The sequence below is a fragment of the Oncorhynchus keta genome, chromosome 7 (assembly GCF_023373465.1).
Source record: "Oncorhynchus keta strain PuntledgeMale-10-30-2019 chromosome 7, Oket_V2, whole genome shotgun sequence".
In the NCBI taxonomy this organism is placed as follows: domain Eukaryota; kingdom Metazoa; phylum Chordata; class Actinopteri; order Salmoniformes; family Salmonidae; genus Oncorhynchus; species Oncorhynchus keta.
The window spans coordinates 16679076-16814349 of NC_068427.1; the positions used below are offsets into that span (position 1 = coordinate 16679076).

At 43.4% G+C, this 135274-nt stretch overlaps 1 protein-coding gene and 1 pseudogene across 5 annotated transcripts; one reads left to right on the top strand and one right to left on the bottom strand.

The window, feature by feature from the left end:
* Positions 1 to 18581: 18581 nt before the first annotated feature.
* On the top strand, positions 18582 to 82365 carry LOC118386092 (FERM and PDZ domain-containing protein 4-like). 5 transcript variants are annotated; one of them, XM_035773500.2, is made up of 17 exons: positions 18582 to 18713; positions 60130 to 60246; positions 68186 to 68346; positions 70574 to 70676; positions 71471 to 71516; positions 72787 to 72891; positions 73417 to 73524; positions 74186 to 74317; positions 74825 to 74944; positions 75215 to 75351; positions 77072 to 77198; positions 77372 to 77461; positions 77598 to 77780; positions 77986 to 78115; positions 78237 to 79268; positions 79657 to 80922; positions 81394 to 82365. In XM_035773500.2, the coding sequence occupies exons 1-17, from the start codon at positions 18658 to 18660 to the stop codon at positions 82230 to 82232; spliced, it is 4752 nt and encodes a 1583-aa protein (XP_035629393.2). In that variant the 5' UTR covers positions 18582 to 18657; the 3' UTR covers positions 82233 to 82365. The 5 variants fall into 5 exon arrangements, with proteins under 5 accessions (XP_035629393.2, XP_035629397.2, XP_035629394.2 ...); XM_035773504.2 differs by having other exon boundaries at positions 81389 to 81531; XM_035773501.2 differs by lacking the exon at positions 18582 to 18713 and adding an exon at positions 30202 to 30587.
* A 3829-nt stretch (positions 82366 to 86194) lies between these two features.
* LOC118385812 (toll-like receptor 7) lies at positions 86195 to 86709 on the bottom strand (annotated as a pseudogene).
* Positions 86710 to 135274: the final 48565 nt, after the last annotated feature.

Below are 135274 nucleotides of genomic sequence, written 5' to 3' on the forward strand. Positions count from 1 at the left end.
CTGCCAATAACAGCTAGTTTACAGTTTTCCCCTCCCCACTCAGACTACTCCCAGACAGTCCTAGTAAAATTATTGCTTGAGAAATTGCTCTTTGCTAAGAAGCTACACTACATGGCCAAAAGTATGTAGACACCTGCTCGTCAAACATATCATTCCAAAATCATGGGCATTAATATGGAGTTGGTCCCCCTTTGCTTCTATAACAGCCTCCAATCTTTTGGAAGGCTTTCCACAAGATGTTGGAACATTGCCGAGGGACGTGCTTCCATTCAGCCACAAGAGCATTAGTAAGGTCGGACACTGATGTTGGGTGATTAGGCCTGGCTGGTGGTCGGTGTTTCAATTCATCCTAAAGGTGTTCAATGGGGTTCAAATCAAATCAAATTTTATTTGTCACATACACATGGTTAGCAGATGTTAATGCAAGTGTAGCGAAATGCTTGTGCTTCTAGTTCCGACAATGCAGTAATATCCAACAAGTAATCTAACTAACAATTCCAAAACTACTGTCTTATACACAGTGTAAGGGGATAAAGAATATGTACATAAGGATATATGAATGAGTGATTGTACAGAGCACCATAGGCAAGATACAGTAAATGGTATCGAGTACAGTATATACATATGAGATGAGTATGTAAACAAAGTGGCATAGTTAAAGTGGCTAGTGATACATGTATTACATAAGGATGCAGTCGATGATATAGAGTAAAGTATAGACGTATGCATATGAGATGAATAATGTAGGGTAAGTAACATTATATAAGGTAGCATTGTTTAAAGTGGCTAGTGATATATTTACATCATTTCCCATCAATTCCCATTATTAAAGTGGCTGGAGTTGAGTCAGTGTCAGTGTCAGTGTGTTGGCAGCAGCCACTCAATGTTAGTGGTGGCTGTTTAACAGTCTGATGGCCTTGAGATAGAAGCTGTTTTTCAGTCTCTCGGTCCCAGCTTTGATGCACCTGTACTGACCTCGCCTTCTGGATGATAGCGGGGTGAACAGGCAGTGGCTCGGGTGGTTGATGTCCTTGATGATCTTTATGGCCTTCCTGTAACATCGGGTGGTGTAGGTGTCCTGGAGGGCAGGTAGTTATCCCCCGGTGATGCGTTGTGCAGACCTCACGACCCTCTGGAGAGCCTTACGGTTGTGGGCGGAGCAGTTGCCGTACCAGGCGGTGATACAGCCCGCCAGGATGCTCTCGATTGTGCATCTGTAGAAGTTTGTGAGTGCTTTTGGTGACAAGCTGAATTTCTTCAGCCTCCTGAGGTTGAAGAGGCGCTGCTGCGCCTTCTTCACGATGCTGTCTGTGTGAGTGGACCAATTCAGTTTGTCTGTGATGTGTATGCCGAGGAACTTAAAACTTGCTACCCTCTCCACTACTGTTCCATCGATGTGGATAGGGGGTGTTCCCTCTGCTGTTTCCTGAAATCCACAATCATCTCCTTAGTTTTGTTGACGTTGAGTGTGAGGTTATTTTCCTGACACCACACTCCGAGGGCCCTCACCTCCTCCCTGTAGGCAGTCTCGTCGTTGTTGGTAATCAAGCCTACCACTGTTGTGTCATCCGCAAACTTGATGATTGAGTAGTGTTAAGATTTCCCTTCACCGGAGCTAAGGGGCCTAGCCCGAACAATGAAAAACAGCCCCAGACCATTATTCCTCTGCCACCAAACTTTACAGTTAACACTATGCATTCGGGCAGGTAGCGTTTTCCTGGCATCCGCCAAACCCAGATTCGTCCGTCGGACTGCCAGATGGTGAACACGCTTCCACTCCTCTAGAATCCAATGGCTGCGAGCTTTACACCACTCCAGCCGATGCTTAGCACTGCGCATGGTGATCGTAGGCTTGTGTGCGGCTCCTGACAAACAGTTATTGTGCTGATGTTGCTTCCAGAGGCTGTTTGGAACTTGGTAGTGAGTGTTGCAACCGAGGAAAGACGTACTTCAGCACTCAGCAGTCCCGTTCTGTGAGTTTTGATTATGTAAAATATATTTCACAGCTTGCTTGTTTTGTCACATAAACTAAAATTAGGTGAATTGTTTGAATTTTAGCCACTATGAAATGTTGGAGAGATTTTTGCATAGTGTATCTTTAAAGCCCAATGCAGACCAATCTCAATTTAAAATAATTTCAAATATTAAGTACCTTACTGTGATTGTTTACATAGAAAATTGTTAAAAAGAAACAAAAATGCACTGTAAAAATACAACTATATGGATGTCCCTTCAAATTCACCTGTTGCTGACAGCTGTATGAAATCGAGCACACAGCCATGCAATTATTATAGACAAATATTGGCAGTAGAATGGCCTATACTGAATAGCTCAGTGACTTTCAATGTGGCACCGTCATAGGATGCCACCTTTCCAACAAGTCAGTTAGTCAAATTTCTGCCTTGCTCGATTTTCCCCAGTAAGTGCTGTTATTGTGAAGTGGAAATGTCTAAGAGCAACAACAGCTCATCCGCGAAGTGGTAGATCACAGAATGGGACCGCCGAGTGTTAAAATGAGACTGTAGCGTGTAAGAATTGTCTGTTCTCGGTTGCAACACTCACTACCGAGTTCCAAACTGCCTCTGGAAGCAACATCAGCACAAAAACGGTTCGTCGGGAGCTTAATGAAATGGGTTTCAATGGCCAAGCAGCCGCACACAAGCCTAAGATCATCATGTGCAATGCAAAGCATCAGCTAGAGTGGTGTAAAGCTCGCTGCCATTGAACTCTGGAGCAGTGGAAACGAATTCTCTGGAGTGATGAATCACGCTTCACCATCTGTCATCTGACGGACGAATCTGGGTTTGGCAGATGCCAAAGGGAACGCTACCTGCCCCAATGTATAGTGCCAACTATAAAGTTTGGTGGAGGAGGAATAATGGTCTGGGGCTGTTTTTTATGGTTCCCCTTACTGGCCCCTTAGTTCCAGTAAAGGGAAATCTTAGCGCTACAACATTCTAGACAATTCTGTGCTTCCTACTTTGTTGCAACAGTTTGGGGAAGGCCCTTTCCTGTTTCAGCATGACAATGCCCCTGTGCACAAAGTCCATACAGACATGGTTTGTTGAGATCGGTGTGGACAAACTTGACCGGACTGCAGAGCCCTGACCTCAACCCCATCAAACACTTTTGGGAGGAATTGGAATGCCGACTGCGAGCCAGGCCTCATCGCCCAACATAGGCCTCACTAATGCTGTTGTGGCTGAATGGAAGCACGTCCCCGTAGCAATGTTCCAAAATGTAGTGGAAAGCCTTCCCAGAATATTGGAGGCTGTTATAGCAGCAAAGGGGGGGCAACTCCATATTAATGCCCATGATTTTGGAATGAGATGTTCCATGTTCCGTGTTCACATACACTACAAGACCAAAAGTATCTATCCATATCTATTTTACACAAGCAAAACCTTGTTTCCCCAATGTTTTGCTTCAGGGTTGGGACACTGTGTTAATTTAGTCTTAATGTTGGGGTGATTTGACATTACACTCATCTTGTTGGAATTTTGGAACTGGTTATTCATTCCCTTTGGTATGATGTTAGTGTTCATTAATGTCATTCATTCTCTACAGAACAGAGCCACCTTGTGGCTTTACAACAGCTAGGTTTCCATTAAAGGAAAGGTTCACCCATTTCAATGTTACATTGTTTTTGGGTATCTCTGAGTGATGTTCTGTCGATTCCCTGGGTCATTTCACGTCTTCACATGTATCTGAGTTAGCATTCAAGCAGACAGAAATCCGTCAGGTATGATGTACCACTCTGATAAAGTGGCTCTCACTAAACTGGAAGTTCATAGGAATACGACTTTTAGAATGCGAAACGTCTATCGTACGTGTCAGATTTCAATACTGGCCGATGTCATAACTCAGGAGGATGTCTTCTTTCGACTGAGCTATTGATCATATTTTTTGCAAAATTCCCACTTCGAGAAATGTGTAATTTAATGGGGGGGTCTAGCACGTTTCCTCTTTGTCTGCCTCTTTAGTCCAGGGTGTATTGCATGGTGCCGTTGCCAGAGATACTGTATTATAGAAAGGAAATAGGAATCCAATGAATGAGGAATGTATAACACCCCAAAGAGCAGACTGTCGACCAATCGCGTTCACCTTGTCATGTTGCGTCACGCGGTTGCTAAGCTTATCGTCACCTTCTCAAAGTCAATGTATATGCTGATAAAAGTTCCTATTTTCCTCAAAAGTACGTAAGGTCACGATTCCAAAGCTATACGATATGACAGAGAGCAAGTTAATTATCTCACATCTCAGAAAAGATTTGCAATGTTATACTTCCTCTTGATGAAATTCGTGCTAATTTTTTTGCTTTTGAGCTAGCGCCCAAAAGACTCCCATTCACTTCTTGAGGAGAGCATTCCTTGTCCCAGAATCGCCCAGAATGAACCGCACAGCCCAATGAAACAGAATGGGCAACGTTTCCCATCTCCTCAAAAGTATATCTCTGTTGTGAATATCAGACTCAACTCTGTGAGGCACATAGATCTCAAACCAAATACAATTTTAGTTGTCACATACACGTGTTTAGCAGATGCTATTGCAGGAGTAGCGAGAGGTTTGTATTTCAAGTTCTAAGAGTGCAATAATATCTAACAAGTGATATCTAACAATTTCGCAACAAAACACACAATACACACAAATCTAAAGGAATGAAATAAAAAATGTTTAAATATTCGAGCGAGCAATGTCAGAGCGGCATAGACTAAGACACAGTCGAATCGGATAGAAAACAGTATATACATGAGATGAGTAATGCAAAATATGCAAACATTATTAAAGTGACTAGTGTTCCATTATTAGTGCCAAGTGATTTCAAGGCTATGTATGTAGGGCAGCAGCCTCTAAGGTGCTAGTGATGGCTATTTAACAGTCTGATGGCCTTGAGATAGAAGCTGTTTTTCAGTCTCTCGGTCCCAGGTTTGATGCACCTGTGCTGATCTCACGTTCTGGATGATAGCGAGTGAACAAGCAGTGGCTCCTGTGGTAGTTGTCCTTGATGATCTTTTTGGCTTTCCTGTGAGATCGGGTGTTGTATGTGTCCTAGAGGGCAGGTAGTTTACAGCCCGACAGCATGCTCTCAATTGTGCATCTGTAAAAATGTGTGAGGGTTTTAGATGCCAAGCCTAATTTCTTCAGCCTCCTGAGGTTGAAGAGGCCCTGTTGTGCCTTCCTCACCACACTGTCTGGGTGGGTGGACAATTTCAGTTTGTCTGTGATGTGTACGTAGTGGGCTTGAAGCTTTCCACCTTCTCCACTGTGGTCCCATTGCTATGGCTAGCGGGGTACTCCCTCTGCTGTTTCCTGAAGTCCAGGATCAGCTCCTTTGTTTTGTTGACATTGGGTGAGAGGTTATTTTCCTGGCACCACATTCCCAGGCCCCTCACCTCATCATTGTTGGTAATCAGGCCTACTACTGTTGTGTCGTCTGCAAACTTGATGGTTGAGTTAGCGGCGTGTGTGGCCACACAGTCATGAGTGAACAGGGAGCACAGGAGGGGACTGAGCATGCATCCTTGTGGGGCCCAAGTGTTGAAAATTAGCGAAGTGGAGGTGTTGTTTCCTACCTTCACCACTTGGGGAGGCCATTCAGGAAGTCAAGGACCCAGTTGCACAGGGCGGGGTTCAGACCCAGGGCCTCGAGCTTAATGAGGAGCTTGGAGAGTACTATGGTGTTGAATGCTGAGCTATAGTCAATGAACAGCATTCTTACACAGGTATTCCTCTTGTCCAGATAGGGCAATGTGCAGTGCGATGGCAATTGCATCGTCTGTGGATCTATTGGGGTGGTAAGCAAACTGAAGTGGGTCTCTCAAAGCACTTCATGATGACAGAAGTGAGTGCTACTGGGCAATAGTAATTTAGTACAGTTACCTTTGCCATCTGAAGGTTGAACATGTTGAGATTGTAGACTCCTAAATTGATAGTGCAGTTCGTTCAGGTAATTTTACAGCTACGTTTTCTAGCTAGCCAGCCCATAGAGAGAGCATTGCAGATGTTGTAGTCCACTTGAGCTGCAACAGATTTCCACAATGATTTTCCACCATGTTGCTACCAACTTTACTATAACACCAACATTATAATTTTTTCCACAAAAATATTGTTCTCATATATTAGTGTAATTTAACAAAGTAAATGAAAATAATGAGTGGTTTTTGGTGGATTTTTCCTTTAACATGATTTTTTGTCCACATTTAAGAAGTTTGTATAGAAAGTAGATGCAACAATTGCATGCCACGGTGTGTTTCCATTTAACTGTCTTGTGTTGATAAGAACAGCTAGACGTAATGACGTAAAAAATAAAAAAATAAATGTTTTTCGTAAAAACCTAAAATGTCATATAATGTTGAATATGGTTTGTTGAAAAATTGTTTCCATGATCCATTTATGCAAATGTGAGCATCAATAAAGTGGTGACAGCCTGTATGCCCTGCCCACATATCTGTTTAATGTCTCAGGTAGCCCACAAAAAAACAGCATAGATAGAATTCAATAATTGACAATTATTTGCCATATTCTAATAATCCTCATGTGTCTACTTATCGTCACTGTCCGTGCCATAGTGTAACTTGCACTAAAGGCCTAGTAGAGATCTGAAACAATTTGATGGTGAATCTTGCAAAGAACTTCAGGTATTCTTGAAAGTCAAGACAATCCTTGTCTTGCAAATCAACATACTTTTTCTAGTTGAATAAATGGGAAGCAGTAGGCATTTAGAATTAAATGTGGAGTGGAGCCAGACATACTGTGTATAATATGAGATGGTCTCTGCCCTAACAATTGGAGGCATTGTCTCAAAGGCGGGGAGGCAGGCGGTCTGATTATCTGTCTGCGTATTGACCGATAAAGGAGAATCACTCTTTATTTAGAATTTACGGTAACATACTGTACCAAACAGTTTAAACAGCAAACAAACATATTTATTGGGTGGGGGAAATTAAGTTGTACTTTGGGAGTCTTGCTAATGTTCATGTGCACTATAAACATCGCCTACTCAGAGGGTAAGAAATGGTAAATAATATGCAACAATATTATCGAATCAAAATAAAACAGAAGTGTCTGTCCTATACCTAGGAGGTATAAGAAAGCTCGGGAAATATTTTAGTTTTTTTGGACACATATTTAACCCCTTATTTTTGTTGGCACAAAACTACCTCCATATTTCCATTGGTTTGTATGGGTTACATTCAGATGAGTCCTGTGACACTTTCGGGGGTCATAGAGCAGAACGGAGAACATCATGATGTTTGTGAGCGTCTCCTCTTTCCAGAGAGTGTTGTCATACGCTACAGACGTTCGGACGCTCGGACGCTATAGATGTGAGAAGACTGATTTTCGGGATGTGTCATGGTCTGACGAACGTCGTTGTAGTTCAGCCACCTTCCACAGCAGATGCAGAAGACCGACATAGTCAGATGGGGTGGATTGAGCCCCCTGACGGATTTTGATGGGTATTTTTTAAATTATGTTACTTCTGTTGACGCACAGGTGCTTCAATAATCTCTTAAGAATTCAACTTCCATGGGCTTTGTGTCCTGCTATCAATCCCTATTTATTACCCTGCTACCCTTATTACAAACCCTGTATAGTATTTCACCAATTGCTTTAGCAGTTATCTTTCCTCAAGGTAAAACATATAGTTATGACTATAACTACTGTTCCCAGAAGGAGGGAAACGAGGTACAACACAGCTATGGGGAGTTTGTGTGCTAGTGCCCTCTGAATCCCCGCCTTCCACAGGTGATAAACCAGAGGCACGGGATTCATTCCTTCTTCTCAGTATCACTCTCCACCGAGCCTAAAACTGGGCTGCCCCTGAACAGGTGTTGTAATTAGTTTCCCTCTTACAGGGAGCTATAGTTATAGTCAACTGTAAGTTCCCTTTCAATCGCTCATCTCTGTACAACAAGGACATTGTCAATAAGGACATTGTGGGCTACACTTGGGGCAGTGACATCCAAGCGATAAAACCTCACAAAACTGGATAGTGATACCCAATTCGCCGCAGCACAAATATCCCCTACAGACAACCCTTTAAACAATGCCCAAAGACGCTGGCAGAGTGGGAGAGTACACTGTAAGGTAATTCCTGCCTTTTACTAGAACAATAGCCTCGACCATCATTTTAGATTTCAGTGATTTAGCAGACACACTTATTACATTTTAATACTTTTTTCATACTGGTCCCGTGTGGGAAATCGAACCCACAATCCTGGTGCCATGCTCTACCAACTGAGCTACACAGGACATAAAACAGAATCCAGTGTGAGAGACGCTCCTTAGAAAGTGCTCTCCCACAAGCCAGATTAACAAAATAAACAAAACGTTTTTCACACAAACTGAGATCCCTGGTGCATAATGCTCTTACCGGACACAGGACATGTAACTGTTACTCCTCAGAAGAAAACGGAGGAGGTGAAAAGGGAAAAATCTCTAATCTAGAGGCCTGTAGGACATAGGCGTGACCTTAGAGGTGAAGGCCGCATTAGTACACAACGCCAAGGGTGAACTGCATGCAGGAGCAGTGAACGGATAACACGCTGAGATCTCCAATGCGTTTAGCTGAGGCCAAAGCCACAAGCAGGGCGGTCTTGTAGGAGAGGATCTTCAGATTCACAGACTCCATCGGTTAATAATAGCCTATGATTAAATGTTTAGGCTATACTGGGGTCTCAACACCATCATCATTATCATTATTCACATCATTCCAATTAATTCAAATCACATTAATCAACTTTGGTATTGACATCAGTGAGAAGGCTTTCCAAGTGAGGACAGACACATGGGTAGGCCGACCAATAGAAAACATCTGAAAATGAAAATTATTATGAAATTCGGATCACAAAAATCCAATGTTTATTTAAATTCTGCCTTTTCCTATACATTTTAACTATCTAGTCAGTCAATTTAATATAAAACAACATCACAAAATCTATTTGGCCTATATCGTTGCATTTAGTTTCATTAGGATACAGAAAATGTAGGCTATTTCAATAGAACAGAATACCATATTTTTTTATAGATTTAGCCAAGGTTCAACTTTAAGGCAAAGGCATCTTTTAAGACTATTTTGAAACTCACCTCATGTCTCAGCCTGGTCTCATAGACTGAACGCAACACAGTAAATATAAATCCGGGACACTCATAATAGTATGAGATGTTACGTTTGGTATGGTTACATAAGACAGAAGGTTACTGAAGGTAAAAAATGAAAGGAGGGTGATTGATTGGAGTGGAAGGGTGGGCGTATAACACATACATTTAGTAACCCAAAGGTTGCGTGTTCAAGTCTCATCACAGCCAGCTTTAGCTAGTTAGCAACTTTGCAACTACTTAGCATATTACTGTACCTAACCTTAACTCTTTTAGCTAACCCTTTCCCTAACCATTAACCCTTTAACCTAACTCCTAACCGTAACCCGAACGAACCCCTGACCCTAACCCCTAGCCTAGCTAACATTAGCCACCTAGCTAACTTTAGCCACAACAAATTGAAATTCATAACATATCATACGAATTGTAATTCGTAATATATCATACGAATTGGATGATGGACATCCACAAATGAATACATACCATACAAAACGTAACATATGAAGTGTCTCAAATTTACAGTACATACACAATAATACGAAATTATTATTGTTGAAACAGGTTTGAAGTTCAATGTCTAATTTCACAGTTACAAGCTTATTATATTGATAGGCAAAATACACTGTTATTAATACAAGTAAGTGTATTATGTCACACGATTTTGGACAAGTAAAATGTTATTAGAATGTATTAAAATGTTACATTCCCATGACGCCCAAAAGACGGTTCTAGTTTTAGGAGGTTTTGCTTAAATATAAAATGATAATCGGAAAACATGCTGCTAACGAACAATAACTAGGCCCAATTGTTTAACTTTTAAACTATCCTCTTTGAACTGCTGGAACTGAATAAATGGGTTGGATTGATGTCTTCGATAGTCCAGCAATTTAATTGCAAGTTGTTCATATGCTAACAATCCAAATATTCTGCTTAAAAAGATATTGCACTGTTACCCTCAGTTTTCATCATTCTTAGAGGAGGTCAGAACAAACAATGGAACCTGTATTTATCCTCTCTGTGGGTGGAAAAAATATCCTGCCGCATATAACGACAGACCTCAAATGAGTCTTTCTGGAAGTTCACCGAATATGACGTTTTCGAATGCCGAGGTCGCATAATCCTCACTGATGGGGTTATCTCCAAGATATTTAGAGAATACAACCATATCCAGGATCCGAAAGGTGATGAATGGCCTGAAGGGGAGAAGCCTGAAGACCCAGGAAGAGCGACCAAGTTGTGGACAGTGGTACACATTGTTTGCCTGCATGTATTTGGGGAGAAATGCCCTCTCTGAAGAACATGAAGAAGTTGGTGCAGAGGCACCGACAGAAGAACAACACGGCACCCCCTGTACCTACATCCCTCACCCCCTGTACCTACATCCCTCACCCCCTGTACCTACATCCCTCACCCCCTGTACCTACATCCCTCACCCCCTGTACCCACATCCCTCACCCCCTGTACCTACATCCCTCACCCCCTGTACCTACATCCCTCACCCCTGTACCTACATCCCTCACCCCCTCCATCCCTCACCCCCTGTACCTACATCCCTCACCCCTCATCCCTCACCCCTGTACCTACATCCCTCACCCCCTGTACCTACATCCCTCACCCCCTGTACCTACATCCCTCACCCCCTGTACCTACATCCCTCACCCCTGTACCTACATCCCTCACCCCCTGTACCTACATCCCTCACCCCCTGTACCTACATCCCTCACCCCCTGTACCTACATCCCTCACCCCCTGTACCTACATCCCTCACCCCCTGTACCTACATCCCTCTCATCATCCCTGACAGCCACAATAAGACAGGTATGTATCAACTATTACTATTAACGTTGCTTTATTGAGGTGTTCATAACAACAACAACAACAACAAAGAAGACAAAATGTAGGCATAAACATGCAGTTTAACATTATATATTTTATATTATTAGGGAACATATGCTCTTGCATTTGTGGCACTGAAGAAGATGAGGCCTGACCTGAAACCAGACTGACTTTGAGCCTGCGTGTTTGAGCCGGCGGTTCCACAGCCGGGGATGCCTATTTCACGTGAAACAGGTCATTAGTGACCCGTTCCAGAAAGCTGGGCGTATGTCGCATGTCATTACTTCACAGGAGAGGCATTTGAACTTAGAAAAAAAACTATTTTCATCAAAATGCATGTTTTTGCAGAAATGCCTTCTTGAGCATGTGACACCCGTAGTGAACGGTATAGGTGGCGCGATGTGTCCAAGCGAGTGTCTATTCATCATTTGTGTAACACCCCAATTGTCCAGGTAGTCCAATATCCTGAGCCCCAGACAATTGCTTCGGAGCCAAACTCTGCTCCACAACCTTTGTGAAAGTGGAGGCGAGAGGGAAAGCCCGAACTTTCTGTGAGGGGAATATATGGCCATAAAAGTATGCCTCCTTCAGGTCAATGGAGGTGAACCAATTGCCCCGGCGCACTGACTGTAACTGTAACAACTGGCTCTTCGTGAGCATTCTGAATTTGTAGACGCAGGTGTGCATGTTTAGGACACACAGGTCTAAAAAGGGATGAAAAGTCCAAACCAGGAAATACCGGCTATACCAGCCATCCTGGGCCTCTGACATAGGAACCATTCGGTTTGCCTGCTTCTGGAGAAGGGAAGAAATCTCCTCCCTCAACTGCTTCAGGAGCAGTTGACATAATGCCTTTAAATCCTTGGGGACGCACAATGAATTGTAGCCTGTACCCCAATGTCACTGTTTGCATAATCCAGGGCGACACTGTGCATCCAAGCCATTGGTCTTCAGACAGCGAGTCTCCCATAAAGTGCCATCTAAACGAGTTCAACCACACCTTGTGGGCTCTGAGAATTTGGTTATTTTTCCATGCCTTTTTTAATTTCCACAACTCTCAACAAGAAAGTGTCTGACTGTGTGGGAAACACACAATTTTTATTAAGCTCACATATGGAGGACACAACCCTCTTGACACCCGTGAACACCATGGAACTTGAGGTAGAAATAATGTGTTTAAGTGAAGATGTTTTAGAAGAAAAAGAAACGCACACCTATTAAGACGAGATGCTGGCTAGCGGAGTAGAAACATGAAAATAAAAATAAAAGCGAGCCGCACACTCTAGAAGCTCAAGATGCAAAAATGTAATTACCAACGTTTCGACGGGCAATCTGTCTTCATCAGGGTATGTGGCTGTCGAAACGTTGGTAATTACATTTTTGCATCTGAGCTCCCACAGTGTGCGGCTCTCTTTTATTTTTAAGTGAAGATGTTTGCCTGAAGCCCGGTCCACTCTGGGTTCGTAGGCTTCGGCTACCAGTGACGTACCCGATATACCGTGCCACTTAGGGATACTGTTGTCACAGCGAACATCTGAAGAGGGGAAGAGGGGACCAGTGGGAATACCCTTGCAACATCAGCTTGGCTCAGGTTGTCTTAAGCTCACTTCACAAAACTAGTTACTAACACACAATGTGCAGAAGAATGAGCACACCCTCCTTAAGTGGGACAGTTAAGTTGGAGTAAAGACGTTCCAATGTTTGTTTTTTAAAGAAAGGCATGAATTGTTCTGCTCAGCTCAGGTGAAGAGCAGAAGAATTTAAGGAACGAATCCGGGACTTGGGTTTGTCACCCAAGGGGTGGGGTGGGGCTTGCAATGAGGCACGGTGTTCATTGGCCTTGTCAGACGTGATTCAAATGTTCTTCAGTAGAGGGCGCTGGTGCGCGAACTCTCCCTAGCTGTGTTGTACCGACTTGACCGACTGAAAGTTGAACTATCATTGAGGACTATGACCCTTCGATGAGCTCCACAACTAGTCATTCATATACCCTGGTTGTTTGATTTGGAATCCCTACAGCTGTTAAGGTTTTTCCTCCAGAGAAAAAAAAAGATTTACCAGAGGCTCCCATAGTGCCAGGGAGCTGGGGACTCGAGCACACCGTGTAGTCTGTGCCTGGCAGAGGGTTCATAGAGTTGTTGTCTCACCGGAGCCCGCTGCTTCGCGCCTGTAAGGCTTCTGGGGCTGCTAAATGTGGGAGTTATTTCCTTCAATGATTTATTAGGTTATCTCTACACCGTTGCCCTGGGATTTCAAGTGGACTGCAGAGTGAAAAAATGAGAGGAGGCCTAAGCTTTATCATCCCAACACTCCTGTTCTGACTCGCTCACTTTGCAAGAATGCATATTCACATCACTACCCTAAAACACACATCAAAGCATTACATTATTTTTTGAGGTGTAGGTTATTCATTTAACAAATGATTTCCTTTTGTATTTCCATAATGCTGTTAGACTGTAGCAAACAAATTACACATACCGAAGGTGTTGCTTGGTCGGTTTCAAAGTGCAATTCCCTCATTGGTCACATGTCTGTGCTGTTGTTTGGTCTAGACGGGCAGTGGATGCCATCAGAACATTTACAATCTCTGAGTGTCAACTTGTTCCCACATTTCTGTTGATTTGTGTGAGGGGTTTTATTGTCAGATTTTATTGAAAATGCTTTGCTCACGGGTCAAAATCTTTAATATTTTGCATGATAGTAACATTACTCCCTGTATTCTGTAAGGATACCTTTTATAGTCACTCTATGTTTTTCAATGGACAATAAACAACATAGCCTACCTTGACTGAACTTGACAGACAAAAAGAGCATTTCAGATGCTTCCCCTATTTAGCCTTAATCCATGTGGAAGAAACGAGGGCCATTTTCCACATGAGGTCAGTTTATGCCTACCCCTTTAGCTGATCAGTGAATTGGATTCCTCGGAACACATGCTTGTTTTGGTTTACTTGAATTTATTGAAGAGCTCTGTTATTACTCCATTTTCTATGTAGCCTATTGCTTCTGAACATCTTGCATCAGTACACAGTCATCTGTGTCCTGGCATAGGCTGCAAATGTAGTCATGGGAGACTATTTTACCACAATGATAAAGAAGTGCTTTGGAATTTGATTGCATCATTGTGTCTCTTGATAACATTTGTGTCTCTCCTCATGAATGATTTCATTGCCTGGGTGTGGGCCATTTTTTATTTACAGATGCCAAACTGCAAAAACGTGTCACTGCTTGACACCACAGGAAGTGATGGATTTTTCATGCCACTGCACCCATGTACTTAAACTGAGTCATCAGCCAATTATATGATAGTACTGAATCATCTCTCTAAGTAGAGGACTTTGAAACTCTGACCTGCAATTACTTTAATAGGTCAATATTTACTTTTGACCTGCAATTACTTGAATAGGTTAATATAATTCTCTCATGAAATATACTATATTTTACGGTCATTCAGATGGTTTCAGCCATATTGTGTATGGGAAATCAATAACCACAGTATCATTGGATAATAACGTCCAAAGTACATCAATATGCTGCACACTATTTTGGATTACTGGAGTTTTTTGACTACACAGTGTCCAGGTGCCCGACTCACTGCTGAACAATGTTACTATTGAAATACAACTGCTATCAACATTATCACCTTTATTGTAATTATATAGTAGCCAAAAGGCTTAGTATCTGTTACATGTTTTTCAAGTATGAGATCTTTGCTAAACCTATGAGAGACATTTGAATGTCTTTACAGGGCTGTGAATGTGAGGAAGCTATCAGGTCTGAGTGCTCTGATTATCAGTCTTCACACTTGATAGCCCATCTCCTCTACAATGAAAGGGGAAATGGCAGTAATGGTGAGAGAAATGCAATTTAGATGTGAGACAAGCTCTTGATAAACCACTTCCACTTGATAAACCACTTACAAAAGCCATGCCGTTTCACATGTCCACTTAGACTGAACATTGAAACATAACTGGCCCCCCATCTATTGATTTCCTCGTTCTTCTCAATATCATCCGGCTGTTGATAGGATTTACACCAGAAGACAGTCAGGGAAGACAGTCAGAGAAGGCTGGAAGAGAAGTCCTCCTCTCCAGGATAGAGGGGGCATATGGTAGATCGCAGGTTTTCTTTCTATTTGTCCCATTAGTTAGAGCCTACCTTGGAGGGAGAACATGGAGATAGAACACAGTGGTGTACCTGCAGTAGAGCAAGTCTGTGATGCCAGTTTTGACATGGACGAGCACCAATTAGAGCAACAGAAGTGAGTTAAAAATATATATATATATTTTTACTTTATATTATATTACTCTACTCCAGCGTGCTGATATGACTGAAGATACTGTAGCGTACAATGATTTGGACACTGCAATCATTTGTATGTAGTGCTACACATGAAATATGCATGTGTTATTGCTCTGTCTGCAGGTTATTTTTTAAGCACATTTCTAGTGTATTTTCACACGCTAAGTTATCACAGTTAACAGATGGATGTATATTAGTTAAGTGTCTCCACAGTTGTAGCAATATTCAAGTAGGATAATGCATTTTTTTTGTGTGTAAGCCAAGAGCACACAACTGTTTAGGTCTGCCATAGATTATATGTGTTTGGTAGACAAAACAAGGACATTTGGAAAAAAGAAAAGGAGAGCCGCACACTCGGAGTTCAGATGCAATCATTTGTAGAACCAACGTTTTGACAGCCAAGCTGTCTTCATCAGGGTATAATGGCAAACTGCGGGTCACTAGTTTATATACTTTGAAAGGAGACACACAGGTGTCGGTAATCATGGCCGGAGTTGGCTTGATTTCATTGGTCGATTTACAGATATAAATAGAACATGTAAAAAAGAGGAATGGGTTACATATGATCCTAGATACAATTTGGCCACATACTGCAGGCCTACAAACATTATTTACAATGAATAGCAAAAACCACAATAATCACAAAAACCAAATGATTTTTTAGCTTTGACAATTGAGCCAGTCATGCTTTAAAAAGGTTCCAGCTGCAGGTCTGTGCTATTTTCTAAGTGACACCCTGGGCTTTGTGACCTTACTGGCTTTCCATGGCCACATTGATTTTCCTCCCACATTACAGATAATTGCTGGGTGCTGTGAATCCTATCCTCCCAGAGCTGTAACAGGGAGGTGCTATAGTGTGTCGAGAGTTGCTATCTGATATTGGGAAGATGATAGACCTTAATCTCATTGACTGTTGGGTTTCACTGTAAAAACTCCATTCTCTGCTAGGAGTAGAGAAACAGTTATACACACTATAGAGTGGAGTTGATGTGGTTATTATAGAGTTTGTTATGGAGTTAAATTGTATTTCATTAATTATAAACCTTGTTTTCAAAGAGGTTACTGTATCATGAAAATGAGATACCAAAAAATGGGCTACATAAAAGTTTTAAGTTTAGATTCAGAACCGAGAGGGAGTATTTTACACACTCATAACGATGTAACCGTTGTAATCACTGACACATTCAATATAGTATTTCCATATAGCTAATATCACTCATGAGAATAATGTCCAATGTTATGAAGAGTTCATTCTCATTGGTCAACATATAATGATACACTTTTCAAATTGTGAAACAAATCACACTATTGCTCCAATAAATTGAGTCCATAGGTTTTGTGAACACGTTAGTCACTTTTAGGACCGTGTTTGGTGTCTCCCGGAGCTGCAGTTATTATATGAATAATTCTGCTGTTTTGCATGGTGTTACTGTCATCGTTTCATTCAAATCGCCGCATCCACGGCTTCTTCTGCTCCATAAACTCGGACAAAGACACTTTCCCCCGTTCTTAATATGTCACACACACAACTACTTTGATAAAACTAACTCACTGCGAGTGAATCACTTATTTGATGGTTTGTAGACCATTTCAAGTCTGTCATGTACAGAGTAGTCATATAAGTGTAGTTGGTGACTATTGTATGGTTATTTTGTGGCTACTAGAGTACCATCCTTGTTATTTGTTTTATTATGTTATTTAATATGCCTAAGAGTGTGGTTGATAAATCTGAAGTTTAGAACCTAGTGTGACAACCATGCCGGTCAGGATAGTATTTTGTAAGGAGGAAGGCAGCTCACATCTAGAATTAGATGATTTAGGCTACCTCCCACACACACTGGCATTTTATCAAACCTAAAACATGTATCGTCATTACTGTGGTGATGACCGTTGTGCATATTTACCCGAATCTTAACATTTAGGCTCGTGATGAATTAGATCAACAATACAAAAAAAAGATAGGCGGCATTGCCTCACTTGGAGTGGCCCCCATCCTTGGGCTAAATGGTACGGTCTGGTCTGGTTTGTGTGTCATGGAAAAACAGGCCACTGTTGCATTGCACTGTGGCCCAGGGGCCAGTGGCAGTCCACATGACTGGATTGGTTCATGTCAAGTATTTATGTCACAAGGGGAAATACTTTTTTGACCTCGGCCTAGTCCATATGGTTATCCTCAACTTTATGGTAATTGAAAAGGGTGTGTTGGAGTGCTATACAAGGTGTATCGGACGTGTAGAATTTCCAAAAGATAATTGTATTGGGGATTACTAGCCTGTACTTAATCATTCATACAGTAACTGTTCAGTTCTCATGGACCACTGTCCAAAACCTACAAGACAGCATATCTGTTATGTCATTTAATTTAATTCAGTTGCAGCAAGGCAACACACATGTGCTTCATTTCATAACTAATGGAAGACTGCGTATGCCATTCACGCATGAGAGAATCTGCTCAGGGTAATCCAGCATGAACTATCATAATGCTGTAACGCTGCAGCTTTAAGGGAGAATTCTGCCCTAACAATCCCATAATCAGAACACGAGATAATACAACAGAAATTACTCATTAATTGAATAGTCTGGGGCTAGAATTTACTGTAAGCTACAGTACATGATTAATGCATATTATTGGCAAAGCCTTGTTTTGGACAGGTGCTTGAGTGATGGCTAGTAGGCCATTTGATTTCATAATATATGCCATTTAGCAGACGCTTTTATCCAAAGCGACTTACAGTCATGTGTGCATACATTCTACGTATGGGTATAGTAGTCATAGTGTGACGTTCAAAGTTGGTGCTGGTATCTATAGGCCTGAAAATGTATTTTTGTCTCATCTGCTGCTCAAATGGTTGGGGAAAGTTACATGTGTTGTACAGTAGTGTTCCACAAACAGCCCACTGCTTCGATGTCCTGCATCATCGTTGTCACCATTGTACAGCTAGGTGAAGGGGAAGGAGCAGGTGAAATCCTGACTTCCAATAGGTTTTTCTATTTTTTTTTGTGCCCATTTTCTTAGCGAAGCATCAGTAGTGCACCAGCGCAGCCACTTATCGGTTCCTAGCTGTTCACGATTGATCCCTCTTTTGCTTTCTGGTGCAGTGGCCCGGAATGTGATGTTATTTCATTACTGAGGCAGAAGAGACGAGCTGGGTCCCAGCCCTGGGGGCATCTCTCTCTCCCTGACTTGGACAGGACCACAGTACGTGATAACAGCTGAATGGTTCATGCAGGCTAGCTCAGTCAGTTGCCTATGGTAACTCCTGCTGGAGCGTGGAACAGACAAGGGACTCTGGACTCTGGAGAAAGGAGTGAAGGAGTGAACATCCAGTAGAACTGGTGAAAGGGTCAGTTCGGAGAGAGAGAGAGGAGGAGAGGAGAGAGAGAGGAAAACGAGGGCTGTTTCAAGGCCTGTCTTTAGCTATGGACCCAAATATGGACCCAGAAGACAATGAACTTGGAGTGTTCACCGTCATTCAGTGAGTAGATAATTCAAGTCCTAGTACGCAGTTCTGTATTGTACTTTTGTAATGAACTTGCTGAATATTGGTTTGATTACATACATAACATTTTTATAATTTGGATCAGTGTTAGTAATCAATGAATGCTGTATAGGGTTCACTTCAGGATTGTGGATTTAGGATTGTGGATTAACCATAAATCCACTTCTGGTTGAAGTTATTTGCATTAAACATGTCACATCAAAGTTGTAAGTCTTTTTAGTCTACAAATGCCAAACAACTGAGGATACGATGTATATTGTATACATGTCATTTCTCTCTAAACAGTGATGTGTGGATGCTGGGTATTTGTTTGGCGATGACACAGTAATTGGCCATGTGATGATTGTACTTTCCACTGATGTTATGTAAATAGCTTGTATTGACAGATGGAACCTCCAAAACCCAAACACGCTTTACCCAGCATAGGATGGAATAATATTGGTCTGTGCCTCAAAGTTTTTGGGCAATTTTGGTTTATCCCTCTTTGAAGAATTCCACTGTACTGTAAATAATGTAATTGCCATACGTACTGTACTATGTGACCTTATCTTGGATTAGCAGGGTGTTGACCTCTTTTAACGTGAGCTTCGAACTTCTTAAGGTGTTTTACTAAAACTGATCAACTGAATCAAAATCCATTTTGACTTATTCTGTGATCTCAGCCAGGTTTCACTCCACTTCTAATTCCAATTAGTCACACTGGTGAATATTCATGGAGCATGCCATTAAAATGTTGAGCTTCCTGCTTACACTGTTTAATTCAGTGAATATATCACCAGTGGCATGGGGATAATGAGGATGGCACAACTAGATCACAGACACACAAACAGATTGGCTAGGTTAAAGCACTGATGTGGCACACATATAGGCAGGCAGGCAGCCAGGAAGGCAGATGAAAGCGCACACGCATACGCAGAATAAGATGGACAGGGGGGCAGGGTGGTGTTAGTGGTCCATGTCAGAGTGCAGCTTGCTGTGACGGTTGCTGACACGTACATCTGGTTGAGGGCCAGGGGCCAGGTGAGGGCGAGAGGGCAGTCTACCACCACTGACAGATTAACCTTGTACTGTATCTCTGCTGTGGGCTCCAACAAACTAACATACTCAACATCACTGAGAAAACGCATCATGTACAAACAACCTATACTGTATATTTTCCTTCACAGTCGGATGCAGTATCGGTCTGAAATGTATATTTTGATATCTTGAATGGGAGGATATAAGTCTGAGTATGTGCTGCTGTCCTTAAATCACACTAAACACTAAACTCCCGAAAGTGATTACTCCATAGCCTTCTGCTTATAGGTCTTCTAGCTTTCTTTGCGAGCAACTTGAGTTAAAGGTACAATACATACATTTTTATCTCAATATCAAGTCATTTCTGGGTAACAACAATTTATTGTGATTGTTTCAATTAAAATTATACAAAATAAACAATAGCTTCGTAGCAGAGAGCAATTCCTCAAGCAATCATTTTGCTAGGACTACTCTGGGACTACTCTACTCTGGGAGTGGTTTGATTTGGAAAGTTAGCTGTTATTGACAGAGAGGTTTGGAACTCTCTTTCTTATTGGTCTATTAACTAATTTACCGCATGAATGCCAAACCTCCCTCCCACCAAAACAGGCAGAAATTTTAGGCGGTCTTTTCAAACAGCTCTTACACTAAAAGGGCATTATCATAGTTTTAACAATTTCACAGTATTATTTCAACCTCATAGTGTGGAGATGCATATAAAACACAGGGAAATCACGTTTTTGAATGCACTGGGCCTTTAAACTCTGGACTTGCAGAATTTAGCTAACCGCGGGTGAAATCAGCTGTTTTTCAAACGAGCTCAGTGATAGAGGCAGCTATGTTAGGAATCAGAGGGTGAGCTTTGATTGGTTCAAGGCCCGGGCCACAGTTTCCTTAGATGTCCTTCCTGTCTGACCTTAATATCCTCTGCCACTCCCGCTGGCCTCTAGGCAAGGCAGCGGCCCAAATGGACAAACAGCCCAGAATACGCCGAGTCTCTCTTTCTCCACCACAGCCATGGGACAAGCAGACTGTCAGATATTTTCCACTCACTGATCTGATCTGGGTGTACTAGATGCCTTGGTTGTTTGGCAGTGAGGAGCATTGGGCCACGAACTGAAAGGTTGCTGGATCGACATCCCTAGCCGACAAGGTAAAATCTGTCGTCCTGCCCTTGAGCAAGGCAATTAACCCTAATTGCTTCATGGTCACCGTCAATAATGGCTAATCCCCTTGCCCTGACTCCACTCTCGACAATGTCTCAGGGGGAATGAAATACAGGTTACCCACTAGTACAGGTTACCCACTTGTACATACAAGGACTATATAAGTAGGACTATATAAGCACACCCTAATTAAATAATAATACAATTATTACTATACATGATCTGCAACATATATGTTCATATTTTGTAAGATGGTTTAACTGCACCTCTATATTTCAGGCTGAGCCTCTTATGTGTGTGATGCTGAGCTTTACAGGTTGCTAGATTCTATTGACCAACCGTATGCAGATGGAGACAATATTTCCCCGTTTCCTTAATGGTTACTGATGAAGTTACAAAGTTGCAGAGAGTCAGCATTCCTGAGGCTCAAGGTCTCTACATGGTCAGTGGGGCATCAGGGATGTCTGAGTCTGACTGATCAACCACACTTCTGCCTCACTGCCTTAAAGAGAGCAGCCAAATCATGAATCTGAATAGAGTGGGAATGACAAGTTGCTTTATTGCACGGCTCACCAACAAAGGCACTCTAAGTCACTCTCTAGACGCTAACAAGCTGTGGCGTTTTAATATAGAATGGTTGCTGTGTCTCTGCAGGGAAATGGCTACGGATCATTGTTTTAAATGCCTTAGCCTGAGTATCCTAATATTATACTAAGAAATGTAAAACGCATTGTGTGTGTGATGATCACAGGAGAGAGAGTGTCTGAATAGATTGCCTTTATTACCGAGGAGAGAAGACCATTTTATCAGGATGTCGGAGACAAGATGAGGCAGTATCAAACCCCATATATCACAGACACCTTAACGATCTAAATTGCCTCTTGGTGCTTTTTGACAGAGAGACCTGGTCTATAGACTCTGATTAATGAGGGGCGATTCTTCCTCAATTGGATAATAGACATTTGCTAATCTATCATTTGCATGTGAGACTGTAGAGTGGGCTGGCACTGGGGTAATTTGAGTGTGTTTGCAGGTGGCATTAGTTATGAAATAGGCTACATTCCTTTATATATTTCCTTTGTTAATATCCTCACATCCATCAACATGATTCCACAGACCATATTGAAAATGGCTTTGAAAAGCAATGCCTTTATGTGATGTAAAATATGTCTTTCAGTCTAGCAATGTGAAACATAGGAAACATTCAAACTCAAAATGTGAAAAAACAGCTTCTGAATAATTCAATGGCTATGAATCATAGGACCGCCTCAGCCCACCTCCCATCACCGATCTTATCTGATCTTTAAAAAAAAAAAAATTGTACATAATGTTTCTTATTACTTAAAAGGGCTTCTGGACATCAGAACAGCAATCACTAATCTCAATTTAGACGAAAACTTCTACTTTAATGAGTCTTCGACGCAGGACATATTGCTCACTCCGGACCAGGCTCTATTCCCTCACACTCGGAAGAGAAAAAAGCCGTAATATCCTATGCTTCTCGGAGTCACGGCTGAACAAGGACATGGATAATATACAGTTAGCTGTATACAGAGCCACAGGTGACACAATCTCTATTGCACTGCACACTGCCCTTTCACACCGGGACAAAAGGAACACCTAAATGAGAATGCTGTTCATTGACGACAGCTCAGCATTCAACTCCACACTGCCCTCTAAGCTCATCACCAACCTAAGGACCCTGGGATTGAACACCTCCCTCTGGAACTGGATCCTGGACTTCCTGACGGGCCGCCTCCAGGTGGTGAGGGAAGGTAACAACACATCTGACAACACTGGGTACCCCTCAGGGGTGTGTACTTAGGCCCCTCCAGTACTCCCTGTTTTTACCCACAACTGCGTGGCAGCACACGACTAAAACACCATCATTAAATTTGCCGATGACACAACGGTGGAACAGCTTGTAGGGAGGAGGTCAAAGATCTGTCACTGTGGTGCCAGGACAACAACCTCTCCCTCAATGTGGGCAATACAAAGGTTCTTATCGTGGACTATAGGAAGTGGAGGACCAAAAATGATAACATAAGAGTGCATAAATAGACAGCTAACTATTCAGCTCCTTCAAGTTGGATGGGTTCCGCTGGTGTACAGCAATCTTTAAGTCTGGGATTTGACTAGGCCATTCCAAGATATTTAAATGTTTCCCCATAAACCACTCAAGTGTTGTTTTATCTGTATGCTTCGGGTCATTATCCTGCTGGAAGGTGAACCTTCATCCCAGTCTCAAATCTCTGGAAGACAAACAGGTTTCCCTCAAGAATTTCCCTGTATTTAGCGCCATCCATCATTCCTTCAATTCTGACCTGTTTCCCAGTCCCTGCCAATGAAAAACATCCCCACAGCATGATGCTGCCACCACCATGCTTCATTGTGAGGATGGTGTTCTCGGGGTGTAGGGAGGTGTTTGGTTCGCACCAGACAGTGTTTTCCTTGATGGCCAAAAATGCTCAATTTTAGTCTCATCTGAGCAGAGTACCTTCCATGGTTGGGGAGTCTACCACATGCCTTTTGGTGAACACCAAAAAAAAGTGGTCCTATGGACAGATACTCCAATCTCCGCTGTAGAGCTTTGCAGCTCCTTCAGGCTTATCTTTGGTCTCTTTGTTGCCTCTCTGATTAATGCCCTCCTTGCCTGGTACGTGAGTTTCGTTGCCTCTCTTGGCAGGTTTGCTGTGGTGCCATATCCTTTCCATTTTTAAAATAATGGATTTAATGGTGCTCAGTGGGATGTTCAAAGTTTCTGATATTTTTTAATAACCCAACCCTGATCTGTACTTCTCCACAACTTTGTCCCTGACCTGTTTGGAGAGCTCCTTGGTTTTCATGGTGCATCTTGCTTGGTGGTGCCCCTTGTTTAATGGTGTTGCAGACTCTGGGGCCTTTCAGAACAGGTGTATGTACAGTGGGGCAAAAAAAGTATTTAGTCAGCCACCAATTGTGCAAGTTCTCCCACTTAAAAAGATGACAGAGGCCTGTAATTTTCATCATAGGTACACTTCAACTATGACAGACAAAATGAGAAAACAAATCCAGAAAATCACATTGTAGGATTTTTAATGAATTTATTTGAATATTATGGTGGAAAATAAGTATTTCTTAAACTTCTTCTTTATTAAGAAGCTCCTCTGTCCTCCACTTGTTACCTGTATTAATGGCACCTGTTTGAACTTGTTATCGGTATAAAAGACACCTGTCCACAACCTCAAACAGTCACACTCCAAACTCCACTATGGCCAAGACCAAAGAGCTGTCAAAGGACACCAGAAACAAAATTGTAGACCTGCACCAGGCTGGGAAGACTGAATCTGCAATAGGTAAGCAGCTTGGTTTGAAGAAATCAACTGTGGGAGCAATTATTAGGAAATGGAAGACATACAAGACCACTGATAATCTCCCTCGATCTGGGGCTCCACGCAAGATCTCACCCCGTGGGGTCAAAATGATCACAAGAACGGTGAGCAAAAATCCCAGAACCACACGGGGGGACCTAGTGAATGACCTGTAGAGAGCTGGGACCAAAGTAACAAAGCCTACCATCAGTAACACACTACGCCGCCAGGGACTCAAATCCTGCAGTGCCAGTACATGTCCAGGCCCATCTGAAGTTTGCTAGAGAGCATTTGGATGATCCAGAAGAAGATTGGGAGAATGTCATATGGTCAGATGAAACCAAAATATAACTTTTTGGTAAAAACTCATCGTGTTTGGAGGACAAAGAATGCTGAGTTGCATCCAAAGAACACCATAACTACTGTGAAGCATGGGGGTGGAAACATCATGCTTTGGGGCTGTTTTTCTGTAAAGGGACCAGGACGACTGATCCGTGTAAAGGAAAGAATGAATGGGACCATGTATCGTGAGGTTTTGAGTGAAAACCTCCTTCCATCAGCAAGGGCATTGAAGATGAAACGTCGCTGGGTCTTTCAGCATGACAATGATCCCAAACACACCGCCCGGGCAACGAAGGAGTGGCTTCGTAAGAAGCATTTCAAGGTCCTGGAGTGGTCTAGCCCGTCTCCAGATCTCAACCCCATAGAAAATCTTTGGAGGGAGTTGAAAGTCCTTGTTGCCCAGCAGCAGCCCCAAAACATCACTGCTCTAGAGGACCTCTGCATGAAGGAAAATACCAGCAACAGTGTGTGAAAACCTTGTGAAGACATTTGAAAAAAACCAGCAACAGTGTGTGAAAACCTTGTCAAAACATTTGACCTCTGTCATTGCCAACAAAGGGTATATAACAAAGTATTGAGATAAACTTTTGTTATTGACCAAATACTTATTATGCGAGAGCCAAATGACTCATTGACAACATGGTAACGACTGGACTGGAAACGATAATTGAGAGCACAGCACAAGAGAACACCACAGCAACTGTCACAAGTTCTGCTGCAGCAGTGGGCCACAAACAGATGCAGGTATGTGTCTGTGGTTGGAAAAGTTACATCACACCATGGGTTGAGGATCCACCAGGGGAAGAAGGGGTGTTTGGGTAAAGAGAGACAGAGAACTATTGATTACTTTTGCGAAAGCGATCAAATCAGTTGAAGCACAGCAACTGGACGCAAACCATAGTTTGCAGTGCATCAGTTGTCATGGAGGACGTAAACTCAAGCACCGAAGTAGCAACTGAGGTGGAACCAACAACAGGAGTGGAACTACCCAGCCTCCCAGACCTGCAGTCGAGAGACTACCAGGGCACAGACCGTATGTGAAGTGACCTGGCGCCAGTGACAAGCAGTGAATACTGACCTCCTTGACCCTCGAGAAACTCACAGTGGAGAATAAGTTGGAGAGGATGGGGACATCATCTATGAGTACGGGACAGAAAGATTTGGAGTGGAAGAGGCAAAAGGCGGGAGAAAGGTTCCAACCCCACCAGTTTCAGGAGGCAAAGAAATCAAGCGCCTGTTCAAGAAAGGCGGCAGCTGAAACAGTGGAAGAAGGCCTCGGAAATGGAAAAGGAGGGCATAGAGGCACTTCAGGCTGACATCAAATCCCGGTTGGCATCCCTCCGTAGAGCAGAGAACCTACGGAAATGCAGAAGGAAAAAATAACAAACTAGAACTCGATTCTATAAAGATCCCTTCAAGTTCCTTAAAAGTCTCTTCACAAAAGAAAAAAGTGGAACTTTAAATGTTGACTCAAAGCGACATGAACATCTGGCCATCCCATCAGATATCCCACCCATTGAACCCCAGAACATCATATTGAGACCAGCCCTCCGACATGGAAAGAGGTGGAAGACACAGTTCGACGGGCAAGAACAGCATCAGCCCGGCCAAATGGAGTCCCGTACAAAGTGTATAAGAACACACCAGACGTCCTGAGGTTCCTCTGGAGGCTTATGAGAACAGCTTGGCAGAAGAAGATAATACCCAAAGTGTGGCGTAGGGCAGGCGGGGTCCTGATCCCTAAGGAGAAGGATGCAGTGAACATCAGCCAATTCCGCCAATCTCCTTACTGAATGTCGAGGGAAAAATCTTCTTTAGGGTCATTGCCCAGAGGATGGCAGAGTACCTACAAAGGAATGCGTATGTCGATACATCTGTACAGAAGGCAGGAATATCAGGGTTCTCTGGCTGCTTGGAACATTCCAGCATGATCTGGCATCAGATCCAAATGGCCAAGGTGGAGAAAAGGGACCTCCATGTAGTCTTCCTCGACCTCGCCAATGCATTTGGCTCTGTGCCCCATGAACTCCTGTGGTCTGCCTTAAGATTTTTCCACATACCGGACACCATCACAAACCTGGTGAAGTCGTACTTCCAGGATCTGCAGTTCTGCTTCACCACCTCAGAGTTCACCACCTCATGGCAGTGCCTGAATGTAGGTATAATGGCGGGATGTACCATTTCTCCGTTGGCATTCACAATGGCAATGGAGGTTATCATCAGATCCTCAAAATGGGTTGCTGGTGGACAGCGAGTCGACTCTGGTTTCTGCCTCCCTGTCCACTCAGAGCCTACATGGACGACATTAAACATTGACCACCACTGTCCCATGCACCAGGAGACTGCTTAGAAAACTTGAGGAGAACATCAGCTGGGCCCGTTTTCTCGATTGTGAAGGGAGTACTCTCTGACCTGAAATTCTTCATCGGAGATGACCAAATCCCAACAGTGTCTGAAAAAAAGCCTTGGAAGGTGGTATGATGCAAGCCTGAAGGACAAAGACCAGGTGCAACAGCTGCGCAAAGACATCAGTAGTAGCCTACAGTCCATCGACAACACCCAGCTACCTGGAAAGTTAAAGGCCTGGTGTCTGCAGTTTGGTTTCCTACCCCGGGTGTTGTGGCCCTTAGCACTGTATGAGGTTCCAATCTCAACAGTGGAGAAGATGGAAAGAGGAGTCACAGGCTACTTAAAGAAGTGGCTTGGAGTTCCACGATGCCTTACCACCATAGGCCTCTATGGAGATGGTATCCTCAAGCTGCCCCTCACCAGTCTAACAGAGGAATTCAAGTGTGCAAAACCAGGCTCCAAATGACACTGAATGAATCTCGAGACCCAGTGGTGAGCAACAACGCGCCGACCTTGGCAACTGGGCGCAAATGGAGGCCAGAAAAAGCAGTCCAGGAGGCAACAGCAGCCCTCAGACATGCTGACATTGTGGGTCATGTTCAGCAAGGGAGAGGAGGCCTTGGGCTAACTAGCCGTGCTGCTTGGAGTAAGGCCACTGCACCAGAGCGGGGAAAGATGGTAGTGCAGGAAGTACGCCATCAGGAGGAGGCTGCAAGGTGAGCCAAGGCAGTCTCTCTTGCAAAACAGGGACAGTGGACTCGATGGGACAGTGTGGAGAAGAGGAAGATGAGCTGGAAGGATCTGTGGGCCATGGAAGCAGGCGGTTGAGCTTTTCCATCAGAGCAACATATGACGTCCTTCCAACACCAGTTAATCTTCACCAATGGTATGGTGAAGATCCGGACTGTGCCCTCTGTTCCATGCCAGCCAACCTCAGGCACATTCTCACAGGCTGTAAAACAAGCCTCACCAAAGGACGCTACACTTGGCGTCACATCCAAGTCCTTAAAAACCTTGCGTCCGCCCTGGAGGACAAGCGAGCTGCCACCAACTCCCTACCACCCACAGCAGCATCACACTCCTTACGGACAAACTTTGTCCACGAAGGGGCTAAACCACCGAAGAGCGGCTCTACACCATTAGAGCGAGACCAGCTGCGCTTGGCCCGCGACTGGAAAATGCTAGCTGACATTGGCCGGCAACTTGTGTTTCCTCCGGAGATCGCAACTACCACCCTAAGACCTGACATGGTGCTCTGGTCCCGTTCACTCAATAAGGTCTTCATCATTGAGCTCACAGTACCCTGGGAAAACTCAGTAGATGAGGCTTATGAGCGAAAACATATGCGCTATGCTGATCTAGCTGCCGAAGCACGGCATCATGGCTGGAACACAGAAGTCCGACCAGTGGAGGTGGGCTGCAGAGGTTTTGTGGCGACATCTACAACCAGACTGCTTAGAGACCTGGGAATTAAGGGCCAGAGCCAGCGTTCGGCAATCAAAGCTGTATCAGAGGTGGCAGAAGGCAGCAGTCAGTGGCTCTGGATGAAGAGGAAAGACCCCAGCTGGGCCCCAGGGCATGACCCCAGGGCATGACCTTGCCTCTTCCCCCAAAGGAGGCTCAACATTTTTAGCATGGGCCCTCAGATCCTCAAAAAGTTATACCACTGCACCATTGGGAGCATTTTGATTGACTGCATCACCACTTGGTATGGCAACTGCTCGGCATCAGACTGCAAAGCACTACAATAAAGGAATAATAGTAGTGCGTATGGCCCAGTGCATTAATGGGGCCGAACTCCCTGCCATCCAGGAACTCTATAGCAGGTGGTGTCAGAGGAAGGCCCTAAAACGTGTCAAAGACTCCAGCCACCAAAGTCATAGACTGTTCTCTCTGCTACCGCAATGCAAGTGGTGCCGGATTGCCAAGACACTGAACAGCTTCTACCCCTATTTACTCTCACACATACTACACTGACACACACACACACACACTTCACTGACACACACACACTATAATAACGCTCACACACACTAAACACACACACATACACACGCACACAGAAAAACTTTATCACTCTTTAACACTCTTCACACACACTGATGTTATTCTGTTTAGTATCTATCCTGATTGCCTAGCCTATCCTGATTACCTCAACTACCTCGTACCACTCGGTACTGGTATTCATTGTATATAGCCTCGTTACTGTTATTTTATTGATACTATTTCAAGGTTCTTTTTAAAATTTAAATTGTTACATTTAAGCATTTCACAGTTAAGTCTACACCTTTTGTATTCGGCGCATGTGACCAATGAAAATTTGATTTGATTTGAATAGGTTAGCTGCCCCGCATATCGCCATTTAACAAGCGTTACAGCTCTGCGGTCTGGACAGAAAAAATACGATTCCAGTGGGATTTACAATAAAGGAATAATGTCCTAGATGTTTTGACTGAAATAATGAAATCAATGTGTGTCCTCTCAAATGGCCATGTCAAGTTGTTTGGAGATGTGGTTATGTGAGCTGGTGTCGAGGGTGAATGGTGGAGACCATAGCTATACAACCACTGAAGTAAAATGACAGGGTCCTTTCCCCATCTCTGCCTGCAGCTTGTCCTTCTGCTCCTCTATGGCCATGGTGTTCATGTATTGTACAGATCATCTTTCTCTCTCTCTCTCTCTCTCTCTCTCTCTCTCTCTCTCTCTCTCTCTCTCTCTCTCTCTCTCTCTCTCTCTCTCTTCTCTCTCTCTTTCTCTCTCACCTTCCCCCCTTCCCCTCATCACCCTGCCACACCTCCTCTTTCCCTGCTGAGCAACACCCACGCTGCTGCTGTGATCTCTCCTCCTTCCTCCATACTTTCATTCTCAAAACACAACACATGATGGTGGGAATTGATGAGACTGCCCTTTGCAGAGGAGAGGAGGAATTCAAGGAACAGGCTCAATCCATCAGCAGTGATTTGTGTGCCCTACAACCCGAGCGTCCCCCCTACATCCCACCCTCTCTTTTTCCCTCTCTCTCTCTCCCTCTCTCTTGCACTCTCTCTCTCCCCCTCTCACTCAGCCCCTCTCTCTCTCTCTCTCTCTCTCTCTCTCTCTCTCTCTCTCTCTCTCTCTCTCTCTCTCTCTCTCTCTCTGTGTCTCCCATCGCTCTCTCTCTCTCTCTCTCTCTCTCTCTGTGTCTCCCATCGCTCTCCCTCTCCCTCTCGCTGTGTCCCTTCAAAGCTGTTTTTACTGCACGGCCCCTGCACATCATTCCACTGTGATGGAAATTAAATGAAGGTGGCTTAACGCAGCTGAACGGAGGCATGCTTTGAAGGATGTAGCCGGGTGAAGCTCCACTGCCAGATTCTTTTCCAGGGGCGGTGGATTTGTGCTGCTGAGGCGAGGACACACCAATCACTCAGCCATGCAGAAGCCCTGACAAGAGAACTAATCTCTCCACCTGACTTGTGGAAGCTCCAGCTATTTTCTCCCTGCATTATTTATTCCCAGTGCTAAAGACAGTGGCACAATGGAGCCAGCAACGTGAAGTAGATGGTCGATTTGTAGTCTTGGACGGACTGACCATAGTCTGCTGCGCACATGGATGTGTTTAGCTTTGTGAAGATGGCAAAGCTGTCAGGGTGAGTCGGATGGATGCTGTTGAATTTGCCTGTCTGCTTCGATGCCACTTGTGTAATAGGTGGCGGTGTATACTTTACCCACATGATCGACAGAGAAACGTGGGATTTAACAAGCACCATTTAGAATGGAATCTGGTGTAATGGTTGTAGAAACGGCACATACTGTTCAAGGATTATTATAATGACAGTCCCGAGTGCTGTCGCATGCAATTCACATGAGAGAGAGAGAGCGAGAGAGAGAGAGAGAGAGTGAGACAGTGAGAGATAACGGGGAGTGATGTGGTTGAAGTGATGTGGTCCATGTGTCTAAACTTAATGAGGTGCTTTGTTCAGAATGTGAATATATGGTCAGGTTTTAATCTTGCATTACACTGACTCTGTTGCATATGTACTGGAGTGTTTATGGTGGGGTTTATAGCATACGCACACACCCATGATTAAGTGTGTGTCAGCGACACTCAACTGAAAATCATATTTTGGTTGATGTTTAATTGGATGAATCATATAGTTGTCTTTTTTCAATGGAATATTAGATATTTATACAGGAGTGTTTATGAAGCTGTATTTTGTAATGAATCAAATGTAAAATAATGACAAAGAGATATGATGATACTAATTAGACATGAGTGAATACTGTATAAGTGTATATTTAGCTAGAGGTTCTTGTGTTTAGTCAGCAGATTGAACTGAGGAAACATTTGTTAATGATTGCAATGACTTCAGTTGTGTGCTATGAGGCAGAAAGCTTGCCATGTTGTGTTATTTTAAGCCTACTATTTACATATACTGTTGTCAGCATCTAGCAGACAACAATTCAATATGATATGAAGTGTGTTCAGCCCCCAGGGGTGAGTTGTCAATCTATATTGTCAATGCTGTTGCATCTGATTAGGTTGCAGCTTGATCATGTCACCACATTACTTGCATATATGTCATTTACAAAACTCAACTACAGTGCCATGCAGTTTTAACTAGGCTATACAGCATAACATACATGCAGGAAAGGTGACTGGAATATGTATGTCTGTCTGTATATTGTAAAGATTCTGAGCAAGATGAAAGGTCTCCCAGACAGACTGTCACCTTTTAACTCTGTTGAATCTGGTTCAATCTGCAACACTGCTTGTCTATGGCTGTGACATCAGTTTATCATCGAACCTCATATCACATTAAATGTCCCATTTTCCTGATAAACAAACACTTGTGATGCCAAGTGTCTCAATGAAAGACTTATAAACTCAGCAGAAAAAGAAACGTCCTCTCACTGTCAACTGCGTTTATTTTCAGCAGACTTAACATGTGTAAATATTTGCATGAACATAACAAGATTCAAGAACTGAGACATAAACTGAACAAGTTCCACAGACATGTGACTAACAGAAATGGAATAATGTCTCCATGAACAAAGGGGGGTCAAAAGCAAATTTAACAGTCAGTATCTGGTGTTGCCACCAGCTGCATTAAGTACTGCAGTGCATCTCCTCCTCATGGACTGCACCAGATATGCCAGTTCTTGCTGTGAGATGTTACCCCACTCTTCCACCAAGGCACCTGCAAGTTCCTGGACATTTCTGGGGGGAATGGCCCTAGCCCTCACCCTCCGATCCAACAGGTCCCAGATGTGCTCAATAGGATTGAGATCAGGGCTCTTCGCTGGCCAATGCAAAACACTGACATTCCTGTCTTGCAGGAAATCATGCACAGAACGAGCAGTAGGGCTGGTGGCATTGTCATGCTGGAGGGACATGTCAGGATGAGCCTGCAGGAAGGGTACCACATGAGGGAGGAGGATGTCTTCCCTGTAACGCACAGCGTTGAGATTGCCTGTAATGACAACAAGCTCAGTCCGATGATGCTGTGAGACACCGCCCCAGACCATGACGGACCTTCCACCTCCAAATCGATCCCGCTCCAGAGTACAGGCCTCGGTGTAACGCTCATTCCTTCGACGATAAACGCGAATCCGACCATCACCCTGGTGCGAAAAAAAAATGTGACTTGTCCTGACTGGTCCAGCAACGGTGGGTTTGTGCCCATAGGCGACGTTGTGGCCAGTGATGTCTGGTGAGGACCTGCCTTACATCAGGCCTACAAGCCCCCAGTCCAGCCTCTCTCAGGCTATTGCGGACAGTCTGAGCACTGATGGAGGGATTGTGCGTTCCTGGTGTAACTCAGGCAGTTGTTGTTGCCATCCTGTACCTGTCCCACAGTAGAAAGGCCTCTTTAGTGTCCAGGTTTTCATAACTGTGACCTTAATTGCCTACCGTCTGAAAGCTGTTAGTGTCTTAATGACTGTTCCACAGGTGCATGTTCATTAATTCTTAGTGGTTCGTTGAACAAACTGTGTTTAAACCCTTACCAATGAAGATCTGTGAAGTTATTTGGATTCTTACGAATTATCTTTGAAAGACAGGGTCCTGAAAAAGGGATGTTTCTTTTTTTTGCTGAGTTTAGGATGATTCACAGAAATATGTCCATACCTGTTGAATGGCAAATGAAAAGCAAATGATTAAATAAATGGCAATGACTTCTACAAGGGATGACTAAAGATTATCTCAAGTATTTTTTTGTGCAAGTTAGTTGATTTACCAAATCACTGAATATCTAGATCTGTATCTATTTTATTCTGAATATAACCATAAACAAAACATTGCTGTGTGTTTTGGGGAACATTGTTTTCGGGAACACAAATGACTTATTTGGATGAAGGAGGACAGGCCTGTTACTTTAAATGATGTCACTGTTTCTCCACACTGTTGTCTTTCCCATGGCAGTGAATGTTTATGATGTTGCTGCTGTTGGGGCATTAACGTCAGTGCACCGCTGTCACTGTTAATAATGGAGCCTATGATTGTGTTCTTACTGTAGTGCTACACAGGCTTCCTCTACTGCCAGCCTGCATTGCAGGCTAGCTGTCCACCCTGTCGCTATCTTATGATGGCAAATGGATAGTTTTAGAATGTAATAAATAGACTGTATGTGTTTCAGAGATCCAGGAGAATGCAGATCTCTCTTATATTTGTCTCCGCCTCATGCCTACCGACACCCTGTCGTCTCAGCTGTCACACAGAAGAGCTTGTTTTCTCTCTCACCGCAGCAATGGTACCTTTCTTGTGCGAATGCTCTGAAACACATGGCTAACCTGTATTCATGTTTTGTGTGAGGGAAAGCTTTGTTTACATTTTTTTAAATCATTATGTGAAGGATACTGAAACACAAATAATATCCCCTTTTGATCGTTTTTTAAAATTCGATAACGACATATGTAGGATGTTGTTGGTGCAATAATCTTGCAACAACAGGAAGTGTGGATTATAATTCATGGACATTTTTGTACGGGTTGACACCATTTTCTCGAGGGAAGATCAAGTCTGAAATGTCAAAGTGGGAATGACAAACTTCAAAAGACCTTTTAAACATCAAATACATTACAGGCTTTGAATGTCCTGCATTGCAGGAAAGTTCTCCCTACAACAGGGGGTAATCAAATGAAAAACCTACATCTGTATATGGGTGTAAGTCTTGTTTTACCACAGTATGAGGGTTAAGAAGGACAGGACCAGCAATTGTTACTCTTCTGGAGGGGTTCACAAGCCCAGCTATGTAACCCAGGTGAGGAGGATATAAAAAGCGAGCGCTACGGTGTCTGTCCATTGCTGTATTATGAAGGTGGTAAAATACACTTTTTTTTGCAGTCGAAGTTTCACCAGGTTTCTACAGCCTCAGATATTGAGTTACTGGTACACTGAGTTACTGGATGTCATAAGGTGTATGCACCAATTTGTAAGTCGCTCTGGATAAGAGCGTCTGCTAAATGACTTAAATGTAAATGTAAATATTTATCACTTACACATAAACACTCCTCAAAGCTTAAAAACTCTGTTCAACATAAAAATATACATTTTTGCAAAATGCCCCAAACAGATTTGAACTTATTGACGGGTATATGCAAAACTGGCTGGAGCCAGCCAGCATGTCTTTATGGTAAAAGCTCTAACATTTGGTTTATGAAAAGTCATATACAAAATAAGCACTTGGGCGGAAGTACGGAATGGCATGTTTAATGCATGATTCCCCCATGCCTCTGAGTTTAAAAAAATAACAAAAAAAACATTAAAGTACTCTGTCTAAAATATAAGTTGTGAGTATACTGTAATGAGATTGCAATTCAGAACCAGTGGTTGTTTGGCTTAAAGCATATTTACTCTCTTGAAGCACGAAGCCAAAGCCTACTTAAAAACAAAGCTACTGTATGTTGAATATTTAGACAACTAGACATGAAGGCTTACAGCACTTGAGTACATTCTGTTGTTTTACTCCATTTTCTTCTAGGCCTTCACCATTAAAACTTTAGATAATGACATTCATGAAATCAGTTTGCCTAGGTCAAGCCCATTTTACCTATCCAGTTTCCACATACATAACTCACTGGACTGGACAACATTTGATTACCCTAAATATTCATTAGAGTACAAGGGAGGAGGTCTGTTTTAGAAATGGGGGCCTCTTGGGGACAAGTATGGCGGAGATGGCATGGTAGAGGATCCAGCTGGCTTGTGAAAAGAGAGAGAGAAAGAAGGAATGGTGAGGAAGAGAAAAAAGGAGGAAGAGAACTGGAAAAATACAATAATTTGTTTTGTTATCTTGCTTTAAAGCTTGTGCATGAATGCAACACTACAATAATGTACCGTAGAATTCAAAGGCAACCCTGTGGCCAAGGGGTAATTGGGTTTGTGTAAGACTTAACATGAGCATTGGGGGGCGAAAGGGTCTGGACAGGGTTTATACTGTACAGTATGAAAGGGTCTGGGCAGGGTTTATACCGTACAGTATTAAAGGGTCTGGGAAGGGTTTATACTGTACAGTATGAAAGGGTCTGGACAGGGTTTATACCGTACAGTATGAAAGGGTCTGGACAGGGTTTGTACTGTACAGTATCAAAGGGTGAGGGAAGGGTTTATACTGTACAGTATGAAAGGGTCTGGAAGGGTTTATACCGTACAGTATGAAAGGGTCTGGAAGGGTTTATACTGTACAGTATGAAAGGGGGTCTGGGAAAAGGGGGGAGGGTTTATACTGTACAGTATCAAAGAACAGGGTTTATACTGTACAGTATGGACAGGGTTTATACTGTACAGTATGAAAGGGTCTGGACAGGGTTTATACTGTACAGTATCAAAGGGTCTGGGGAGGGTTTATACTGTACAGTATCAAAGGGTCTGGACAGGGTTTATACTGTACAGTATCAAAGGGTCTGGACAGGGTTTATACTGTACAGTATGAAAGGGTCTGGACAGGGTTTATACTGTACAGTATCAAAGGGTCTGGGGAGGGTTTATACTGTACAGTATGAAAGGGTCTGGACAGGGTTTATACTGTACAGTATGAAAGGGTCTGGACAGGGTTTATACTGTACAGTATCAAAGGGTCTGGACAGGGTTTATGCTGTACAGTATCAAAGGGTCTGGACAGGGTTTATACTGTACAGTATCAAAGGGTCTGGGGAGGGTTTATACTGTACAGTATGAAAGGGTCTGGACAGGGTTTATACTGTACAGTATGAAAGGGTCTGGACAGGGTTTATACTGTACAGTATGAAAGGGTTTGGGGAGGGTTTATAGTGTACCGTATGAAAGGGTTTGGGGAGGGTTTATACTGTACAGTATGAAAGGGTTTGGGGAGGGTTTATACTGTACAGTATGAAAGGGTTTGGGGAGGGTTTATACTGTACAGTATGAAAGGGTTTGGGGAGGGTTTATAGTGTACAGAATGAAAGGGTCTGGACAGGGTTTATACTGTACAGTATGAAAGGGTTTGGGGAGGGGTGTGAACTATGGAAGTGAACTATGGAAATATACACAGTGTCGAAATAGTATCTTTGTAGAGTATTTCAATATTTTATTTATTATAGCATACAACTTGTGATTTGTATATAACATGCTGTTACATACGTTGATACAGTTTATTCTGTAAGTACAGCAAAGTACTGCCATGGTGGTTTGAGTGGCGTGTGTGTGCCTGGCAATAGTATAATACATTTCTCTCTGTGTGTGTGTGTGTGTGTGTGTGTGTGTGTGTGTGTGTGTGTGTGTGTGTGTGTGTGTGTGTGCGTGCGTGCGTGCGTGCGTGCGTGCGTGCGTGCGTGCGTGCGTGCGTGCGTGCGTGCGTGCGTGTGCGCGCGTCTGTCTACAACTGATTTCCAATTATATTCCACAGCATTTCTATATTCCACAGCATCCCGAAGTCTGATCAATTTGATGTTATTTTAATGCTTAATCGACCAAAAAAATGTGCTTTTCTTTCAAAAACAATGACATTTCGAAGTGACCCCAAACTTTTGAACGGTAGTGTAAGTAGAAGCAGATCAGCCCATGGTTTATATAACATAGGACACACATTCACACTGGAACTGGTGCAGACAGACACAGTTCCTCCCAGGCTAAATGAGGAAGAACATCTCTATTTGATTATGTTCTGGCTCTCCCTGAATAACATGTAGACAGTGTTCAGACAAAAAGACAGCAGGATTTCAACCACACTCACAACAACAATACTCAGTAAGATCTTGGCGGGTGGTTTAATTCCCAGATGTCAATTTTTCTCAACACAGAGGAGATTAGCTACAATGTAAAATACCCTATAGAGAACTGGTAGAGAGAGAGAGAGAGAGAGAGAGAGAGAGAGAGAGAGAGAGAGAGAGAGAGAGAGAGAGAGAGAGAGAGAGAGAGAGAGAGAGAGAGAGAGAGAGAGAGAGAGAGAGAGAGAGAGAGAGAGAGAGAGAGAGAGAGTGTGACAGTGACTGCCTGCCATAACGTAGTAGTTTCCCATGACAACAATATCAGCACATACAAATAGGAGAATGTAATATTCGGCTCTTTTTAAATAATAGTAAAATATGGATAGAGGGTCTTGCCCAGTAGCAGAATCCAATGCACGGTGCTAGATACCGATACTCTCCTTCCTTACTGTATGGACAACAACTGTGAAGTGTTCACACCACTTTGGGGTCTGGATTTGGCTCCATTTACTCTGTTAATTATTCTCTCCTCCTGCTGATCATTTTGCACGTGTGATGTAGGTGGTTTACACCATTTTTTTAACCTTTACATATGCCAAATAAACAGTGAGAGATGCTACACAACATGGACCTGATAAATGGCTCACCATGACAGTGGTTCTACATTTCTGCTGCAAGACAAGTATTCAAGTGTAGCATTCATACTTTAGGCTTGAAATGATGCAATGTTTTCATAGGTTCTCTTTCAAAATCAAATTAAATTGTATTTGTCACATACACGTGTTTAGCAGATGTTATTGCTGGTGTAGCGAAATGCTGGTGTTTCTAGCTCTAACAGTGCAGTACTATCTAACAATTTCACAACAATACACACATCTAAAGTAAGGGAATGGAATTATATAAATATTATATAAATATTTGGATGAGTAATGTCAGAGTGGCATAGACTAAGAGGGCAGCAGCCTCTAATGTGCTAGTGATGGCTATTTAACAGTCGGATGGCCTTGAGATAGAAGCTGTCTCTTGGTCCCAGCTTTGATGCACCTGTACTGACCTTGCCTTCTGGATGATAGCGGGGTGAACAGGCAGTGGCTCAGGTGGTTATTGTCCTTGATGATATTGATTTGGCCTTCCTGTGACATCGTGTGCTGTAGGTGTCCTGGAGGGCAGGTAGTTTGCCCCCGGTTATGGGGCAGACCGCATCACCCTCTGGAGGACCCTGCTGTTGCGGGTGGTCCAGTTGCCGTACCAGGCAGTGATACAGCCAGACAGTTTTGAGGGTTTTAGATGGCAAGCCAAATTTCTTCAGCCTCCTGTGGTTGAAGAGGTGCTGTTGCGCCTTTTTCACCACACTGTCTGTGTAGGTGGACCATTTCAGTTTGTCAGTGATGTGTACGCAGAGGAACTTGAAGCTTTCCACGTTTTCCACTGCGGTACCATCTATGTGGATGGTGGGGTTCTCCCTCTGCTCTTTCCTGAAGTCCATAATCAGCTCCTTTGTTTTGTTGACGTTGGGTGAGAGGTTATTTCCCTGGCACCACATTCCCAGGCCCCTCACCTCCCTGTAGCCTGTCTTGTCATTGTTGGTAATCAGGCCTACTACTGCTGTGTCATCTGCAAATGTGATGATGGGTGAACAGTCATGATGAACAGGGAGTACAGGTGGGGGCTGAGCACGCATCCTTGTGGGTCCCCACTTATAAGGATCAGCGAAGTGGAGATGTTTAATCCTACCTTCACCATCTGTGGGCAGCCCAATAGGAAGTCCAGGACCCAGTTAAACAGGGCACGGCAAAGAGCTTAATGATGAGCTTGGAGGGTACTATGGTGTTGAATGCTGAGCTGTAGTCAATGAACAGCATTCTTACATACAGTTGAAGTCAGAAGTTTACATACACTTAGGTTGGAGTACAAAAGTATCTATATCCACAGTAAAACGAGTCCTATATTGACATAACATGAAAGGCTGCTCAGCAATGTAGAAGCCATTGCTCCAAAACCGCCATAAAAAAAGACAGATTACGGTTTGCAACTGCATATGGGGACAAAGATTGTACTTTTTGTCGAAATGTCCTCTGGTTTGATAAAACAAAAATAGAACTGTTTGGCCATAATGACCATCATTATGTTTGGAGGAAAAAGGGGGAGGCTTGCAAGTCGAAGAGCACCATCCCAATCGTGAAGCACGGGGGTGGCAGCATCATGTTGTGGGGGTGCTTTGCTGCAGGAGGGACTGGTGCACTTCACAAAAATAGATGGCATCATTAGAAAGGAAAATTATGTGGATATATTGAAGCAACATCTCAAGACATCAGTCAGAAAGTTAATGCTTGGTCGCAAATGGGTCTTCCAAATGGACAATGACCCCAAGCATACTTCCAAAGTTGTGGAAAATGGCTTAAGGACAACAAAGTTAAGATATTGGAGTGGCCATCACAAAGCCCTGACCTCAATCCTATAGAAAATTTGTGGGCAGAACCGAAAAAGCGTGTGCGAGCAAGGAGGCCAAAAAACCTGACTCAGTTACACCAGCTCTGTCAAATCACCCAACTTATTGTGGGAAGCTTGTGTAAGGCTACCCAAAATGTTTGACCCAATTTAATTAAACAATTTAAAGGCAATGCTTCCAAATACTAATTGAGTGTATGTATACTTCTGACCCACTGGGAATTTGATGAAAAAAATAAAAGCTGAAATAAATAATTCTCTCTGCTATTATTCTGACATTTCACATTCTTAAAATAAAGTGGTGATCCTAACTGACCTAAGACAGGGCATTTTAACAAGGATTAAATGTCAAGAATTGTGAAAAACTGAGTTTAAATGTATTTGGCTAAGGTGTATGTAAACTTCTGACTTCAACTGTAGGTATTCCTCTTGTCCAGAATGGATATGGCAGTGTGCAGTGCGACGGTGATTGCATCGTCACTCTTGTGATTCAAGATGGCGTAGCAGTCAGACGTATGTTTTTGTCTTGTCCCTTCCTGTCCCTTGTTAACATCGTTTTTCCTTGGGGTTTTTCCATATATAAATTTCATATTTTAATACCACTTTCTATGTACGGACTGAATATTCTCTCCTGCAACTCGCCTCGCCCAATGTGGTATGGATCTGCTATCTTTATACGTAAGAACTCATCAACTCATCAAAAGCTACCAGCTAACTGGCTACCAGCTAACTGGCTACTAGTTAGCCACAGCCCGCTAGCTGTCTAAAGTACATCAGACTGTTTGCTTAAGAGGCCCATCGGACAAATTCTTTGGCCACTATACTCACCATACGTTGCCCCTCTGATCCGTCGGCTGAACCGTCGCCTGAACCGGAAACCCGACAGAAGTTAGCCAGCTAACTAACTAGTAGTTAGCTAGCCACTGCTAGCGGTCATCAGCCACCTCTAGCACAGATAACTCTCGCCAGTCTGCACAGAGCGACTTTAAAAAAATATTCTCCATAACTCCGGATTCCTACTGCAAGCTCTGAACCTTTTATTTCTTCACCTGGATCATCGCAGCTAGCTATTCGAGTGGCCACTCCTGGCTAACGTCACTGTCCCGAAGCAAGAACCAATTAGCCTGGAGCTAACCTTGCTAGGCCCATCTCCCGGTTAGCCAAAGAGGTCCATCAGCCATTACTTGGGCTACAATAACTATTTTGCCAACTGGCTTGGACCCCTGCCAACTCATCACGACTGGACCACCAACGTGATTTACCCGATGTGTTTATTCTCAACTGGCTCAGCCGTTGCTTCGTCCCCTGAAATCCCATCCGCTCGCATGCTAGCCGCTGCCTGCTTGCTGTCCAGAGCACACCAGACTGTTAGCTTAAAAGGCCCACCGTACAAATTCTTTGGCCACTATACCTATTCTGCCAATTGGCCTGGTTTACCACACAGGGCCCTGCTGATCCGTCTGCTGACGCCACAGCACGAGGGGGCCACAATAGACTTTCTTCCGTCGCGACGTCCCTCCAAGGCACTTCTGTTAGCTTGCTAGCCCCGGCCCCCAAGCTGCCTGAAGCCACTCACTGGACTCCTATGATCACTCAGCTACGCATGCCTCTTTCTAACGCCAATATGCCTTGTCCATTGCTGTTTTGGTTATTATTTATTGCCTTATTTCGCTGTAGAGCCTCTAGCCCTGCTCAATATGCCTTATTGAACACTTTAGTTCCACCTAACCCACATGCGGTGACATCACCTGGTTTAAATGATATTTTTAGGGACAATATCTCTTTCATCGAGACTCTATGCACAGGTTTACCCTCACTGTATCCACATCCTACCATACCTTTGTTTGTACATTAAGCCTTGAATCTATTCTAATGTGCCCCAAAATCTGCTACTTTTAGTCTCTGTTCTGAACGTACTAGACGACCAGTTATTTTAGCCTTTAGCCGTACCCTTATCCTACCCCTCCTCTGTTCCTCTGGTGATGTGGAGGTTAATACAGGCCCTGCAGTGCCTAGCTCCACTCCCATTCCCCAGGCTCTGTCATTTGTTGACTTCTGTAACCGTAAAAGCCTTGGTTTCATTCATGTTAACATTAGAAGCCTCCTCCCTACGTTTGTTTTACTCACTGCCCTAGCACACTCTGCCAATCCGGATGTCCTAGCCGTGTCTGAATCCTGGCTCAGAAACACAGAAAACCCTGAAATTTCCATCCCTAACTATAACATTTTCCGATAAGATAGAACTGCCAAAGGGGGCGGTGTTGCAATCTACTGCAGAGATAGCCTCCAGAGTCCTGTCTTACTATCCAGGTTTATACAAAACAATTCGAGCTTCTACTTTTAAAAATACCCCTTTCCAGAAACAAGTATTTCACAGTTGCCGCTTGCTATAGACCTCCCTCTGCCCACAGCTGTGCCCTGGACACCATATGTGAACTGATTGCCCCCCATCTATCTTCAAAGCTCGTGCTGCTAGGTGACCTAAACCGGGACATGCTTAACACCCCGGCCATCCTACAATCTATGCTTGATGCCCTCAATCTCTCACAAATTATCAATGAACCCACCAGACAACCCCAAATCCGTAAACACGGGCACCCTCATAGATATCATCATAACCAACTTGCCTTCCAAATATACCTCTGCTGTTTTCAACCAAGATCTCAGCCATCACTGCCTCATTGCCTGTATCCGTAATGGGTCTGCGGTCAAACGACCACCCCTCCTCACTGTCAAACACAAAAACATTCTGTGGCATTCTGTATTAGCATCGAATAGCATCAATATGCAACATTTCAGGGAAGTTAGGAACAAATATACACAGGCAGTTAGGAAAGCTAAGGATAGCTTTTTCATGCATACATTTGCATCCTGTAGCACAAACTCACAAATGTTCTGGTACACTGTAAAGTTCATTGAGAATAAGAGCAACTCCTCCCAGCTGCCCACTGCACTGATGCAAGGAAACACTGTCACCACCGATAAATCCACGATAATTGAGAATTTCAATATGGCATTTTTCTACGGCTGGCCATGCTTTCCACCTGGCTACCCCTACCCCGGTCAACAGCCTTGCAATCCCCACAGCAACTCGCCCAAGCCTCCCCACTTTTCCTTCACCCAAATCCAGATCGCTGATGTTCTTAAAGAACTGCAAAACCTGGACCCCTCCAAATCAACCGGGCTAGAAAATCTGGACCCTCTCTTTTTAAAATTATTTGCAGAAATTGTTGCAACCCCTATTACGAGCCTGTTCTGTCAGGATTTGGCCAGTTCCAGTTTTTGGTCACTAGATGCCCCCATTGTGCCTTTTGACCTTTTGTTTTCCCTTGATCCCCATTATTATTTGCACCTGTGCCTCGTTTCCCCTGATTGTATTTAAACCCTTTGTTTTCCTCAGTTCTTTGCTCTGTGTTTGTATGTTAGCACCCAGCCCTAGTACTCTGTGAACTCTTGTTGATCCCGGTGGACTCTCTTGTGGAATTCTGTTTTTTGTTCTTGTTTGTTTGTTTTTGAGTATCTTTTGAGGCTTTTTGTGCTTTACCTTCCACCTTGTGGATTTACCTTTTTTGTCTTGGAGGATTACCCTTGTTCTTGTGGAATTCATTTTGAGGTTGTGGAGTTACATGTTTTCCTGAAGAACTTCACTTTTTACTTCATTAAATACACCGTCTCAAGTACTGCTGTGTCTGCCTCATCTTCTGGGTTCTGCCGACTATTCGTGGCTCAGTTGGTTAAGTGACTGTTTCTCACTCCGGAGACCCGGGTTCGTAACCGGGTCCTGACATGTTCAACCTCTCTTTCGTATCGTCTGAGATTCCCAAAGATTGGAAAGCTGCCGCATTCATCCCCCTGTTCAAAGGGGGAGACACTCTAGACCCAATTTGCTACAGACCTATATCTATCCTTCCCTACCTCTCTAAGGTCTTCGAACAGATTTCCGATCATTTCGAATCCCACCGTACCTTCTCTGCTATGCAATCTGGTTTCAGAGCTGGTCATGGGTGCATCTCAGCCATGCACAAGGTCCTAAACGTCGTCCATCGATAAGAGACATTACTGTGCAGCCGTATTCATCGACCTGGCCAAGGCTTTCGACTCTGTCAATCACCACATTCTTATCGGCGGACTCAACAGCCTTGGTTTACCAACTACTTCTCATATAGAGTTCAGTGTGTCAAATTGTAGGGCCTGTTGTCCGGACATCTTGCAGTCTCTATGGGGGTGCCACAGGGTTCAATTCTCAGGCCGACTCTCTTCTCTGTATATATTAATGATGTCGCTCTCACTACTGGTGATTCCCTGATCCACCTCAACGCAGATGACACCATTTTTTTATACTTCTGGCCCTTCTTTGGACACTGTGTTAAGTAACCTCCAGACGAGCTTCAATTCCATGCAACTCTCCTTCCGTGGCCTCCAACTGCTCTTAAATGCAAGTAAAACTAAATGCATGCTCTTCAACCGATCGCTGCCCGCACCTGCCAGCCCGTCCAGCATCTCTACTCTGGACGGTTCTGACTTAGAATATGTGGACAACTACAAGTACAAAGGTGTCTGGCCAGACTGTAAACTCTCCTTCCAGACTCACATTAAGCATCTTCAATCTAAAATTAAATCTAGAATCGGCTTCCTATTTCGCAACAAACCATCCTTCACTTATGCTGCCAAACATACCCTTGTAAAACTGACCATCTTACCAATCCTTGACTTTGGCGATGTCATCTATAAAATAGCCTCCAATACTCTACTCAACAAACTGGATGCAGTCTATCACAGTGCCATCCGTTTGGTCACCAAAGCCCCATATAGATGTCGTTCCCATAGCAACGATTAAAACATTCCCAAACCAGAAACCGTGGATTGATGGCAGCATTCGCGTGAAACTGAAAGCGCGAACCACTGCTTTTAATCAGGGCAAGGTGACTGGAAACATGACTGAATACAAACAGTGTAACTATTCCCTCCGCAAGGCAATCAAACAAGCTAAGCCAGTATAGAGTATAGTATAGAGACAAAGTAGAATCTCAATTCAACACAAGAGGTATGTGGCAGGGTCTACAGTCAATCACGGATTACAAAAAGAAAACCAGCACCGTCACGGACCAGGATGTCTTGCTCCCAGGCAGACTAAATAACTTTTTTGCCCGCTTTGAGGACAATACAGTGCCACTGACACTGCCCGCAACTAAAACATGCGGACTCTCCTTCACTGCAGCCGACGTGAGGAAAACATTTAAACGTGTCAACCCTCGCAAGGCTGCAGGCCCAGACGGCATCCCCAGCCACGCCCTCAGAACATGCGCAGACCAGCTGGCTGGTGTGTTTACGGACATATTCAATCAATCCCTATCCCAGTCTGTTGTTCCCACATGCTTCAAGAGGGCCACCATTGTTCCTGTTCCCAAGAGAGCTAAGGTAACTGAGCGAAACGACTACCGCCCCGTAGCACTCACTTCCGTCATCATGAAGTGCTTTGAGAGACTAGTCAAGGACCATATCACCTCCACCCTACCTGACACCCTAGACCCACTCCAATTTGCTTACCGCCCAAATAGGTCCACAGACGATGCAATCTCAACCACACTGCACACTGCCCTAACCCATCTGGACAAGAGGAATACCTATGTGAGAATGCTGTTCATCGACTACAGCTCGGGCATTTAACACCGTAGTGCCCTCCAAGCTCGTCATCAAGCTCGAGACCCTGGGTCTCGACCCCGCCCTGTGCAACTGGGTACTGGACTTCCTGACGGGCCGCCCCCAGGTGGTGAGGGTAGGCAACAACATCTCCACCCCGCTGATCCTCAACACTGGGGCCCCACAAGGGTGCGTTTTGAGCCCTCTCCTGTACTCCCTGTTCACCCACGACTGCATGGCCACGCACGCCTCCAACTCAATCATCAAGTTTGCGGACGACACAACAGTGGTAGGCTTGATTACCAACAACGACGAGACGGCCTACAGGGAGGAGGTGAGGGCCCTCGGAGTGTGGTGTCAGGAAACAGCAGAGGGAACACCCCCCTATCCACATCGATGGAACAGTAGTGGAGAGGGTAGTAAGTTTTAAGTTCCTCGGCGTACACATCACAGACAAACTGAATTGGTCCACCCACACAGACAGCATCATGAAGAAGGCGCAGCAGCGCCTCTTCAACCTCAGAAGGCTGAAGAAATTTGGCTTGTCGCCAAAAGCACTCACAAACTTCTACAGATGCACAATCGAGAGCATCCTGTCGGGCTGTATCACCGCCTGGTACGGCAACTGCTCCGCCCACAACCGTAAGGCTCTCCAGAGGGTAGTGAGGTTTGCACAACACCGGGGGCAAACTACCTGCCCTCCAGGACACCTACACCACCCGATGTCACAGGAAGGCCATAAAGTTCATAAAGGACAGCAACCACCCGAGCCACTGCCTGTTCACCCCGCTATCATCCAGAAGGCGAGGTCAGTACAGGTGCATCAAAGCTGGGACAGAGAGACTGAAAAACAGCTTCTATCTCAAGGCCATCAGTATCTTAAACAGCCACCACTAACATTGAGTGGCTGCTGCCAACACACTGACTCAACTCCAGCCACTTTAATAATGGGAATTGATGGGAAATGATGTAAAATATATCACTAGCCACTTTAAACAATGCTACCTAATATAATGTTTACATACCCTACATTATTCATCTCATATGTACTAGCCACTTTAACTATGCCACTTTGTTTACATACTCATCTTATATGTATATACTGCACTCAATACCATATACTGTATCTTGCCTATGCCGCTCTGTACCATCACTCATTCATATATCTTTATGTACATATTCTTTATCCCCTTACACTTGTGTCTATAAGGTAGTAGTTTTGGAATTGTTAGCTAGATTACTTGTTGGTTATTACTGCATTGTCAGAACTAGAAGCACAAGCATTTCACTACACTCGCACTAACATCTGCTAACCATGTGTATGTGACAAATAAAATTTGATTTGATATACTACCCACCACTGCGACCTGAACGCTCTCGTTGGCAGGCCATCACTTCATACTCGTCGCCAAACCCACTGGCTCCAGGTCATCTTCAAGTCTCTCATAGGTGCGGCAGCGTAGCCTAGTGGTTAGAGCGTTGGACTAGTAACCAGAAGGTTGCGAGTTCAAACCCCCGAGCTGACAAGGTACAAATCTGTCGTTCTGCCCCTGAACAGGCAGTTAACCCACTGTTCCCAGGCCGTCATTGAAAATAAGAATATGTTCTTAACTGACTTGCCTGGTTAAATAAAGGTACAATTTAAAAAATAAAATAAAATAAAAATAGGTAAAGCCCCGCCTTATCTCAGTCACTTGTCACCTTAGCAGCACCCACCCATAGCACACGCTCCAGCAGGTATATCTCACTGGTCACCCCCAAAGGCAATTTTCTCCTTTGGCTGCCTTTCCTTCCAGTTCTCTGCTGCTAATGACTGGAACAAACTGCAAAAATCACTGAAGTTGGAGAACCATATCTCCCTCACAGGCTTTAAGCACCAGCTGTCAGAGCAGCTCACAGATCAATGCACCTGTACATAGCCCATCTGTAACCAGCCCATCCAACTACCTCATCCCCATAATGTATTTATTTATTTATCTTGCTCGTTTGCAACCCAGTATCTCTACTTGCACATTAATCTTCTGCACATCTACCATTCCAGTGTCTAATTGCTATATTGTAATTACTTCGCCACCATGGCCTATTTATTGCCTTACTTCACTTATCTTACCTCATTTGCAGTCACATAGATTTTTATTTTCTCTACCGTAATATTGACTGTATATTTGTTTATTCCATGTGTAACTCGGTATTGTTGTATGTGTCAAACTGCTGTGCTTTATCTTGGTCAGATCGCAGTTGTAAATGAGAACTAGCATACCTGCTTAAATAAAGGTGAAACAAATTCTTTAAAAATAATTGTCTATGGATCTATTGAGGAGGTAAGCGAATTGAAGTGGGTCTAGGGTTTCGGGTAAGGTAGATGATCCTTGGCTTGTCTCTCAAAGCACTTCATGATAGTTCATTTAGTTCAGTTACCTTTGCTTTCTTGGGTACAGGAACAATGGTGGATAGTTTGAAGCATGTGGGGACAGCAGACTGGGATATGGAGAGATTGAATATGTCTGTAAACACACCAGCCAGCTGGTCTGTGCATGCTCTGAGGACGCTGCTAGGGATTCCGTCTGGGCAGGTAGCCAAGCGAGGGTTAACACGCTTAAATGTTTTACTCATGTAAGCCACAGAGAAGGACAGCCCACAGTTCTTGTTAGCGGGCCACGTCAGTGGCACTGTTATCCTCAAAGCGGGCGAAGAAGGTGTTTAGCTTGTCTGGAGGCAAGATATTGGTGTCTGGTTGGTTTTCCCTTTGTGGTCCGCGATTGTCTGTAGACCCTGCCACAAATATCTTGTGTCGGAGCCATTGCATTGTGACTCCACTTTGTCTCTATACTGATGTTTTGCCTGTTTGATTGACATACGGAGGGAATAAATACACTGTTTGTATTCGGTCATATTCAAAGTCACCTTTCCATGGTTAAATGCAATGGTTCGTGCTATAGTTTTACGCTAACGCTGCCATCTATCCACAGTTTCTGGTTAGGGTAGGTTTTAATTGTCACAGTGGGTACAACATCTCCTATACACTTCCTGATAAACTCAGTCACCATGTTCGTGTATTCGTCAATATTATTCTCAGAGGCTACCTGGAACATATCCCAGTCCGAGCGATCAAAACTATCTTGAAGCATGGATTCCGATTGTTCAGACCAGCGTTGAATAGTCCTTAGCATGGGTACTTCCTGTTTTAGTTTATGCCTTTAGGAAGGGAGGGGCAAAATGAAGAAGGGAGAGAGAGGGCCTTGTAGGCATCTCAGAAGTTGGAGTAGCAGTGGTTGAGTGTTTTAGCAGTGGGGGTACTACAGTCAATGTAGTGATAGAACTTCGGCAGAGTTTTATAAGGTGCCACTCATCTGTCCTACGCTCATTTTCACCTCTTTTCCCTGCAGAAGATCACTACGGCTCCTAAAGCTCTCTTCAGCATGACTAGATCCCTGTCTTCCTACTTAACTGTTTTCAGGCGAACCGTGAGATTAATGCTGCTGAACATAGGACCTTCGCTTCTGTCAATAGTGTTGTGTATCGGTATTGGTATTTATTGGTATTTATTCAGATCCCCATCCTCCCAGCGGTCCCAGCTTGCGTGGCCAAAAGCCAAATGCAACTGGTCCAGCATAGTCCAAACCAGATATTTTGCTATCATGGACATGGAGGAGCTAGGGTTCGGCAAGCTGTCCCTGGCAAACCACCTCAACCACAGTGCCTAGTCACTGACTGGCCCTTCTCTCCCTGGGAAGACAGAGCACTTTTCCGCATCCATCTTCCAGAAGGTCTACTTGTCTGTGGCACATTCAGTATGGGTGTTGAACATAATGTCCCTACTGTTGGCTTACCAGGCCCATTTGTTACTGGAGATAGGCAATCTCTTGGACATCGACATAGCTATCCAGAACCTATTGAAGGTGATCTGCATCGTTACAGATTTCAATCTCAGGCCTCCAGAGGTGCCATTCAAGGCTGTGGGTGCTCCACGAGCCTTGCTGTGTTAGGGGAGAGAGCCCTGTGGGTCAACTTGTCCAGCCTCTTGGACAAGCAGATGTCCTTGACTGTCCTATTGAGCCGAGGGAACTGTTTGGGCCAGTACCGCAGCAACCCAGTCTACCCCTTGACGAGCCAAGCCTTCGCGGCAGGGAAAGGGCAACACACTGGCACCAGGGTTTTCCACACTGCAAAGCCCCCAGCGACGAACAGGCAGCGAACCCATAGTTTGAGTATCCTAACAGAGGCTGGCAGTGGGGAAAGCCACCCTTTGCTGCAGCCGCATCTAAGTTCCGCCCAATTGATTCCCTGGGGGAAGAAGGGGCACCCAACTTAGTGGTACTTTCCGAGCAGCAGAAGGGGCAGCCAACAGTTCACATTGTGTCCTGGCCTGTCCCCACTCGGGTGGAGCACAGACTTCGCCCCTACTCTAAAGCCCTAACCCTTGTGCAGTGGCTCATTCAGATGTATCTGCTCAAATGGAAGATGGAGGGGGCTCACTCTACCCCCAAGTGCCCAGTTTACCCCTCCGTGCTACAGCTTTCCCCTCGGCTCTCGTTCAAGTAGCCGGGGAAGGTCGCCACCAAGCACCATTGTTTTGATACTATCCCTTTAAATCATATGAGTCTCTGTCCCATTCAAGAGTCTTGTCAAGGCCACAGAGCAGAAATAGCAGAAACTCACTATAACGCCACCAGGGGGCACACCAGGACCACTGGTGAGCGAGTGTCATCCAACTTGTGGGTGACTCGCCACAAGAGCAGGGAACTGGCCCGCATTCGCAACCCAATCCTGGGTCTTGTCCACAGTTACAAAGGGGTACTGGCTATGAAGTACAGGAGGATGGTAGCACCTTAATTGGGGAAAAAGGGCTGGTGGTAATGACTGGAGCAGAATCAGTGGAATGGTATCAAATACATCAAACACGTGGTTTCCAGGTGTTTGATGCCATTCCATTTGCTCCGTTCCGGCCATTATTATGAGCTGTGATCCCTCAGCAGCCTTCTTTGCTATGAAGCCATCTGTTTTCAAAGGGATTTTAGCTTCAATAGCTAGAATCCTGTGGTGACTCAGCTTGAATACCAGATGCAGGAAATCTCCTCTCTATTGAGCAACAGAGCAATCAGAGCAATACCAGCGAAAGAGAGCCCTAACAGCATCTACTCCCGGTTTTTCCTGGTTCCCCAAAGAAGGAGGGGATACGCCCCATTCTGGACCTACGGGTCCTTAACAGCTATCTGAGAAAGTTCACGTTCTGTAATCTCTATTCCCTGGGTCGACTGGTTTGACCTACAGGACGCTTATTTTTACATAAGTATTTTGCCAGCACACAGGAGGTTTCTCAGTTTTTCCTTTAAGGGCTCAGCCTACGAATACCTCGCTGTCCCCTTGTTAGCACTACCTCCCTGGACGTTCAGCAAGGGTGTGGAGGTGGCTCTAGCATCCCTGAGAATCAGGGGGCTGAGAGCCTCTTGCCTACGTAGACGATTACCTGCTTTTCTCACTGCCACAGGAACATGCAGTGTGAGTTACGGCTTCCCTTGTAACCCACCTCACAACCATCTCAGTTGTTGTACCGCTAGGTCAACTGAGAATGAGAGACTCACAATGTATGTGTACACAACGTCACTTCAATCGAAAGATGAACAATAACCTCAGAATGTCTTTTGGCTCTCTGTCACTAGACGAGCCCCTCGATCTTCGTTTCTGGCAATCCCCTAGCGGTAGTATCAATGAGGAAGGTGGTGGTGACAGAGGCATCACTCACAGGGTGGTGAGCGGTCCACGAGGGAAGAGCAGTAAACGGAGCATGTCTGCGATATGGGAGTTGGCCATATCCACATTGTAAGATATTGAAACAGGTATTTGAGGGGCCTCCCGAGTGGCGCAGCAGTCTAAGGCAATGCGTCGCAGTGTTAGTGGTGTCATTACATACCCGGGTTTGATCCCGGGCTGTATCACAACCGGCCATGATCAGGAGTCCCATAGGGCGGTGCACAATTGGCCCAGCGTTGTATGGGTTAGGGGAGGGTTTGGCCGGGGGGACAATACCCAATTCATCGTGCTCTAGAAAATCTATGTGGTGGACCAGGCACCTGCAGGTTGACCTCAGTTTAATAATGGGAATTGATGGGAAATTATGTAAATATATCACTAGCCACTTTAAACAATGCTACCTTATATAATGTTACTTACCCTACATTATTCATCTCATATGCATACGTATATACTGTACTCTACATCATCGACTGCATCCTTATGTAATACATGTATCACTAGCCACTTTAACTATGCCACTTTGTTTACTTTGTCTACATACTCATCTCATGTGTATATACTGTACTCGATACCATCTACTGTATGCTGCTCTGTACCATCACTCATTCATATATCCTTATGTACATATTCCTTATCCCCTTACACTGTGTATAAGACAGTAGTTTTGGAATTGTTAGTTAGATTACTTGTTGGTTATCACTGCATTGTCGGAACTAGAAGCACAAGCATTTCGCTACACTCGCATTAACATCTGCTAACCATGTGTATGTGACAAATAAAATTTGATTTGATTTGAGTTGTCAGTTGAACAGTGTTTCCTCTGACACATTGGTTTGGCTGGAGGGCGGTTGTTAAGAAGCGCGGTTTGGCAGGTCATGTTTCAGAGGACGCATGACTCGACCTTCACCTCCCGAGCCCGATGAGGAGTTGCACTGATGATTCAAGATCAAAATTGCTGAAAAATGGAGGGTAAAATACAAGACCAACAAAAATTTGAGAAACAAGTATTTGAAAGAGAACTCAAGTTTTATTTTGTAACCCCGGTTCTGATAGTATGAGTGGAAGTAAGGGACCCTTAGTTGGTTTCTGATTCCTAATTATATGGTAGGAACTCCCTAGCTGGGTCAAACAGAGGGGAGACATTACTTTCACACTCCCCCAAAATGTCAGATGCCAAAGCAGGTGCCTCTCCACCCCAGGAGGAGGCATCTTGTCTGAGAGCTTTGGTATGCGTCTCAAATGTCACCCTACTCCCTATTTAGTGCACTACTTTCTACCAGGGAACATAGGGAACAGGTGTGTGCAGGGGGGGGTGTCAACAGAGTGGCAGATGTTAAACCAGTTACGCAACATTTTCACTACACAGCTGAAAATGACTTCCAACACACCTGAAAACACTAGCAATATTCTCCCACTTTGGGGATTTTATGCAGTGGTTATGTTGAAGAAAACTCTGTTGTACTGTACAGCAGCAGATACTGTCATGACATTATGGTGATAAACATTCTTGTTTTTACAATTTGTTCTGCATGTAGCTACGGTATTTTAATATTAATAGTACAGTAGTGAGGGGCAAATATATTGGAATCTCCTATAGGGTTGTTTATTGTAGGTTAAAGGGTCAATCTGCAGTTGCCACATCCAATTTTAGACATCCAATGTAAAATAATAATATGTACACATTGATTTTTTAAAGAGTTTAACTTATTAATGCCTCATGAGCTCAGTCGATCCCCATCAGAACCCACAATATAAGCGTATATATCTCCAATGTTTGTAAGGAAAGTAAATGTAAACAAACACTGTATAGCCTCAAAATATGGTTAAAACTATAACGTTGATCATCCATAGCCCTGTCTATGAATTTGAGAGTACATTTACATTTACATTTAAGTCATTTAGCAGACGCTCTTATCCAGAGCGACTTACAAATTGGTGCATTCACCTTATGACATCCAGTGGAACAGCCACTTTACAATAGTGCATCTAAATCTTTTAAGGGGGGTGGGTGAGAAGGATTACTTTATCCTATCCTAGGTATTCTTTAAAGAGGTGGGGTTTCAGGTGTCTCCGGAAGGTGGTGATTGACTCCGCTGTCCTGGCGTCGTGAGGGAGTTTGTTCCACCATTGGGGGGCCAGAGCAGCGAACAGTTTTGACTGGGCTGAGCGGGAACTGTACTTCCTCAGTGGTAGGGAGGCGAGCAGGCCAGAGGTGGATGAACGCAGTGCCCTTGTTTTGGTGTAGGGCCTGATCAGAGCCTGGAGGTACTGAGGTGCCGTTCCCCTCACAGCTCCGTAGGCAAGCACCATGGTCTTGTAGCGGATGCGAGCTTCAACTGGAAGCCAGTGGAGAGAGCGGAGGAGCGGGGTGATGTGAGAGAACTTGGGAAGGTTGAACACCAGACGGGCTGCGGCGTTCTGGATGAGTTGTAGGGGTTTAATGGCACAGGCAGGGAGCACAGCCAACAGCGAGTTGCAGTAATCCAGACAGGAGATGACAAGTGCCTGGATTAGGACCTGCGCCGCTTCCTGTGTGAGGCAGGGTCATACTCTGCGGATGTTGTAGAGCATGAACCTACAGGAACGGGCCACCGCCTTGATGTTAGTTGAGAACGACAGGGTGTTGTCCAGGATCACGCCAAGGTTCTTAGCGCTCTGGGAGGAGGACACAATGGAGTTGTCAACCGTGATGGCGAGATCGCGGAACGGGCAGTCCTTCCCGGGAGGAAGAGCAGCTCCGTCTTGCCGAGGTTCAGCTTGAGGTGGTGATCCGTCATCCACACTGATATGTCTGCCAGACATGCAGAGATGCGATTCGCCACCTGGTCATCAGAAGGGGGAAAGGAGAAGATTAATTGTGTGTCGTCTGCATAGCAATGATAGGAGAGACCATGTGAGGTTATGACAGAGCCAAGTGACTTGGTGTATAGCGAGAATAGGAGAGGGCCTAGAACAGAGCCCTGGGGGACACCAGTGGTGAGAGCGCGTGGTGAGGAGACAGATTCTCGCCACGCCACCTGGTAGGATCGACCTGTCAGGTAGGACGCAATCCAAGCGAGGACCGCGCCGGAGATGCCCAACTCGGAGAGGGTGGAGAGGAGGATCTGATGGTTCACAGTATCGAAGGCAGCCGATAGGTCTAGAAGGATGAGAGCAGAGGAGAGAGAGTTAGCTTTAGCAGTGCGGAGCGCCTCCGTGATACAGAGAAGAGCAGTCTCAGTTGAATGACTAGTCTTGAAACCTGACTGATTTGGATCAAGAAGGTCATTCTGAGAGAGATAGCGGGAGAGCTGGCCAAGGACGGCACGTTCAAGAGTTTTGGAGAGAAAAGAAAGAAGGGATACTGGTCTGTAGTTGTTGACATTGGAGGGATCGAGTGTAGGTTTTTTCAAAAGGGGTGCAACTCTCGCTCTCTTGAAGACGGAAGGGACGTAGCCAGCGGTCAGGGATGAGTTGATGAGCGAGGTGAGGTAAGGGAGAAGGTCTCCGGAAATGGTCTGGAGAAGAGAGGAGGCGATAGGGTCAAGCGGGCAGGTTGTTGGGCGGCCGGCCGTCACAAGACGCGAGATTTCCTCTGGAGAGAGAGGGGAGAAAGAGGTCAGAGCACAGGGTAGGGCAGTGTGAGCAGAACCAGCAGTGTCGTTTGACTTAGCAAACGAGGATCGGATGTCGTCGTCCTTCTTTTCAAAATGGTTGACGAAGTCATCTGCAGAGAGGGAGGAGGGGGGGGGGATTCAGGAGGGAGGAGAAGTTGGCAAAGAGCTTCCTAGGGTTAGAGGCAGATGCTTGGAATTTAGAGTGGTAGAAAGTGGCTTTAGCAGCAGAGGCAGAGGAGGAAAATGTAGAGAGGAGGGAGTGAAAGGATGCCAGGTCCGCAGGGAGGCGAGTTTTCCTCCATTTCCGCTCGGCTGCCCGGAGCCCTGTTCTGTGAGCTCGCAATGAGTCGTCGAGCCACGGAGCGGGAGGGGAGGACCGAGCCGGCCTGGAGGATAGGGGACATAGAGAGTCAAAGGATGCAGAAAGGGAGGAGAGGAGGGTTGAGGAGGCAGAATCAGGAGATAGGTTGGAGAAGGTTTGAGCAGAGGGAAGAGATGATAGGATGGAAGAGGAGAGAGTAGCGGGGGAGAGAGAGCGAAGGTTGGGACGGCGCGATACCATCCGAGTAGGGGCAGTGTGGGAAGTGTTGGATGAGAGCGAGAGGGAAAAGGATACAAGGTAGTGGTCGGAGACTTGGAGGGGAGTTGCAATGAGGTTAGTGGAAGAACAGCATCTAGTAAAGATGAGGTCGAGCGTATTGCCTGCCTTGTGAGTAGGGGGGGAGGTGAGAGGGTGAGGTCAAAAGAGGAGAGGAGTGGAAAGAAGGTGGCAGAGAGGAATGAGTCAAAGGTAGACGTGGGGAGGTTAAAGTCGCCCAGAACTGTGAGAGGTGAGCCGTCCTCAGGAAAGGAGCTTATCAAGGCATCAAGCTCATTGATGAACTCTCCGAGGGAACCTGGAGGGCGATAAATGATAAGGATGTTAAGCTTGAAAGGGCTGGTAACTGTGACAGCATGGAATTCAAAGGAGGCGATAGACAGATGGGTAAGGGGAGAAAGAGAGAATGACCACTTGGGAGAGATGAGGATCCCGGTGCCACCACCCCGCTGACCAGAAGCTCTCGGGTGTGCGAGAACACGTGGGCGGACGAAGAGAGAGCAGTAGGAGTAGCAGTGTTATCTGTGGTGATCCATGTTTCCGTCAGTGCCAAGAAGTCGAGGGACTGGAGGGAGGCATAGGCTGAGATGAACTCTGCCTTGTTGGCCGCAGATCGGCAGTTCCAGAGGCTACCGGAGACCTGGAACTCCACATGGGTCGTGCGCGCTGGGACCACCAGATTAGGGTGGCCGCGGCCACGCGGTGTGGAGCGTTTGTATGGTCTGTGCAGAGAGGAGAGAACAGGGATAGACAGACACATAGTTGACAGGCTACAGAAGAGGCTACGCTAATGCAAGGGGATTGGAATGACAAGTGGACTACAGGTCTCGAATGTTCAGAAAGTTAAGCTTACGTAGCAAGAATCTTATTGACTAAAATGATTAAAATGATACAGTACTGCTGAAGTAGGCTAGCTGGCAGTGGCTGAGTTGTTGACTTTGTAGGCTAGCTGGCAGTGGCTGCGTTGTTGACACTACACTAATCAAGTCGTTCCGTTGAGTGTAATAGTTTCTACAGTGCTGCTATTCGGGGGCTAGCTGGCTAGCTAGCAGTGTTGATTACGTTAGTAGTTACATTTCTCCAGCCCCATCACTCAGCTTTTTACCAAAACAGTGGTGGGGATTGTTATTGTTTAAACGGCAGATTGCCCCTTTAAGGATACTAAAACTGCGTATTGCCCCACAAGCACAATAAACATCAGGGGTTATACCTATTTCCTGTTTATAATGATGTGTGTCTTGTTGTAGCCATAATGGCCGACAGCCACTTGAATCCTCAATGCTGAAACCGCCACGTCCGTTTGCGATATTACAACAACAAAGCATTTACTGCAAACACTGAACACGGTTACTTTCCCTCGGACATCGTTGCGTGCGGGATAGAGCGGCAGCACATGTACTGCAATTTCACCCATTTTACCATGATGTGCAACGCTCCCCCAGCCTTCCCCACCTCTGCTTTGTCGACAAAACAAAAACAATAACAACGGCTGTGGGGTGGACAGTGGCACTGTTTCCCCCTTACTGTGGATTCCATATTTAACCCTCAATGTGGGTAATGAGAGGGATGTCGATGCCAGTGTCCGGCTTTAGTTTCACTCATGGAGGTGATCCCTGTGAATTATTCAAGCAGAGTGGAGTGTGTCTTGTGTTCCAATGGCCGTGCTTGGTGTAGTCTCTGCCACCTATCAAGCAAAGGAAGATCATTCATTAACACCAAGTCTTCAGGGGAATATACTATATGACATGTTCTCACCAGAACCTGGTTGATAAAGACAACGAGAGAGAAAGAAAGAGAGGGAGAGGAGAGAGAGGGGCCTCCTGAGGTAGTGAGCGGAGTGATAAAGAAAGGATGAGATTAGTTTAGTTATGCTATGTTTATTATCGACTGAAAAGGGATAGCTCCCCTGACTGCATACAGGCTCAAGACCATTGGGTCCTTATGGTCGATTGTTGGGCTGATGTTGGTGTCAACTTAATAAACTATGCACAGAAATCAGACACCTTTTGAGGCAAAGATATTTCTTCCTCCTCCCCCACACATATAGAGGTTGACATTTAGCCGGTGTAAAATTAAGTCCCTTTAATAAATACAGGCGAGGTTGTGATCTTTGTGTTTAAACTTGGAGTATAAAGTAGAGCCTGAACTATGCCTGACCTTCATTGTCATGGCAACAGAGGCTATGAGACTCCCAGGAGTGCAATACTTCTAATGGTTATTATTCACCATCGGTAATGTTTCCAGAAGGTTGACTGCTGGTGGAAAATTATCGCCTACCTACCTGTACTCTAAGGAAGGTAATTTAAAGTTGTTGATCTTATTATTGTCTGTGGTTTATGGACTTAAGTGGCTCTGTTTCAGTTGTATATAACATTGTAGAAGGTAATGTTGGTATTTTAGAACAGATTGATAATTGATTAGAATTGAATAGTTCCTCATTAAACATCCAGTACCATACTTAAAAACAAAATATACACAGTATCCTCTTGTCTATCCACTTTCTGTGGTGTTCTTTATTCCAAGAGAAGTCTAAAGGAACCCCTTATTCTCAGAACACAACATTGAACAGGGACTCCCTGTCCATCTATTAACAGCATTTTTGAGCATCAGAGACGAACAACGTCCAGAGACCCAGTTTCTCTGACTCTTGGCTAACCTGGTAATGAATTGCGCAGCGTGTATTACCCACCTGGGCCTGTCCTGGCGCTCTACTAATGCCAGATAGGGTAGTCATCATTTATTAAAGCCTACCTAGGCTTAGTTTCACTGTCCACCACTGCAGCGGACTTCCTCAACTCCTCTACTGGCTATTATTCTTCCTCCAGAACACACAGCCTCAATGGCATAATGTATTCCGGGACTACAGATAACAGAAAGCAAAGATCAAAATACCAATGACTGTGCCATTAGGGGAGAGAAAGATAGGGGAGTGTGGCTGAAAAGAAAGAGAATGGATATTATACAGCTTCTGGTCGATTCAGAATGGGATTTTGAAGGCACATCTTCGGAATCTGTGAGTAGAACCATGCTCCATTTGTATAGCAAAGACTTCCGGAGAAGTGTCATAGTCACCATAGCTGCATGGTGCCCTGCTTGCTGTTCTGAATGTGGAGTATTGAAGATTATGGGTGTCATTAGAGTTCAAGGACTTCTCTCAATTGAGAGGACAGGCTCAACTCTCCACAGTCACATTTCAGTGATGGTGTCATGCTATTCAGTACACCACTTAGAGAGTTCAAATTTGGCATTGAACTTTATTACCAATGCCTTATTGTAGGATACCACAAAATCCCCACTGCTGTGAAATAATGTACAGTGTTTACCAAATAAATACAACATGGTATTTGGTGATGTAAAAATATGTTTAAAAAGGAAATTGTAAAAAAGAGACAATACAATGCTAACTCATTTCCCAAATGGGGAAAAAGATAATGAAATTATGCGGGCAGAATCAATGTGATGAGGACCTCTGGCCTGGGGGACCTGCTGCTTTCTGTTAATGCATTGTGGCACCCATAAATTCATAGCATGTGGAAACGCTAATACCTCTCAAAACACACGATTGTATTGGAGGAAATCAGATTGCACCTGTTTGGAGCCCAGCCTATCCCACTGCTCTGCTGTTCTATGGGTTACAGAGTAGGCTACAGACGCTATTTCCAGCAGACTCCCTTATGATTTAATATGAACACATGCAGAATCAATGCATCCAGTAGCACTTAAGTGCTTTTTTAACGAGGTTAAGTAATCTCAGAACTACCGTAGACCTATTGGCTGTTGCTTTATTTAATTGTTGCTGGATGAAAGTAACATAAGCCTTGTTATCAAGGTCATGCAGGTCACGTTCATGGCAGAATTATACAATAGAGCTGCTCGGTTGTCTATTGTTTTCTCCTCTGGCTTTTGAATCTACTTTACATGTTGTGTTTTCATGCATAGAGCATGCAATGTAACATGACACACACACACCACACACACACAGACATAGACATTAAGTTGGTTGGTAACCGGGGAGAAATAAAGAGGGGAAGAAAGAGAGGCTTTGAATAATGAATGCGAAGAGGCCTGTTACACAGCAGACAAGCCTTTGAAGTGACATAACTTACTGCCACAGCGTTCATATCTTCACCCATTGCTCACATAGAGAGAGAGAGACAGGGAAAGAGAGAGAGAGAGAGCGATAAAGAGACCAAAAGATAGTAAGAGAGGGCAGGGGAGAGAAAGAGAAAGAAAGAAAGAAAGAAAGAAAGAAAGAAAGAAAGAAAGAAAGAAAGAAAGAGAGAGAGAAGTATGAGGGCATACATCATGCTCTTAGGCTCATCATGGACCTATTCCTATTCGTGTTACTTGAACATTGAAGACACAGGAAGGGATCTGTTTGATGACTTGATTTAAGTGTTGTGGCAAAGTAAGGATTAGAGCCTTTGGTGATTTCGCTCTTAGACGATTTGATTTAGATCATTTCCAGCTGGAAGACAAATTACAGCACAGATTTCATAGGAAAGATGGGTTCTTCTTTGCTCTTTCAGTTCTATCCATTATTTCCTGAAAAGGGACATAACACATGGGTTTCCGTTCTCTCACTTATAAACTCTGAACTCTTCCTGGCACTGCCCTTATCACAGAATTCCTCCGGGTTCCCTGCTTTCTGAGGAATCTGGGGACATCTCGGAATAAAAACGATTTCATGCCTCTGAGAGCACAAGAGTGAGGCATGACAATTACGCCTACGTGTCTCAATTACATTATTCATGTGATTTACATTCATTGACTGAACACTGGTTAAGGAACATTGCTCGTGACGTTTAAATTAGGCATCCACTTGTTATGAGTTGGGATGCCTCAAACTGTGCCATGATGACTCACCTAGTGTAAAAAGGTAGTGCACTACATGGGGAATAGGGTGGGTTTTAAGATGCAGACTATAGGACTTTTGTCATTGCTGTAAGTATGTTATGACTGACCTCCTCCCCCTGTCCTCCTCCCCAGCCACAGGACCAAGTCATCAGGCTGGCCCCCTCCTTCTGGCACCTGGAGCGCCGCTCATGGACCCCCCAATGGATGGGACATGGCCACCAATAGAGACGGGCGAGACTGCTACATCAAGTAAGTCGAGTCGAGGCAAGGCGAGGAGAGGAGAGGAGGAAAGAGGAGGGAAGAGGAGAGGAGGAACGAGGAGAGAGAAAAAAAGAAGACAGTGATTCTCTCTCAGTCCCAGATGTTTGGGAGGCTTCGGCAACCTGTGATTATTTCAGCCACGTCATTGCCTAGTGCCTCCACACTCTGTCTGTCTCTCTCTCCCCATCTGTGCCTTCAGAATACTGATTCCCCTTTTCTTTCCATTGCTGCACACAGACACCGACCCTGTCTGCACACAGACTCTCTCTCTCTCTCTCTCTCTCTCTCTCTCTCTCTCTCTCTCTCTCTCTCTCTCTCTCTCTCTCTCTCTCTCTCTCTACACACACACACACACTCACAGACACGCTCCAACCACTTTACTGTAGCTAGCTCTGGAGCAGAGAACTAAACCCTAATTATGTTCTCTGCCGGCTCCTGATAAAGAATTCACCTGCGTAGCGACTTTCTTTGATCTCTATGAGACTGCATGTAGCTGCAGAGACGCTGGGGTGCAGTGCTATCAGCATAATCGATCCATAGCCATTCTGGATATCTGAGGAGGACTACAGGTAAAATAATCCTCTCTGTCTATCTGTCTCTCCTATGATCTGAATGTGGTTTGACTGTATTGTTCTGCTCTGTACTGTACTGTTCTGTACTGTATGCGGGCAAGAAAGCCCAGAGTAACAAGTGAGTGTTTGGCTGTTTCTTCATGCCTTATGATGCTTCTGTAGGAGGATGAGGCTTTGCAACCACAAAAAAAAGAAGACAAGATTCCCAGCCATACTGTGGCATTCGTACTTATCTCTTTATGCATAATATAGTGCTTTCTTATTCAGACACAGTGTGTACTCATGGAATATGCACCCTGCTGTAACACAACATTACGTACTGCATGTGCACATTGTTTGCCTGGTGATTACATATAAACCCAGAGATTTGCGACATGTTATATTGTGACGTTGTGCTGCATTGAGATAGGTACTGTCGGAAACAGGCTCGGGAACTTATCATACTTGGGTTAGAGCTTGAGCAGCGTGATGTCAGACAGGTTACATAAGAGCTCCAGAGGAGGACCGAGTGCATTGGATGTACATAGTCTGTCGGGATGAGGCGCATCACTGAGGCTGGTTTGGCTCGAACCTTGCTAAAACGGGAAGGAGACTCATAAGTAACGTGGCGTGTCTGTGTCCGCAGTGAATTCTCAGTTGATCAAGGTTCTAATTGTGGTGTTGTTTAACGAAACGGGTACAGTATGCATGACAGGAAGGCGTGAATAAACCACTGACAGTGACTAAGCATACTGTATCACACCATATACACTGAGCGTATAAAACACCTGCTCGTTCCATGACATAGACTGACCAGGTGAATCCAGGTGAAAGCTGTGATCACTTGTTAAATCCACTTCAAACAGTGTAGATGAAGAGGAGGAGACAGGTTAAAGAAGGATTTTTAAGCCTTGAAACAATTGAGACATGGACTGTGTACGTGTGCCATTCAGAGGATGAATGGACAAGACAAAATATTCAAGTGCCTTTGAACGGGTATGGTAGTAGGTGCCAGGCGCACCGGTTTGGGTCAAGAACTGTAACGGTTTCCCATGGGCATCCAGCCAACTTGACACAACTGTGGAAGTATTGGAGTCAACATGGGCCAGCATTCTTGTGGAACTCTTTCGACACCTTGTAGAGGCCATGCCCCAAAATAACTGAGGCCCTTCCGAGGGCAAAATTGTGGAGGGGAGGGGGGTGCAAGTCAGTGATAGGAAGGTATTCCTAATGTTTGGTATACTCCGTGTATAACAGAGATAGCTAGCTATATGACTTTGGCAAGAGGTGTATATTTACAGTCCATAGGAGTTACAGTCCATAGGAATCCAAAAGGTTGGATTACATCAGTAGCATTGTGGTGATATGGTCAAAAAGCCCAGTTTCATGAAAACTGATCATAGAAGAGGATAATTCCATAAGATATCTAAGACTATAATGTACTGTCTCCCTCTCTGTACTGTCTCCCTTTATCAAAAGCTTTACTTCATACATTAGGCATTATATTGCTTGTCACTGGTAATTCAAAGTGCTTAGAACATTGCTACCCAAGCTGGGAGTACACGGCCAAAGAAACAAAACAAAATGACTTAAAGATAAATGATTAGCTTTTTCTCTCTCATCCCTCCCACCTGTTTGTAAAATAGGAAACATATTTTAATCTAAGAGTACATTTAAGGTGAAAAGGTGGGGAAAGCAGAGCTGCGAGTCAGCATCCTTTCCCAAAGTTGGCTTTATCAAAAGCTTTACTTCATACATTAGGCATTATATTGCTTGTCAATGGTAATTCAAAGTGCTTAGAACATTGCTACCCAAGTAGGGAGTACACGGCCAAAGAAACAACACAATTACTTCAAGAGAAATGGTTTATTGCAACCCTTCAGATGATCTCCTCTTAAGAAGATGTGGTCCTGGTGGAGACTCAGTAAGGACAATAGTTTGTGTTGCTTATGGTCGGTCACTCAGCTGCTTAGTGATCAGTCACTATGGGTTATTAGGAATGTGTAGATCATAGAAATAAAAGTCCTAGAACTATTATATTTCTACATTGTAGAATGGGGCAAGCTGCAGAACATTAGTAACTAATGGTGCTGATTAGTGTCCATGAGACACAGCCCAGCTAGCAGAGTGTTCTGAGAACCATATGTTTCTTAGAGCTTGGTGAGAGCGTGGTTGTCCTGGTTATTTTGGATACAACCTTACCACATAGTTGCTTGGCTTTGGAACATTCTCAGCACATTTAAGGAGCTTGACAAAAAAAACAATGTTTTCTTGGTATTTCATGACTTTAACAAAACGTTTCCTAAATGTGCAAACATGATTAAATGTCATTTCAAATGTCCTCCAATAGTTCAGAGAACGTTAAGAAACAATGTTCCTCTGTGGGAATTTCAGTACTTCAGCATAACGTTTCCCACAGGTTTTATCATGGTTCTATTTAAAGTCATGTTCTCAAATTGTTCCGAGAACATTAAGACAACTTTCCATAAAAACCACAAAAAAGCCTTACTGACTAACATTTTGAGAGAACATTCTAAGAATGTTATTTAAAAATATATACATTCCCAATTGTCAAATGTTGGGGAATAAGACATTTGAAAGTCTAGGTTTGACAAAATATGTCACCAATTACTGTTCCAAAACTGTAAAGAAAATATTTTTATAAAGTCAGACATTTTACGTAGTGGTGTCGCTCTAAACATGCGCATAATTCCTATAGGAACTCAGCCCTTTTAAAAACACAGGGCTTATGCAACATCATTTTTTGTTTTACATACAAAACAGGACTGATATACATATGAGGAGACAGCTGAAGGCTCTACCTATCCATTGATGTAAATATACACCCTATCTGATTCCCAGTTTGTCCACTAAATAACAGTAGGAGATCATATGAAGTCTCTTGGCCACTTCATACAAGTTACCTCTGGTTTGGGTAGTGAGACACTGAACTGATTGTCAAGCCTGACATCTTAATGTTGCCCTAGAAATCATTGTTTTCAAGTTATCTGGACGTGCTACCTGTCCCAGACCTGCTGTTTTCAACTCTCTAGAGACAGCAGGAGCGGTAGAGATACTCTCAATGATCGACTATGAAAAGCCAACTGACATTTACTCCTGAGGTTCTGACTTGCTGCACCCTCGTCAACTACTGTGATTATTATTATTTGACCATGCTGGTCATTTGTGAACATTTGAACATCTTGGCCATCTCCACCCGGCACAGCCAGAAGAGGACTTGCCACCCCTCATAGCCTGGTTCTACTCTAGGTTTCTTCCTCGGTTTTGGCCTTTCTAGGGAGTTTTTCCGAGCCACTATGCTTCAACACCTGTATTGCTTGCTGTTTGGGGTTTTAGGCTGGGTTTCTGTACAGCACTTTGAGATATCAGCTGATCTAAGAAGGGCTTTATAAATACATTTGATTTGATTCATTTTTGTTGTTGTTGAAATAAGAAGACAGGAGAGAAAACTTAAAACTTCTGTTCCCATTCACTTTTCCTATTGTAAACGATTGAGATAGATCATGGAGCATGTGGAGGAGGACGCATACAAGGTAATGTGGATGGGGAAGGAAATGCATTGCTTTACACTGACCATCAGGGTGTACCCTTTCCATGCATACTAAATTACCAACATTGCATACTCTATGAATATGACTATGGCCTTAGGAGAGGAGAGCAGAGGAAACGTATGGCTTCATTCCAACAACCAATGTGAAACCAAAAACATACGTTCACACAACTTCCAAGGAATTAAATATGCTAGCTGAGTGGGCTGTCAGTACGTTGGGAGGCGGGCCATCTCTAGCAGGTGGCCGTGGTTGGAGATGAGACAGCACACTTCCTGGTTGCAGATGTCCATATGTTTTTCCACTGCACACAATCTGTTGTGGTTGTCATGTAATAAGTGCTGAAACCAACATCACAAATCCAAAAGTGACTGTGTCTCAGTGGCACCTTAGCAATATGATATGTTTTATCGCAACCCAAAACCAAGGGAATCAACCATATAACATTACTCACAATGTGTTTCAAATGTCAGTAAGAAGACGTCTGTGTGTCTGTTACCGTAGGCCTCTGTGTAAATGTCAAGAAGCCCCTGCCTGCACCTTCCCTGCCCTCGCTCAGTGCCTTGAAAGATTCATTGTGGCTATTCAGTGACGAATGGAACATGTGTCAGGAAGGACTGTGATTTACACACTGGCTCCCCAGTCAGCCCACAGGCCTAATTACCCAACACAGTGGCTACCATGGGAAGAGTTGCTATTGCTGCCTCTGATACTACAGTTCTGCTGCTGGAGAAGGGAGAGATACTGGATAAGGAAAAACTGGAGGAACATACAGAGGAGATGCAAAGCTACAAATTGGCACATAAACAGTTTTGTAGACAGTTTATGTGGTGTAAATGTAAAGGATATTACAGTTTGATTCATTGATGTACTGTGTATGATCTACAAATACACTTATTAACACAGTTAACATGATAGTCTAATTGAATTGCAGTCTATTTACATAGATCCATCTAGAGGGAATATCCCGAAATAAAGTCAATGTTGACTAGTTCAAATGAGAGGGGTGGTCGGGGTTCAGACTGAGGAGTGCAGACTAACAGGTATCAGTGACAGGTTGGCCAGCCACAGTGGTTCCACAGGTCCAACATGAAGCGAGTCTGTCTCTGTTTGAACCTCAGGACTTGGCCCTTCCCTAATCACCAGCATACTACACCACCTCACACAGGTCAAAGGCTCATTGGCCAATGGCCACACGTTCTATTTCTGGTTTCCCATATGGCTGAAGAATCACATGCAAGTAAGATGCTGCCATATACTTTTTTAGTGCTAAATCTGTTTCCCACTCGGCACACCACGTCATTTCAATGTGGATAATTGATCATCAATGTGGATAATTGGGTAATATTTGGTTGAGAAGTTGATCAATAATATTACAACCTATATTCACCCACTCAAAATACACATAGTTTGTTGAATTTCCAATGCTTTAAAACATCTGAAAGCACAACCAAATTCCAATGAAAAAACAATGTCTTATTTTTGGTTTAGTTGTCATCCAAATATTTATTACTGTGCTTTCAACCATTTAAAGGCACAGCAAAGATCAAATGGAAATACAATGTCAGATCTTTTTTTTTAAATGTATACAACAAATTAATGTGTTATTACTGTGCTTCATCTAATAGCAGAACCAAATGACCTGGATTGCAGTTAAGATTACATAAAAAGTACATGGAGCAAACAATCAATGCCCTTCGAGATTCTGCACAGATTATTGCAGCAATTACTCTATAATACTCCGTAAACTGGTCACCTATGTATACCCGTCGCAAGACCCACTGGTTGATGTTTATTTATAAAACCCTCTAGGCCTCACTCCCCCCTATCTGAGATACCTACTGCAGCCCTCATCCTCCACATACAATACCCATTCTGCCAGTCACATTATGCTAAAGGTCCCCAAAGCACACACATCCCTGGGTCGCTTCTCTTCAGTTCGCTGCAGCTGGAACGAGCCTCAAAAAGCACTCAACCTGGACCGTTTTATCTCCATCTACGGGGCTCCCGAGTGGCGCTGCTGTCTAAGGCACTGCTTCTCCGTGCTAGAGATGTCACTAAAGACACCCTGGTTCAAATCCAGTTTGTATCATAACCGGATGTGATTGGGAGTCCAATAGGGCGGTGCACAGTTTGGCCAGCGTAGGCCGTCAATGTAAATAAGTATTTGTTCTTAACCGCCTTGCCTAGTTAAATAAAAAATCAAATTCATTCAAAGACTCGATCATGGACACTCTTACTGACAGTTGTGGCTGCTTTGTGTGATGTGCTGTTGTCTCTACATTCTTGCCCTTTGTGTTGTTGTCTGTGCCCAATAATGTTTGTACCATGTTTTGTGCTGCTGCCATGTTATGTTGCTACCATGTTGTTGTCATGATGTGTTTTCATGTGTTGCTTCCATGCTGCTGTTGTCTTAGGTCTCTCTGTATGTAGTGTTGTGGTGTCCCTCTTGTCATAATGTGTGTTTTGTCCGATATTTGTTTATTTTTTTATTCCATCCCTCGCCCCCACAGGAGGCCTTTTTGCCATTTGGTAGGCCGTCATTATAAATGAGAATTTGTTCTTAACTGACTTGCCTTGTTAAATAACCTTTTAAACAAATAAAAACAACATCTGAAGATCTTCACAGACCTGCAACCGATGCTATTTTTAACATGCAGGCTTTGATTAAGAAGCAATGTATACAGTAGTTACAGTAACCTTAAAATGTTGTCATGGATGTGTTACTCATGTTACGGTTTAATGTTACGTTAGTTTGTAAGATAGCCTTAACTTTAGGTTATTTATTGTATTGCAAAAGTAATATTGAATTGTTTGGTTGACAACACAGCCAACTATCAACATTCAAATGAGCTTGGATAGATCCATCTGTGCCACCGGCTTAATCCCATTCTTTAACTTTTCTTTTTGGTTTTATTTGTGGTTGAGTTTTCTTTTTGGTTGAGGAGCTGTGAATCCAACATATGATTTGTTACCTTGTCGACTAAATCAGTTGCACAGTTGAAACTGTCCAAGCAGAAGATAAGATTCCAATCCAATGTATTTTCAACATAGACTCCATGTCACAATAAGTCGGCCGATTACGTTGAAATAACTTTGATTCAACCGGTTTTTGCCCAGTGGGTTATCTGCATTATCTGCATTAGTATGTGTGAGTGAAAGTGAGGCTGTATGAAGATGTAACCGCAGCTAGATTGTCATCGCCCACGTGTTCTATTTTGAGGCATGGCAGTAGTTTGTAATTTCAGACTAAATGCTACTTTTCAGCGTTGAACGTTTAAGGAACTTAATAGACTGCGAAACATTCAGTTCATATCTAAGAGCATGACATTTACTGCTGTACTCCTACTGTATGTTTCAGATTTATGGAAGAAACTAGCCAAAGTTACAGTAGTATTTCATATATATTTATTTGCAATGTTTTTAGATAAAAATTTTAAAAAAATATTTTGTTAAATGGATTCTTAACACCTTATGGCCCATTTTGGATATACTGAATCACATCTCCATTTTAAAGATGAAAGGTCAAATCAAATTTAAGGTTATTTGTCACGTACACAGGATACAGCAGTTATAAACAGTACAGTGAAATGCCTGCTTGTAAGCTCTTACTCAACAATACAATACTACTAAGTCATATAAATAAAATACACACAAGAAATCAAATACAATAAAACAGGTACACATGAAAATATACACTACATACAAGTTTTGTTTTTTGTTGGTGTTCAGTCGTGTAGTGACACTGTCACCTGTTTAGTGACCTGTTGGACTTATGGTTGTCCCCTTCCCTCTTCACTCTCCCAGTCACGTGTCCCAAAGCAGCTCCCTGGAGGAGGTTCGTCTGGACGGGGACAAGTTTGTACCTCCAGCCCCCCGCAAGGTGGAGATGAGACGAGATCCAGTCCTGGGCTTTGGCTTTGTGGCAGGCAGTGAGAAACCTGTGGTAGTCCGGTCAGTCACACCAGGTAAACATACCAGCCCACCTGTAAACCAATCATGTCACCATTAATAACCACAGCTTCACACATAGCCATTATCAACAGGAAGTAAGATGTATTACTGTATATCCAATAGTGACCAGATGACAAAAGATGGCGACCAATCGGTGATGATAACCAATGAAAGGCCACATTTGATTTATAAACATTTACATTTACATTTAAGTCATTTAGCAGACGCTCTTATCCAGAGCGACTTACAAATTGGTGCATACACCTTATGACATCCAGTGGAACAGCCACTTTACAATAGTGCATCTAAATCTTTTTAGGGGGGTGAGAAGGATTACTTACCCTATCCTAGGTATTCCTTGAAGAGTTAAACAAGTTAACACACTTGTGTTGGAGCCATTAAAACTAGTCTTTCAACCACTCCACAAATTTCTTGCTAACAAACTATAGTTTCGGTAAGTCTGTTAGGACATCTACTTCGTGCATGACAAGTAATTTCTCCAACAATTGTTGTTTCGACATATTATTTCACTATCATAATTCCAGTGGGTCAGAAGTTTATATACACCAAGTTGACTGTTCCTTTAAACAGCTTGGAAAATTCCAGAAAATGATGTCATGGTATTAGAAGCTTCTGACTGACTCAAATGATTCACTGAGTTAGGCTAATTGACCTCATTGCTTGACATCATGGGAAAATTTTTAAGAAATCAGCCAAGACCTCAGAAAAGAAATTGTAGACCTCCACAAGTCTGGTTCATCGTTGGGATCAATTTCCAAACGTCTGAAGGTACAACGTTCATCTGTACAAACAATAGTGCGCAGGTACATGGAGCAGTCATACCACTCAGGAAGGAGACACATTCTGTCTCCTAGAGATTAACATACTTTGGTGCGAAGTGCAAATCAATCCTAGAATAACAGCAAACGACCCTGTGAAGATGCTGGAGAAAACTGGTACAAAAGTATCTATGTCCACAGTAAAACAAGTCCTATATTGACATGACCTGAAAGGCTGCTCTACAAGGAAGAAGCCACTGCACCAAAACCACCATAAAAAGCCAGAATACGGGTTGCAACTGCACAAGCGGACAAATAGTGTACTCTTTGGAGAAATGTCCTCTGGTCTGATGAAACAAAAATAGAACTGTTTGGCCATAATGACCATCATTATGTTTGGAGGAAAAAGGGAGAGGCTTGCAAGCCGAAGAACACCATCCCAACCGTGAAGCACTGGGGTGGCAGCATCATGTGGGGGTGCTTGCTGCAGGAGGGACTGGTACACTTCACAAAATAGATGGCATCATGAGGTAGGAAAATTGTGGACATATTGTGTGGACATATTGAAGCAACATCTCCAGACATCAGTCAGGAAGTTAAAGCTTGGTCGCAAATGGGTATTTCAAATGGACAATGACCCCAAGCATACTTCCAAAGTTGTGCAAAAATGGCTTAAGGACAACAAAGTCAAGGTATTGGAGTGGCCATCACAAAGCCCTAACCTCAATCCTATAGAAAATGTGTGGACAGAACTGAAACCTGACTCGGTTACACCAGCTCTGTCAGGACGATTGGGCCAAAATTCACCCAACTTAATGTGGGAAGCTTGTGGAAGGCTACCTGAAACATTTGACCCGTTAAACAATTTAAAGGCAATGCTACCAAATACTAATTGAGTGCATGTAAACTTCTGACCCACTGGGAATGTGATGAAAGAAATAAAAGCTGAAAAAATCTCTCAACTATTTTTATGACATTTCACATTCTTAAAATAAAGTGGTGAGCCTAACTGACCAAAGAAAGTGAATTATTACTAGGATTAAATGTCAGGAATTGTGAAAAACTGAGTTTAAATGTATTTGGCTATGGTGTATGTAAACTTCCGACTTCAACTGTAGCTCTAAGGTCTACAATGACTGACATGACAAAAGGAAAACTGCTGATACCTTACCCAATTTCAAAAGTTACACCTTATGCATTCTACTATTAACACTCAAGAATAAGTTGAAAGCCTCAGAGTACAAAAAAAAAAATATATATATATATGCCATAATGAAGATATTGCCATGTCACATGTAAGCAAGCACACAGTATTAGGCCTAAACCATGCACTTCAGGGTACTTGATATATTAGCCAACCTTACGCCTAAAGAGTACAATGAATCCAGAAAACAAAGAAGAATTACTAGCTAGAAACTTTGTAATTGGTACCACTCCCCTGTGGTTCCTTGTGTCTTGGTAGGAGGTCCCTCTGAGGGCAGACTGACCCCAGGAGACGAGATCATCATGATTAACGATGAGCCGGTTAGCTCCGCCCCCAGGGAGAGGGTCATCGACCTCGTCAGGTACAGGAACTCAATGTCTCTAACATACGTACAGTATCCCTGCTGAGATTACATGGGATTCGTGTATGCACATGAAGTCATTTGGACATTTCTTTCCTGAAACATTGTAATGTCAAGCTGTGTGTGCCTTGCCTTGCTGAGTCATTTCCATGACTCGTGAGTCATGACAATAGACAGTAAATGTCTATATGAATGAGACCCCTGTTTTAACTGGTTAACTAACTATATAAAAATAAGAAAAACCTGCAGTGAAGGATAATGCCCTATGAAATACCCAGATAGTGTGGGGTAATGGGGTAGAGTATTTTGCCCACGTTTGCACCATGCGGGTCCAACTATATACCCGTGTGAATTATTTCTGTCTTACTACATGCTTGACTCAGGTGAGTGAGTGAGTGGCTGAAAAGCCATATGACCTACATTCTGTGGACTGTGGAGTGAGTCTGTACAGTAGATTAGTGCAGTGAAATATGTCCATAAGGAGTCCAGTCCATCACTGCTCCCCTGGCCTTGAGTCAGTGTGCTGGGCTCCATCTCAGCAGTAAACTACTGTTTCATTACAGGAGTAACAGCCAGGCTTGAGGCATGGCTGGAATAGATTGCTCATGTTGTTAGACCTTCTTCATGGGCTCACTTCAGCAGTCAGAATCTGCTCACTGCATAGGAGAAACAATGCCTGACTCAGGCGTGATTAATCGACTTCCGCTGTACATGAATATGACTTATTTCTCTTTTTAATCTACAGTTTAATGATGTTTTTGTTGACTTGTTTGTGTTGTGTACCTTCTCTGTAGGAGCTGCAAGGAATCCATTGTTTTGACAGTGGTTCAACCGTACCCAGTAAGTATCAATCGTCCCATCTTTAAAGGTTTCCATTGATAAAATTCAGAGCGAACTTCTGGGATATGAAGTTCAATGGACTGTGTGTCTGTTGACTCGGTGAATCCAAGACAATCCGAGACGTAAAAAGGTGGCCATATGTCTCTGCTGGCGTCAAAACGGGGAGGTAACTGCTTAGTGTTCGCCTGGCTAACTCACAGGGATTTCAGTCCAAACACTGAATACTGAAAGTTGTCCAAGTCCTCTCATGGTAGCAACAATCCCTAGCACGAGACCCCAGATGAACCTCAACCTGCCACATTGACAGCTGTTAGCACCCGGGAGGACCATATGAGGATGGATAGAATGCCACAATAACAGCTACTGTGAATGTATTATGTAACGCCAGGGTAGTGGGTTCGATTCCCGGGACCACCCATACGTAGAATGTATGCACACATGACTGTAAGTCGCTTTGGATAAAAGCGTCAGCTAAATGGCATATATTATTATTATTATTATATTATAAAATAGGTCAATGCGATGGATTTGTGCCGTCACTACCCAAATAGACAATGACTTATATCAAATAATCGGAATATCGCCATGTAAGTACGAACTCTGGCAGAAATCATTCTGTGTTGTATCCTAGCTTTGGGTAGCATATTTCAGACTTCCACTCAACAATGGTTTATATATGACAAAAGCAGCAATTACGTCCAGAAAGACCGCACAGAACTTGTAAAACATATTACATTTCATATTTTCACACACACCTCTGAAAATTCTATAATTTGAGCATTCATTTCTTCTAATGATATTTTCCTGTATGAAGACTGTCTCAAGGGAAATAGCCTGATGTGTTATTCTACTGGAAAGGGCCTCAACTTGAGAAGAAGTTCATCTTGAAAATGTCTTCGGTTTGCAGAAAAAAACAGATCGAGAGAGCTCCAGAATCCCATAAGATGCATGCAAAACCGGCTCTTCTAATTCAAACTTGAATTGTTCTCACTTATCAGACATAGCTGTGCTGTGACTCAATAACACAGACACCAGGGGGGTGTCCTTCCACTACACACCCTTACAGCATCTCTAATCATATCAATGTATTACAATATGAGGGATTGAATGAAAACACTAGTGTTAATGGTAGTAGGATGAGGATGAGGATGGGATAGTGTAAATGGAACGTTATTCTTCTCCCGCCATGGGGGAATGGCTGATTGGTTGTGGCTTCTCTGAAGGAGTGGTCCTGTTGCCAACTGTGTTTTTTATTCAACCCCCCCCCCAGTCTCCCAAATCTGCATTCATCAGTGCAGCCAAGAAGGCCAAGTTAAAGTCTAATCCAGTGAAAGTCCGCTTTGCAGAAGAGGTCATCATTAATGGACAGGTCCCAGTAAGTACAACAGTAGTGTTCTACAACACTACATCAATCACACTCTGTCTCATATTATTGTATACCAAAGTTTTCCAAAAGGTAAAAGTATGCACCTATGACATTGACCTTGAATCTTCTAATATTGCAACATATGTTGGACTGTTGAACTGTATTGGATGCCAGTCGTGTTCTTCTTTCCATTGCCATTACCTGCCATTACACATTGCTTTCTCATTATATTAAAAAAATATGTTTCGGTGCAGTGAAATGTGTTGTTTTACATGGTCAGCCATAGTAGTGCAACACCCTTGGAGCAAATTGGGGCTAAGTACCTTGCTCAAAGGCACATTGACAGATTTTTCACCTTTATCAGCTTTGGTATTTGAACCATCAACCATTGGGTTGCTGGCCCAACCCACAAAGCGCTAGGCTACCTGCCACTATGTACCCCTCTAAACACTTACTATGACCATTTAACAGTGTAGCGGAGCCTACCGATCAATTAAAAGGCTGCAATTATCACCATTTTCTTCTCATTTACAGGAATCTGTGAAGGACAACTCTCTACTCTTCATGCCAAATGTTCTGAAGGTGTACCTGGAGAATGGACAGACCAAATCGTTCAAGTTTGACAGTAACACATCCATTAAGGTGCAGCAATACACCCTGCCCTTCATTAAGACATCTTAATGGGGACATTGATTTAAAAAAAAAAACATTTTTCAATTTAACCTTACATCACTCATAGACCACTTACAGAATAGTTTATTTCTTTGATCACTGTGGCATACTGTATTATCTTTACTTATGATTCAGCAAGTATCCAAATGTGCGTTGCACACAGCACTCCCACAAAGGCAAGTGAGCTGTAACTTCATTTAAGTGCACGAAGAAGTAGGCCAGCACTTTTTTCTCGTGGTGTTGCTACACAAAACATCTCCAAAGTGTTCTGTTTAATCTGTGTCATTTTATGTAATGCAGCTGACATTTAACGTCAAGTTGCGCAACGTATATTTGTGATTAGGAATATGAATAATCCTACATTTTTAACAGGTTTGATTGAGAGGAGTTTTTTTTTTCCATAATCTTTCTAGGATATGCAGCATTCAACAATCAAATTGTTTGCTTAAGAACGTATACATTCGTAGCTACACCTACAGTATCTGTCATGCAAACGAGTGCTTCACACAGCTCCTCTCCTCTCTTCACACCTCAGTCCCTCACACGGTGGTCCCCTATGCTGCAGTCCTGCTGTGCACGTTCCTGGCACACGCCATATTAATAATGAATGTCTCTTCTGTCTGTGTGAAAGGATGTCATCTTGACCCTGCAAGAGAAGCTCTCCGTTAAGAGTATTGAACACTTCTCGCTGATGCTGGAGCACAGGAACGAGGGCTCGGCCAGCAAACTCATGATCCTCCACGAGCAGGAGATGTTAACTCAGGTGAGACGTTGTGGGGTTATCTACAGTGGGGTGAGTAGCCTCACACCCGGGTAGACGTCAGATCGACAATATTAGGGCCTCATTCAGTTACTGTTACAGTGCCTTCAAATATGACCCACGTTCGTTCATAGCAAGTGGGGATTGGGTGGTGGTGGGCATGTGATTAAATGATTGTGTGTGAACAGACTGAGTGTAGGGTAACGTAGAGCACAATGCAGACCCTCCATAAGACTGTAGATAGAAATGATCATAATGGGTCTGGAATATTGTTTTACACCTTTTGCCCATTGTTGTTTTATGTATTTGATTATTATCATTGTGGTTTATACATTTTTCGTAACATTGATGTTGTTTCTGTATGCATACAAATGAGGATATATATTTTACCACTATTTTGTATGTTTGTGATTATTATTATTTTTTTCCCCGTGCTTTTTAATCCATTATTCATTATTCATTACATCTCATCACTAAATGTTCATTCTGTGTCCTCGCCTGTTGTCCTAGGTGACACAGAGACCAGGGGCACACAAGATGAAATGCTTCTTCCGCATCAGCTTTGTCCCAAAGGACCCCGTTGACCTGCTCAGGAGAGATGCAGTAGCGTTTGAATACCTCTATGTTCAGGTGATTCACAGCACATGGAAGACAACACTGCCAGATTAACAAATTATTATGTTGATTGTGTAATCAACATTTTTGTATGATATTCATTGATAAGCATTTGGTAAGATTTCATATAGAAACATTAGCTCAGAAAAATGTAAATTACCTAGTGCTGACTTGGAGCCCAACACACTAACTGCATTATGGTCAGTAACAATAGTCCAACCAGTTTAACCTTCTCTCCTCCTCTCTTCCTCTCCTCTCCTCTCCTTTCCTCCTCTCTTCGTTCAGAGCTGCAATGACGTGGTGCTGGAGCGATTTGGGTCAGAGCTGAAATACGACACGGCCCTGCGTCTGGCTGCCCTGCAGATGTACATCCTCACCATCAACACCAAGCAGTCACAGAAAGTCTCGCTCAAATACATTGAGTGAGTGGCTCTTGTGTTTTCTCTGTAGCTCAGTAAGTCTCGAATGGCGCTTGCAACGCTAGAATAGTAGGATTGATTCCCGGGACCACCAATAGACTACATGACATGTATGCGTGCAAGTTGCTTTGGATAAAAGCGTCTGCTAAATGGCGTATAATATACCACTGCTGCACCACCACCAAGTCAGTATGGATCAGGTCCAATGTCTCGTCTGGTCCCCTAAAGTTCACACATGGCCCTGCATCTTCTCACATGTTCAATCTGGCAGTACATTGTCTTGAGGGCTAATCTGAAAAGAACAAATCGCATCCACGTCAGATTAACTAACGAAATCCACGTCAGATTAACTAACGACATCCACGTCCGATTACATAACGACATCCACGTCAGATTAACTAACGACATCCACGTCCGATTAACTAACGACATCCACGTCAGATTAACTAACGACATCCACGTCAGATGAACTAACGACATCCACGTCAGATGAACTAACGACATCCACGCCAGATGAACTAACGACATCCACGTCCAGATTAACTAACGACATCCACGCCAGATTAACTAACGACATCCACGCCAGATGAACTAACGACATCCACGTCAGATGAACTAACGACATCCACGTCAGATGAACTAACGACATCCACGTCAGATTAACTAACGACATCCACGTCAGATTAACTAACGACATCCACGTCAGATTAACTAACGACATCCACGTCAGATGAACTAACGACATCCACGTCCAGATTAACTAACGACATCCACGTCAGATTAACTAACGACATCCACGTCAGATGAACTAACGACATCCACGTCAGATGAACTAACGACATCCACGCCAGATGAACTAACGACATCCACGTCAGATTAACTAACGACATCCACGTCAGATTAACTAACGACATCCACGTCAGATTAACTAACGACATCCACGTCAGATTAACTAACGACATCCACGTCAGATTAACTAACGACATCCACGTCAGATGAACTAACGACATCCACGTCAGATGAACTAACGACATCCACGTCAGATGAACTAACGACATCCACGTCAGATGAACTAACGACATCCACGTCAGATTAACTAACGACATCCACGTCAGATGAACTAACGACATCCACGTCAGATGAACTAACGACATCCACGTCAGATGAACTAACGACATCCACGCCAGATGAACTAACGACATCCACGCCAGATTAACTAACGACATCCACGTCAGATTAACTAACGACATCCACGCCAGATGAACTAACGACATCCACGTCAGATGAACTAACGACATCCACGTCAGATGAACTAACGACATCCACGTCAGATGAACTAACGACATCCACGTCAGATGAACTAACGACATCCACACCAGATGAACTAACGACATCCACGCCAGATTAACTAACGACATCCACGTCAGATTAACTAACGACATCCACGCCAGATGAACTAACGACATCCACGTCAGATTAACTAACGACATCCACGTCAGATACAGTAACGACATCCACGTCAGATACAGTAACGACCCCCCTGATTGTTATGTCGTGAGTACCACAGGTAATTCATATGGATGTTGATTATAATCGATTACCTGTTGGTTACTCGACGGATCCTCTTTTTATAAAGTGATTGATGTTCGCCTGAAGGAACGTATTCTGCTGTTCTATCATGTTGTACATAAAACGTATGTCACCAGTGTTTCTTGCTCTACAGGAAGGAGTGGGGTTTGGCACTGTTTCTCCCTCCTGCAGTACTGTCCAGCATGAAAGAGAAGAACATCAAGAAAGCTCTAACACACATTCTCAAAACCAACCAGAATCTGGTACCTCCTGGAAAAAAGGTACCTTTATTCTCTCTCCTGTATCATGAATTGTCATCCTCTCGTAAATTTCCCCACTGTTAGATAATGTAACGCGTCAATGTGACTAATCACAGCGCCAGTTTCATTGTAAAAGAAATCCCCTGTGCACATTCGTATTGTCAATAGCCTAAATTGCTCTTGTTCTCTTCCAGCTGTCAGCATTACAGGCCAAGGTCCACTATCTGAAGTATCTCAGTGACCTGCGACTGTACGGAGGACGGGTTTTTAAATCTATACTGCTGGTAAATAGCTACCTCTCTTTTTCTGAGCTCAAACTATTTGAATAACAAGACACAAAAACATCAGAATATCATATCTCATTTAACGAGTTCATGTGTACTGTGTTTCAATGGTTTCCCCTCTGCTCAATGCCCCCAGCAAGGAGAGAAGCACACAGAGGTAACCCTACTAGTGGGTCCCAGGTATGGCATCAGTCATGTGATCAACACCAAGACTAGCCTGGTGGCGCTGCTGGCCGACTTCAGCCACGTCAACCGCATCGAGATGTACACAGAGGACGAGAAGAACGTCAGGGTCGAGCTACATGTTCTGGATGTGAAGGTGAAATCAAACAAATCTTCAAGAGGGACTGAATGCGACATGATCATGACGATCAATGCAATGAGTTGACATCTAGCCTGATTCAATGAGCTATATAATAGAATTTTCAGCAATAACATTATACAAGGAAATGAATGATCGATGAGGACATTGTGTCAATGTGTTAATGTGTCCGTTGTCATCCTCTTGTCTCCCTATTCTCCAGCCCATCACTCTGCTAATGGAGTCCACTGACGCAATGAATCTGGCCTGTTTGACTGCTGGATACTACAGACTACTAGTGGACTCTCGCCGTTCCATCTTCAACATGGCAAAAACAGGGAATGCAGACACCGGTGAGTCTAGACTCTACACAGTTCCGTTGTTTTCAAAAGCCAACAATACTGTAACTTGATACATCAGCATCACTGATATCACAGAAACGGGATTATCAACTGCTCTTTGGTTCCTTCTCAGGCCATGACTGCAGAGTAAAGCAGAACTATCAGGCTATAGAGTGGGCGTACAGCACCTCCTTTAGAGGGTGTGATGAGCACCAGCACCACAACAACCAGCGCTGTACATCCAGGGAGCCCTCCTCTAACAGAGACTCAGACTGCGTGGACCACGGGAGGAGTGAGAGTGACATGTCCCCCGTCTATATCACTGAGATCCAGCAGCCACCCCAGAACAACATGGCAGAGAGGGTAGATACCAGAGGGGGGACCAGAGGCCCAACACACCCCCAGCCCTACCTCTGTGCCTCCAGACCCAAAGCCCAGGACTCCCCTCGCAGTGCCAAGGTCTCCTTCATCTTCGGGGATCCACCATTAGACAGTGTGAACCCCCAGAACCTTGGCTACCAGAGGCTGATGGACGACGTCCCAGAGGTACTACACGACCACAGCCCCATGTATACGCGACTAGAGGAGGACTACAAGAGCAAGGATCCCATGGACGGGGAGGGCTATCCGTACAGCGCCAAAATCTTCGGCAACACCGAGTGCATTGAGGAGCCGCTGCTGCACGACATCTGCTACGCCGACACCACGGACGCCGACGAGGACGAGGATGACATCAGCTGCGAGGAGGACATGGGGCTGATGGGGGATCTGGACAAGGCCACATTCCTCTCACTCTCGGGGTCCAGCGATGACATCATCGACCTGACCTCGCTGCCCCCGCCGCCAGAGGGTAAAGACGAGGAGGATAACGAGGATGTATTGCTTCACTCCCTCAACCTGGCCATCGCAGCCCCGCCCCCAGGCTTTAGGGACAGCTCTGATGAGGATGAGCAGCACGGTGGGGCCCAGGGGCATGTCAGAAAGGGCCAGGGGACTCGTGACGATATCCCTGTATCCCTCATAGACTCAGTCCCCACACAGGGGGAGGAGGGCCCAGAGGTGGAGGGGGCTCTGGACGATGCTGTGGTGTCCACCTTACAGGCACTGGAGGCCCTTGCGGCTTCTGAGGAGCAGAGCCCACACCCACAGTCAGAAAATAGCACAGGTTCTTCTTCTTACACTATTGTAACGTTTATTCATTAACACCATGCGGATGTTCCAGCCATTAACTTTAAAATTTGTTGTTGTTGATTTTTCAATAAAAAAACATTTTGTTCTATGTTTCCATTTAGTGTGCGCATTGTTTCATTCGTTTTGAACATATAAAATGTCCTGTATTTCACTCATTTTTGGTTCCAGTCCTTTTGTTGTTGTTTTTTTGTTTTGTGGATCATTTATTTATTTAGTATCATTTATGATAAGCCGCACAAATGCGTTTCAACTCACAGCTTTCATACTCTTTGTACCAATGAATTGAGTGCTTTTTTATAATATTTCTAAGATGCCTCAGGTAAAATGTGTTAATAAAATGTCTGTCTCTCTGTGGCACACAGGTGTAGAAATATCAAGGGCCTTTAGCCCCGAGTCCTCATCGGACTCTGGCAACGAGACTAACTCCTCAGAGATGACGGAGAGTTCAGAGCTGGTCGCTGCCCAGAAACTCTCTGAAACCCATTTGAGACTGTATGTTGCCACTGCGGAGGGCTACCACACTCTGACTGAGGAGAAAACAAAGTTTCCCATAACACCTTGTGAAGGAAAGATAGCCCTGGCCATACAGCAGAACCCTCAGGAGACCTGGGAAGGGGGGGAGGAGGAGGAGGGGGCCAAGTCCTCAGCTGTGTCCTCCACCCAGATCCTCCACTCAGATGGGGGAGAGATGGAGCCAGAGACCATGGAGACCAAGTCCCTCACCGACTATTTCAACAAACTGCACAGGGGCTCTGTGATGAGAAAGCAGCCAGGGAAGCTGAGTGACACGGAAGGCAGGATTCAGGGAGATAACGATGACTCAACAGAAAAACGACACAGCAACATCCAGAATTCAAATAGAGGGGACCCACCCAAATATAATTCAGACCCACCCAAATATAATGCTATTCTAAGGGAACCTCCATACATGAACCAATTCGAATTGGGGCGAACACCCTATCCGTATCGAGAGAAGCCCCCAAGATATCACCGGCCTCCTGAAAACAAAATGGCGGACAATCTTTTCCCAGATTGTGTGATTGATTCACAAGCCTCGCACTCGGATAGGGGAACAATTAAGGGAGACAAGCAGGACTCAAATGAGAGAAGCCTGCAGTTAGACTCTCATTCCCGCTCCCCCGCCAAAGTCCCCCACAGTACTGAGGAAGCCAATTTACCCAGCAGCGACCCACAGCAGCAGCAGACGAGGGTTCCCTCGGCCGAGCAGGATGTCACACGGTTACACGAGTATCACCTGAGTAAGCGCATGTCATTGTTACAGGGCAGCGAGGGCGTCCACTCACTCCAGAGCTCCCAGTGCTCCTCCATAGATGCTGGCTGCAGTTCAGGAAGCAGTAGCTGTGTCACTCCCATGGACTCTCCCCTCTGCACTGGGGAAAACATGCATCTGCTCTCAGAGTCTTCCCTCAAGGGGCTGGGCTATATTAGTGGGGAGGAGAAGGCCTATGGCACCCAAGGCCAGGGGACACAGCAGGGCAAGGCTAGACATCAGACCATAGATCCCACCCTGCTGAGGAAGATCCACGCAGCCACCAGTGCCGAGCCTGGATTCGGTACCAAACGAGGAGATGGCTGCCACCGGGTGCCTAAGATAAAAGAAACCACAGGTACAACTAAATAGAGCGGTCTTTTCCTTTGATGTCTGTGCGCTTAAATGATAAACACAATTCCAGGAGCACATTGAGGCTGTTGATAAATTATTCACTAGCTGGGGATTAGGATATGCATCATGGTGTCAGAGTAGCATTATCCATTCAGACAGAAGACAATAACAAGCATGTCACTAGCTAAGGACATGCAACAGTGCATACATGTGTAGAGGATGTGATTGGTAGAAGAAATACTGCTGTGTACTGGTTCATTATGTAACACTTGCTGCACAGAGATCTGATAAAAGTGCTGAAATGCACCTTTATTCTATTTTACCCCACTCTCTGTTATGAAAGGACAATTAGTGCAACATTTTACTAAAAAGTCCTCTAATGAAAACAGGAAAAGGTTAGAGATCAAAGCAATGCACCATGTTGTCAGGGAGATGCTTAACGATTCTGTTTGATTTTCTGCTCCCCCTAGTGTAGCTTGCACCCAGCTCAAGACGGCTGCAGGAGAAGACTCCTCCTCTGCTCTCTCCAACGAGGTCAACGCCGCCGCCACCACCACCTCACCACCATCATTAACCAGTAGCAGCAGCACAGAGTCCAGTGTGCCCAGTGCCACAAAGCAGCAGGGGTGCCCCTGCACTGAGCCCATCCCATGCCGTGCCCAGGCTTTCCCTTCAAGCTTACACCCATGTGACCCTATCACAGGCAGCCTCAGGAAGCCACCGCAGCAAAGGGGTCGGATGCTGAGAAGGAGCTGGAGCAGCATCACGCCGGGCTCCAGGAGCCTCGAAGAACTGTTGGAGAAAACCAAAGCTACGCTGAGTGGGAAGAGTGCCCAGAGAGTCCAGTCACCCGACGACCCCTCAAAGCCACAGAGGAGATTTGCTTTTTCCAAGACACTTTCCAAGAGCTTGTCCTTGTCCCAGGGATCAGTATGGTCTGTTAGATCAGTTAGCTCTCAGTCCTCTGGCAGGAAGCTCTTCAGAGGCGCCTCTATCATGCTGCCAGCGTCATTGGATGCCAAGCAGCTCCAAGCTGTGCCACTACCCAGACTGGACAGCAGCACCTGGATGAGGTGCCATGGGCCCTTCACACACTGCTTCCCCAAGAGGAAGACCAACACTGATGATGACGATGATGATGAAGTCGGAGGTGGAGCAGGAGAAAGCCCCACCTCCCAGCCATTCTCTGGGGGTCAGAAGGCACAGTCACTCCCTACCAGCCCCAGAGTTGACGCAAAGAACACAGTCTCTTTATACGCCTCTGGATCTGAACCCCCGCTGTGGCTGAACAGCTCAACATGGCCAGTGGTGTGACTGTGAGCAGCATGAGCCTGGGAGCGAAGCTGAGCCGTGTCAACTTACTGAAGGGAAAGACCTACACCCTCCCCCAGGGGTTCTCAGATGCACAGAGAGATGCCCTGGATATGATGTGTCTGGTGCGCTCTGGTGTATGCCAGGGAGGTGGCCAGAGGTCAGAGGTCAGTGAGTCCGACCTGTGGAGGTTCAGTCAGCTGCTCTCCATGGAGGCCCTAGAGCTGGGCAGCGCCTGCAATCACATGGCCCTGGTGCAAGGCAGCCCCCAGGACACCCTGCTCTCCCTGACTCACAGTTTTCACACGGTCTGTTGCTTAACACAGGCCTGCATGTCACTGGTGGAGGGCTTGAGCCCTGAGAGCCGGCAGCGCGAAGTGGTAGCAAAGGTAGACGAGGTCGTCATGAACTATGTGTGTCTGCTCCAGGCTGCTGAAACGGCTTTGGATAGTTCCCCCAATGACCAAAGTGTGAATGCATTGACACGTCACTCCACCACCATGTGTGCTATCGTCAACAGACTGAGTCACTCACTGACAACACTCTACAAGTAAACATAACACGGTTATGATTAGCGATTTCAAAGCCATACATAAGAGACGTGGGTTTATTCGACCCAAGCCAATGTGAACTGCTGTGACAAAACCTTGCCTTGTGTATATTTTGTTTGATATGTAAAGTCAAATAAACTCTATTAATCATGATGACACTTTTAAAGGTGGTTATATTCAGGCCTCTGAGAAGAAGAACATGTTCCTAAGGGTATATAAACTGATATTACTTGATAAGTATACTTTTACAAATTGATAATCACCTTTTGGGGTGTAATGTGTAGATGAACAACTATTAATTCTGTATTTATTTGTATGAATTATTAAGTTACACATGATACATATTATGTGACAAAGAGCTTCAGACAAATCACTGCGCAAGACAAGAAATTAAATGATATGATACAGTCCATTATGACGTCGATATTTTTCATTTGCTGAAACCGACATAGTTTATGAATCTTTGCACACGTTCACTGAGTACTTTCCTCTTATTTTTGTCAGCACTACTATAACATATTAAAAGTTAAAAATGTTGCAACCTGAAGTTGATTATTGTCTCCTTTATTATTCTCATAACGATTGTTATACAAAGTAAAGGTCCATTTCAATTATCAATTAAAAAACATTATTGTTCTCTAAAGCCAGGTAATGTTCTGCTTACAGTGAGTGGGGCTTTCTCCAGCTTTCTCTAAAAACCTATTTGTCACAAAAATTGCATAATTTATACATGAATTTAAATCATGTTTGATTATTTACTGTTTTACCATTTACTAAGTCCAGGGTGATGATCATGCATTTTGCATTAATGATGATGGACTGTCTAAGTTTGAAGGCCGGAGAGTGTGTCTGCATAATGTATAATCTGCAGAGTAACGTTGCTTGAAGGCACAAGCTGTACAGTTTATCGCCACAGCTACTAGCTAACGTCACAGCTGTCCTGTGTTTCTCTGAACTGAGGTTTCACTTTTATTTACAGAGAAGAAGTGGCATGTATTTATGTATGCCAAGGAAAGCCAGGCTTTGCAACAAAAAAATATACTAAACAATTGTTCTTTCATGTCTCTGTGCTTTCTTAAATGTCCTTCAATTCGCAAGAGGCTGAATGTATCTCACCGGAGAAAGCATCCGAGCGAAGGAAACAGCGCCCCTCTATCTCAGTATATGTGTTGCCCATCTATCTGATGCTGTCTGATCAAAAAGAGTGTGATCTTGTTGCCGCCCATAGCATTGAATGCAAGGGAAGCCAGTGAGCATTTGGCCTCCCTTGATAATAATAATAAAAAATAATAGCCAAACTGAGTGAGCTCAAAAGTGAAGGGTCCTGGCACGCACAAAAAATAAGTGTCAAAGGAAGCCAGATTGGATATGGCGACACACCTATCACATCACATCAGATGCCAAACGACATTGACAGAAAATGTGTTGCATCTCGTTGTGTTGTTGTCCTCCGGTGGCTAGCTAGCAATTTCCTAAATTAGCCATAGATAGAAATAAGGATTTGGACTTGTGGTTTTACATAATTCTCCATACTGGTCAATGATTATAACAGCGCTTCTATACCAACCATAAATACATACATAGTGCTCCTGGCCTGAGAGGATGGAAGTTCAACATATAGCTAGATGTAGTAGGCTAATGTTAATTAACTGGCCTGGCTTTCGTTGCCCATGAAAGAAAATTAGGCTAGCAAGCAAACATTTTACTGTTAGCCAGGTAGCCTAAAAGTGTGTACTGTATGACAGAGTCATAGACAATTTAAATCAAATTGTATTAGTCACATGCGCCGAATACAACATTTGTAGATCTTACAGTGAAATGCTTACTTACGAGCCCCTAACCAACAATGCAGTTTAAAAAAATATGGATAAGAATAAGAAATAAAAGTAACAAGTAACTAAAGACAGCAGTAAAAAACAATAGCGAGACTATATACAGGGGGGTACCGGTACAGAGTCAATGTGGAGACTATATACAGGGGGTTATACCGATAGAGAGGCAATGTGGAGACTATATACAGGGGGGTACTGGTACAGAGTCAATGTGGAGACTATAAACAGGGGGGTACCGGTACAGAGTCAATGTGGAGACTATATACAGGGGGGTACCGGTAGAGAGTCAATGTGGAGACTATATACAGGGGGGTACCGGTAGAGAGTCCATGTGGAGTCTAAATACAGGGGGGTACCGGTAGAGAGTCCATGTGGAGACGAAATACAGGGGGTACCGGTAGAGAGTCAATGTGGAGACTATATACAGAGGGGTACCGGTAGAGAGTCCATGTGGAGACTAAATACAGGGGGGTACCGGTAGAGAGTCAATGTGGAGACTATATACAGGGGGGTACCGGTAGAGAGTCAATGTGGAGACTATATACAAAGGGGTACCGGTAGAGAGTCCATGTGGAGACGAAATACAGGGGGGTACCGGTAGAGAGTCAATGTGGAGACTATATACAGAGGGGTACCGGTAGAGAGTCCATGTGGAGACTAAATACAGGGGGTACCGGTAGAGAGTCAATGTGGAGACTATATACAGGGGGTACCGGTAGAGAGTCAATGTGGAGACGAAATACAGGGGGGTACCGGTAGAGAGTCAATGTGGAGACTATATACAGAGGGGTACCGGTAGAGAGTCCATGTGGAGACTAAATACAGGGGGGTACCGGTAAAGAGTCAATGTGGAGACTATATACAGGGGGGTACCGGTAGAGAGTCAATGTGGAGACTATATACAGGGGGGTACCGGTAGAGAGTCCATGTGGAGACTAAAAACCTTCAGTATGTTGTTGTTGATGTAGAGCTCAGTACATTTGTCTGGCAGTTGTCTAAAGACTTGCTGAGGAAGGGAGTTGAGGTTGTTGTGAGAGATGTCTAGGACCCTCAGATTAACCCGTTTCCAAAAGTAGTTGTTGTACTGTATATAGTATCTTATCCCTCCACAGCATATCTAAACTGTTACCTTTGAATTCTAACTTCTTCAGAGAAGTGTTTTCCAGCTCTGTGTTGGTGGAGGTGGAAATGTTATTGTAGTTCATGAGTAATATCTTCAGATTGGTCAAATTGTTGGTGAAATTCAGCATATGAGTGAAACCCTCAGACTCAAAGTAATGGTTGGTGTGGCTTATGTCTCACATAACTAAACTTCTCAGTTCCTGAAATGCTGAGGAATAGAAAAGGTCGAGACAGTTAGATGAGAAGTCAAGATACTTTAAGTTAGTGAGATAAGTGAACTCGGAACCATTTAGACTTCGGCTCATCGAATTTCCATAGAGATTTAGGCATCTAATGTTAGCAAGGTTCAAGAATCTGGCGTGAAGGAAGAATATGTTATTCCTGCTGATATCCATTTTTTTTCCAAACTGGCTGCACAGTTATTAACGAATGAATTCAGTGTCCCAGCCTCCTTGTCCTACTATTTGCAGGTGCATGCATACTCATCATATCTAAACCAATGAATCTCTCTCACTTCTCCTTTGTGGTAGTGCTCAGCATCTGACATTGGGGAGCCATTTAAGGATTCCCCTCCAGAAAAATCAACAGAATTACCACTTTGAGAAGGGGACGATATGTTATTGTCTAATTAATTGATTATTTGGAAGCTTTTGAGCTCCATTAGAGTGCTGAGGTTGGTCATTTTGATGAAGTTGGTGCCCAGGTTAGAGGAATCAGTGGCCTGATGTCTGCATGGGTCAGTTGTTTGAAGATAAACCCCCTGAGGGTGAATACTTTCAGGGATTTCAGGAAGGAGAATGAGTGATTCGGGTTCAGAGTAGCTGGGTACTTCGGCAACTCGTAGTTAAAAGACAGGTCCAATTATTTGAGGTTGGTTAGAGCTCATGGGAAGTTAGCATTTGCTATTTCTCTAGCTAAAACATTGGTTGAGATATAAAGTACTCGCAGCTCTGTACAGTTCTGAAACCACGCCATAAGTACAGTCGTGGCCAAAATTTTTGAGAATGACACAAATATTAATTTCCACAAAGTTTGCTGCATCAGTGTCTTTAGATATTTTTGTCAGATGTTACTATGGAATACTGAAGTATAATTACAAGCATTTCATAAGTGTCAAAGGCTTCTATTGACAATTACATGAAGTTTTGACCCTTCTTTTTCAAGACCTGTGCAATCCGCCCTAGCATGTTGTCAATTAACTTCTGGGCCACATCTTGACTGATGGCAACCCATTCTTGCATTATCAATGCTTGGAGTTTGTCAAAATTTGTGGGTTTTTGTTTGTCCACCCGCCTCTTGAGGATTGAAGTTCTCAATGGGATTAAGGTCTGGGGAGTTTCCTGGCCATGGACCCAAAGTATTGATGTTTTGTTCCCCGAGCCACTTAGTTATCACTTTTGCCTTATGGCAAGGTGCTCCATCATGCTCGAAAAGGCATTGTTCGTCACCAAACTGTTCCTGGATGGTTGGGAGAAGTTGCTCTCGGAGGATGTGTTGGTACCATTCTTTATTCATGGCTGTGTTCTAAGGCAAAATTGTGAGTGAGTAAGCTCCCTTGGCATGGGAAGCAACCCCACACATGAATGGTCTCAGGATGCTTTACTGTTGGCATGACACAGAACCGATGGTAGCGCTCACCTTGTCTTCTCCAGACAAGCTTTTTTCCGGATGCCCCAAACAATCAGAAAGGGGATTCATCAGAGAAAATGACTTTACCCCAGTCCTCAGCAGTCAAATCCCTGTACCTTTTGCAGAATATTAGTCTGTCTCTGAAGTTTTTCCTGGAGAGAAGTGGCTTCTTTGTTGCCCTTCTTGACACCAGGCCATCCTCCAAAAGTCTTTGCCTCACTGTGCTTGCAGATGCACTCACACCTGCCTGCTGCCATTCCTGAGTAAGTTCTGTACTGGTGGTGCCCCGATCCCGCAGCTGAATCAACTTTAGGAGACGGTCCTGACGCTTGCTGGACTTTCTTGGGCGCCCTGAAGCCTTCTTCACAACAATTGAACCGCTCTCCTTGAAGTTCTTGAGGATTCAATAAATGGTTGATTTAGGTGGAATCTTACTAGCAGCAATATCCTTGCCTGTGAAGCCCTTTTTTGTGCAAAGAAATGATGACGGCACGTGTTTCCTTGCAGGTAAACATGGCTGACAGAGGAAGAACAATGATTCCAAGCATCACCCTCCTTTTGAAGCTTCTAGTTTGTTATTTGAACTCAATCAGCATGACAGAGTGATCCGCAGCCGTCACACCTGTGTTAACGAGAGAATCACTGACATGATGTCAGCTGGTCCTTTTGTGGCAGGGCTGAAATGCAGTGGAAATGTTTTTTGGGGATTCAGTTCATTTGCATGGCAAAGAGGGACTTTGCAATTAATTGTAATTCATCTGATCAATCTTCATAACATTCTGGAGTATATGCAAATTTCCATCATACAAACTGAGGCAACAGACTTTGTGAAAATTAATATTTGTGTCATTCTCAAAACTTTTGGCCACGACTGTACAAATGTGAGGGAGTTACTACTGCAAACGTGGTAAACTCAGTTTGGTTAACATTTTAAAAGCATTTGAATTTATCTGAAGTTGTGAATCGTGAGGGCATGGAAGACAAGGAAATGGTGCATTGTAACAGCGTGGGCAGTTTCCACTTACGTCAAGAATCTCAAATTGGGTAAAATGATCTCTTGTTATTATGGAGATACAACTCTCTGAGACTTGATGGTAATTTTGGGGGGAATGTAGGATAGGTTATTTGACTTGAGGGATAGCAAAGTAATGTTACCAAGCTGTAGAAACGCACCCCCCTTAATTTGATAGGAAACATTACATGGGTTTCTGACAGTAACATTTTGGACCCAAATAAAGAATCTGTACATTAGTGATGTCAGAGAGGTTATTTTTCAGAATGGTATATATTGGATTCACCTCTAGACTGAGCAAAATGAGGTTAGGAGGGAGATAAAGAACCTTCAGATTCCTCAGGTCTTTGAAGGTGTTGTTTCGATGGTCACATTCTCCGTGCACATGTGGTTCTTGTGGCCGATCTTGCAGCGCATGTCAATCTCCATGATCTTCTCCAGGCCCTGTAAGGAAGTGGAGTTGATGTGGTTGATGGTGAGGGTTATTGTTGCGACTTCTATGAATGGTGAGTGGAGGAGTCAAGCGCAGAGAGCAGGTAATTCCGTCCGTTGATCTTTATTCCAATGACAGCGGAGACATGGACATGCAAAACACTAGGGCACCTGAAACAACCCGTCCCAAAATACACAGGACTAAAACTGTCCGGAAAAATAGTGATCATACTAATACACCAACACCAAATAAACAAAGAACAAGCCCGCACAGTACCCAGCGGGCCTAGTGCCCTTAAATAGCCTATAAACAAAACTAACTCAAAACAGGTGTACCCAATTAGACCCAATTAATCAACAGAAACAAAAGGAAAGGGAATCGATGGCAGCTAATAGGCCGGCGACGATGACCGCCGAGCACCGCCCGAACAGGAAGAGGCAACATCTTCGGCAGGCTTCGTGACTGTTATAATAATAATAATAATAATTGGTGATGTTTTTGGAAATGTCATTTTGGACCTCCAGGAGTCATCTCTCAGTGCAGTCCACATTGACCCCGCTCCCGTTGCTGGCCAGGTTGACGTCACATGGCAGAGTTTTTGGGTACCAGCTGCCAGCATGAAGAAGCACCACAGGCCCAGCAGCATCACCACACACACCTGAAGGGATAGGCACTCTGTTCTCTGACAGGGGGAATAAGGACAGTGTCATTACTAGAGGGGTATTGATAATGAGTTTTATTGCCTCTTAAACCTTACAGGATACAAAAAGTATCAGATTAAAATTCACTGCTAAATAAAATATAAAAGTATAGAAACCAATACTTTCTGTTTGCTGGGATTCAAATAAATTGTACATGACAGTGGCACACATCAACAAAGAAATGGTTATATTAAAAGGTTATGAGGGCATCCCCCCCCCCCAAAATATTAGGATTCTATTGACCTTTCCTATGTTGTTCTACATAGACTTAAAACTAACAGATCTATGCTAAAAATATATCCTTTTATTGTGATCTTTGTATTAATGTTTTCGGCATCACCAGTTTCTTATTTTTTTATCAATCTTTTGTTTCTCTCCATTCCCCAGAAACACAATAGATGTACGTACTCAAGTACTTTATATTCATGAAATGATCAGTGCCTTGCAAAAGTATTCATCCCCTTGGCATTTTTCCTATTTTGTCGCATTACAACCTGTCATTTAAGTTGATTTTTATTTGGATTCCATGCAATGAACATACACAAATTAGTCCAAATTGGTGAAGTGAAATTTAAAAAATAACTTGTTTCAAAAAATTATAAATAACTGAAAAGTGGTGTGTGCATATGTATTCACCCCCTTTGCTATGAAGTCCCTAAATATGATCTGGTGCAACCATTTACCTTCAGAAGTCACATATTAGTTAAATAAAGTCCACCTGTGTGAAATGTAAGTGTCACATGATCTCAGTATATATACACCTGTTCTGAAAGGCTCCAGAGTCTTCAACACCACTAAGCAAGGGGCACCACCAAGTAACCGGCACTATGAAGACCAATGACCCTAAGAATACTGCTAAAGCAACACTAGTGGTTTAAGGGGAAACATTTAAATGTCTTGGAATGGCCTAATCAAAGGCCAGACCTCAATACAATTGAGAATCTGTGGTACGACTTAAACATTGCTGTACACCAGCGGAACCCATCCAAATCGAAGGAGCTGGAGCAGTTTTGCCTTGAAGAATGGCCAAACATCCCAGTGGCTAGATGTGCCAGGTTTATAGAGACATACTCCAAGAGACTTGCAGCTGTAATTGCTGTAATTGCTGTAAAAGGTGGCTCTAACAAAGTATTGACTTTTGGTGGGTGAGTAGTTATGCATGCTCAAGTTATTTTTGTCTTATTTCTTGTTTCACAAAAAATATTTAGCATCTTCAAAGTGTTGTGTTAATCAAATGATACAACCCCCCCCCCAAAAAAAATACATTTTAATTCCAGGTTGTAAGGCAACAAATTAGGAAAAATGCCAAGGGGGGTGAATACTTTTGCAAGCCACTGTATTATCATATGAAAGTTATTCTTACACTCATGTAAGACAACATTGATCAGATGTTTGTGTAGATAAGAATTGTCACGGTTCATTTCTGTTCTTCCCATAATACGAAAGGAAAGTTAAGATTGTGAACTATGATGATGACAGTGAGAACAATGTGCGAGTGTCTTCACTTCCCAATTGTCAAATGACAGAGACATGTCAATAGGCATACAGCTGTTGCGTAAGGTCAAGTTCCCAAAATATATATATTTTTTTATTGATATTCCTTAAATCAATGTTATCTATTGGGGTGCAGGTTTAATTAAATCATGCATAAGCAGCGTTTTTAAGCATGTAGGCTTTCTTGCTCAATCAAATCTAACACTGTACACCTTCATTTTATAGTGCACTGAATTATTTAACATTTGTCACACCCTGATCTGTTTCACCTGTCTTTGTGCTTGTCTCCACCCCCTGTGTTATTATCCCCTGTGTACTTATACCTGTTTTCTGTTTGTCTGTTGCCAGTTAGTATTGTTTGTCAAGCTTGCCCGCGTTTTGTCAAGCTTACCCGCGTTTTGTCAAGCTTACCCGCATTTTGTCAAGCTTACCCGCGTTTTGTCCGATCTGTTCCCAGCCGCTTTTCTCGCCCTCCTGGTTTTTGACCCTTGCCTGTCCTGAACCCGCCCGCCTGACCACTCAGCCTGCCTGCCGTCCTGTACCTTTGCCCCATCTGGATTTCCGAACTCTGCCTACCTCCCGTCCTGTACCTTTGCCTCTGTTGCTGTAATAAACATTGTTACTTCGATACAGTCTGGGTCTTACCTTATCCTGATGCATTTATGCAGTTTGCAGCAGTACTAATTAAATTGTGGGTCGATGCAGCTTTTCTTCAACATTTGCTCATCCTTTCTTTGTAACATTTATTGAAAAAGTATGGATACAGTTAATCTTAATTATAATAGCATAAACAAGGAGGAAATTTACTGTAGACATGAGGGGACAGATTTCTCTCATGTCACAATGTTTACATATCTTACATTACTCGTTTGTGTGTATATACTGTATTTTATACCCTCTATTACACCTTTCTTATGCCATCGCTCATCCATATATTTATATGTACAATTTCTCATTCACCCCTTTAGATTTGTGTGTCTTAAGTAGTGTTGGAGAATTGTTTACTTGTTAGCTATTACTGTGCTGTTGGAACTAGAAGCGCAAGCATTTTGCTACACTCGCATTAACATCTGATAACCATGTGTATGTGACCAATAAACTTTGATTTGAGCTTGCACTGTGTGTTTGCTGATGAATGCCCTGATCTCTGGCCAGTCAATTGGTTAAATTACATTGTTTCGTGTCTTAATCGCTCCTAATATATCTGAAAATGATGCAATAACCATGAATTTAACTGATTGTATATAATGAGTGATGTCCCACGTTAAACCTGGACACACAAATAGTAGGAATTTGCGAAATTAAACATCTGCACATCGCCTGCAGGTGCGAACGTGTGTTTCACTGTCCAATCCGAGGCTTGAATGTGATCTGAGGATGTTTGGTCTCTTGGGTATCTTGGGAAAGCTTCAAGGGAGAGCGGACAGTGCATTCTAAACAGAGACGCATATACTGGCCAAAAAGTGTAACTTTTTTTTCTTTTTTTTTTTAGAAAAGTGAAGCTGTTAAACAGTAATTCATCTTTGTCCGGCCTAAAACTACATTTAAAAAGTAGCACAAAATAATGAGGCTATAAACAGAGGTTACCGAGACTAACGTGTAGCCCTGCACATTGACAAGGTAATTTGTCCATGTAGGTAGGGGTAATGTGACTATACGTAGATAGTAAACAGCAAGTAGCAGCAGTGTAAAAACAGAGTGTCAATGCAAATAGTCCGGGTGGCCATTTGATGAATTGTTCAGCAGTCTTATGGCTTGGGGTAGATGGTGTTAAGGAGCCTTTTGGATCTAGACTTGGCGCTCCAGTACCGTTTGCCGTGCGGTAGCAGAGTGGGTGACTTGAGTCTTTGATAATGTTTTCGTCTTCCTCTGAAACCGCCTAGTATATAGGTCTTGGATGGCAGGAAGCTTTGCCACAGTGATGTACTGGGCTGTACTCACTACCCTCTGTGTCGCCTTATGGTAGGATGCCGGGCATCTGCCATGCCAGGCGGTGATGCAACTGGTCAGGATGCTCTCGATGGTGCAGCTGTACAACTTTTTGAGGATCTGGGGTCCCATGACAAATCTTTTGTCTCCAGAGGGTGAAAAGGCGTTGTACCCTCTTCACGGAGGGGACTGAGGGCCCTGAGGAGCCCCCGTGTTGAGGATCAGTGTGGAAGATGTGTTGTTGCCCACCCTCACCACCTGGGGGTGGCCCGTCAGGAAGTCCAGGATCCAGTTGCAGAGGGAGGTGTTTAGTCCCAGGATCCTTAGCTTAGTGATGAGCTTTGGGGGCACTATGTTGTCGAATGCTTAGCTGTAGTCAATGAACAGCATTCTCACATAAGTATTCCTTTTGTCCAGGTGGGAAAGGGCAGTGTGGAAGGCGATTAAGATTGCGCCATCTGTGGATCTGTTGGGGCGGTATGCAAATTAGAATTGGTCTAGGGTTTCCAGGATGATGGTGTTGATGTGAGTCATGACCGGCCTTTGAAAGTACTTCATGGCTACCGATGTGAGTGCAATGGGGTGGTAGTCATTTAGGCAGGTTACCTTCGCTTTCTTGGGTACAGGGACTACGATGGTCTGCTTGAAACATGTCGGTATTATAGACTCGGTCAGGGAGAGGTTAAAAATGTCAGTGAAGACACTTGCCAGTTGTACATGTCCTGGTAATCCCTCTGGTCCCGTGGCCTTGGGAATGTTGACCTGTTTAAATATCTTGCTTATATCGGCTATGGAGAGCTTGATCACACAGTCGTCCGGAACAGCTGGTGCTCTTATGTATGGTTCAGTGTTGCTTGCCTAGAAGTGAGCATAAATGGCATTTAGTCCTTCTGGATTGGCTCGCGTCACTGGGCAGCTCGTGGCTGGGTTTCCCTTTGCAAGCCCTGCCACATCCGGCGCGGGTCAGAGCCGGTGTAGTATGTTGAAAAATATGTTGATTTTAAACGGATATGTGACACGTATTAATGCCAAAATAACATGCAAAACAGGTGTGGCTCAAAACAGGTGGGGCTCTACCCAGCTCTAAAACAGTATAAAAAATAAATGCCTTCAGAAATAGGGAAGCAAATCAGGTGAGAACCTATAATAACCCCAATAATATGTGCCACGGCACCCAGAGTAAACCTGGTTGAGGGAACCAATCAGCTTGCAAAACACATTTGACTCACTGTAGCTGCAAGGGGAATTTGAGCTGCTCTTCACTTGTGATTGAGTAGAGAAGAGTTGAGTCATTACATACGGAAACAAAGCGATGCATAGAAACATCCTAATAATAGACAGGCATTTGCCGTTTCATTAAACTTCCTTTTTTTGCTTGCTGGAGGCTAAAATACAGACAACGACCAGGCACTACTTATTTGATAAGGTTTTCAAAGCTCACAAGGGATCAACAGTAAATAATATGGTAAGTTAGATGAATTACAATTTTAGCATTGAAGACGGTTACCAAGACTATGTAGGATGTGCTTTTCTCAAGTGGCAAAAGGTATAATGAATCATTTGACATTATTATTATTATTTATAGGGGGAAGTAGAATTCACTTTAACATCCATTTTACTGAATTGTTACATGCACAAATGCTTCTTCTAGGCAAAATGATGGTGCATAACTGCTATCCTGAAATTAGTGCAGAAAGTTTGGGCATGGTGTTTTGAGGGTGGGTACATCTTCCCATTCTAATTCAACTAATATGGTAGCTCAATGACTTTCATTTCTACTATTATAATAACATTGTACCACCAGTAGGAGTAGTAAAACGAATGGTAACAGCAATGAGCATTTTTTGGTAAATAAGGATTTTCTGAAATGAAGGCCACAAATGCTCAAATCTAAGGTCATAAACATTTAAAAAATAATATATTAAAGTGATATGATTATCTGATTTTGCTCACAATGTTATGTGCCTTCATTTAAATTGACTAACACCAATTGACACTTTGGATTTAGATGCACCAAATTGTTAATTGTTAGCACATTTTGTTATTGTTAGCACATTTTTCAACGCGGATGAAGAACAGCTTGGCACACTGCCTGTCACCAAGCTTTCCATGCACATGAAGTATGTCCTCACTGATGCTGTGGACATTCTAACCCCGTTAGATATTTTTACCTTTATTTAACTAGGCAAGTCAGTTAAGAACAAATTCTTATTTTACAATGACAGCCTACCCCGGCCAAACCCTCCCTTAACCTGGATGACTCTGGGCCAATTGTGCGCTGCCCTATGGGACCCTTGATCACAGCCAGTTGTGATACAGACGGGATCGAACCAGGGTCTGTAGTGGTGCCTCTAGCACTGAGATGCAGTGCCTTAGACCACTGTGCCACTACATAAAACAGTGGGCACAGATTGTGTCACAATCAGCTACATCCTTCCATGCATCAGAGGAATGACAACATCTAATCCGCTGGTTCTCAATCCTGGTCCTGGGGACCCACAGGGGTGACACATTTTTGTTTTGCCCTCGCACTACACAGCTCAAATGATCAACTCATCAAAAGGCTTTGATGATTTGAATCAGCTGTGTAATGCTAGGATGAAAACAAAAATGTGCACCCCTTTAGGTCCCCAGGACCAGGATGGAGAACCACTGACTAACCAATTGCTCCACAACGGAAAACTTGTCAAAAACCTGAAACAAGCAGTGGACAAGTATATAGGAGCTGAAGAAACTGTATACGAGCTGAAGAAACCATACCAGATTGCCTTAGTCTTAGATACACACTTTAACTGGCATTGTGCAATGCCACTGAGAAGCCTACCTTTACTTCAGACATCAATTGTCTTACCACAAAGTTTACCAACACTACACAAGATGTCCCACACGGTGAGCCACCACCTCCAGCAAAGAAAAGTCGATCGGACACGCTGTTTGGTTTCATGGAACAACCAAGTACGGCAGCATGTACTCCATATCTCATCACCCCCTATCTTCCACCAACTACTGATCCTCTGAAATTCTGGAATACACAAAGTCAAACATACCCAACACTGAGCAGAATTGCTGTTGAGTACCTACATATCCCAGCATCCTCTGCAGCTGTGGGGTTGCTTTTCAGCATTGGAGGGCATATCTTCAGACCAGATCACTGCTCAATGTCCAACTCGCTTTCTGAAACCCTGATGTTTTTAAAAATGTAACATGGTATCTTGTCCTCTTTCATAAAACACCAATGTAATTTATGGGCTGCATATTGTGATTAAAAAATGAAATACGACTTATACATATTAAGTTGTTTGTTATTTCAAATGTAACTACTAAGTACAATACATTCACAACTATTTTCAAATGTATCCAAATAATCTAATATTCTAATGATATGTATTTTAATATATTATATATACATACCAATACTTTCCAAATTGTATTTTCAAATACATTTTAAAATTCAAGTACTTTAAAAAAAATAGTTTTTTTGATATGTATTGAAAAGTTATTGAAATACCTGAAATGGTTTGTTTTTTTACCCATTTCTGCATCATAATCATAAAAATATATATTTTAATAGCTTTATTGTTCTTATTGATCTATACAGTATATTAAATACTTTTGTTCACTGTCTAGCATTAAAAAACAGTAGATAGATATCTCTAAATCCCGAAAACATGTCACTACACCTCTACACGTCACCAGTGGGACAAGCCAATTTGCTAGCCCCCAGTAGTTTCTACAATGCATTCACATATATCTGTTGCAATAGAAAGGACTTACAATAGAATGACCGCTATTGCAATAGAGTGGCCATAAAATGTGTGAGTGTAAGTCTAAAGTCAATAAGTAAGTAATCATTATATTTCCATACTCACACGTTTGTACTGTTTGCTTGCAGGATGCTACCACCTGCTGGTTACAGTTGGCTCCATTGTTCCTATACCACTTCCTGGTACCTACCTCATGTCATTGGATGCCACGGCAGTTTCCATGTGACGTTACGGTCAATACTACCAATACCACGGATGACATCATCTTTAATTGTGAGGAGCGTCGACTGAAAAATGTACCTGTTGGCATCACCAAGAATGTGACCGTGCTGGACCTATCAGAAAACAACATCAGAAATGTATCTCTTGATGCATTTTCTAATCTGGAGAACCTGACCCTTCTCAATCTCAACTGTGTCAACAAAAATGGTGACACACACATCGCTGAAGGTGCCTTCAAGAATCTGACAAACCTGCAGGACCTAAGGCTTAATGGCAATGGCCTCATCAACATTCCTCAAATTCTCCCACTCATTCTGGACAAACTCATGCTGGACAATAACAAGATCAATTTCTCCAATATGAGCAACCTTGTCGGTATACAACATGTGAAGGAGCTGTACTTATCCAAAAATTGCTATTACTGGAATCCCTGTGAGACTGACTTTACTATTGGATATGGCACCTTCTCAGTATTGACTAAGTTGAAGGTTTTGATGTTGGCCTATAATAATTTAACTCGTGTTCCAAAAGGACTGCCAAGCTCTATACAAGAATTACACCTCGATTCGAACAAGATACAGCAAATTGCTGAGGATGATTTCCTTGGACTAACCCATCTAACAATCCTGGAATTACAGGGAAACTGTCCACGATGCTCCAATGCTCCATATCCTTGTGTTCCCTGTCCTAATGATTCTCTGGATATTCATCCTCATGCATTTCATGGTCTTACACAGTTACAGACACTGCACCTAGCAGGCAACTCACTTCGTTTCATCAATAACTCCTGGTTTGAGAGCTTGAACAATCTTACACATCTGTTCCTGTCTTATAATTACTTAACCAATACTATCACCAGTGGAACCTTTTTTAGCTATCTACCAAAGCTAGAAAAGATTGATTTGTCATTTAATTATGATTTGCTTGCCTACCCTGAAACCCTACAGCTTTCAACAAACTTTTCACAATTGGTGTCTCTTACAACGTTACATATAATGGGTTTTGTTTTCAGGGAAATTCATTTAGAAACACTCAGACCGCTTTATGAACTCAAGCATCTTTCAGTGTTGAACATCGGAACTAACTTTATTGTTCGATCTGATTCCCACATATTCAACAAATTCTCAAACTCAAGTCTCAAAGTCATATATCTTGCGGAAAACAGGCTTTATCCAATTTCAGTGAATGAGTCCCCAGGTTGTGGCACAGGCGGCAACTTAAAGTCGGTGTTGTACACGTCGCCACTGACTGGATATTATTCCAATTCAAGGGACTTTTCTTATGGAATAAATCACAACCTTGTGAAGCCAGAATGCTTTATCTCTGGTCGAGTGCTGGTCCTTAGTTCAAATAATCTCTTTTTCATTTCTCCAAAGCAATTTGAGGGCTATGGTGACATTGCATGTCTAAACTTATCAAGAAATGGATTTTCAGCAGCATTGAACGGGACAGAGTTCACCTCATTACCAAACCTAAAATATCTCGACCTGTCCTTTAACAAGATTGACCTGGCATATGACAACGCCTTCAAGGAATTAAAGAAACTCGAAATATTAGACCTAAGTTACAACAGCCACTATTTTGAAGTGTCTGGTGTGACACACAATTTAAATTTTTTGAAAAATCTACCGACTTTGAAAGTATTGAATATGTCACACAATAACATTTTTACATTAACCACTAAGCAGATGACTAGCACATCTTTAAAAGAGCTTCAATTTCAACACAATTGGTTGGCTACATTATGGAAAGAGGGGGATGACTCATACAACAGCCTTTTTAAAAAGCTGACGAATTTGACCTATCTGGATATTTCATTTAACAGCATTGAGAAGATCCCATCAAAAGTCTATGAAAACATACCATATACCCTTCAAAAACTATGTATTAGTCATAATTCACTCTGCCATTTTGATTGGGATAAACTGGCAGGTTTTCAACAACTGAATTTCCTGGATCTAAGCTACAATTCTTTATTTCATGTGTCAGCAAATCTCTCAAATTTCACAGACACACTTCAGATTCTTGACTTAAGCCACAATCAGATTTTTCAACTCTCTCGTGGATTTCTTAGGGGTGCTCAAAGCCTTCAGATACTTGACCTCAGCTACAACCAACTGACTATCATCAACAAGACTACCTTCCTATCGGGCCCTGAAAACTACATGAAAACCTTGTCCTTGCAAGGTAATCCATTCCAGTGTACCTGTGATTTACTAGAGTTCATCCTGTGGATAAAAGATAACAAAAACGTGGAGATCCCCAGACTGGCCAGTGAGGTGACCTGCAACATGCCAGCCAAAATGAGAGGCCAACCAATGATAGTGTTTAACATTAAAGAATGCAACGAGGACAACATAGCCTTCCTGATTTACTCCCTCTCCACTTCCTTGATCATATTCACTGTGGTCATCACTATGGCAGGGCATGTGTTTTATTGGGATGCCTCCTATATTCTATACTATCTGAGGGCAAAGCTGAAGGGCTACCATTCGTTGAAGTCAACAACAACAGACAATCTCTATGATGCCTTTGTTACCTACGACACCAGAGACCCGTTGGTGTCAGACTGGGTACTGAACCAACTGCGGGTGCAGCTGGAAGAGAGGGGGGAGAGACACCTGCCTCTCTGTCTGGAGGAACGAGACTGGGCCCCCGGGGCCCCCCTAATAGACAACCTCTTCCAGAGCATTCGACAGAGCCGCAAGACTGTCTTTGTGCTGACCGAGGCTTACATCAGGACTGGGAACTTCAGGATGGCTGTGTACCTGGCCCACCAGAGGTTGCTGGATGAGAACATAGATGTGATTGTGTTGGTTCTCCTGGAACCCGTGCTGCAGCACTCTCACTTCCTCCTTCTGCGGCGGCGTCTGTGTGGAAGGAGTGTTCTAGAGTGGCCCCAGTCTGCAGCCGCTGAGACCTGGTTCTGGCAGCACCTAAGGAACGCTGTCAGGTTAGACAACCAGGTGATGTACAACAAGATCTACTCCAGGTACTTCACCAGCAAGTAGAGCACAGTCCAGACCAGAGACTCAAGAGGAAAATATCTTTCTCACACAAATAGACTTGAGCAGTTACACACACAAACTGTGATACCTTTTACAAGCTCTGACTCTGACTATATCAGTTTTTCTATCTCTTGCACTAAATAATATGGATGATACTGTACATCTGAAATCAACAATATGTATATCAATGTGCTATTCATTGTTCTAACACTATGGCCACCAGTAACTGTGCATTATAGTTGTGGTTCAGTTTTTCAGTTTTATGCTGTCTATGGGTAGTAGATAGTTCTATTCCTATTTGTTTTTGTCAATACATTCAAACTGCATGCCATTTGTAAGTAGATATCTGATTTTAAAAAGGATGACTTGGTGCAGTCTGTCTATGGGCATCCGTCTTTATATGATAACAGGAAGTGAACTAGTCTTAAGTTCCTGTTTCTTTAGGCTCAGATGAGGATGTGAATCTGAAGCCATGGTGCTAGCCTGTCAGTGGCACTTCTTTCTTTATTTCTTTTTACTTAGAAAACTATAGGCTACCGTGATTCAACTGAACCTGTATTGTTACAACACACTATTTTATTATATTAATCAAAACATTGTTTAGGGAATCTCTTGTAAATGTGGACTATACATTGGACTACAGAGTCACAGCATCAAGGTCCCTTATGATAATTGAAAATGCATTATCTAAACGTAATCAATGACATAGGGATCTGTAAAATATTACAGTTGCATAGCCTCCAGACAGGTAGGCTTATGTTTCTAATGCAAACCAATAAACGCCAGTGTTACCACCTGATGTGATACTATGTAAATCCACAGGATGTCATCATTGAGACAATCAGTAAGAGTTACTTATGCAGTGACAGCGGACTGTTTTGTGTCGGCAGCGCAATGCTCTAATATCAAATAAGATAAAATGCAAGATCCAATACGTTAAACAAATAAAACCATAACTGTTGTGTATGCTCTCTCGCTTGTAAATATTGATGTAATACGTATATATATATTCCAACCGAGATAAACTCAAGAGTGAAGGAACGTGACGTCATGTTTACATTTGCATATTGCGGACTATAATAGACCTCGCTTGATTTACTCGCCTTCACTCGTTCTCTACGCAATCAGGATTGAGACACATCAGTAGCCAGTACAACTCCGGTGAGTGCGCAAACACACTATTTGTTGTCATAAGCGCTGCATAGCCGGTTTTTCTAAATGACTTTACAGCAATACGATATGTTGGTTAAGCTACAAATTATCGAATCGCAGCAAAAAGGTGTAAAGCCAAATGCATTAGAGGATACTCACTTAAAATGTATATGTTGAAAGCCCTATTCAATGGCATGTAATTGTATCTTGTATACATTTTTAAATGGCTAACCCAGTCTCGGGAAAGATGCTGAACCGACTCTTGAGTGTATCACATCCGGCGGTGATTGGGAGTCCCATAGGGCGGCGCACAATTTGCCCTGCGTCGTCCGGGTTTGGCCGGGGAAGGTCGTCATTATAAATACAAATAACTGACTTGCCTAGTTAGATTAAATGTAGTTGGGATTTAGGCTTATGTCCATTTTTGTAGCGTGGATGGACTGTACTCTGTTAATGTTGCATAAAACATTATGGTTTTGGGGTGTGCTACAATGTCAATATGAAAAGCAAAGTTCCAAAGGTTTTTCTGAAAGGTCGACTCCACTTGCTTCATACTGTCTTTTTGAGATTCTGCGAAGCAGGGCGGTGGTTCTTCCGCCTGCCTGCAGACGGCTTGCACGGAATGTCAGTTACTTTCTCTAGTCATAGCGCTGATAACGAGAACACGTGCTCGTGGAGTAAACGCCCTAATGAGATTTGCCTTGCTTTTTTTTTTATATAAAAGCAATGGATTTGTTGTAATTGTCGGATGCTTGCCCTGACATTTCATCACCCGTGTGCTGTAGATCAATGAGAACGAAACTCTGCCTCAGAAGGTTGTTTAGAATATGGGGACTAAGAGTAGCATCTGAGGGAAGCAATGCAACAAAAAAAAGTTTCATAGGCCTGGTGTCACATTTGCAAATGTATCTAATCTGTAAAATGATCTTGCTGCCTTTTCATTCCCATTGAAAACCGTTTAATCTCTCTTACCAGATCCTCTGCAAGCATGTCTGACAAGCCAGATCTCGCTGAAGTCTCTAACTTCGACAAGACCAAGTTGAAGAAGACCGAGACGCAAGAGAAAAACCCATTGCCCACCAAAGAAAGTAAGATTGGTGCTAGGTTTATTCTACTTGATAGCACACATCACTTGTGAAATTTGTGTTTTCTGTACTAACAAATTGACCATTTAAACACTACAGCATACACACGGACACTAAAACATATTTTCCCTTCTTTGCAGCCATTGAACAGGAGAAGCAAGCAACAGCATGAAGCCCAAGCCTCTGCTATGCACTGTACATTCCACAAGCATTGCCTTTTTCACCTCGTAGCTGTGTAACCCAAAACCTAAGTTGCATTGTGATTGGACAAAAGCAATGACTGTACAGCCCCTCCCTAGAACTTATTATTTTTTTTTACATCAAGTCTGAAAACAACTACTGACTGGCACTCTTTGACTAGGAGGATGTGTTGCGTGTCTCTAATCACTTCCAGCACCGTCACCTGTCCCTGCTGTGTCTCCTACTTCCAGCCACTTGTGGTTGTGAAGGGAAGTGCAAGGGTGTGATGGATCTGCCCAACCCGGGGACCCACTTCTGATGTGTAATTCAGCTTCTGGCAACATGAAATGCTTTCAAATAAAGCAGTGTTCTGTTTTTCTTGTTCAAATTCTTTTGTATAAATTCAATTCTTGGAATGCAGAAGTTTGTTTTGATATGCAAATAAAGTTATAACTCTTTCTTTGGGTGACAGGTTATTTTCATACATTTTGAATATGCTTAAACTAGTTTCAGTCATTACCATGCCTCTTGTAAATGTATTTTGTGCATCTGACGTGAAGTACAACACTGCACATTAGGCAAGGGTGTATATACCAAATAAATTGGCCATATTTTGGCATCCTGGACTCTCATTGCATCAAAAGCCTGAGAAATCACAACCGCCAGAATCTAAGCAATGTTTTACCGAGCGGTGGATTGCCGGGTGGGTTTTAGAGCACTAATTGGATGAGCAGACATTGCCTGTGCTGTCACAGTGCACCCGCCAACTGACCTAGAAAAACACCTGTGGCAATCTTCACTGCAAATGGCTTAATGCTCTGCCTGCCCGAGCAATAATAATAATAATATATGCCATTTAGCAGATGCTTTTATCCAAAGTGACTTAGTCAGTCAGTGCATACATTCTACGTATGGGTGGTCCCGGGGATCGAACCCACTACCCTGGCGTTATAAGCTCCATGCTCTACCAACTGAGCTACAGAAGGACCACGATGCACCCTTTGGCGTCGGTCTGGACTGGAGGCAGAGAAGGCCTCTGACTTCTGGTGTATTCCATCCTTTTCTGTTGGGCTGGACTTTTAACTGTTTTGTCGTTATACTGGGTCTGAGGGACAGAACCCTGTATGAATACTAGTCTCGGTCATCAGCGTTTAGGCAATACATTCTCGCTATTTTGAGATTTCCACATTTTTGCCACCAACTGCTTGGACCCTAAAATACGGGTTATTTAAATCATCCACAATCCTAACTATTTTAAGGTTTATGGTCAGGATGGGTGGATTGCTGTCAAACTGATAAGTATCCATGACATTCATTCCATTGAACGGGTCTTGAGTGGCAGCCTGGTGTCCCTATTCCTCCAGGACAAGATGACCTTGTACCAGATCAAAGGTTAAATCATGTTTAGTATAGGGTACTCTCTGATATTACTACCCATGGGAGATTAAATGTACTGTACAAAAGTGTAAACATGCACAGCAAACTGTAGACACATCTGCATTTATAGGACTTCTGACCTATCAACCCAGGCAGATTACAAGCTGTTGGAATGTCCTTTAAGACACTAACCTCAAGCTCTTATCTCGTTAAACCACTCCCATCATGACACAGGCCAGACATACACGTCCTGCTCTGACCCGGGCGTATGGTGGAGTCCATATCCTCTTTGGATAAGTCAGGAGCATCCTGAGTCCCCCCTACCACCACCACACACAGCGCTGTGGCACAGCATAACACATCACAGTAAAACCCAACACGGATTGGCCCAGCCCAGGGAAACTATAGCCTCCGCCTCAGATTTATCTAGCCCAGCCCATCTTAGTCAAGTTCAGCCCAGTCTGGTGTAGAGTCCACCCCAGGTCAGCCTGGTACAGCCCTGCACAGGACGTCTTCCTCTCAGCTGCACCAGGCCATTGTTCACGCAGTCCAGAATAACAGGAGCAGGAACCCTCACTGCCTCCAGCTGTGATGCAGCTATTTCAGAGAGCCAGCTGATGTAGACACACTGAAAGACTCCCCCCTCCGCTGTCATAGCTTCCTCCTACTCCCCAACTAAACAAAAAAAATAAACGTTCTCTCACTGTCAACTGCATTTATTTTCAGCAAACTTAACGTGAAAGTATTTGTATGACCATAAGATTCAACAGCTGAACAAGTTCCACAGACATGGGGGGTCAAAATCAAAAGTAATAATCTGTATCTGGTGTGACCACCAGCTGCATTAAGTACTGCAGTGCATCTCCTCATGAACAGCACCAGATTTGCCAGTTCTTGCTGTGAGATGTTACCCCACTATTCCACCAAGGCACCTGCAAGTTCCCAGACATTTCTGTGGGGAATGCTCAATGGGATTGAGATCCGGGCTCTTCGCTGGCCATGGCAGAACACTGACATTCCTGTCTTGCAGGAAATCACACACAGAATGAGCAGTATGGCTGGTGGTAGTGTCATGCTGGAGGGTCATGTCAGGATGAGCCTGCAGGAAGGGTACCACATGAGGGAGGAGGATGTCTTCCCTGTAACGCACAGTGTTGAGATTACCTGCAATGACAACAAGCTCAGTCCGATGATGCCCCAGACTGTGACGGACCCTCCACCTCCAATTTGATCCCGCTCCAGAGTACAGGTCTCGGTGTAGCGCTCATTCCTTCGACGATAAACGCGAATCCGACCATCACCCCTGGTGAGACAAAATCGCGACTCGTCAGGGAAGAGCACTTTTTGCCAGTCCTATCTGGTCCAGCGACGGTGGGTTTGTGCCCATAGGCGACGTTGTTGCCGGTGATGTCTGGTGAAAACCTGCCTTACAACAGGCCTACAAGCCCTCAGCCAGCCTCTCTCAGCCTATTGCGGACAGTCTGAGCACTGATGGAGGGATTGTGCATTCCTGGTGTAACTCAGGCAGTTATGGTTGCCATCCTGTACCTGTCCCGCAGGTGTGATGTTCGGATGTACCGGTCCTGTGCAGGTGTTGTTACACGTGGTCTGCCACTGCGAGGACAATCAGCTGTCCGTCCCGTCTCCCTGTAGCGCTGTCTTATGCGTCTCACAGTATGGACATTGCAATTTATTGCCTTGGCCACATCTGCAGTCCTCTTGCCTTCTTGCAGCATGCCTAAGGCACATTCACTCAGATGTGCAGGGACCCTGGGCATTTTTCTCTTGGTGTTTTTCAGAGTCAGTAGAAAGGCCTCTTTAGTGTCCTACGTTTTCAGAACTGTGACCTTAATTGCCTGCTGTCTGTAAGCTGTTAGTGTTTTGATGACCATTCCACAGGTGCATGTTCATTAATTGTTCATGGTTCATTGAACAAGCATGGTAAACTGTGTTTAAACCCTTTTCAATGAAGATCTGAAGTTATTTCGATTTTTACAAATTATCTTTGAAAGACAGGGTCCTGAAAAAGGGACATTTCTTTTTTTCTGAGTTTAATACCTTGGGCAAGACTACTGTCTCAATGTGTGCAAAGTGTTTCTTCTGTGTTTCATGAGCTGAAATTAAACATCACAGAAATGTTGCATACGCACAAAAAGCTTTTCTCACAAATTTGTTTACATTCATATTAGCGAGCAAGATAAGAGAATACATCCACCTGACAGGTGTGGCATATCAAGAAGCTGATTGAACAGCCTGGTTATTACACAGGTGCACCTTGTGCTGGGGACAATAAAAGAACACTCTAAAAGATGCACTTTTGTCACACAACACAATACCACGGATGTATCAAGTTGATGCATTTGGCATGCTGACTGGAGGAATGTCCACCACAGCTGTTGCCATGGAATTGAATGTTAATCTCTCTACCTAGAATTTGGCAGTATGTCCAACCGGCCTCACAACCGCAGACCATGTGTAACCACGCTAGCCCAGGACCTCCACATCTGACATCTTCACCTGCGGAATTATCTGAGATCAGCCACCCGGACAGCTGATGAAACTGTGGGTTTGTACAACTGAAGAATTTCAGCACAAACTGTCAGAAATCTCAGGGAAGCTCATCAGCATGCCCGTCGTCCACATCGTAACCGACTTCAGTGGGCAAATGCTCAACTTCGATGTCCTTTGCCACGCTGGAGAAGTCTGCTCTTCACGGATAAATCCCGGTTTCAACTGTACCGGGCAGATAGTAGACGTTTGGGCGAGAACTTTGCTGATGTCAACGTTGTGAACAGCGTGCCCCATGGTGGCAGTGGGGTTATGGTATGGGCAGGCATAAACTATGGACAACGAACACAATGACATTTTATCAATGGCATTTTGAATGCACCGTGATGAGATCCTGAGGCCCATTGTCGTGCCATTCGTCCGCCACCATCACGGCCCCATGTTGCAATGATCTAAACACAATTCCTGGAAGCTGAAAATGTTGAGAATGTATGGAATGCTCTGGGTTGATGAGTACGACAGCGTGTTCCAGTTCCTGCCAATATCCAGCAACTTCGCACAGCCATTAAAGAGGAGTGGGACAACATTCCACCGGCCACAATCAACAGCCTGATCAACTCTGCGATGGAGATCTGTGGCGTGGCATGAGGCAAATAGTGGTCACACCAGATATTGACTGGTTTTCTGATACAAGCCCCTACCTTTTTTTTAAGGTATCTGTGACCAACAGATGCATATCTGTATTCCCAGTCATGTGAAATCCATAGATTAGGGCCTAATGAATAATTTCAGTTATATGAACTGTACCTCAGTAAAATCTTTGAGATTGCTAAATTGTATTTTTATATTTTTGTTCAGTATGGTAGCGACAATGTTGGTGTAGTAGTGAACTACACGTAGTTTAACTACCTTTTTCAGTAGCTTGTTGGTATTTGAATCAAATTCAAATCTAGGCAGTGTTTTCCGTAGTTAATTACTTTTTTGTAACGTAGTGGTGTACCTAACTACTTGAACTACAAAATACTTTTTTTTGAAAAAGTGAAATATGGGTGAAGTAGGCAAGGATTTGCATTCTTTTTTGGCATCTGCATTTCTCAATTGAAACATTGTTTCGGTGTTTAATAGGATGAATTGCATATTCCATATTATCCCAAATTGAACTGTTCTTCCAATTTGTAGTCTGTGACATTTCAAATTTACGTGATCATTTTCAAGTAGTTTTTCAAGTAGTGAACTACTTTTTCAAAGTAACTTTAGTTAACTTTAGTTTAGATTTTCTTAAGGGTAGATTTAGTCTTCCAGTCTGAAGTAATTGGTTGCTTGGTAAACTATGTTTTCAGAGTAGCTTCCCCAGCACTGGGTAGCGATGATGAATTTGCCAGTCTGTTGTATTTGTTATTTAAGACCTGGAGACCAGGCTTTTTTCAATGGAAATGTAGTATATACACAATGCAGTGGCGTCAGAGAGTGTGGTTTCTTGTGTCTACTGTGGCCTTGGGACGAACTGCTCAGTAATGAGGGGTGACAGGTACACAGTTGTTCTGCCTGAACCTAATCCAAGGTGACAGGCACCGTCTAGGTCATGTGCTCTAATATACAGTACAGGAGAGACAGCGACACTGGCAACACAGGTGCCGCCACTGCGCTGTAGGGAAATAGCAGGGGCAAACAAGTTTGAACCCTCCACTTTGTGTTTGAATTGGTTCAGGTTTTAATAGCAGGCTACACTGTAGAGGAATATGCCCTTGCCATGCTGCCAGCTCATGTCAAATCCAGTTGTAGAATCTAAATAATTATCTTCTTCTGGCCTGCTGATTTTGTCAACAGTAGCTACACCTTGGGATACTGTTGTTTTTAGGGGTTGTCGTCATCCACCATGGATCATCATCTGACCTATAATCTAAGCATTTATCTCATTTAGGGATAATGGGATTCATGATTCCTGCTTACAAGCTAAAATGAAAGCAGGAAGCAACAGTGACTCGGTCTATAAAAAAAAGTGGTCAGATGAAGCAGATGCTAAAATACAGGACTGTTTTGCTATCACAGACTGGAACATGTTCCGGGATTCTTCCAATGGCATTGAGGAGTACACCACATCAGTCGCTTTATCAATTTTTAAAATTTAACTAGGCAAGTCAGTTAAGCACAAATTCTTATTTTCAATGGCGGCCTCAGAACAGTGTGTTAACTGCCTGTTCAGGGGCAGAACGAAAGATGTGTACCTTGTCAGCTCAAGGATTTGAACTTGCAACCTTCCTGTTACTAGTCCAACACTCTAACCACTAGGCTACCCTGCCGCCCCAATAAGTGCATTGAGGACGTCGTCCCCACAGTGATTGTACGTACATACCCCAACCACATGCCATGGATTACAGGCAACATTCGCACTGAGCTAAAGGATAGAGCTGCCGCTTTCAAGGTGCGGGACTCTAACCCGGAAGCTTACAAGAAATGCCCTGCGACGAACCATCAAACAGGCAAAGCGTCAATACAGGACTAAGATTGAATCATACTACACCGGCTCCGACGCACATCTTATCTGGCAGGGCTTGCAAACTATTACAGACTACAAAGGGAAGCACAGGCCCGAGCTGCCCAGTGACACGAGCCTACCAGACGAGCTAAATCACTTCTATGCTCGCTTCGAGGCAAGCAACACTGAGGCATGCATGAGAGCATCAGCTGTTCCGGACGATTGTGTGATCACGCTCTCTGTAGCCGTCATGAGTAGGACCTTAAAACAGGTCAACATACACAAGGCTGCGGGGCCAGGTGGATTACCAGGACGTGTAATCCGGGCATGTGCTGACCAACTGGCAGGTGTCTTCACTGACATTTTCAACATGTCCCTGATTGAGTCTGTAATACCAACATGTTTCAAGCAGACCACCATAGTCCCTGTGCCCAAGAACACAAAGGCAACCTGCCTAAATTACTACAGACCCGTAGCATTCACGTCCGTAGCCATGAAGTGCTTTGAAAGGTTGGTAATGGCTCACATCAACACCATTATCCCATAAACCACAGACCCACTCAAATTTGCATACCACCCAAACAGATCCACAGATGATGCAATCTCTATTGCACTCCACACTGCCCTTTCCCACATGGACAAAAGGAACACTTATGTGAGAATGCTATTCATTGACTACAGCTCAGCGTTCAGCACCATTGTGCCCTCAAAGCTCATCACTAAGCTAAGGATTCTGGGACTTAACACCTCCCTCTGCAACTGGATCCTGGACTTCCTGACGGGCCGCCCCCAGGTGGTGAGGGTAGGTAGCAACACATCTGCCACGCTGATCTTCAACACTGGCGCTCCCAAGGGGTGCATGCTCAGTCCCCTCCTGTACTCCCTGTTCACCCACAACTGCATGGCCAGGCACGACTCCAACACCATCATTAAGTTTGCAGACGACACAACAGTAGTAGGCCTGATCACCAATAACGATGAGACAGCCTATAGGGAGGAGGTCAGAGACCTGGCCAGGTGGTGCCAGAATAACAACCTATCCCTCAACGTAACCAAGACTAAGGAGATGATTGTAGGCTACAGGAAAAGGAGGACCGAGCATGTCCCCATTCTCATCGACGGGGCTGTAGTGGAGCAGGTTGAGAGCTTCAAATTCCTTGGTGTCCACATCAACAACAAACTAGATGGGTCCAAACACACCAGACAGTCGTTGAGAGGACACGACAAAGCCTATTCCCCCTCAGGAAACTAAGAAGATTTGGCATGGGTTCATTTGTATAGTTTGGGGAACTGTGACACAAATACACAGAAAGATCACTATGTTCATGTATTTTTTTCAACAGATTATAGTCTGACATCAGCTTATGACTGATCATTACATAATGGAAAACCCAGTGTTTTTGCTGGGTTTAAGGGTTTAACTGTTGGTAATGGTGCCCTCATTTTCCATGCCCATGTAGTTTTTGAGGAGGAGTGGGTGGATGTGCCCTCGTTCTGTGAACACAAGACAAATTATCATTTCCCCCATGGCATTGCCCCTATGTCACACATATACTGTGGCACACCTAGGCTCTGCAGATGGGGGGTTCTGCCAGTGGCTTTCCCCTGGCCATCTGCCAGCTGAAGGTGTGAGTGTGGAGCAGCATTAGAGGACTTGTTTAGTGGCTGTCAGTAGAAATGAGGTCCTGAGTGTCTGATGGGACTGTTTCGTGTTCTACTCCCTCTGTGAAGGGGCTACAGCTGCTTCTTTTCACTGTGTGTGTCTGTGTCTCGCAAATGACTTCCAGGCCTGCATCGAGCACGCACAGAACATAACAGCTGTGCTGAAATGACAACAACGGTTTGTGCTCAGGGCAGGGCACAAGTTCACATGGCTCGTTTTGATTCCCAGGCCTCTTTTAATCCAAAGTCATTTTCTTGTGAACATGGTGCTGTTTATTTTCTATTTGCCATTTTGAGGGAACAACAATGGCTGTCACAATGAAAATGCCTCCTATAAGGCGACATAAGGCGACACTGATCAGCAATCCAACAAACCATACAGACAGACAGAATAAAATGTGACATAACGCAATAGAAGATTAGGGTGAGGTTATCTAGATCAAGATATATTATTTTTAGAATAATAATCATAATAGAGGGGAATACTCAGAGCAGACGTTTAGGATCCCAGTGAAGCCTCAAAACACTATACAATACTATGGGTTCTGTTATTTAGCTGTGCTGCAGAACCGTTACATGTCTGCGGTGCCAACCTCTCCTCCCCCTCCCTCTCTATGAGGCTCCAATCACAACAGGCCTTCAGTGTCCAAACACAATGTGGGCAGACACAACGGCCGGACACCGGAGGAACACAGCAGCCCATGCCACACACGCTGGGGGTGAGGCGCTGCCACGCCAGCCAGGGACGCTGCCACCCTTCTGTGCCCTCACTGACCCTAATTAATTGAGTAACTGTTCGTTATATCAAAACGCTTTCCAAAGATGGGCTATTTCAAAATACCATATGTCAATATTGGCTATGGCAATGTTGGGATCCTACTCATATTATTTCCTGTTGTTTGGTGATTCTGACAAATGTGTACTATTTCGGTGATTCTGACTAATGTGTGGTATTATCGTCAATCTGTTTCAGACCAAAGAGCAAGGGGTTTTATCTTGGTGGAATAGATGAGCATGTGTTATTGAACAGTTGCTGCTTTTCAGTGTGAAACCTGCCCCAAAGTGCCCCTTCAGCCACCCCCAACAGTAAATAAACTGTTTGAATGTATGGCTAATCCATAGCAGTCTCTGACTAGTAGGACTTTAAACTGACAGGGTAACTTCAACTCCTCCTCTGCCCAATCTGGGGCTCCCTCCCTCAATCCACTGATGTTTTCATGGGCTTTTCTGCAACGTGATGCACTTTCCATTATCTACACAGTGAAGGAGAGACGGTTGTCCAGAGAAAGGGATGCAAACACAAACACACACAAACACACAGTCATACTGAGAGGTCATTGTGATGAATTTGGCCCAGAGCGAGGACCAGGAGGCCATCTGCCAGTGTTGTGATGGGACGGCACTCGCCTCGCTGACTGACTGGACCGGGTGTGGGCTGCAGTTTAGCTGTCTCTCTCTCTCTGGGAAAAACACAGATGTCTTGGAGTCCCTGGCTGCCACAGCCACAGCCTCATGATGGCCGGAGTGTCAATCTAATCAAGAGCTTGGAGTGTCATGCCACATTGATGCTGTGGCTACTGTACTATGGTCTGTCTATACTATCCAGTAATGAAGACATACTATCTTGTCAATGCTCATCTCTACAGAAATACAATTATGTGATGCTTCATACCAGAGCCATATATTTAAATACTTGACAACATTCTCACTGTGAAAAAGTTCAGGAAATAAATAGTACAGTATGATACAAATCCACAACAAACTCTCTAAGCCATCAAATACTGTACCCCTCTCAAGCCGTAAATAAACGATAAAAGCTGTACTCAAATTCATTAACGTAAGGTCATACAGATACTTCACTGCACCAGCCAGTAATTTTCTGAACAGGAAACACTGCAGGGTGAAAGAGACAGGGCTGGTTCTTACAGGTTAGTATTACTGGTTATACAAGAGGAAGTTGCAAGCGGTGCAAGAATAACTTCAGCTAGCAGCCTCTGTTGTGGCGAAAAATGTTTATCTCTGTTTCTGTGTTCATTCTCAGAGCTTAATGGCCAGGTCCTTCTTTCTCTCTCTGTTTCCATGGTAGCAGACAGGTGCTTACGGCTTTTACTGAGACGGGTGGGGTTCACAATTCGAAATCAATGAGCTTTGGTTGATGCATGTGGTTTTGAGGATACATAGAATGAAATATTCCTCATATTTCCACATTTCCAAGAGGAACAAATGGAATGTAGTTAATAATTGTTTTGCTGTAGAATATTGCTGATTCGCCCATAGATAAGTGTCGTAGAAATTCAGTACTGAGAGAGACTTGGTCATTTCTTCAAACAATCATCTTTATTTAATATCGATTAATAATTGCAATAATGAAACCTTCGACCCCACACTCTGAAGTGTGTTGCCGAGTGCTTAACGGATAAAGAAAAAACAGATGTTATATAGGACCTAAAAATGCTTAGTCAGACTGGTTCCAACTCCCATAAACCACCTTGGTTATCGACACAGGAAGGTGTTTTACCCCCAACCCTAGTTTCCCAGATGCCAGGAAGATGAGACAATGAGGCATTGTCCTAAACTCTTCCAGGCTATCACACACACCACATCTTGTCTATGAAATGCCAACTTTAGGTTTTTATCACCAAGCCATTGTCAGCTCAAGCTATCTCTAGCAAAACCCATTTTCCTTCACCATACGCCCAGGCTATCTGCAGGAAGCTAGAGAGGAAACCATCTCCTTAAACAGTTGCCAGCCCAAGCTTCATAAAGACTCCTCTCAGTTAACTCAGAGAGGGAGAGAGAGAGTCCTAAGAAGCTTACTCTATTTCATAAAACAGCCATCTGGTACATAAACATAACATCATCTTGTAATTATGCTACCACATAAATTAATCCTAATTTTCAGTCCACATTTTCATGTCACTTCTCACCAATCTGACAAAAGCAAGCGTTATACACAGTCATATACTGTATATCTTGAACATGTAAGATACATCTACATAGTCAGCTGTCATATATACTGTAATCTAAGTAGTTGTAGTATCACTGGTGGGCTTGAGACACTGTTATTCAATTTCTGGCAGTTCTTGTACACTGTTGCAACTTGCAAGTTGGAAACAACGCGAGGGGATTTAACTCTATGGACCATTTTCAGTAGTTCAGTTGTCAAAAAGTTAGTTCCTCAGTGCTGATTATAGTTCCTGTTTATAACTATTGCAGTCAGTCAACAGCCTGGAACTATGCTATTGGTCTTCTCACGGCAGCCCTTTACAGAAATGTCCAAAATAAACAAAAAGGCTTTTCAAGTGTGATCGTACAGTGTTATACTTCAGTGAGACAATCTGGTTATATTAACTGCCTCGTACAAGCAAAAACAAGATTTCCCTGTGTTTTATATGTACACTGAGCATACAAAACATTAAGATCACCTGCTCTTTCCATGACATAGACTGACCAGCTGAATCGAGGTGAAAGCTATGATCCCTTACATCACTTAAATCGGTGTATATTAAGTGGGGGAGATGGGTTAAAGAAGGATTTTTAAGCATTGAGAATACTGAGACATGGACTGTGTATGTGTGTCAATCATGGGCAAAAAAATATATATTTAAGTGCCTTTGAACGGGGTATGGTAGTAGGTGCCAGGCCCACCGGTTTGAGTGTGTCAAGAACTGCAATGCTACAGGGTTTTTCACACTCAACAGTGTCCCGTGTGTATCAAGAATGGTCCACCACCCAAAGGACATCCAGAAAACTTGACACAACTGTGTGAAGCATTGGAGTCAACATGGGCCAGCATCCTTGTGGAATGCTTTCGACACCTTGTAGACTCCATGCCCCGAAGAATTGAGCCTGTTCTGAGGGCAAAAGGGGGGTGCAACTCAATATTAGGAAGGTGTTCCTGTTTGGTATACTCAGTGTATGTCAACACTATGAGGTTGAAATAATACTGACATAGTGAAAATGATGATAATGCCTTTTTAGTGTAAGAGCATTTGAAAAGACTGTCTGAAATATTTGCCTGTTTATGTGGGATGGAGTTTTGGCCTGCCTGGTGACAACACCAGGTAGTAAATTTGTTATTAGACAAATAAGAAAGAACCTCTCTGCCAAACACAGCACAGTTTACCCCTCCCTACTTAGAACACTCCCAGACAGTCCTAGCTAAATTCTTGCTTGAGAAATTGCTCCTTGCTAATTGCTAAGAAGCTGTTTCTGTTTGAAAACAAGCACAGTAAGGTACTTGTTACCCAGAAATGATTTGATACTGCAATAAAAAATGGTTGCATTGGACCTTTAATCTATAACAACGTACAACATTATGAAATCTGGTCCGCTTAACTCATCATATTGGGTTGTGAAAACATTTGTCTCATTGTGAATCATTCGAAAGCATATAAAGTAAGTGATTCAATAATAATTCACTATCAGGTAATTAGTGAATTATGATGCCACATAAACATGCAAGGTCAACCTTCATAGAAGCCCTCAACTGTTCCGCAGCACAAGTTAGCTTACCTTCCAAGAATGGTCGGAACTGAAGAATTAGAACGGGGGGGTATTTTCTGCCTGAGAGGTTGACAGTGTGTTGAGCAGGTGAGGACTCGAAACCTCCTCCCTGGGGAATGTTAGGGTGAAAGTGGCAATTTACCTGTCCAAGCAGGCAGGCACACAGGTCACATCTCTGCAGGCACAACCCACATCTGGCACAGAAAGCATTTACACCCTGGAGGTTGTGTTTAACTGTTAATGAACAACAATTGCGCTGTAGTTGTGGTTTAGGGTGTTGTATTATATAACACAAAATTGTCTCTTCACTAAAGTGACTACAAATCATATAGATTAGCTCTCGAATTCCAAAACTCAGCAGATTAACAATACATTGTCGGTATCAGTACTATAATGTGCACATCAGTGTGCTGTGGGAACATCCCCTGACTAAGAAACAAATAAACATACTCACCTAACCTTTGAGGAAATGCCATTGTTGAAATGTCAATGCCTTGTTATACTCTGCTGAACAGATACCAGCAATTTACATGCCTAAAGACATTCATGCATCGATGAGAGAAAACAATGGTTATGAAATAAAACTGAGCAGAGAGGTTTATTGTTGGCTTCAGTAGGCTTTGCTCTATCTAGGCAGAGAGCATATCCTTCATAGGAAATCCAGAGAGCCAATGGTTGTTTATGTTAGTGGGGGTTTCCATCTTGACTGTATTTTATGGGAAAAGCACAATTCTCTGGAACAGTGAAAACATCACAAACCTATTCCACTTAGTTAATTTGATAATGATCAACATTAGTCGTCCCAAAACAGAGGGCAGAGATACTCATTGAAATATGCATCCCCCCCGTATGGAAAAGATATTGAAGAATCTAACCAGATTTGTATATGTTCTACCTGGAACTTGTAACTAATGGCAGCAAATACATATACAAGATTAATATCGGACTTATACGGGTGGTTCACATTTAGACATAACAGAAATGTTGCGTGTATTACATAAAAAGCAGAGAAGAGATGTGTAATCTAAGCCTTCTAAGGTCTCACATACATGTACATGGGACATGCAAATTTCCAAGCACTTGCACACCACTGTCTGACGTCATTGACACATGCAATGAGATACTTATTGAAAAATGAAGCAAAGTCTGCCGTGAGGAGGAGGACGAGTGACTTCGGTAGCAGCAGTGAATATATTTAGTTATTAAGTGGACATCTCTCAACAATCATTCTCACAATAGCACATTGGTAGGAGCCAGTAAATAAATACCAAAGCTGGGCTTGGTTAAAACCTTGGATGGGAGACCAAAGCATAGCTGTAGATAACACAACTAACTGTGCAGTAGGAGTGTGCAAAGCTGTCATCAAGGCAAAGGGTGGCTACTTTGAAGAATGTCAAATATAAAATATATTTAGATATTTTTTGGTTACTACATGATTCCATATGTGTTATGTCATAGTTTTGATGTCTTCACTATTATTCTACAGTGTAGAAAATAGGAAAAAAATTGGGAAAAACCCTTGAATGAGTAGGTTGGTCCAAACTTTTGACTGGTTAACACATATAGAAATACTCCACTGACGTACACTACCGGTCAAAAGTTTTAGAACACCTACTCATTCAAGGGATTTTATTTATTTGTACTATTTTCTACATTGTAGAATACATCAAAACTATGAAATAACACATATGGAATCATGTAGTAACCAAAAAAGTGTTCAACAAATCTAAATATATTTTACATTTGAGATTCTTTAAAGTAGTCACCCTTTGCCTTGATGCATTTTTTTTTAAATGCTTCAGAGAGTGTGAAAAAATAAATAAAACCCTTGAATGAGCAGGTGTTCTAAAACTTTTGACTGGCAGTGTATAAGAAAAAACATACAAAATCTTACCAGATCCTTATTAGAGCAGGGACACACATTGGACTGTCTACCGTTTGCCAGCCAAGAGTAATAGCAGCTCTGAACAGTTTAATTCACTAACCAAACAACCCATACTGCCAGTGCCAGCCCATAATCAAATGTTTAGCTAGCTAGCTAACGTTAACATATTCATTAGCTAGCTAAGGCCACCTAACTAACACGGCAGCTAAAACAGGCTGCTGTTGCATGGAAACTAATCCAATGTGATTTAATTATAATGGAAATACTAGCTACAGTGGTTAGCTAGTTTGGATGAAGTATTTAGTGTTGTGTGCATTGCGTCTGTGCACTTAGCTAGCTGAGATCACTTAGCCCATAAGTGTGACTGGCTCATGACATTTAATCGTGGCTGTACAGAGAAAATTACCTATTCTTTCATTCTTTCATTACCTATTCTTTCATGCTCTCTGATTGGCTCAAAGTCAAGTTATTGGCCACTGACGATCATTGTGATTGTAAATGGCAAGTTTGTCGCTACCGGGTGCTTTTGTTCTAGCAAGAGAAGGAACGGCCTCCCACTGTGATGAGTACCTATCCTCAGTGAGGATTTTTCGTTGTGTTTAATGCTTTAGATTACTTATTAGATTTATTTTGACAAATAATCTTCTTCTGCCATGCAAGATTCTTATTTGACTATCATGATTATTTTCCATATGGATCTGATATTCACAGCACAGTCACTGTTATAGTTACTCTTGGTGGAGTTGGTGGAGTTGTAGTCAACAACTCATGGTGGAGATGTAGTCATAGTGGGGACATTAGGAGAATTTGGGCAGCATACGCTATTTCTAGTTATACCACAGTTGTACTAGAAATGTAGGATATTCATTTCATCACACTGTTGCAGGAGAATGTTCCTGCAATCCAGGGCACTTTTCACTTGAAGTGTATTTGATGTATACACTCAAATTAAGCTCCTACATCTGTAGCCTCATCAATGGGATAAGCAGTCCCTGAGGCTGTGGCCCTGGCCAGACCAGTCTTACTTGTTCTGACCCTGGGACCATCACTAATTAATTTTCTTTATCATAGACCACTCCTCTATGTCCTGCAGAACCACAGTCATAGAAATAGAAATTACAAGAATGGACATCCACATACAAATCAGTGTTCTGTAATTATATTTCTATGCTCCCAGAGAGACACGTTTGGCTCTAATGGAGGTTCTGCTGGAAACATAAAGTGACATGGGATGAATAATTAAACTGTTTAACATCAATCTAAATCTGAATGCAAATCTAATGCTAGGGGCACAAAATGGAGAATAGCAGACTGTTTTCTTGAACAGTAGGCAGCTCATATAATTCATTATTGGTTAATCGGAATCGCAATCTCATGTATACATTATTCACGGTGTGTGAAGAGGTAGAATTCTCAAAGAATGAGCTCCATCTTTTGTGACACCAGTGGAGCAAGGAAAATGTACTGTAGGTGTGTGGGAACTGGAGAGTTCCTTGTTAGAAACCATTAGCCCCTGAGTTTTCTTAAAGCCTCCCTTTACTGACTGTTGCTCTCCCTGTCTGACTGGTGATGATGACATGTCACGCCCCTCCCTCACACCTCCCCCACGACCAATGGGCTTTCTCCTACGACTCAAGACCAGTCTGAGCAAGACTACCATGACACACCTAAAGGTCACAGATCCATTTCAAATAGAGAATTCTACATTTTCCCAAACAAAATACAAAATGCCCACAGTAACCCCTGATCTTTAAAACTTTCTTGAGGGTGGGGGGAGCTAGCCTAGTGATTAGAGCGTTGGACTAGCAACCAGACGGTTGCAAGATCGAATCCCCGGGCTGACAAGGTAAAATCTGTCGTTCTGCCCCTGAACAAGGCAGTTAACCCACTGTTCCTAGGCCATCATTGAAAATAAACATTTGTTCTTAACTGACTTGCCTAGTTAAATAAGTGTTTAAAAAAACAAAAACATGGAATCACATGGAATCACACTTTATTCCAAATCACATCAAATGACATGTTTTGTGTACAGAATGATCAATCAATAAATCTCACTATTCCTATGGAGACAGACGGTCACAAACGAAACACAAATGCAATCTACCCGTGAACTGTCTTAGCCAGGTTGAAAGGGTTAACTGGCTGCATGAGAGCCCTCAGCATGGGAGGGTGCTTATGAATCCGTACCAGCAGCCTATCTGATACAACGCTGACTCATACTACTGCTGTGAAGCCATCGCTTAACATGGGGATCTCACTCCTTTAGCAGCGTGTCAAGGGTCCTACAACACAAAAGGGCCAGTACAATCCACATATTCATTGGCTGCCACATAGAGGGTGTTTTAGAGACGATTACACAACGATAGTGCTATTTATTCAGATTTCTGTCCTACCTTAAAACATATTCAAGCGTAATGAATAGAGTCATTTATATGAGATTTGTCATCATTATATAGTGCGATAGCACCTCTAAGGAAGAGCAGGTGTTGTTGGCTAAGGAGGGTGTAAATAGTATTAATGGACCCAGGGGATGCTCAGCCTCTATTTGGTGCTCCCTTTTTGAAAATGCACCAAGGGAATGACTATTCTTTTCTGTCTTCATTATCATATCCTTGGTGGGAAAAAAACGCCCCTGCTATTGTGTGATTGGTAGGCACAATGGGGCAACATCCTGTAACAGTTGCCATGCATGACAAACTAATTTCCAGATTTTGCTCACCTAAATTTGAGGAGAGAAGGAGTGAAAAATGAAGGAGTGAAAGAGGGAGAGATAGAAATGGTATAAAGCTGTACTGAAAGTTGATTTAGTTAACCTTTATTTAACCAGGAAGGGCTCATTGAGATTAAAATCTCCTTTTCAAGAGCACCCTGGCCAAGATAGGCAGCAACAAGTCATTACAAAATAATTACAGACAGACAACATGAAAAACTACAAGTAATCTAGTAAAAACCATTGAATTCACAAGTGTATAAAACAGCAAATTAAAAACATTGACAGGTCAGGGAATCAGCCTCAACATCCTTCATCAGTGATTTAAAAACATTAATCGGGACAAGTTCTTCCAGTTTAAAAGTATTTTGTGAGGTGTTCCAAGACGATGGCGCAGAGTACATAAAAGCCCTTTTACCAAATACAGTTTGGACATTTGGAACAGTTAGCAGGATAAAGTCCAGCGAACGAAGAGAGTACCCACCACATTTCTGAACAATAAAAATGCACAAATAAAAAGGTAGGAAACCCAAAATGGCTTTGTAAATAAAAGTATACCAGTGACTGAGTCTACGAGTGACTAGAGAAGGCCAGCCAACCCTGGTATACAAAGTGCAGTGGTGTGTAAGGGTTTTGCAGTTTAAAATACATCTCAAAGTGCCACTGTAAAGAGTGTCAATTGATCTCAAACACTGAGCGGAAGCATTCATATATAAAATATCCGCATAGTCTAGTAAAGGCATAAATGTAGCTGATATTAGCCTCCTTCTGGCTTCAAAAGAAAAACAGGCCTTATTCCTCATATAAAATCCCAATTTCAACTTCAATTTTTTTGTAAATTGTTGAATATGCAATTTAAAAGAGAGGCCGTCATCAATTAAAATTCAAAGATATTTATATGAGGTTACAACCTCTCTCCTTGCCCTGACAGGTAGTAAGTAATAGGTGAACGGTTCAGAGGTCTATTTCTTGCATTAGAAAAACACCATTAGTTTAGTTTTGTCAGTATTGAGGTGTCAATCTGGATCAATTTTATCCCTGAATCACATGATTCAGTCTAATGACGCATTGATTATGACCAATATCTTTGTGTGTATCATTTAAAACGCAGGTGTCTTAGCTAATGAATGCTTTAAACACAGTCGTTGGACATTGCACGTGACAATTTTATAGCCCGTTATTATGTTTTGTTTGGCTTGATAATAAGGCAATGATAACATAAAGGCAGAGAGAGTTCCCGAACCTGTTTGTTAAGGGTGGAAGGTGAAAAAATGATAGACTAATAGAGGCTATCTGAGCTTCCTCTCACAGGAAGTTAATTCCACACAGAATGGGAAGAGAAGTCAAACTGTTCCCAAGAACTGGGCCTCCAACTGACCAAAGAATACTCTGCACATTGATATTCAGTAGGGGACTTGAGAGAGAAAACCAGTTTCATATCTTTCATAAAATATGTAACAGTGCACTTAGACATAATCTAATAAGGTTTACAAAAGCCTACAAAATCTCTGGAGGCACTGGAATGACGCGTATTTTGAATACTATTTTATAATGTCAAGTGAAGTCATTGTGTAAAAGGCTCTATGTATTCCATACTCAGGTCCAAAAATGTGTATTTCCAAGTGATTTCTTTTCAGTGTAAAATAAAGTATTTTTTACAGAGAATGGGGTGTTATAGGACACAGACAGTGATGTGACCACATAGCTATCTCACTGAGGACTGAGCCCATGCCCTTATTAGGAAGTAAAAATAAAAAAAACTGGCATTTTTCTGCAGAGGGATTTGTCTTCATCTCTGTGGTGTCTGCATACACACTAAGGTAACCTGTTTTTGAATGTTTTGGTGACAGACACTTATCCTGTGCACCCAATCAGAAGGAAGGGGAGTGAAAACACCGGGCATGGACTTTTTAAGGATCGGAGAGCTAAATATATACAGTTTAGAATTCCATGTAGTTATCATTTTATCAGCCTCACTCATGTCTGAAATAGCTCCAGTGTTTCTGTTACCGCATTGCTATACGTCAAGAAGCTAAATTTGTCCAGTTTACAGTTTTTCATACTGTTCACTTCTAGGACCTATTGCAGAAATCAAACCCAATTACTCACAAAGGCAAAATGCTATGTATCAGACTACAATGGCATCACAATGGCAAAATGCTACGTATCAGACTACAGTGGCAACATCTTCTTCTGTGTTTATAACAGAGGACTTTCAGGCTGTGTAAGATGTCTGTCAGACCGGTTTCCTTAGAGCTACTGACCTAGGAAGTGGACTAATCTTTGGTTTGTAACTTGCTAGAAGTCTTGAAAAGTGGGAAGGGAGGGGATAAATTGCATCTCTATAACGTACAGAAGGATCGTTTCGAACAGTCTCAAAGTCTGCTGTAGATTTCATGTCCACAGTAAAGGCTCCTGAAGTATGGCACTGTGGAATTTCTATGGGAGAAAAATTCCTTGGAAATCAGCTATTGCCAGTGGAGTCTTAATCAAATTAGCCAATCAGGCTGGGTGCACGGAAAGAGATGCAGCCTTTGCAATGTGACATATGCATGAGACCTTTCATCTGAAAGAGAGTCGCTCTGCAGTGAGGAGTAGCACTCCAGCTGTGAACCTGGCACAGGCCCATACAGGCTCAGGCACACACAGACACTCACATTGTTTTTGTGCGAATTCACTCATGCACAGTCTCGCCCCTCCCCCAGCCCCTCTGCACATGGCAGGACATGCACGCTAAAGACAAATGCAAACATGCATAGATTTCTCAAGACATGAAAACCCCTGCCTGACAGGACAGCCCCAACACAGTGTCTCTGCAACACTAGAGGCTTGAGGACACGGCTATTGGCAATCTCCCTCTGTAGCTTTGTGTGAGAGGACAGAGTGAGGTTACGGTCAAGAAATCATCAGCATCTATATAATAACAAAGTCCCAACAACCATGCACAACACCAAAACATAAACACGCATTCATTGTTGTGACTAAGCCAGTGTCACAGCCTGTATCATATCAAGCTTAGACCCAGTGCATAGTACATGTAAAGGAAAAATAGGGAGATACGATATGTCACTTTATGCATGACAGAAGTGATCAAGTGTGACAGAGAGAGGGGAGGGAGAGCGGGGGGGGAGACAGACAGAGAGAGAAAAGTGTGTGTGTGTCTAAACTGGTGATCACATGACTGAAAAGGAGAATCCTGGGACCATGGTCTCTGTGACACCAGCCTCTCTCAGGGCACATCAGACTGGCTCATTATCTTGGACCATATCTCCAACTCTATCTGACGTTTGTATTTTTGATTTTATGTAAAGAGTCAAATCAGTTAAGAACAAATTCTTATTTACAATGACGGCCTCCACCAGCCAAACCCAGACAACGCTGGGCCAATTGTGTGCCACCCTATGGGACTCCCAATCACGGCCGGTTGTGATACAGCCTGGATTCGAACCAGGGTGTCTGTAGTGATGCCTCCAGCACTGGGATGCAGTGCCTTAGACAGCTGCGCCACTCGGGAGCCCATCTGAAATGGAGGTGGGGGGTGTGTGGGGGAGGTTCTATACAGGAAACAGTGGGTTGACTTGACCTATATCTCAGCACAGCGACAAAGCTAAGGGTGAAATGCAGTGATATAAAGCACAACCTTGTTCTTACATAATTGTATAATTTTCCCTAAATTATAGTAAATTGAGTTGAATCGAAAGAAAAATACTAACTTAGGACAGAAAAAACATACCTGAAATTCTTGCCTTGTCTTGTTGCTAAAGTTGACATTGTTGAGCATATTGAGTTAACAGTAATCTCAGTGGTTGACAATGATGACTCCTGAATGAATGAGTGCGTCAGATAATATGACCTCTGTCTATAGGGACACTCTGTGCAATGGTTACCATGCCAACGGTGAATTAGAAAGAGGAGGGGACAAAAGCCTCTATCTCTACAGATCTATCTAGGAGGACGCTCAGTTGGTCTTACTTGTGTTTGTTTTGGGCCGTGATTATCCTTGAGTTAAAGTCACATGTTCAGAGAGTGAAATGCCAATGCCTTCTGTATTTTCAAAGTCATATCAGGAAATGAAAGAGTTAGCTTCCCATTGAGACACAGTGCTAAGTAGTCTATCTCCCCCATGGTTCAAACAGCAGCAGAGCTGCTCCACAACATCGGCCAGAGTAATCTAAGTTCCGACTCTGTCTGCCTCTCTGAGCACACAACAGGAAGCATTGACAACTGTGACACAGAATCTCTTGGAACCATTTTGAACAATTGTTCGAAACAACAAAACAAAATGACCACTATGTTTTTTTCTCTTCATGAAACGGTGTGTTATGTGTGCCCAGTAGTTATATTTGTGAACTATTTTCGTGACTGATTTAGGGTCAGCTAAGTCTGTTTTAAGTTGGGTAGGATCTATTGATGCTCTCTAGTGCTTAGAAGGATATTTGGGGATTTTGGTAATGAGGTCCTTTATCTACTTCCCCAGAGTCAGACGAACTTGTGGATGCCCTTTTTACGTCACTGTGTCAAGTATGAAGGATGTCAGAGGTAGTTGCACCTGTTCCCAAGAAAGCTAAGGTAACTGAGCTAAACGACTACCGCCCCGTAGCACTCACTTCCGTCATCATGAAGTGCTTTGAGAGACTAGTCAAGGACCATATCACCTCCACCCTACCTGACACCCTAGACCCACTCCAATTTGCTTACCGCCCAAATAGGTCCACAGACGATGCAATCTCAACCACACTGCACACTGCCCTAACCCACCTGGACAAGAGGAATACCTATGTGAGAATGCTGTTCATCGACTACAGCTCGGCATTCAACACCATAGTACCCTCCAAGCTCGTCATCAAGCTCGAGACCCTGGGTCTCGACCCCGCCCTGTGCAACTGGGTACTGGACTTCCTGACGGGCCGCCCCCAGGTGGTGAGGGTAGACAACAACATCTCCTCCCCGCTGATCCTCAACACGGGGCCCCACAAGGGTGCATTCTGAGCCCTCTCCTGTACTCCCTGTTCACCCACGACTGCGTGGCCACGCACGCCTCCAACTCAATCATCAAGTTTGCGGACGACACAACAGTGGTAGGCTTGATTACCAACAACGACGAGACGGCCTACAGGGAGGAGGTGAGGGCCCTCGGAGTGTGGTGTCAGGAAAATAACCTCACACTCAACGTCAACAAAACTAAGGAGATGATTGTGGACTTCAGGAAACAGCAGAGGGAACACCCCCTATCCACATCGATGGAACAGTAGTGGAGAGGGTAGCAAGTTTTAAGTTCCTCGGCATACACATCACAGACAAACTGAATTGGTCCACTCACACTGACAGCATCGTGAAGAAGGCGCAGCAGCGCCTCTTCAACCTCAGGAGGCTGAAGAAATTCGGCTTGTCACCAAAAGCACTCACAAACTTCTACAGATGCACAATCGAGAGCATCCTGGCAGGCTGTATCACCGCCTGGTACGGCAACTGCTCCGCCCTCAACCGTAAGGCTCTCCAGAGGGTAGTGAGGTCTGCACAACGCATCACCGGGGCAAACTACCTGCCCTCCAGGACACCTACACCACCCGATGTTACAGGAAGGCCATAAAGATCATCAAGGACATCAACCACCCGAACCACTGCCTGTTCACCCCGCTATCATCCAGAAGGCAAGGTCAGTACAGGTGCATCAAAGCTGGGACCGAGAGACTGAAAAACAGCTTCTATCTCAAGGCCATCAGACTGTTAAACAGCCACCACTAACATTGAGTGGCTGCTGCCAACACACTGTCATTGACACTGACCCAACTCCAGCCACTTTAATAATGGGAATTGATGGGAAATGATGTAAATATATCACTAGCCACTTTAAACAATGCTACCTTATATAATGTTACTTACCCTACATTATTCATCTCATATGCATACGTACATACTGTACTCTACATCATCGACTGCATCCTTAAGTAATACATGTATCACTAGCCACTTTAACTATGCCACTTTGTTTACTTTGTCTACATACTCATCTCATATGTATATACTGTACTCAATACCATCTACTGTATGCTGCTCTGTACCATCACTCATTCATATATCCTTATGTACATATTCCTTATCCCCTTACACTGTGTATAAGACAGTAGTTTTGGAATTGTTAGTTAGATTACTTGTTGGTTATCACTGCATTGTCGGAACTAGAAGCACAAGCATTTCGCTACACTCGCATTAACATCTGCTAACCATGTGTATGTGACAAATAAAATAGGATTTGATTTGATTTGATTTAACTAGCAGCAAACACCCATAGACTTCCAGCTATTGCGCTAATCCTGAATTAGCATTGGCTCGTGAAACTACCTCTTCCTTCATGCTGGACACAGAGACATAGAAATGGTATCCACTAGTTCATCTGGCTTTGAGGAAATAGATAAAGGGCCCCATTGCCAAAATCCCGAAGTATCCCTTTAACATTACAGTCTGAGTTTAAACTTGTCATTGAGCCAGAACAGCACAGGAAGTGCTGTTAACAAACCCTCCGAGGTCCCTTAAGTGCCATAACATCCGCTCCCTCCCACTTCAGCAGTCATGCACACTTCAGATGTTCCTATTTCATGCTCTAATCCATCACACCAGTTATCTTCGACAGTCTACAATGTTAGTCGTCCCACCAAGAGAAGATTCCATTGGCTTAAATGATTTGTATCTCCCATAGCCTTGTGTCTTTACAGGAATCACGTTACTGCTTGTTCAGGTGATGGCTGGATTTTTCTAAACATAAAATGTGCACGCACAGTCAGTCCTCCAAAAGACAACCAACAATAACAATAATGACTACACAGCTAGATTATTTATCCAATCTTTTGCCAACGTTAAGATGTATCTACACATTCTATATTGACCTGACAATGTTGAGTCCTGTGATCTTACCACACTGCCCATTGATCAGACAAAGGAGTGTAAACATTTGCTTGGTGCAAAGAGTAGTTTGACTACTTTGGCTCTACAATAGTGTGCTTGTTGTGTTCACTAATAGCTTGTGAGTAAGAACACCAGGTGGAGTAGACTAGGAAGTGGTTAACAGCAGGAGCAGCATGTTGACAGCAAGCCTCCATCTGGGCCTTGTTCTCTACAAATACATATCCTGTCATGTATGTACCCTGACCTTCTCTGACCTACCCAAGCATCATACATAAGATTACAATGTGTTTACAGGACTATAGGCTATTTATGGCAGTCATGATACTCAATGTAAATTTCCTCTCTTGTTCATAAGTAGCTCAGTGCAGAGACTTGAGGATCGACACTCAACAAGCCTCCACTATGTCCCGGGTACTGCACTCTTGGCCCTGAGAGTATAATGGAGGAAAACAAACAAGAACTCTGTGCTCATAAGACAAAAAGCCCCAATAGTGATGAGATGTTTATCTTCTCAGGGCATCCAAAGTAGAGATTTCATCTTGACTTTACAGATGTGGGATCCTCATTTGAGCCATTTTTCTGCAGCAGGAAAACAATCCTGCAGCAACAGGAAATGTGAATTATTGTGTGGATTATAATTTATGGATTTTTTTCTAGTGATTGATACATTTCTCGTAAGAGGGAATTAAGTCTGAAATTTCAAAGGGGAAATTACAAACTTCAGAAGCCTTTTTAAATCTCAAATACACTACATTGTTTTTATTTCCTGTATTGCAGGGAAGTTCTCCTGCAACAGGGTGATCAAATTTGGATCCTACATCTGTACTGTCAGAGACGTATTATAAACCCTGTAGTGGATTGAGCTGGCTTGATGAGAACCATCTGAGGAATGTGCTTATCTGTCACTCCTCTCAGCATCTAGGCCAGTTACAGCTTGCCTGGTAGTATTGGCCCTAACACAGGGATTCTAATAACTGTGAGGATCTGTAGGTATGTTTGTGTTTGGGTTGTGAGGTACTCATACTATCATGTCAACTTTGAGCATGCTGCAGACCAGCTCCAATGGGTATGTTATTAGTGTGAAAGCCTGCCTGTTGTGAAATAAGGCAACTAGTGGCCAATGGTGTAAGAAAGTAGGCCACTTGGTCCTTCCGCACAGTCTGAGAATGTCTTCATCTTACTACAATTCAACTTCCAATGCAGTGTGTGTGTGTGTGTGTGTGTGTGTGTGTGTGTGTGTGTGTGTGTGTGTGTGTGTGTGTGTGTGTGTGTGTGTGTGTGTGTGTGTGTGTGTGTGTGTGTGTGTGTGTGTGTGTGTGTGTGTGTGTGTGTGTGTGTGTGTGTGTGTGTGTGTGTGTGTGCGTTTATGTTTGGGTATGCATGTGTCTGTTCTTTCTAAGCTATTAACTAAGACAAATGCCTAGTTAGACTCTTTTGCACTTTAACTTCCGTCTTCCCTTTCTGAGACTTTTTCCTTTTCCATTAGTAGCTTGCTGCTTCCTTTCTTCATTGTGCTCCAGTTTAGAGGAACCTGTGGGTGTTTCACACAAGCTCTGTGAAGCAGTCGTCAAATGGAAACTCTCTTTACTGACTTTCAACACAAAATGTTGACAAAGATACTTCTTGTGAGGTTTCTCAAGAGTTTAAGATAAATAATATCCTTTAATGCGGTTAAAGCTATCAACAGCCTGTATCTCCTCTATTGTTCGGTTGGCTCTGAGTCCTGTCACATTGTCCAATAGGACATGACCTGGTCAAGGGGTCAAAATGGCCACAGTCAACTGAGCCATGCGCTCCTGTTGACATGAAACGGAAAGAAAAGTGAGCTACTGTTAATCTACTCCAATCTGTCTTGGTTTCAGACTTCTGAGAAGTGTTTTCTCTCAATAGAGTGGCATGGTTAGCTAATGCGGCCTAACTTTGATGGTACTGACATGACCCAAAACAAGACGAGACATGACCCAAAAATAACATGAAGAATTTCATGCTCCGGATGTGAGTGGCTAGTTAAAACACATTACTGTATTACTTGAAACCTTCCCTGGTGCATAGGCCTAAGTGCAAAATAGTTCATGTAAGGGGAGTTACCTCTTGTGAAAGCCGTGAGGGACTACAGCTAAAAGAGCTACTTAGTAATCATTCATCCTCGCCAGAGGGACTAAGCAGTATGTACTGTGGGATATCTGGAATGTATATTATATCTCCAAACACTAATAGCTAGAAAAGAACAAATCAAAGGATACACTGAAAGGTATTGTCAGATGTGTGTGTTCTTTTTCCTGATTAGCTTGAGAACATCTGCTAAGAGGAAAGACACACCTTAATTCAAAGGACATCTTTCATTCGAGCCTACGTTGGCTATTTGAGAGGAAAGGGAAATTGCTTGGCAGAGGCCTGCCATAAGATTCAGGCTCGTGTGACTCAAGGGGAGGTCTCTTATCATAATGGATGGTGCGGTGGTGAGGTTTGGTGATGAAATGTAAAAAAACAAATGACACATTCCTCAAATATCTAACTCTGAAACTCATCACAAATAACAGGATAGCTGCAGGAGAGTAAATAAAACACTTCCTAGCTTTGCGGGGGTTACAGAGTAGTCTTGTTGGCCTTTGTTGTTGCTTTGCACTCTTGTGGGGCTAGTGAGAGTACATGTCCCTCAGAGAGAAGATCGGGATCATGGGGAAAGAATGCTGTGAATCACCAGTGAGATGAATTATTAACTCAGTGTTGGCACAGCCAAGGAGAGCTTCACATCCTCACAAAACATTGGCTGGGAAAATGGAGTCTAGTGGATCAAACTGAAGAAGCAGTGAAGAACACATTCAGAAGCAGACATGAGATACTATTGTCTGGTAACTGCAGTCTTGATTTTATTTCAGTTCAGTTCACAGATTATTTCACAATGTGAAACACTGAAACACCCTATGACTAGGTAAAGTATCCAGTCATAAGATTGAAAACTAGAAGACCTCTTTTGCTTCAGTGGACCCGGTTCGTAGGACAAGAGCCTTATAAGTGAATAGTATCAGTTATCTTCTCTGTGACTATGACAGAGCAAATGTGCCACCATAAACAAATCTCTCTTTCCAGCCAACCAGATGAATAAGTAATGGCCAGCCATGCTGCAAACCTCCAGGGAGAGCCTGTCTGAGCATCTTCATCAAGCACCCGCTAATAACATGGCGTAACAGTGTATCCTGCATAATTAATGAGCAGACAATGGCAGGTGTCCAGCAGACGAGACAGACTGTGTTTAGCCCACCACACCAGACATGTAGAGGAGTGAATGTAGCTGTCGGATCTCAAGGACAGGATGGCTGCTAGCCAATCCCTGGGGGTCGGACTCCCTGCTTGACTGACTTCCAGTGCCTGTTGGAACCATGCATAGGTCTAAAGCCATTATGATGTGAGGACAACCGGTGTTAATAAAGGACAAACTGGATTAACTTGGCCAATGGCCTTGAAATAACAGGTGTGTTTGGTTGAGGTCCCTTTGGCTTGATGACCTGACTGAAAAATGGCAAGAAAGACAGATGTGAAAGACAGTGAAAGCTGACGCAAGACAAATGCAATGGTGACTGAGCTCAACTGACCGGGGACAACCTGAAACCGTAGCCTACCGTATGTATCACCTGGGGCAGAGGTCAGCAAAGAACAGAAGATAACATGTTGTTGGATAATGTCCTTCGAAACCAAATAGCTCAGAGAAACCAAGTGAGTCTATTTTTAGGAACCACTGTATTTTCAGTATGGTCAGAAACGTTTGTTTTCCTGTGTTAACTACTCAAGACTGTCCCTTTTTACTGTCAAAGCTGCACAGTGCCTTGCAAAAGTACTCATCCCCCTTGGTGTTTTTCCTATTTTGTTGCATTACAACCTGTCATTTTAATGGATTTTAATTTGGATTTCATATAATGGACATACACAAAATAGTCAAAATTGGTCAAGTGTAATGAAAAAAAAATGGAAAATTGGTGCGCGTGCATACGAATTCACCCACTTTGCTATGAAGCCCCTAAATAAGATCTGGTGCAACCAATTACCTTCAGAAGTCACATACTTAGTTATATAAAGTCCACCAGTGTGCAATCTAAGTGTCACATGATCTCAGTATATCTACACCTGTTCTGAAAGGCCCCAGAGTCTGCAACACCACTAAACAAGGTACACCACCAAGCAAGCAGCACTATGAAGACCAGGGAGCTCTCCAAACAGGTCAGGGACAAAGTTGTGGAGAAGTGCAGATCACGGAGCACCACAGTGGAGATTGGAGTATCTGTCCATAGGACCACTTTAATTAAGCCGTACACTCCACAGAGCTGGACTTTACAGAAGAGTGTCCAGAAAAAAGCCATTGCTTAAAGAAAAAAATACAAAAGGCATGTGGGAGACTCCACAAACATATGGAAGAAGGTACTCTGATCAGATGAGAATAAATGGAACTTTTTGGCCATCAAGGAAAAAGATATGTCTGGTGCAAAACCAACACCTCTCATCACCTCGAGAATACCATCCCCACAGTGAAGCATGTTGGTGGCAGTATCATGCTGTGGGGATGTTTTTCATTGGCGGGGACTGGGAACCTGGTCAGAATTGAAGGAATGATGGATGCCTCTAAATTCAGGGAAATTATTGAGGGAAACCTGTTTCAGTCTTTCAGAGATTGGAGACTGGCATGGAGGTTCACCTTCCAGCAGGACAATGACCCAAAGCATACTGCTAAAGCAACACTCGAGTGGTTTAAAGGGGTAACATTGAAATGTCTTGGAATGGCCTAGCCAAAGCCTACTCCTCAATCAAATTGAGAATCTGTGGTATGACTTAAATATTGCTGTACACCAGCGGAACCCATCCAACTTGAAGGAGCTGGAGCAGTTTTACCTTGAAGAATGGGCAAAGATCCCAGTGGCTAGATGTGCCAAGCTTATAGAGACATACCCCAAGAAACTTGCAGCTGTAATTGCTGCAAAAGGTAGCCCTATAAAGTATTGCATTCGGGGGAGTTAATAGTTATGCATGCTCAATTTATTTCTTGTTTGTTTCACAATAAGAAATATTTTGCACCTTCAAAGTGGTAGGCATGTTGTGTAAATGAAATGATACAAACCCCCCCAAAAAATCAATTTTATTTCCAGGATGTAAGGCAACAAAATAGTGAAAATGCCAAGGGGGGTGAATACTTTTGCAAGCCACTGTATGTCCACCTCCCATAGCGGTGGGTGAAATGTCCTTCCATAAGTGTGAAAACGCTATTAAGAATGTGTACATGAAAATGTAATGTCATTAAAATATTTTCCATGACACACTGCAGTGAGGTGGGACCTACTCACTGCTCAGCCAGAATTATTTCAAGATGATTCCAAGGTTACAGCTGTTACCTGCAGAGTTCAGCCTCTCCCTCCCTATCCCTGAAGCAGCACTACACTCAGATCAGACCAGCTCACATACCCATATGGCGCTATGAGGAAAGACATTTAAAAGACATTAGGTCCAGTTTACAGGATGTCTAATTTGTTCGAGGCTCATAAAGCAGTATAGTCATTTATTATCATTGTGAGAGAAAACAGCTTCTTATTTGGGTCTAAGTGTGTCTTTGTTTGGAGGCCCATATTCAGTGGGTTTCCAAAGGCTGTTTTCCATTTGCGCAATAAATGGATCATTTGCCAGGATATTGTTGATGGCTCACACAATGGTAATTCTGATTCCATAATAATTATACTGCACCAGACGGTGATCCTCATACATAACAGAACCAAAAACCTATGCAAATTATGAAGCTGGATGGAAAAAAGTTAATTAGCACTGTTTCATATGGTGTTTGACCCCATCACTTGAGCCATAGCAACCCACTGTCCAACAGTCTCTTTGATCCTGTATGGTATATGGCCTTCAATCTAACAGCAGTCACTGTCGTCGCTACACATGCACAAACACACGCGCACAAACTCACACTGCTCGTCTTGTCTCCACACAGGGCAGGATGTGGTCGTGTCGACGCCACTTTCAAAATAACTCTTCAACTGTCTTCTTTCTCCTTTTATAGTCAAAGCCATGTTGTTCACCATGCATTGTGTCACAGGCCATGTTACAGTGTGAGACATCTGAGAGAGTGGGTGTCTCCATCCTGATGTCACAGGTAATGAACCCTCCATTCAGTGTGCCAGCAGAGGTTTAAGCTACTGTCTATGTACAGGAACACCCATACTGATACATGTGACTTACAGCAGGGTTCTTATTCTAGTTCTATAGGAACACCAACTTCTGTATTGTCCTTGCATTATCAGACTCTGCATTATTACCATGTTCCCTGATATATATATATATGTGTGTGCTTTAGTCACATAGCTTAACAGAGGCTACTGCATTATGCCTTGATTATCAGACTTGACTTCTTGATATTGATCTATAGGCCTGGGGTTAATTGATGTGAATTCCAGGCCTGCATGTGAATTCCAGGAAGTAGTCTGAAAGACTTCCTGAAAGAAGTTGTCAATGACTCCACAGTATTGTAAAGCACCTTAATCGAGTAAAAAGCATCATGCAATATGATACTACTTTAGGCCCCGTAACAGCTCTCCTTTCAGAAACTGATATGATCAAAAAATGCACTTGCTTAAACAAACAATTACATTGATTTGTTTGTGGGAGCAGGGGGGAGAAAGTAAGGATGGTGAAATGGGTTCCTTTTCATCATACTGTATGACCTGACAAATGATGCTCTTACTATGTAAAGCCTGCCAGTATCTGCATCACATAGACAACAAAATGGACGAATGGCCAGCACTTCTCTTTGTGATGTTTCATGCTGTATTCTCATTCAGGATGTGAAAATATGGAACTTCCCCTAGGCAGACCGAAACATAAGCAGACAGAGACCTCTGGTGACAGAAATGTTCAGACGGTTGAATAAGTTAGCTGCTCCTGGTAAAATTCCACTCACAAAGAACTGAGATTTCTGGGGCCAGACACTAGAATAAGACATCAGCGATCATAATATGGCATGGAATTAGAGAAACAGAACTAAACTGAGTGAATGATGAGCATAGACAACTCATTACATAATGTACATACTGTACTTGTGATTACCTCAGAGACATGTGGGCCCACCTCTGTTTGTTGAATTGAAATGCTGTTAGATAAATACATGTTTTGGTGGAATATCTCCAGCCAAATAACATTTGAGGTTGTCTTTTTATTAGGCTATCATCAATGGAATTTCAGCCTGTGAGGATAAATCTATCAATAAACAAACAGATTTAGTCTATGTGGTGAGTCCAAGTTAATGTTTCAGCCTGTACAATCCTATGTGGGAGCAGTGTAATGACAGGCTCTGAGTTTAAGAAACTCAGGACTACCCCATGTGGAGAAAACTGTCATTGAAAACAAGAGGAAGCAAGTTTACACATCCAATTGTTTTGGCACATACTTTCATCGCATAGCAAAAATATCTGCCCATGTTCCCGAAAACATCTGAAAACATCTGAAATGTTAAAATTGTTTAAGAGTATATTAAATAATCCCGCAGTCCCCCCTCCTTTTGTGAACTCACACCTGACTATTTTCCTCCTTCCTAGCTCTGACTTTGCTGATAGTTACTTTCTTGAAGAACATTTGATTTACTATGACTGTGATATGTGGTTGTCCCTCCTAGCTTTTTTAATATGAATACACTAACTGTAAATCGCTCTGGATAAGCACATCTGCTAAATGGCTAAAATGTCAACGCAAATAGAAACAAAACATACTTATTGTTGGTTTGACTCATGTATATATTATCTCATATAGACTATAGGGTTCATTAACTCTCTTGTACTTCATCCTAATTTGGTATTTCCCAGGTTACATAAAGGATGAGGGGGGAAAACAAAACTAATTTAATGTCAATAGCTAATTTCAATATTTCACTTTTCTGATTCCTACTGCAGTCTACACCATCTGACTGATGTACGGCATACAATACAGGTCTATAGCACATTCCCTAACCAACCCAAATTACCTTGTACTCCTGTACTTCAACTCGGTACTGTTATCCCGTGTATATAGCCATGTTATCGTTACTCATTGTGTATTTATTCCTTGTGTTATTACCTGTCTATTATTTTTCTCTCTGTGTTGTTGGGCCCGTTAAGTAAGCATTGCGCTGTTCGTCTACACGTTGTTTTACGAGCATGTGACAAATACAATTTCATTTTATTTCAACAGCAGAATGAACCAATAGAGAGGCACCATCTGTCCCAAAGGCTTAACGCCAATCAGGGGAAACAGGATCCTCTCTAGGTTCAAAGTCATGGGGCCACTGGTGTTTTCTCAGACTTAACCACAGATTGACTTTAAGGACAGAAGAGGGTGCTGTTGTTGAAGTGGGAATAATCCCTTCATCATAGCCAGCTGGGAGGCAGTTAGCCGTGCAGATAGATCAGGCTCCATCCCCTCTCAGCTTGGACTGCCAGAGCCTTGTGAGTAGGAGCCTGGACATCAGGAAACAGCTCCAGTTTCGACTGCTTGCATGACTGACATGCCTGAGATGTTTACCATAAGGTTTCACTGATCAGAAGAAGTAGGGCATACATGGTGTCGGTAGCAGAGTGTGAATGATTGAGATATTCATACATTCTTGTCATGTGTGAATTTATGATATATAGTTATCGTGAGGTGAAGTAATCCATTATAATTCCTTGTCATATTTATCGGCAAAGTGCAATATGTACTGTTGCTGAACTTGAAACAGTGCAGGGAGAGGGCAAATATTTCAATTGAGTTCAGTTGAATTACTGTAATTATTTATCAAATCCTCTGAGGCAAAAACTTTGAAAACAATCATTTCTAACAGTTCCAGGATATAACAGGGGGATTCCAATATTCTCAAACTGTACTTTTTAATGATCAAATCAACTGTACATCAAT

Bases quoted from the DNA above. Each gene is read 5' to 3' on its own strand.
- LOC118386092 (XM_035773500.2), top strand. From the start codon at position 18,658: ATGGACCCAAATATGGACCCAGAAGACAATGAACTTGGAGTGTTCACC. The intron at 68,347-70,573 runs GTAAACATACCA...GTGTCTTGGTAG, and splicing joins AGTCCGGTCAGTCACACCAG to GAGGTCCCTCTGAGGGCAGA. The intron at 77,781-77,985 runs GTGAAATCAAAC...CCTATTCTCCAG, and splicing joins TACATGTTCTGGATGTGAAG to CCCATCACTCTGCTAATGGA.